Source organism: Haemaphysalis longicornis, unplaced genomic scaffold, assembly GCF_048455015.1.
Source record: "Haemaphysalis longicornis isolate Haplotype H1 unplaced genomic scaffold, Haemaphysalis longicornis Haplotype H1 scaffold_14, whole genome shotgun sequence".
In the NCBI taxonomy this organism is placed as follows: Eukaryota; Metazoa; Arthropoda; class Arachnida; order Ixodida; family Ixodidae; genus Haemaphysalis; species Haemaphysalis longicornis.
The window spans coordinates 34,942,732-35,076,402 of record NW_027526245.1 but is presented as its reverse complement, the minus strand read 5'-3'; the positions used below and the strand labels follow the sequence as shown (position 1 = coordinate 35,076,402).

Below are 133,671 nucleotides of genomic sequence, written 5' to 3'. Positions count from 1 at the left end.
AGCGGGAAAGCATTGCAGTAAATACATCCGAACAAAAGGGCACACCAACGTGGGTGCTTTCTCTTAGCTGACTAGGGCGTTCCAGCTATATTGCTTGTTTCGGTACATCTTCACCTACTACAGGGAAAACTTGTTCCCTAATGAAACAGGCTTCCCATTACATTACAATGAATCCTATAGTATTCTGCTGCCACAACCTCTCACGCCCCGTCACCAAATCATGCAGTTGTTCATATCCCACCTTGTTGTAGTACTTAGAGTTCCGGAAAGCACTCCTATGTGCACCGAAGCGAGCATAGTAGCGTATTCGTGACCAATGTGCCGGTGTGTGTGCGTGCTTGGGGCAGTTCGTATATGTCCCACAAATTGAACAGCCGAAACAGCATTAACACACGGGTTATTAATCAGCGGAAACACAGTACACTTTGCTTTTGGAGTACCTAATATCTTCTTTGAAATTATCAAAACTCAAAGGAAACAATGGCGGCCCACTAATTTATTGATAACATGAATGCATCCAGCGACGCTGACGCGCTCACGTTGCGTTACCTCTTAGTTTATTAAACTGACGTTATTAGCATGTAGGATATATAAAAACGGCTTACAATTTTTGGCTGTTTTTACGAGCGTATTAACCAAATTATTTCAAGAAACTAAACGCAATCCTTTCTGGTAGGCAATTAACCTTCTGTGGTGCGATTGGTGAAACTTGGAATTATTGCAGAACTATCCTAACTGGCAGAAATGTGGATGCTGTAACGCAATGTCCACAGTGGTTTCGGCGAACTTCGTGATGCTGCTCGAGCGGGTTCGGGAGAAGTACAGCCTGTGAAAGGCTTGTCTATAACACAGCTTTCGTACTCTCAGCCTTATCCTGCCCCGCCGGTGCGGGATTTGAATAAAACTACTGCGGAATTCTGAAGTCCGAGCCCTTCGCTTTTGGCTCCGACATGTTTGGAACGAGTATGTTTCGGCAGTTTTCGGATGTGGCTGGTTGAAGTTGAAATCGCTCTTATAGACAAGCGTTTTACCGACTGTACTTTTTTTTAGTTGGCAGCAGAATTAAAAAAAAATCTGGGAGTATCGTAGAGGGAACCGTGGAGTCCGAAGCGTCTTCACGGGCCCAATTTTGTCTGCGGACTGCCATGTGCGAAGGACGGTCCTGTGCAAGTATTTGCAAATAATAGGTGTAAATAAACTCGGCTTTTTTGAAGTATACCGTCGTTCGTTTGCCGCAAGCCGTCGCCCATAGGCTAGTACTCTTTTTATCTTCAATCATCGACTCACCGATCCTCCTTTGGATCAAATCCTTCGATTTCAGCTCCTCTCACAGAAGTGCGTAAGAACTGTGAATATTGTTTTCAAGTGCAAATAAATCTAATTGAAGCATGTTATTTGCATGCGTTTCGATAGTCTCTTGGCATTCAAAGCTCGCTTCACAGGTATGTAATATCGCAATAGAGTTTTTGAACACTATATTTATGTGTGTCTTCCTCGAACTGGAAAAAAATTGCGAAGCTGGATTGTCCCTAGCAATTTCAAAATGACACATATGCCATATACGGGAAAAAGTTTCTTAAAGCAAGGCAGTACATATCTACACAGGGAAGTACTTGTCGAAACCAGAGCATGTAAGGTTAGCATGAACAATTTTTCAAGTTCGCTTACATTCACTGGGTGCTATAATTTCGCGACTATCCTCAAAGCCGGCAAAGATGGTGTTTGTGTTATTTTCCTCGACCGCAAAGGGATTTCTTTCTGCTTCATTTTCTGCTATAATATATCCCTTTCAGTCGCGAATTATAATATTAACTGCAGAAAAATTCCATACTTGGAGGTTTAGCAGTGTAAAGTGTCTTGAGGTTAGAAAAAAAAGTTCTCTCTCATGAATACTTATTACGCAAATGGCATCGCGTCCTGATACGGAGACACCATTACTCAATCCTGCTTTTCCATATAAAAAATAATAAATATCCTGAGGCAGTTTACAAACAAGGGGGTGAAATAATAATTTCTGCACAAGAAAGAGGCGTTTTTAGCCTGTATAAATGATTTACGCCGTCGTAAAAGACAACTTAGGACGGCAACACACCAGAGCTCTCACAAAACTTGGTGGCGTCTATTTTGAAATGATGTTTACGAGTGCGGTTCCGCCTATCTACATCACATCGTGATACCTTTCACTTCCGTAGGTTTCGAACATCAGCCGCACCGCTCTGCAGCAAGAACTCTTTTCGTTTTCGCGAGGAAAACGACGAAGAAAGTCGCGTCTCTATATGGAGACACAGTGACTGAAAGGGATATGACGCGGGGGAGGTACAGAAAAGAAAAAAATGCTTCAAGCCCGAAATAATTACCTGCGCGCCAACTCTGCCAGCGGACCAGCGATGCCGCCGATTGCGCCAGCGCGCCGTTTCCACATGAGCTGCCTTGACCAGCAGACAACAAAAGGCCAGCGAGGATCGCCTGGCGTGAATTTATCAGGGCGTCAGGCAATCGCGGAGAGAGAGGGAGAGAGAACAACTTTATTTTGTGCCCGGTGGGAAAAGGGAGAGGTTGGAGATCCTCCTCGGTCCTCTTCCCCCTTTTAGGCGGCAGCCAGGAGTCCTTGGACCCCGGCGGCGTCTTCAGCCATCCGGACGAGTTCGACTTGCACTTCGGGATCGGAGCTGAGCAGCGCGGTCTCCCACTGCTCTACGGTTCTAATGTCTAAGAAAGGGCGTCCTTTCTGCTTTACCTGTTTACTCTTGATAGGACACGACCAAACCATGTGCTGGAGGTCCGCTCTGCCTTTACAAACTTTGCATTCAGCTGTGTACAGCCCCTGGTAACAGCAGCTGTAGGCTACAGGGTCAGAGAACGTGTTGGTCTGGAGGAAACGCCAAGCCACCGATTGCCACTTAGTTAAAGTTCTGTGTGGTGCAGGGTATATCGCTCTTTCAAGGCTGTAATGATCTAGTATGTCCCGATAAGATACCAGCCTGTCCCGCCCCGACCGGCGAAACGAGTGCGCGTCGACGGTGGAATCGTCGGTTCGGTTGGTTAGACCTCGAGCCGCGGCGTGCGCGTTCTCGTTCCCCGGGAGACCGCAGTGGGCCGCCGCCCGGACTATTTGGACCCCTCTGAACCGATCTCCCCAGAAATCGGCCAGCAGGATTTTAAGCACTTCCGACGACACGCGCCCTCTCGAGAAATTAAGGATGGCCGACTTGGAGTCGCTCACTATAAATTTGTATTTGCTGGACGCCGTCATTGCCAGAGCAATGGCCGCCTCCTCCCTGACATCAGGCGACGTAGTGACGATCGTGCCGGAAGCGACTGAATCCCCCTGTCGATTTACCATGGCTACGGCAATGGCGTCACGATCGTCATAGTCCGCGGCGTCCACATAAACCACGTCCTTAGGCCTCTCAAATCTTTTTTGCTGTGCCTGTGCTCTTGCGCGTCTGCGTTCTGCGTTGTGTACGGGTGCATGTTCTTGGGCAGTGGCGGGAAGTATATGTTCGTCCTGATCTCGGTTGGGATGTCCAATTTAGCCCCAGCTCGATAATCATAGTTTATTCTAAGGGAGCTTAAAATGTGTCGCCCAGTCGGGCTCTTCGAGAGCCTTTCCAGTTGTGCGATCCTCTGAGCTTCGATCAGCTCGTCTAGGGTATTGTCCAGGCCCAGTGCCTCGAACCGTTCATTCGAGGTAGTGACGGGTATGCCTAGTGCCTGTTTGAAGGCCTTCTTGATCATGGCATCTATTTTGTTCTTTTCGTCCAGCCTGAGCTTCAGGTACGGGGCGACGTAGACCACGCGGCTTACGACGAATGCCTGAACTAATCGGATGAGGTTACTTTCCTTCATCCCGTGTGGCCGGCTGGCAATTCGCGAGACGAGTCTGCTTGTCTGAGAGAGGCTAGATTCGAGCGCCCTTATGGTTTCGAGATTATGTCCGCTAGCCTGAATTCGGAGGCCAAGCACCCTGATGCTGTTTACCATTGGGATGAGCTGCCCCCCGTTGGCATAGAGTTCGATTGGTGACGTTGTGGTTGCCGATTTGCGTAGTAGCGGGCGGTAGGGGCAAGTGTTCTGTACTGCTAGGCCACGCCTCCATTGTGCGCGGTCTCGACAGCAGGCGCCGCGCAACCAGGCGGCGCAGCGACTAGTTTTCGACACCGCTCCCGTGGTCCGTATACTTTAGCTCACGACTGTACACCCGCCCAATTTTTTACCAATATCACGGGAGCGTCGACCGTTCTGTAGATCGGCGCCGCGTGATGGAGGGACACGGCAAACTCGGCGAGAGTAGCCGCATGCGCACTAAGCAAACGACCACTGCTGACGTCGTCTGCTAGGCTGTTCCAAGAGCCGACAGTCGCCCCTGATTTTTTTTTATTCGCTTATCACACTGCCTGCCATACTCAAGTTTTCTTCTTCAAGACCAGGCACGTGGCGCCAACTGAAAACAGAGTTATCAGCGTTGCCGAACGAACCTTGTGCTGACAAAACCTTGCATTCGGCAACGCTGATTACTCTGTTTTCACTTGGCGCTACGTGCCTGGTCTTGAAGAGAATATCGAGTATGGCAGGCAGTGTGATAAGCGAATAAAAAAATTGGGCCCATCTCTCCGCGAGGGGGACTCGAGTAAATGCGTCGCATAGGGGGTGGGTGTATTGCGTTAACATTTAGTGTTTGGGGAGTTGGTGGTAGTGAATGCGTTGTATCAGCAGCTTCTCGACGTAGTCAAGGATATAAGGCACGTTCGTAGCCTCCCATTCTGTGTCGGCTTTGGGGCGCAGTGGGTAGAGCACCATGTACATTGCGTTCCGCCCGCAGGGTCGAAGGATCGAAACCAGGCGCCGGAAAGTATTTTTTTTTATGTAGTGTAGGGGGAGGGGTGCGGACTACGACCACGGACGTCAACGCGGGTGACATCGTGAGTTACTGAAATGCTCTGCATTTAAAATCAGGGGCAGCTGTCTGCTCTTGGAACAGCCTAGGAGACGACGTCAGCAGTGGCATTTGCTTAGTGCGTATGCGGCCACTCTCGCCGAGTTTGCCGTATCACTCCATAACGCGGCGCTGATCGACCGAACGGTCGATGCTCCCATAATACTGGTAAAAAATTGGGCGGGTGTACATAAGAGATCCGTTGTATTCGTTTTCACTGAATCGCGCACAGGTAAGCACATGACTTCCACGGTGTTATCTTCTCTATGGTAACGGTATTTCCATTAAGAATGGCAGGGCGAGTCTTTTTGCAATTCAAGCAACATTTCTGGAAATGCAACAGCGTTGAAGCACATAAACGATGAGAACCTTTTGGCCATGTATGGGCCGTGCTTCGCTCACTCCCTAAGTTTAGTTGGCGCCTAAAGCGCGGATTTCTGCTTTGTCAGCCTAAGGAATATAGGGCGTGTTTTGTGTTACGCATCGAAGAAAATGTCGGAGGCGCTTGCTAAACAGCCTCGACCAAGGGGGACAACCATCTGTTCTGAAAACCTTTCGAACAAAAGGACATGCAAACGACACGAAAATTCTTCCAAAGAAGTAGTTACCAACTTCCTACGCATCGAGCCTCGTTTGCGTCCACCGGCGCACAAGGAGGCAGAAACTCGCGCCTCTCGCAATGAAGCACGTCTGTTGTAAAGAATCTGTTGAAGCTGGTAACGGTATTCACGGAAACAGCGTGGAACGGGGTTTTCCGAGCGATTCCACAATGTGAATGTTGTACTCTAGCAGCCTGTTCTGGACCTGTCAATGTCTGCAGACGTAACTGGGCTCAGAGAGGCTCACGAACCAGACAAAGGTTTTGAGGTGAAGGCAGTCGCTGAGCGTAGATAAACACTATTAGTGTGAACGTATTCGCTGCTATTCAACGAATCTAGAATAAGGCCATGCCGGAAGTTCGAAATGAGGACGTTCAGTGTATGGTGGCTCTTCGTAGTAGCCATCATCTCTACTTCGTTAGAACGGTGGTTTGGGATAGTTGGTGCATACTGAAATTCAAAACAGCGCAAACAAACGGAACAAGGAAACGACGACACGAGGCGCTGACTAGCAATTGGTTGGGTTATTTCGCGGCTTGCGAAATAAACTCAAGAAAGCAAGGCGAGAAGGAAACACGATAAAAAATAAGAAGTGCATCGAACATTGCACAGAAAACATAAGATCGATACACGTGCATTGATTAAATGGTAGCAACGCTGATATGAGACGAGGGCAGAGGCGCGAGGCAAGGAAATGCAATCCTGAACAGTCAAGCTTTTTATGATGTTTAACCTAGCAGACGAAGCGAAGCCCTACGTGCTGAACAACTAATGGTACGCAGACACTATCGAATAGATTACCCCGACTTTGGAACGCGCTAAGTTTGATCGAGATTGATTTAGCTGCAGTACCGCAACGAGAACTGCCTCAAATCGCTTCTTTATAACGGACCTTGGTCAATGATACTGTCGTTTATTCTTCCTTTTTTAAAGCCTTTCTGCGTTTAGGGCGCATCACGTTTTGTCACACGTGTTTGAGGTGAGAGAGAGAGAGAGAGAATAAACTTTAATTAATCCAGAAACTGCTTGAGAGAGGCGTCCTCATTCCAGGATGCCTTGAGCTCGGGCGCGTCGATAGCCCTTTCGATCAGGCGCAGCATACAGTTTGCTACCTTCATTTGTTTTATTCGAATTACAGCCCCACTGTGTCCGTTGATGTATCTGGCGGAATCACAAGCCACCGTATCTAATTTGTGAAGCAATTTTGGGGCATTTCTATTGTTTTTATGTGCTTTTTTGTTTTTTTTCTTCCACGAAAAATATTTTTGTGCTGTGCTATTCGTGGCTATCGTTTGTTTGTTTTTCAGTTGTACACAGTAATTACTGCTTTGATATCTATGCTTGTCATGCGTACGTATCACCTTTGTATTCGCCCATAAATGAGCCATGAAGACAAAACGCAAGTTTGGTTCATTCGAAAGATTGCTTCGTTAGAATCATACTGACACCACTTTTAACGTATTTTCGCTAAAATAAGCTATAGAATTAGGAAAAAAGGGGATGGCCATGCGACCCACTCGCACATTTCCAGCAACAGAACCTATGATGTCATACCAGCCTGCTCTGCGATAGGCGGAGGCCGGCAAAAGCAAACGCAAATTAGGCTGTGCTTGCAAGCTTGCAGAACGAGCAATTTTTGCTCAAATTTAGGGCAAATTGTTTTGAAAGCAATAAGAATGGTGGGAAAAACAGTGGAGGTTACGAAAGCACATGTAAACATGGAGGCACTGATGCGCACTACTGCTGGTACTGCGCGCTATGCTTGGTTTAGCTGCAGAGCACTGCGGGGCTTTGGGGTTGCCTCAGACGAGACTGGCCGATTGACGCTAGCAACGGTGACTTACGTGACCATATTTGTCGAGCGAGCACTATGTTTCTGGAAACGATTATTTTCTCCCGCAACGAAAACAAGCCAGGTTTAAATACAGTCAAAAACAAACCTAAGGCAGAAAACGGCTTGGTGATGATGATGATGCTTAGCGGCTTCCCCTTTGCAAGGGGGTGGCGTTGCACAGCGGCCTTAGTTGAAAGGCCACTGTACAATCACCTCGCCAAAAATATAAACAAAATAAATAAAAATAATGCAAAAATAAAAATAAAATATTTTTACAAAATTTTTGTGCTAGTCTGACGTCTTTGTTCGCATGTCTTCCCAGATTGTTCTCCGCTCTTTTCTCACGAACATTCCAACCTCCTTTAACTAACCTCAACTGCTGTCCAATTCACTTTTCCGCTAACCTTAAAGCCAAGGGCCTCCGGAAGCTGGATGGCTCCCTCAGTGAGGACTGGACGGATACTTTTGCACTCCGCTACAATATGTCGCATGGTTTCTGGCCCCTTTCCGAAGCCTGCGCATAGTACTTCCTGTACCGGCTCGCGGATAAGCGTTTTTGTCCGTTTGCCACGGTACGGTGCCGCCATCTAGGTTCAGTAACATGAACAAACGCGCGAACACCGCCACTCTAGCCCGGCCGTGCGCCGGGCAGCGAGTGGTCGGTTCCGGTGATGTCATTAGAGACAACGAAAACACGATTTAGCGGTAAAATCAAAATTTTAACTTAAATTAATTAATTTCTCGGTGAATAAAGCATCGTTTACATCCAGACAAGCGCTGGGGCACTATAAAACACAAAATCTTTCGAATAAAACAAACTTGCATTTTGTCTTCGTGGCTGCTTTCGCAGTTATGCCTGTAGCGTCGCTTGCCCATTCATGCTGCCGGCATGCACTGTAAAGGCCGGGGACCCATCAAGCAGTGCAGGCAGCTTTTTTCCTCTCTTCTACCCGCTCAAACTAAATGAATGCACCTTGAACACTTGAAGTTTATTGATAACTTCAGCACAGTGTTACGGACACGGAAATGTGGACAAACCACCAGTCTCTACTAGAAAATTCTGTGCGTAGGGCTTCTCAAGAAAGTTGATTGCGATGACAACCTGGCCCATCAAGCCAGGTTAGTTTAAGCGTCCAAGGCGATCATTACCCCACTTTTTCCACTGAATGGTGCAATTCTTCAACTCTCTGGGGAGTCGCAGGTTTCAATACAGCAGCGCCGTCGGTCTGATCAAAAGGTTACAGCAAGAAGGCATTGTATATGTTTTTTCAAGAGTCCTGGTTGCTAGTAGATGGTACCTACCTATTCCCGATATGAACTGCGAGACTGAGCGCCTCTTTTCAAAAACTCCCGCGAGCCCTTTCGCCCCAGGTGTCCTATATTTTAGACATTACCCGAAATTCCCCTAGCGCATCAAAAACAAAACAAGAAGGGATAGTTTCCTCCAAAATAGTTTTAAAGTATGCCTCTTGCGATATATGGATATAACAATCTTCGTTTTTTCCCACAGCTGAACGCTGTAAAGAGCAAGGCGTTGCAGTGAAGGCCAGACTGACGTTGGAGTGACCTTGTGGGACGAACTAGTGACCCAGTTAGACCTAGTTGGACTGACGTCCTAGTTGGAAGACATGGCAGTAAATCTAAAAATACTTGCACTACAGCTTCAGTTTTTGTATGTGGTGTCTGTGATTTCCAAACTTTACCAAAACAAGCGAAAACGATTTTTCTGCTAGAAATCAAAATTTCAAACCTGATGGCCTAATTAGATGTCATGCTGTAAATTGCTAATGACTTGCACTAAAAGCTCAGTTTTTCCTTTGCAAGCTCGTAGGGTTCAAAAGCCGAGGAAAACAGAGAAAAGAGTTCTTTGCTAGAAATAAAAACTTCAGGGCTGAAAGGGTAAAAACTCTTGCGCTGCAGTCTCGGTGAAACAAAATTGATTTCTATATAGCCATTACATTGATTGAAATGAACCTGCTCGAATACATTCGTTTTGAAAATAAAATATGTGAACTTGACCGTGTGTAAATCCGCAAGACGCAATTTAAATTTTACATTTGTCCCCTTTTACCCCAGTCGTAGTTTTTTGCATCTGCTTGTTTTTTATCAATCTAGAGCGGGGAGGTAACTGTTCTTTGTTCGCATTTTATTAACAGTGATGATGTTTGAGCACGATATGATTTCTTTTACTTATCGTATTGAATGTAAACACCGATTTAAATGTAAAATCGTGGTATGCGATTCTTATGGGCAATTAAATGTTCGAAGGGTATGACTGTGCATTCGTTTAGTTGAATTTTATGCGTTTCTAAATTGAAACTTGACAGAATGATAAGATCTTTCTAGTTTTAAAGAAAATTCTTTTCTGTTTGGCCCGAGCAGCGTGCCAACGCCGTACTTCGATTAATTGTGAATATCTGGCTGATGATATACGATTGCGTGCGTCAGAATAAAAATCAAGCGAAGGAATTAGTTTCCCGAAACCATAAAAAGTGTGTACATTTTATTTCTGTCAGCCATTCAGGTATGCGGGCTTCCAAAAATTCAGCGTGTCAACTTAGCATTCGTAATTAAATGTCTTAAAAATTTATCCTCATCGTTGTTGTCGTCATTTGGCCCCAAGAATTCAGTTAACCCCGGGCACCGAAAATTTCTTCATCCAGCCCTGTTCACCGAAACGGAGTGTACCCAACGAGAAGGAGCATTCAGCGAGACGAAAGAATGCAGGAACACTCTACTGTCGGAAATTCGTCTCGGTTTTTGTAACCTCGAGGTACGTCATGATAAAGCAGTCCGGCGGAAAGCACATGCTCGCCATATGTACACGGAACTTGAGCGCGGTATGCACGCTAGTTTTCTCGTCATCTGAGGTTCAGGAGCCAGAGCGGAGACGCGCGAAAAGCGGGAACCCAAAGATCACCGCCGGGCGAGAGAGTCAGTTGGGCCGACTCTGCATGAGATAGCATGAAGACCAGTCCGAGCGACGACTCCAAGAACGAAGACAAAGCTTCATCCAAGGAGCGAGAGATCAACGAGGCCCCAAGACAGGAGAACGCGGCCCTGAGAGCCACCATCAACAACCTCACCACGAAAATCGCGGAGATCTGCAACGTTCTCCGCAACGTCGAACAGCAAAGATGTAGCACGAGGGGCAACAACAAGCGCGAGGAAGGTACAGCCGCTGAAGACAACGAACCGGCCCCGAAGAAGAGGGCCATTGAATTACGCAAAACCGTGAACAACGTGAGCGACTGCAGCACCGGCAGCAGCAACAACAACGTCGAGGCAAAACTCAACAGGCTGGAGGGTGTGACCAAGTCGATGAAAGACGCCATCGAAGGACGTCACCAGACTCAACAATCTGGAAAGAAGCGTGCAACTAATGCTAAGCCATCCAACGTTCGCGACCCACAGCAGTCAGTCAACCAAGCACAACAACCCGGAGAATGTCGACTCGGAAAAGCATGGCCACCAGCTCCCCAGGCATAACGGTGTGGCAGTGGAACTGCCGCGGCGCTGTTAAGAAGACGGAAGTGGTCCAGCAGCACATTGTGCACGCCGCGCGCAAGCCCGACGTGCTTCTACTCTAAGAAACGCTAACGGACAAACCGTCCCTTCTTGGCTACAGGGTGAACGCGGGCCCGCGTCGCCGGAGACCTGTGTACCCTGGACAGGAAGGGACCCACCTTCGTTGAACACCGGCTAATCAACGTCAGCATTGAACACACGCTCACCGAACGTATACCGACCAAGCAAACAAGAAACAGTGTCTTCATTTTGAACGTCTACAGTAACCCATCACAGCGACTGCCGAAGTTCAAATCCATTCTTCACAGGGCAAGCGCGGCGGCCGGTCAGAGCAAGCTGATTGCGTACGGTGAATTTAACGCGATGTATCCGGCGTCAGGCTACGTCAACAGCAATGCGAAAGGCAGAAACCTATCCCAAGACGCGGCGGAACTCGGCTACACTCTCATAACCGACCGGGCTCACCCAACGAGAGTTGGTAACTCCGTGTCCCGAGATACCACCCCCGACCTCACGTTCGTCAAGAAGAACGAACCATCACGTGGAGGAACACGGAGGTGGACCTCGGCAGCGACTTCATGATCGTGGAAATCGTCATACCGAAGCAGTGTAGTAATAACGTTAGGAAACATACGTGGATCGATTGGACTGCTTTCAGAGACACCAGAAATCAGGAGGAGGAAGAAAACACAGAAATCGACGACATCGAAATGTGGACCAACAAGGTTCTACAAGACGTTCGAAACTCGAGCAAGAGCATAGAAATAGACCTTGCAACGAACAGAATCGACAGCCGACAGCGTTGTAGGCATTACTATAACGCTGGTAAGGGCTTCTTTATGTTAGCACATGGCGTGCACATGCCAACACCTATCTAACAACGCACCGTACGCATCACAACGATGACTTTCTCTCATCGTAGGGCGACCTACTTACCCGTGTCTATGAAGAGATACCATCAAGACGGGCAGTGAAGAGCGGAAGGGCGTCCTGCTCCACATTTCAAACGCAAAGGTGCAGGAGTGCACCGTAAGGTATTATTACAAGCCGCGTTGGACACGCCGAGCAGAGGAATCACAATCCTCCTCCTGCTACTGATGCGCCTACTTCCCCACCCCAGCAAGCAGAGATGTGTCCGCATGCGTGCAAACTCCAGAAGTGTACATTATCAAACAAATTTGAATCTCCATTAGTCTGTCCTTATTACTGTCTCCGGATACGTTGATGTGCAGCTGGGGCAAGGTTCTCTGAAATATTAAATAAAAGAACTTTAGACCTAATACTATGATAGAGCATGCTACACACATGAACCAGTGCCATTGAAACTGAACAACACAAAAATCAGCGAAGGTTAAAAATTTGCTCGCACGATACTCTTTTATTTTTCGAAAGCACAAAGCATCAAATGACAGCCCATGTCCAAATAGCAGTTAATCGTACTGCCCTACTCAAAGCGATGGAAAAGTTGGGCTAGCGAACTATAAAACCAATGGCGTAGCAAAGGACGTAAATCGGCTCAAAATATAGCAGCGCATCACGGCACTGCGCTGTTTACTTTTATTTTCTTCAGAGTTTTAGAAACATCCCTCACGCGGGCAAAATGGGTCCCGTTATTTCGTGTGGAGGTGCACTGCCAGTAGACGTCAAAAATAACGTCGTACAGCGCCCAGCCGTCCGAGTCTTGTTTCACGTACTTCTGAAGCTGCATAAAAGACAGAAAAACGCTTTGAACAGAGCCACTTCCGGCGCTTGTATCACAAGAGTCGTTCTACTCGCTTATTGGAAGATTGCAACAGAACACTACACAGCAACTTTTCCAGCCGGCCAACGCATTTTTTAACTTCCCCTACTGGCACTCTGCGCAGAGTTTTGTAGAATCCTTACGGGCCCGCCGCAGAAAAACTAGAAGCTCGACGGTTCTATGAAGCTCTTCTTTTATCCACCGCTACCGTTCTATCATTTGTACATCTGGTTCACTCAGTACACGTGCAGTGTCACATAAATACTTTCGGATCCGACCCAAGTTCACGTAGTACCTTTTATTTATTGGAATACTATAGCGCAAAGAACGGGAACGAAGAGAAGAAAGACGACGGGACGAGCGCTAACTTCCAACTGAACTTTTAATCCGGAAAAACTTGAACCTTTTATACGTACCACCACACAACCAAAACATTCACCTCAGATAAATTAGTTACAACACTCTGCCACCTCACACACATGACGCACGTGTCCCAATCTATACAGATACTTCTTCATGTCACACCGGAAGTACAACGTGTGTTGGAAAGGAACCTAATTTCTTTTTGTAACAACGTAATTGAAGTCTTGCTGACACATTTACTGCCCAACCGCCCAATTTCAAGTTCTGCAATTATCTCCCGCGTAGTTTCATTGCCACTTCTTTCTATCACTGTGCACTTGTCAAGCTGTGGTTTGCACTTACGTGTGCAATCCTTGCAATGAAGGGCCAGAAAACGCTCCTTGCCATTTCGAACATTGTTGTTGTGCTCTCTCAACCGGTCATTCAAACACCTGCCGGTTTGACCGACGTAGGATGACCCGCAAGTTAGTGGTATATGATATACGACACGCTCAGTCCACGGAACGTACGGCACACGGTGGTTTGTATGGCTCCCCAAGTTATTCACAAATTTCAGTTGGAAGTTAGCGCTCGTCCCGTCGTCTTTCTTGTCTTCATTCCCGTTCTTTGCGCTATAGTATTCTAATGATGTCCTACCAACTAGCCCAACAGTACTCCTTACCTCTATTTATTTTAAAGAAAAGGCTACTGGCTAGCTGCCGTTCCGGTTTATTTGCAGTCACTTTGGTATTTCGCCTCACTACATTCAATGGTTGGTCGATTTATTTTGGCAGTGAAGGGCCGTTCTTTTCTTAAAACGTATTTTGGGTTGTTTAGTGATCAATAAGCATCATTTTAAAGTTAAGTAGAGCAAAAAACTTTGTGCCGCCTGCACCAAGGCTGCAAGGCTGGAGAAACGGCGGAGCTGTGGCTCGACCTAGCTTGTTCTCCCTGGAATACGCTGTCAGTGTGGGAGAAAGTCCGGAACGGCCTTTTAAGATCCCACTAATCTTGGCCTCACCCCTTAACCCTCAGCCTTTCCTACCAAGAACAGGGCAAACCAAACAAAACTTCGCAAACCCTAGCAAAACTTAGCAGAACCGGAAGCAGCTAGGGCGACCTTCATCTCCGATGTTTCTCTAGTATTGTAGCACTAGTGCAAGTTCAGCCCGTCTTGTTGAGCGCACAGCCGCGTGCCGGCTGAACGCGGCCATCTATATTCGTTCGCCAGTCGACCTTTTATTCCACGCGTTCCCCGAGTATAGTTCAGCCCGCAGTTCCGCCACCTCCGCCCTGTAGTGGTAACGTTGTGTACGAGCACCGAGGTGAAGCTGCTGCTTTGGTGTTATAACGACAAACGCCGAGAGCAAAGTCTGCCTGGTTTGCTGCATAGCGAGGGATAAACTCTGGAGATACAGGAACCGCACCCTTCCGTTCGAGCCGTTCGAACAGAGCAACAGCAGTATCCGATGTTACCGATCAAATGAAATTCCCTCCAAGGAAAGGCATTTCATAACCCGAAGAGCTAACGGCCAAAGCTTTCACAGAGCTTTTTCACACGGAACCGAACAGAGTACAGACGCACACGAACACTCTCTTCCCATCCGGTCATAGTCAGCATAGGTTCAGTCTCAGAGAGCGGGAGGCGTCAGCTTACAGATGCACGTCCCGTCTCCACTAGAAGAATTTTTTTTTATTTCCGCAGCTGCTGCGGCATGACACACTGCCAGCGGACCGCGCGCGGCGGCCGCAGGTAGTATGATATCATCGGTGCAGCAGCCATGATGATACGAAACCGTCATCACTGATACAAAATTGCCATAGCGTAGGTGGAGATAACTGGTGTAATGAAAATATGTAAGAACCAACAAATACGCCGTAGAAAATGCAAATATTAAACCAGTGACCTTTACAAAACAAAATTATAAATTTTTGACATCTTCCTCAAGAAACGAAGACAAGAATAAAAACCCTTTTAAAGAACGATGGAAACAAGAATAAAGCATTGTAAAAAGGACCAACAGTGAAAACCCTGAATTTGCAACTGGCGGTGTGAACACATTTAGCCGGTTACAATAGCGTAAACGGGGATAACCGGTCTTTATAAATCAAATATCACAAACCAGATGAGCAAGTGAACTTAAAAAAATTAAAAACACGCAGCTTACGCATCTCCCTTGTAAAACGCACGCAAACATAAAAATATCTTGCAAGAACGACGGAAACACGAATAAAAAAATCGCTCAAACGGACCGACCGTCCCCGCTTCTGGATTCGTGGTAAATAAATAATAAAGAGGGTTAGAGGCCTAATGGCTATAATTGTGGAATGTACATTAATTGGGAAATGAAAAAAATGAAACTTTACACCCTGTACAATAAAAATGAGCCTACCTATTCGTCTGACCGTAGCCAAATGTGGCTGTAATGCACCGACATTACAGAAAACTGTGCGACAACAATACGCGTTAGTAGATAAGACCCCTCAATTTCTGAGATGCTATGTGCGTATCATCCATTTTCCGATCTAACATCACCAGTGCCCTAGTTTACAACTGCATGCTGTGCAACACACTTTCGTCGAACAGAATTGCCTTCCGTATTCCTTTGTTTTTGATTTTTGGTGAAATCTATCAAACAGGTCTTCCTGCACTGCTTCATTATGACATATCTTGATGAGTTACATTTCGTGATGTGTGCGCCAGTGTTTCATACCAGTAATAATTCGACTGCATTGAATACTGTGGATGTAATCATAGATTACGTTCTATTGATAGAAAGCGAGAAAAATGAGGGTGAAAAAGTTCTGCTACGGTGTTGTGCCCCCGACAGGGGGCACAACACCGTATGCCCTACAATGTTCAACGCACTGTTAACCATCCAGGTCGTGGTATCCTGGCTCTCAGCCAGCACCGCGCCGTCTCCAAGCCCTCTATGGGCACCCGGACCAGCCCCTATGCTTCAACCCTGGAGCGGCAACATTCCCGTGGAACGTCGAAACCCACCCGGAAATCCAGTTTTGGCTGGTTCGCGCTTCGCATGGCGGCAACCACCGTCTTCTACGTCATCGATCACATGGCCCGACAGATCGCTACATAAACCAGCAAGCCACGCCGCCCGCTTGGGGCACAACACCGTATGCCCCACAATGTTCAACGCACTGTTAACCTTCCAGGTTAGTTATCTTGACCGTTCAAAACATTATCGTTCTAGTGATCGTTTTCTGCTGTTGGTGTTGTGCCCCAGGCATCCTCAGCACCTTGTAAATTTGAGCTTGTGCTGTGACATGATTACCTGTGCTTTACTGTCCGATTTAATATTACTACTCTCCGGAGATGTCGAGCTAAACCCTGGACCATCTGAACCTGTTCCATCTGCCTTGGAAGCCATTAAGCAGCTTGAGGACGGTCAAACCGAATTACGCGCTGAGTTGAACAAACTTAAAGAAGTATGCGACCACTTAAACAAGCTTAAAGAAGTGTGCGACCACCACTACAATATTCTATCGTTTGAGCAGCGTATCAAAGCAGTCGAATCTAGTCAGCAGTGTTCGCCAAGTGACTCTATGCATGCTGAAACAGGCCAGTTAAAACAGGAACTTGCCACTCTAAAAGCTGCTGACATCGACGTTAGCAACCGCATGCGCAGGAATAATCTTCTTTTTATTTGTATCGACGATGATCCCAAGGAAACTTGGAAACAATCAGAAGAAAAGGTTATAACATTTTGTTCAACCCAGCTCACCTTGCCGCTGCTTTCTAGCAACATTGAGCGAGCCCACCGCATTGGTACCTTTTCGGCCGACAAAAAACGACGCATTATTGTTAAATTTAATAACTACAAAGCAAAAGATGGCATCCTGTCTTGTGGAATCAAGTTGAAAGGTACTAACTACGCCATCAGAGAAGATTTTGCTGCTGCCACTCGCCTGGCTCGCTCCAAGCTGCTAAAGTACATCCGTACTGCAAAATGTGCTTTTAAACTAAAACTTGACAAACTTCTGGTTGGAAAACGCTGTTTATCTTATGATTCGTTGTCGGATAGCATTATTGAATGCACCCAGGATTTCACAGCCCAGCAGAAAACAAGTGAAGTATTTGCAAATGCATCGTCTAGCACAGATTGACGCCGCGTGCACAGCCCTTCTTCCCCCATTTCATCACGTCCTCGACCGTTATCATACCAACCTTTAAACGTGGCCTTCACAAATTGTCGCAGCACATTATCTAAACGTGATCACCTCCACAGTTTAATCGAAGACGTAAATGTTGACGTTGTACTCCTAAAAGAAACTTGGCTGCACCCTGAGATTGTTGATAATGAAGTACTACCGACAAATCTTAACTTTTCCGTTTATCGCCGCGACCGGTTGGAGCGCAGGGGTGGTGGCGTTCTCATTGCTGTACGCAACACCCTATTTTCATCTTTCATATCGTGCGACGACTGCCTCGAACTCGCTTGGGTGTGTGTGCGGCATCGCACTCTTACCGCTGTATTTGGCATCTGCTACCGGCCTCCCGATAGCCACACTTCGTTCTGCTCGTTGCTCATGCGTGCTCTAACCACCGTCAAAGAAAAATTTCCTGATGCACCCCTATTTTTGTTCGGCGATTTCAACTATCCTTCAATCAGCTGGCCTCTACTTTCCACTCCAAATACCTCCCCAACAAGCGATCCAAACCAATTCATTCAGCTTACTCTTGACTTTAACTTGCATCAAGTCATTTCATGCCCCATCAGAGGTAACCACACGCTAGACCTACTTACCACGAACCCTGATGATGTAACTAGTGTAACTGTGTTGCCCAACGTCAGTGATCACAGCTTTTTGCACATTTGCCTATCCTTACCTTTACGAAAAAAATCGCCTGAATATAAAAAGATTACCGATTATAAAAGAAGCAACTACGATGCTATAAATAGGGATCTAGCCCTATTTTACGAAAATTTCCTGAATACCTACCAAAGTGGCACCATTAATGCAAACTGGGAAATATTTAAGAATAAACTTATAGGCCTCAAACACCAATTCATTCCAACAATGTCTGTTAAAACGGATTCACACAATCCGTTGTTTACCAAACGATTGAAATGCCTACTTAACAGAAAAAAGCGCCTGTACAGATATGCAAAATTAGGAAACACTGCTGACGCTTGGTCAAAATATCATGAGTGCGCAGATCAGTACATAAAAGAACTGGGTGAAGCCAAAGAAAAATATTTCTCTGTAGATTTGCTATCAATTTTGAAGTCGAACCCCAATAAGTTCTGGCGATTGCTTTCCCCTAAGTCAAGGACCACCCTAATCGAACTCGTCGATTCCGATGGCAGACCAATTCACAGTGAAGATTGCGCATCCGTTCTGAATGACTACTTCACATCAACATTTACCCCCGTGTTTCCAACTGCTTCCTCCTTCCGCCCTCTGATTTCCTCCTCCTCTACCCTCCCGACTTTCGATATCCGCCCTGACGGAATTTCTTCCCTGATTCAGAACCTCAAATCTTCTTCTTCCGCTGGCTGTGATGGCATTACTCCCAAACTTCTTAAAAACACTTCTGATTATTCTAGTCTTCTTCTCTCATTAATTTTTACACAATCTATTCAACCAGGTACCGTTCCGGGCGATTGGAAAAAAGCCCAGATAGAAGCTGTTTTCAAGTCAGGCGACAGGTCAATCCCTTCTAACTACCGTCCAATCTCTTTGACGTGCATTTCTTCAAAACTGCTTGAACATATTATAGGGTCTGGTATCATAAACCACCTTGAATCAATTAATTCCTTCTATCCGCAACAACATGGGTTCCGCAAACATCATTCCTGTGATACACAGCTGGCCGAATTTACACAAGACATACTTCACTTCATGGATAATAATCTTCAGGTTGATGCGGTTTTCCTTGATTTCGCCAAAGCTTTCGATTGTGTACCTCATAATCGCCTCATTCGTAAGCTAAGCTGTCTTGGTCTTCCATCTAATTTGTTAAGTTGGATTCAGCACTTTCTTTCAGGACGCATGCAGTTTACCTTCACCAACAACTATCAATCTGCCCTCACCAAAGTAACCTCTGGTGTACCGCAAGGCGCCGCCTTATCGCCCCTCCTCTTTCTTATCTACGTGAATGATTTGTCTGTTTGCATAAAATCCCATCTTCGACTTTTCGCTGACGATTGCGTCATCAACACCGTCATAAACAACCCCGACAATGTTTCAAGTCTTCAAAGCGACCTCAACCTCATTGCTTCATGGTGCAATAAATGGCTCATGCCATTAAACATAGCTAAGTGCAAATCGTTGTCCTTTACTCGTAAACGTACGGCGGTTTCCTACCCCTACTCCATTAATTCCACTCCCATCGCCTCGGTGTCATCTTATAAATATCTCGGGGTTAACTTGACTTCATGTTTATCCTGGACTACCCATATCGATACAATCTTCTCTGCAGCGTCTAGATCTCTTGGCTACCTTCGACGCAACCTCAAGTGCGCATCCTCCGAAGTAAAAAAACTAGCTTATATAACTTTCGTACGCCCGAAACTTGAATATGCGGCACCTATATGGCATCCGTCCCAAGCGTACCTAACAACAAAACTTGAGTCCATTCAAAACCGCGCCGCCCGCTTCATATATTCGCAATACTCCCCTAGAACCAGCGTCACTGCAATAAAACTCTCGCTCTCCCTCCCAACACTAGAATCCCGCCGAATTATCGCCCGCCTATGCCTTCTTCACAGCTACTACTATCATCCCCGCTATTGGCATCCCTTGCTTCAACCAGCGCACAGGACTTCAGCACGCGTTAATCATAGCAAACCCATTGCTCGTATCTCCGGCGTACATCAGCATTTAACACCTCATTTTTCCCCCACGCAATAGTCCTGTGGAACGCTCTACCGGAGCACTGCACGTCATGCACCGACCGCGAAATGTTCCGCTCCAAGCTCACCGACCACTTGTCTGAGCAGCCTGCTTGTTATCGATAATTTGACTACCTCATGTATTTCTGTCAAGAATTCTTGATTTGTACGCACCTTAAAATTGTAATTCTATTTTTCAGACAACATTGCAGTATTTGGTTGTCTTTACTGTCTACATGTATTCGATTCTAGTTTCTGTATGTTTTCTTTTACTTTTTTGTGTGTGTTATGTTTGAACATTGCTCTGTACCTCGTCACTTGAACTCCCTTATGTAATGCCCTCGGGCCTTTAAGGTTGAAATAAATGAAATGAAATGAAATGAAATGAAATACTCCTTCCCAGTGCACGCCAGACTGCGCTAATCATTTCGCCTCCTGTCATCTGAGCAAAACTTTTAGCTGCCGTACAAACTGTACATTTATACCATCTTGCTGCAAAATACACAGCGGCCATTTGTTCACGTTTATTAGCCTCAACTAAATATCCCCCTTCTGTGCAACCGACACCTCGCTAAACTTATGCAGCGCACAAAATGCTGTTTATGGAGGTCTCCAAATCGTAGATTCGGTCCTAAGGAAGTTTGTTGCGTGCGAAACAGTTCGTTCCTAGCAACCCATTTCACCCGCACGTTTCGTGCTTGCATTGCCTGCATAGCAAGTGTGCAGAATCCTGACGTCCCTCCAACCAGCCCCGCCATTATCGCGGTTCCTTGAATCGATTTTTTACCGTGCTTTTGCGCCACTGCATTGGAGGTCTCTTGAACCATAGAGTTTCATACTAATATATAGTCGAGCGAAATCTGGCGCCACTGTCTACGAGAGCCGCGCTTCAGCGAGCGTGCCGTCATGTACCCGGAAGGCACGTTCCACTTGTCCTTGGCGTGGCTCATGAACGGGCTCAAACGTTGGCTATGGCTGCAAAAAAGCAACAATATTACCGTAGATGGTTCCTAAAATTTGTTTTGTTATTATAAAATTGAACCTCCAAAATGTGAGTAGTTTTCTAGAAGCTTCATGTACGATGAAAGAAAAGAAATGTTACTTTTTTTGTTGATTTTGGCTTGGAGAGGAAAAAGAAGCCGTATGGATATCTAAGCCAAGCAGGCGAGGAACGTCGCTAGCAGCAATGGCGCCGCTCACGGCGGCCCGCGACTGCAGCGACAGATTTCCCTCTACTATATATTAGTATGAAACTCTATGTCTTGAACAATACAGCCCTTTCGGTGGTGCTAATCTGTGTCCCTTCACAGCGTGGCCGAAATGCTCTACAAGCTCTTCTAGATTGTGGCGCCCCTTTATTGGTGCATTTTAAGGATTGAAATACGGGGGTGATCTTGGCTAGTTGGCTACTAAGCATGGGAAGTCAAAATAGACTTGACCCGGGCGGCAAGAAGTTAGAGCAGCTGGCGATTTTCGTTGTCACTCCTTGTCCAGCGTGTGAGCGAGCTACGAATTGTCACTGTTTTGAGGACAGTGTACATTTGTCCAATGGGACAATTCAGTGCGAAACTTTTTTTTACTGCAAAGCAGAAAATGTCTATCCTCCCCCCCACCTCGCCCAGTGCCGGTTTTCATTCCGATGTCATCAATTTACTTGGTGCCGCTTCGGGGCTCCTCCTCACCACCGCTGACACATCTTCCACTACTATTTTCCCCCTCGCCTCCACCGATTACCCTTCGCAAAGTTGCACAGTCAGCAGCTAATGGTGGTAGTGCAGTTTCATATTATTGCGAAAAATAAGCAGAAGCACGAATGGTCGTAAAACCGCAATGACGGTTACTACACTCTATAAAAAAAATTGGCCGCGTATCTGCTCCTTTCGTTGCAAATGTCGTCAATAGACGATAGTCTGTACACATTTGCCAAGGAAATGACCCTCTCTGCTGCTGTTTGTTCCGTCGCGCTCATCCCAAGGTAAACACACTAAACGTTTTCTAAAGGCGATTTAAATTTACCACGTTCCACTGCTACAGGCGGGGTTCCTCGATGCCAGCGCTGCAGTGCGGCGGAGACGAGCGTGAATCGACGTCGCCGACTTCAATGTTTATAGAACCGCATTGCCGTGCTCCACGTGGGTTCCAAGCAGAACGTGAAACCTAGCTAGTGGAACCTTTCTTTGCTGTTGCCGCGTGATTTCTCGTACGCCGCCAGGAGGCGGCACAGCCAACAGAACAGCAGGCGGCGGTTTTCTGCAGTACATGTAGAATATCTTTGGTATCGAAAAACCAAGCATCCAGGAATTTTTAATAGAGGAACACTGCAAATATCTCTTGTGTACTAATTTTATGTGTTATATTTGCGTAATGTCATGTTCTTGTTCAACAAAGTTGACAAGTATGGACATATAAACCGGGCTTACACGTTTACATTTGGCTGTGAGTATATAAGACTATTGCGCAGTAAGCATTTTACTTTGGCCAGGTGGCTGAATCGAGTTAAAGAGAGACAGACGGACATACAGACAGAGACAGACAGACCAAAATTTCAGGGTTTAAGTAGCCCAAGAACGAGTATTGTCTTTAAGAAATTTGTGCGCAGCGCGAGCTGCCGCCTTCTAGGTCACGGCGCATTGCGTGACCAGCGAACGCACGCCGTCGTGCGATACTCTGCTGCTACCTCGCAGTGCGCGGCCTCCGCCGGCCAGCATGCTGCAAATAGTGTTTGAACCTTCCGCGCAAATGCCTCGTGGTTCGGTTTAGCCCCGCACATGGGAGCAGCGAGCACTTGTTGCATATCGTGTTTGAACCACCCGCGCAAACGTCATGGGGTTTGGATTAGCGGAGAATGGAACAGCATCTGGTTAAAGTGTTAGGGGGAGGGCGCTCCGTGTTGGCTTCACATGAGATTTTTGGGGGAAGGGCAGTGAGAGAAATGACGCCGTAGCCGCACGTGTCGTACTCTCCCTCACCCTTCGCTATACGGTCCTCTCCGTTTTCTTTTTTTCGTCGCTGTTGCGTTCACTCACCAGGTTACGTGGACATAAACAGACGCCGCTCCCGCGAAGCCCAGGTTAACGGCTGCTAAAGTGCTGCCCCTAAAACGACCGATACACGCCGCCGCCGTTTCCGCTCAAATTCTACTTCGCGAAGTAGCTGCGAATCCATCCCGGTAGAATAGAAACTTTCCCACTTGGAACTCCGGCTTCAACCCATATTTCTTTTTTGCATTCGAAGTCCTTCCGAGCGACCTTTTCGCTGGTGACTCACACCTGAGTATGCGCAATCACCGGTTGCCGGTTTATGCATGCACGGTTTGCGGGTAGAAAAAGGGTCGGCGTGTACGCAAAGCTAGGCTTCATGCCGTTGCCAATGGAATGCTGGTTGTGCTGGTTGGAGATTTAGATGTAGAAATTACCTGGCTTTATGCGATTAGTCGGCTGCCTTCCCTAATTGAGTGGTTCGGGTGCGGGTTGATGTGTTTTACAGACATCTTACACAAACTGTAATATGCATGCGATGGGGAAGGAAAAGGGACAGTCTCATGTTTGTACGCGAGAATAGAGCTGAACGGCTTCCTGGTTTTAAATCGTTATGGAATTAATGCATGCCGTTTATTAGGAAGAGCAAGAATTGAAGCGTTGGCCCGAAAACAAGCGCGAATGGGCGCAAAAATAGTGGAAAGCTGCTGGCGCCGCCGTTGCCGCCTCAAGTTCAGCTCGTCGAGTAGCGGCGAATACCTCCCGGAAGAACAGCAACTTGCCCGCTTGAAACACCAGGAGCGTCAATATCACTTCTTTAGAGCGCTTTCAGGGGATATTTTCGACTGCGTCTGTCACTGCTAAGCACGCGCAGATGACCAGTTGCCCATTTATGCATGCGCAGGTTTGTAGCGGAGAATAGTGGGAGGGAGGAGGAGCGGCGTGCACACGCAGCTACACGTTTGATGCCCGTACTGATGGATGGCATGTCCGTTGCGATGGTGCGAGGTTTAAACGCGGACGTTAAACGCCCAATGGGTCCAGTTTAGAGTCCTCAGTGGTAGAGCGGATTCGGTTTGTGTGTTCGGCTAAGTTCAGACTACCGACGCAAAAGCCGCATCGTGATATTTGGACGTAGAAAAACGGCGTGTCACGCAGTTCGGTTGCCTGAGACATGAAATGAGGTCATGCGTATTTTGAGTCGGTAGTCTGAACTTAGCCGAACACACAAACCGAATCCGCTGTACCATTGAGGACTCTAAACTGGTCCCATTGGGCGTTTAACGTCCGCGTTTAAACCTCGCACCATCGCAACGGACATGCCATTCATCAATACGGGTATGAAACCTACAGCTGCGTGTACACGCCGCTCCATCTCCCTTCCACTATTCTCCGCTACAAGCCTGCGCATGCATAAATGAGCACCTGGTCATGTGCGCGTGCTTAGCAGTGACAGACTGAGTCGAAAAGATCTCCTGAAAACCCTCTGAAGAAGTGATATTGGAACACGCCAGCGTTCGAAGCGTGCAAGGTGCTGTTCATTCGGGAGGGATTCGCCGCTACTCGACGAGCCTAACCTGAGGTGGCAACGGCGGCGCCAGCAGCGTTCCGTTGTTTTTTGAGCCCATTGGCACTTGTGATCGGGCGAACGCTTCAATTCATGCTCTTCTTCCAAACGAACGGCATGCATCCATCCGATAACAATATAAAACCTGGAAGCCCTGTAACACTATTCTCATGTACAAACATATGGCTGTCCGTTTCCTTCCCCCTCGTATGCATGTTACTGTTTGAGTAAGATGTCTGCAGAGCACATCAACTCCCACCCGAACCACTCAATTAGGGAGGACAGCCGACTAACCGCATAAAGCCAGATAATTTCTACATGTAAATTTCCCACCAGCACAACAAGTTCATCGGCAGTGGCATGCCGCCTAGCTGTGCATACACGCCCCCGTTTTCTACCCGCAAACCGTGTATGCATAACCCGGCAACCGGTGATGGCGCATACTTAGGCGTGAAAGGTACCGGGGAAAATGTCGCTCGGAAGGACTTCCAATGTGAAAAAGAAATATGGGCTGAAGCCGGCGTTCCAAGTCGGGAAGTTTCTATTTTACCGGGAGGAATTCGCAGCTACTTGGCGAAGTATAATTTGAGTGGAAACGGCGACGGTGGGTTTCGGTCGTTTTAGGGGCATCCCTATTGGCAGCCGTTCCCTGGGCTTCACGGGAGCGGCGTCTGATTATGTCCGTGCAACCGAGAGAGCGAACGCCGCAGCGAGGAACGAAGGAAAACGGAGAGGACCGTATAGCGAAGGGTGAGGTGGTGTACGACACGTGCGGCTACGGCGTCATCTCTCTCACTGCCCTTCCTCACACGTCTCATGCCAACGTTACTAGAATCATGCGTCGCCACCAAGGAGCGCCCTCCCCCTGACACTTTCCCCTGACGCTGTTCCATTCTCCGCTAATCCAAACCACGTGACGTTTGGCAGAAGGTTCAAACACGATATGCAACAAATGCTCGCTGCTCCCTTGTGCAGGGCTAAGCCGAACCACGAGCATTTGTGCAGGAGGTTCAAACACGATTTGCAACATGCTGGCCGGCGGTGGCGGCGTACTGCGAGGTTGCAGCAGACGAGCGCATGCCGCCGTGCGTTGGCTGATCACGTGAACAGTTCCTTCGACGCTACAGAAATGCTCCGTGACCGAGGACGCGCCAGCTCGCGCTGCGCACAAATTTGATATTAGAGAGTGTGGTAATCGTGACTGCATTTTTGTACGCCCATCCGTGCTTCTCTGTACTTTTTGCAATCATCTGAAACCGCACTACCACCGTTAGCTGCCGACTGCGCAACTTTGCAAAGGGTCATCGGTGGAGGCGATGGGGGAAAATAGTTGTGCCAGCGGTGGTGACGAGGAGCCCCGGAGCGGCGCCAAGTAAACCGATGACACCGGAACGAAAACTGTGCGGGGGGAGGGGGGTAGGGGGGTTTGACAGATACTGCTTTGCAGTAAAACAAGTTGAAAAAAAGTGTTGCAGGTTCTCTTTAACCAGGTTCCGGTCTTGAGACATTCTAACCTATTGAATTCTACACCGTGTTGCGGCCATGGGAAGTGATATCGCTGAAGCAATGCCTGTTTGGGAACTGGACGCCATTTTTATGGGTATTCTGCGGAATTACGCGCGCATTGGCGTCTCTCACCTTGTTTGTAAGGGTGGTAGAATCTTCGAAGACAATGAAGCGCGTGATGTTGTCGGCTCGGACGATGAATGCCGACATGCCATCGGCCGTGTAATTCCGCCACCCGCTGCTGGTGCAAACCATCACCATGTCAGCCATATAGCTTGCCGCACACTGGTCGCCGAATTTCTTCATCGGATACTTGAATTCGCTGCGGTAAACCATCACTCCGAGGCTGGAGGCGAACACTATGCGGAATGGGTCACCATGCATCCGGATCATTTGCTCTGCGTACTGCGCGGTGGACTGTGGGAGCAAGCAGACGACCGCTTTATTACGGTGGTGTCTTCAATTTTTGTTTCGATAATTCGTTTCACTTAAAATTCACTCAAAACATTGCTGGTACAAGAGCGAGAATTTCATCTCTGCCGTTAGCAACAACGGTTGTATCGGGCCGTTTAAAATACTCACGGTAAAATGAGAAGGTAACAAGCGCAATAAAAAATCCGCGAAACATACGGTTTTTCACAGGAAACAACTCAAGACTAAATCCCCGCAAGGAAGCAAAATACAATCCGCCCGTAGAGAACTGACCATAAAATGCACGATTTATAGATGAGACATTTCGGGACCCGGCATGAAAAAGTGACATGTTTGAAAGTAAAAGTTCGTTAATTGATCAAGCAATGCGAGATCGTTTTATTTTTGGCACTTCTGCAGTGCTCTGGAGAAAAGTTAACTTTGTTTAATGGTAAATGTATGTCCACAGGCTATGCTAATAAGCAGTTTTTAAGAAAAAGAATGCTGGCAATTCGACAAGAGCGACAGTGCGACGTTTTAGACTGCGAGCCACTTGCAACACGTGCTGGTGCTAGACGGCAGCTGATTTTTCGCTCTATGCGTCATAACCCAACTCGGTGGTTGTCATGTGTCAGGGCACCCCCTGAGAGGGGGACGCATCAAACCCCCGAAAAACAGGAAAGAAAAGAACAAAGGAACGGCCATTTCAAGTGCGCGCCAGGAGCGCGCGAATAAGCAAGTGCCAGCGCCGACGCACCAAGGAATCATGGGCAAAGGTGGCAGCGCACTGGTCGGTCAATCAGGGAAGGCCACGCATGGGACAAGTGGCGAGATGACCATGTAAGGACAGGGAAGAAGCAAGAAGCCAATGGGAGTGCGCCACGAGAGAGCCCAGATGGTATAAAAGCGGGGCGCACAAAGAGAAGGGGGAGGCAAGAAACCGAAGAAACCAGAAGGCGGCCGGAGCACGTCCGCTTCAACGAACGAGCCAGGGGGACGCGGCCAGGCCATCGACCACGCCATCCGAGCCTGGGCGGGAGCGGGCCGACTTCGCATCGGCACCGTCATCCTAGGTGCACCACGAATCTGTGTCTTCGTGGCCCCAGCGGCATCGGTCGGGCACCAGCGGCCAGCGTCCACGCTCCGTCGACATTCGTCTCGACGGCCCCGAAAGGTGACGTTCGGGCCAAGCCAACCTGGGACCTCCAGCGGCAGCGGCTACCAGGGGGTAGCCACCGAAGAAGCACGCCGCCGAAGGAATGGCCGCGCGCGTCGAACGCCGGCATCAACGACCTCCAGCGAGAGCGGCTACCAGGGGGTAGTCACCGAGGAAAGAATTGAGGACGCGCGGAGCCCACGCCGTCCAAGGAGTGACCGCGCGCATCGAACGCCGGCACCGAAGAAGAGAGACGAGGACGGCTACCACCGAGTCGCGGCCACGCAAGGGTGCGACACGTCAGCGACGACGACAGGGGTAGGCCAGTCCAATAGGGACGCAGTCTTAGGACACAACTAGGGAGTTGCGGTTTAGTGAGATCACTTTGAGGGTGATAGAATAGGTTGATTTGGACGAGTTGTGTAGAACTTTATATTGTAGAGACCTTTGGGTTAGAGTTAAATTGTATGTTGGGATTGTCAGTTAGAGATGTGAGTGTTTATCGTTTGTATGTAGTTTAAATATTGATTGCTTTACCTGAGGGTTTTTGTGTGTGCATTACATGTATGTTGTTAAACACGTCAACGGCTTCCCTGTGTCCATTTCTCCGAACTGGTAAAGACCACCCCACCATCCGTTCACGTGACAGTGGTTGTTTCAATTCACTCAGTGTTGCGGAGACTCGCGTAGTGCTAGTATTGTCAAGCGTTTTATCGTGTTTGTTTGTCGAGACACTCGTGATGCGGGTGCACTGAGCTCCGTATTTAGAGGGATTTCTTATACAGGCTGACAACGTCAAACAAACTCAAAGTACAGGTTATGATACTGCCCTCTCTAGGAGGACCACAGACAAGCGTTTCACTGAACCGGGAATATTCAAAGGGGACCGGAAGCCCCTTCTGATGACGCTACGAACAACATTTCGGCAGCACTGCACAACGAGGAATACCTCCTTCCAATAACAGATTTTTCGGCTATTGTTTCAAGTGAGGTTTCTCAAATCGAACGGCGCTTGGCCATTTTTCATTTCTTCAGCATGGTTTCTAACGCTGCCGAAGTAACGGTGCGGTGACTGGGGTTACAGTTTCCCTTCTTTAATACATTTTGTATTACAAGTTTCGTTTGCGTCAGGGTTTCGCAGCCATGACACCAAAAATACCGTCGTGACTGTGGAACCATCGAACTGCTGTGTGCACAACAAAGTTCAGAAATCGTTGTCGGTGGTATTCGCCAGCTGCAATTATCGGAGCATTGCCCTCGATCTGTTTCAGGCAAAAATAGCGACAACACACCCAAGACGTGCGCTATTCCGAGGACTTCCATCAATTTGATATAGTGTTGTGATCCGCCGCAGCACCTCTCTGAATGCATCGTTACCGGAGCCAAAGATTTAAGCATATCAATTGTTGTCAGGCCCGGCAGATAAAAAAACGGAGGCGGCTTCAGGGAGCCAGCAATTATTGTTTCTAGGGTATCTCCGCAATTCTCTTCTTTTCTCTCATGCAGAAACACAGATGGAAATTCAGAAAAAGCGGCCACACCAAACGATTCTCTACTCGAAATCTTCGATGCTTATGTTTTCTTAGTTTACCGTGCAGCATTGGCTAAACCAGACAGAATGCCTTACGTTATTGCGATAGCATTTACGAACTGTTAAGTATTGCTTGAACTCACACGTTGTGCGCTTGAAACGGGCACAAATAGTTCTAGCTAACATTTCGCGGTCCACACCTTACTTTTGTCTGCAAGTGGGTAGGCAAGCGCCATTATCTCGTTTAACCTTTGAAGGATCCTTATGTCGCATTTGGAAGTGAGGGTGTTGATGCTTGCGTTTTCTTGTTGGCATTTCAGGAGTTAATACGTAAATGTTGCTGCCGACGCTTGTTGGCTGCTCTTTACGGGGCCGAATTACACCCAAACAGAGACTCTTCTCTAAACACTCTCGCGTCCTATAATTTCGCTCAGGTACGAAAACAAGATTGGTCTTCGTTATTTCGCACAGGCAATTTATATGAGTATGAACTGCTTGAGGAACGCTCCAAAAGGTGGAAGATTGTCGCCGGACATGCTGGGAGGGGGGGGGGCGGGAAGCGACCGGAAACACTGGAACTAGTACACTTGAGACCTCGAATTACCTGAAACAACCATTTTCAGCCAGCTCAAACATCCTACTCTCACGGCACTTCACTCAAGGGACCGCGTGTACCCTTGCTTCTACCTAGCAACCTGTATGTTGTTTGATCACCCCCATACCCTGCTCCAAATGATATTGTCTGATTAATCATATGGTGTGACGCGCCGACGCTACACAGGCGATGAAGTGCGCTGTAGTGGGGGGGCTCCGGATTAATTTCGACCCACTGGGGATCTTTACGCGCGCCGGAGCTCGAACACACGGGCTTTATCGCTTTTAGGCTCCATCAAAAAAGCGGCCGCCACCGCAGGAAATCGAACCCGCGTTCCAGGACTCACAGCACAACGCCTTACATAGAACTGTCACGAAGCAAAGAACTATCCAGGCATCTTTCAGTAAACAGTTTGTGGACCGGACTTGTGTCCCGGAATAGACTTAAGGAATACACAGGCGCCGATGAAGCACTCAGAATTCTGAGTGAGATGCATAGGAAATCGTCAGCGAAAGGGATACCGCGGAGTTGGCCATGGTGCGAGCCTTTATCCTGCCTGGGTAATCTTTCTGGATCCGTCTCAATATTTATTATTTATTTATTTAAAAATACCTTACAGGCCCTTGTTGCAGGGCATTGTGTAAGGGGGGTAACAAAGGGTGAGTGTCGCGACAGAACTGTAAGGGAACATCAAACTTTGAATGAACTTTGAAAGAACGGAACAGCAAATAACAGGATATATGTCACTAAAGAGAAAAAGAAGAGAATGTACAAAAAAATGTACCGAGTCGCGGCCACGCAAGGGTGCGACACGTCAGCGCCGACGACAGGGGTTGGCCAGTCCAATAGGGACGCAGTCTTAGGACACAACTAGGGAGTTGTGGTTTAGTGAGATCACCTTGAGGGTGATAGAATAAGTTGATTTGGACGAGTTGTGCGGAACTTTATATTGTAGAGACCTTTAGGTTCGAGTTGAATTGTATGCTGGCATTGTTAGTTAGAGATGTGAGTGTTTATCGTTTGTGTGTAGTTTAAATATTGAGTGCTTTACCTGAGGGTTTTTGTGTGTGCATTAAATGTATGTTGTTAAACACGTCAACGGCTTCCCTGTGTCCATTTCTCCGAACTGGTAAAGACCATCCCACCATCCGTTCACGTGACAGTGGTTGTTTCAATTCACTCAGTGTTGCGGAGACTCGCGTAGTGCTAGTATTGTCAAGCGTTTTATCGTGTTTGTTTATCAAGAGACTCGTGATGCGGGTGCACTGAGCTCCGTATTCAGAGAGATTTCTTATACAGGCTGACCGAAAATCGAAACACGTGAGATCAAAGAGAATGTTCTAGTTTAGTGGCGTCAGGGCAATACACTCTCCATATCAAAGAAGATAGCCTGTGCGGCCTAGAAAAGACGTCGAAAAAAAAGAGATGGAGATGGAAAGGGAGCGCACAGTCTGTCACGCGTCTTTCCGGCTGGTTTTTCCTCCCCATTCTCTCGCCGTTGCCCGCGCGATATGGAAGGAAATAAAAAAAGGGATACTGAGGAGCACCGCGGGGAGACTCCCACCGATCTTGATTCTCAACGGGACAAAGCTATAGGAGGGATCACAGCAAGCGTCCCTCCTCAGACTCCGAATGCAGTTAATGCTTTCTGGCGTCGGTCTTTTTCTCGTCCAAATAATTTTGTGCCTTGCAGTCTTAACGCCATCGAGACCACCGAGCCATCGTCCGTTCCTTGTCTTAACCTCCAGGCATTGGAACTCGGCCTGTCAGCATCCAACCAACAGCCTGACAAAGACTGGTTTAGTCTAGCATTAAATTAATCATTATATTATATGGTGTTAATTTTTATCGTCCGACTGATTGCGCGCGGATTGCCTGCGTCGCCCACCAAGTATACAGCGGTCGGTAAAAACTGCATTGCCACCTTCGTTAGGAAGCAAAAAACAGTCCCAGAATTAGGAAACTTCTACTGAACGTGCCAATACTCACGCTGAAGATTGCACAAACGTTCTTAGGCTGATTAGCACAACTGATAGTGATGGTAGGCGCTCCGTTGCGTTGCCCCGTTTACCCATAAGTGGCAATACCAATGCGTGCTTGGCGACAGCGCCGTTTGCTCAGTTTCGGGTGGGTATCAGCGACTGTGTCAATCAAAATATCTTTACTCCAACGAGCTATCCGACACACACATTCGAAAACTGGAATGTATTCCCTTCTCTTTGTGTTCTCTCCATCATGGCTTCATTGTATGATATTTATCTGGATGTATCATAACTGAGAAAATACGCCCCCACCCACGTTCAGGCAAGCTTTTACTGCGTTCATTTCAATTTGCAGTCTGGAAGAAACAAATACGACAGTCTAGAGTGTTTTTTTTTTGCGAACTAGGAGTGATATACGGCATAGTAGTGCTTCCACAGCCGGGGTTTTGTTTTGAACACGATGTGCTTCGCATTCCTGGATAGCGATCCTATTTTATGATTCGCACTGACCGACGCGGAGGTGGCGTTTGTTCCCTGACTTCGGACAATCTCAACTGCGAACTGGAACCAGTATTCAGTGCTGTCACGCCTGAGTACAAAACATTGTTCCTAAAGTCTAGTTCAACCTAATTTTGTGTTTGTTACCATCCACCATCTGGAGATAATAGCCACTTTTTTTTTATTTCTGGACTCCATTCTTGAGTTCGTAAATAAGAACAAATATCACTTAATTCTTGGTTGCGACCTCAACACAAACTGGCTGTCTGATAGCAGCGTAAGAATAAATCTAGAAGTAATGTAAACCCTTACCTGTGTAAGAATATTATAGCATCAGCCACACGCATAACAGAAAAGTCAGAGAGTCTATTAGACCGGTTCACCATAAGTAATACATCTTTTATGAAATGAGGAGTCATTAATTATGCGCTAAAGGATCCCCTTCCGATTTTCTTCTCTGCTTAACATATCATTAACAGAAGCAAATTCCCAGAACGATCATTCCCTTGCCGCGCAATTAAATCAGAGACGCTCTCGTCTTGTCACAATCGTTTAGCCAGCTTGAGTTGAGTCGACGTACTTGAATTAGCAAGCCCCGAAGAAGCTTATGATAAGCTAATGGAAAAAAAGTACTCCTGCCTACCACAAGTGTTTTCCACTTATTCTACTAAAACGTCCTGAAAAGGCTTGTAAGCCATAGGTTAGCTCTAACATTCTAAGGCTTATTAAAAAGCGAGATCAACTCTATGCAAAGTTTCTGCAAACTAGAAAACTTGACGCTTTAAAAAGGTGTAAACAATACCGAAAATTGGTAAATAAATAATTTCGTAATGCCAAGTGGCGTTCCCACATTAAACATATTAATTCATGGGCAGGACGATTGTAGGACGTGTGGAAGGTACTCAATTCGCCTAACCAGGTAGCCACCCGAAACTCTCTTAAAAGCAACTATAAATAATGAAGCGGGATCTAACTGGCCGGTGCGTGTAACAATTACTTTCTTTCCGTGGCACAACTGCAAAACAAAACTTCCAATTATTCTTACACGGAGCTCAATAAGGGTAACACTACGTTTTTAAAAGCAGTCATCCATGATGAAGTTACTGCAGCGTTTGTGTCTCTCAGCAACGGTAACGAGGAAGATGCTTATGACAATCAAATCACAGCAATTGAATACGCCATCGACACAGTCGCGCCATTTTTGACGCATATGTTTAATGGTTGCTTGTCCTCGGCTGTGTTTCCCCGAAACATGCAACCCGAAAGAGTTACCGTAATCCATAAAAAAGGCCGCAATGATTACTTGTCAAATTATTGCCAGATTGCTATCCTTCCTGTCTTTTCGAAGGGGTTCGAAAAATTGATTCTTAAACTTCTGCTGGCTTTCTCTGACAAGCACAAAGTGATAACGCCTGCGCTGTGTAGCTTTCAAAAAAATAAAACGACTGAATTAGCCGTAGTCGCTCAAACGTAACTGATGCCTGACAATTTTGAAAAACAAAAAGTTGTGTTAGGCCTTTTCTTAGATTTCACGGAAACTTTTCACCTCATCCACCACCACATCCTCATTTAGAAGCTCGAATACTATGGCTTCCGTGGAATAGGGCTTTTTTTTATTAATTTTCTATTATCAGTCCCAACATGTCGACATTCACGAACATTGCTCAGCCGTAAAGCAAGTAACTTCAGGGGTTCTTCAGGGGAGCATTTTAGTGCTGTTCTTGTTTTTAAATAGGGTAAACATCACTATATTTTATACGCCGACGACACAAAAGTGTTTTTCTGGACGTTCAAGAATTGTTTTATCTGAACGAGCAACTGGGGCATTGGAACAAATAAACGCCTGGGAAAATGAAAATGACCTAAAAATGAACCTTAATAAGACTTCGACCTTCCGTCGCTTGTAATCAGTAACAGTGCATTTAAATTCGTTCGCCATGTTAAAACTCTTGGAATAATTTTCACAGGAAGTATGTCGTGGGACGACCACGTTGCCTACCTTAGGCAAAACCTTTCGCGCACGGCTGGGTATTTGCGTCGATATTGTTCATATTTTCCCATTTGAGTAAATACACTCCTCTACAATTCTGTCGTTTCCTCGATCATGAATTACTGCGCTCTGGCTTGGGCAACGAGAACAGCTGAAATCATGGACAAACTATCGCGTTTACAGAAACGTGTAATCCGCATAATTGCCAAGGCCCATTACTATTCTCACCCAGCAGAACCGTTTACAAAATTTAACATTACCCTGTGCACTTTTTATACACGTATAGACTGATCCGTTATTACAAGTCGGAAATAGTTAAGCACGACATTTGATTAGCTGAATTAGCCGGCATTACAGCGCACCACCCTGTGTATTATAAACGAAGTCCGGAAAAATGGAAAGCAATGTTTGCCGCACCAATTACAGAAAACAGATTTTAAAATTTTGCTCCCCGTCAATTATGAACGAACTGTACGAAACACATAGCAAAGATATGAAAAATAAATGATTTAAAGATTTACGGAAAAAAATTCCGTAAACCGAATCAAAGTGTGGGTGGCAGATATACGAGTTTCGTTTTCTATTTTGTGTCATCTAAATAGGGCCACTTTTCCTGATCAGGCACATTTTGTTTCACGCATACTTTGTTTTGGTGTAACGCGCCTCGGCCTAGGGTTTTTTTTTGTGCTTTTTTTGATGTTAGGCATAATGTGTACATACGACCATTCTTCTTTTTCCATCGTCATATTGTTTAACGTCATTATTTATATCAACATATTTGTGTGCACATTTGTGTCCGCAAGCAGCTGGGTATGCGAATTCCAATTCACTGAGTTTATTTTTAACATGCCGCGATTTTCACTGCATGCCTTGGGGAGGGGAAGGGCATGGACCCCCGTGAAGCCTCTTCTGAGTTTTTGTCCGTGCCCTTAAGCATCATAGGATGTTTGAATACACTGATTAGACTTGATGTGATTTCATTTTGTGTCATTTTCTCGAAGCCCTGCGTGTGGACCAGCTTAAATATTAAAGCTAACCTTTAGTGCCCTCACTGATGCCGTTGTACGCCAATACACCCTGCTGGAAAGCCAACTTTCTCTGGCGGTGGTTATGTGATTGCAGGTGAAGTGAAAGAGAAAAAAACGTTGTACGCGGCTGTAATAGAACCTGGGTCACTCCCGTTATGAAGCGGGCGTCTACCTGATGGCTTCATTTTGTCATGGTCGAAGTGGTTTGGCATACTCGGACGACAACCAAAGAATCCCTCACAAGAAGACTGGCGTCGCCCTGCGTGCCGTTAGTCTTTTACCCACCAGACGTTAGGCCTAACTTCCCATTTTGAGGTTGACGACGTTAGGCTAACGTCACATCTAAGGGTTTAACACCTAAAACCGGCACCCAGTGAAAAAATTCCTCACTGGACGCCAAGCAGCAGATACCGGATTTGCTCCGTACACCCCCAACCCAAACGTTGGGCCTACGGAGTGTACGCCCTAGAATTGGTGTAAGCAATATAGAAAAGCGGTGCGTACCTCCACAGTAGCACATCCACGTTCTTTGTGATTGGCCAAAGAAATAAATTATCCCGAAGAAGCTTCGCGTTCAACCATCGTCATCGTTAGACGAAGGGGTGCATGATTTTACTGTGCGGGACGCGACTCATGTGAGGCGCGTCACAGCTCCTGCGCAAGTGAACGTGATGTAAGCGCGAATTTCGTCTGACGTGTTATATTCATTGTCGACGTACATAGCCAGCATATCGGCCATTGTCGTCTTCAGGCGGTTAGTTCATTTGTGTAGAGGTGGAGCGCCGTGGTTCTACGGTAATCCCTGTTGCTGTAGCGTAGGTCTCTTTGCATGAGTTGTGCAGTGAAAGCCATTTCGCGGTGCGTGACCAGCCGTTCAGGGCTCCATGTCGCAGCACACTTGGCAGAGGAACTCTATCGGGACTTCTTTTGCAGTTCTCTCGGGAAGAGCTGCGGTCCCTACTCATCGTACTATGTATCCTGTGGCTACTACAATCCCCTTGTTATCGGCTCGTGGCATGCGGAACGAGCCTAGAAGGTCCGTTTTGATCTGTCGGAGGGGACTCGATGGTACAGAGATGGGGCGAAGTCCGCCGCGTCTCGTTGGGGGCATTTTCGTCGCTGGCATCATGGCAGCTCAAGATAAGGTAGGTGACTTCTATGTTAGCGTTTCCTAACGGCATTTTCTTTTAATGTTCCCAACTGTACGAGTGGTGACGACTAGTATTGATGTCGGGATGTCGTAGCATGCTTCCAAAGTTTTGTCATGAATGTCTGCGGGAATGACAAGAAGATACTTCGCCTTTGTTCCGGCAACAAAGTTTTTCTTGACGAGGACGCAGTTTTTGAGGCAGAAGACAGGTAAAGTTTGCTTGATAGCCTGGGCGCGGCTGTCTGTCGAGGTGGTCGATCATGGAGCGCAGCTCGGGGTCTATGATCTGTTGAGTGGCTCGGTCGCTCTTCGTAACGATAGCAAAAAAAACTCGTTGTAAAACGCGTTGTAGTATAAAAGACGCGTTCAGGCAGTCGGCGTCAGATTGTTTCCTGACTCATTTGTAGGCGATAGCAAGGTCAAAGTTCTCCAGTCGTCGGCTGTATCGCCCAGGGCGGCCAGTGGGGTAGTTCAAGCTTGCAAGCCAACAAAGGGAATATATAGATACAGGGACAAACTTAAAAGTGGCCCTCAAATATGGCGAGATACTTTTTTTCAGGGGACGTATAGTTTCCTCTCTTCACATACCGTGGCTGGCTTACGCGTATTTGTCAAAGCCTTTGTCCTTTTTGGTGATGATGGCCCCCAAGCTACATCACTGGCATCTGTGCATTTTTGCTCACAGTTATCGATCGTCGAAATGAACAACAGGCGGGATTTTCAGGTGTTGTCACAGGTCGTAGAAGCTTGCTGTTCAGCTTTTTCTCAGAAAAAAAGAGTAAAAACGAGTGCTGTCATCCGTCAAGTGGTAGAGGGGCTCTAGTATGCATAAGAAGATTACGACGAAGCCCGAAGAACATCGCTATTGCTTAAGTGTCTGCCCAGTGAAAAATGAATGCCTCCGAGTTGACAACGTTTGTTGGGAACTTCAGTTCCCAACGAAGCGGCTCTTAAAACGCTCAGCAGGAACAACGAAGTTTATATTCGCTTGGGTACCGCTTCCATCTTTGCAAGGTGCACGTAAAAATTGCGGGCGAATATGACAACGTCGTCGAGATAGAAAAGGCACGTGCGCCGCTTCAGGCCGGCTGGAACACTCTATGACTCTGGTACGTCGCTGGAACCGGGTATAGCCCAAACGGAATTACCTTGACTCCCTACACACCAGTGTGTCCGCTGTCAAAAACGGTCTTGTCTCGGTATTTTTTGTTCACCACAATTTTCCAGTAGCTGGTTTACAGATCAATCCAAAAGAAGTATTCTCATTTGTTGCACTATCGCGGCAACGGAGACGGCCACATCCTCGCACGGGGCACCTTAGTAATCTTGGTGACGGTATTCGCGACACCACGGACTACGAGTTCCCGTACTCACGCTGTAATCTACCGTGGGTAGGAGTTTTAAGGTGAAAGAGAGAAACCCCAAACAGTGGCCGTCGGAGCCCAGGTCAAGCTCCGGCGGATGGGCTCCCTGTCTGTTTACCAGGAAGGGAGCTCCGCGACTTCTTAAGCTATCAGGGTAAGGTTGGAGAAGAAATTACCCACGTCCCCTGCTTCTAATACATGCTGCATGGCATTTTGTAAACCCCCTCCAAACATGATCGGCACCCGAAAATTAGCCGCACCGAAGCATCTTTTCCACCACTCCCAACAAACATCTTTTCCAACCCCGATAACTATTCTCGTTTTTTGGTGATTGAGTCAGCTGACTCAGCAAGACGAGTAGCGTCGATGCCTCTATTCTTGATGTGTAAGTTCCTGCAGATTACTCTCGGTAATAGGTGTGAGGCTAAAAAACCTCAAGACAGGAGAAATCCTTGTTGAAGTCAACACAGAAAAATAGGCCGGCAAACTCCTTGCCCAAAACCCCGTCCTCGATCTGGACATCAGAGTCACACCCCAACCGAAACTGAACAGCTCCCAGAGTGTGATATCTGAGCCACACCTGCTGACCGAAATTTATGGCGGACTGCTTGAAGGCCTGAGAGAGCAGGGCATTAAAGCCGTCAGGTGTATCACTATCCTAAAAGATTATAAGGTAATCCCAACGAAACACATAATCTTGACCATGAACCGATGCTACTTCCTGAGCACATCAATGCATGATTTATCCGTTGTGCAATCCATGCGTATATGCCAAACCCGCGCCGCTGCTTCAAGTGCCACCGGTTCGAGCACGGTATTGATTCTTGCAGTGGAAGAACGACGTTTTTAGGTTTAGGTTTTAGGTTTAGGTTTTAGGTTTAGGTTTCGGTTTTAGTTTTCGGTTTTTAGTTTTCGGTCTTTAGGTTTCGGTTTTAGTTTCGTTTTGACACCCTGTTTGGGACAGGAAATAGAAAATGAGCGCTCGATTTAATATTGCGGCCATGGAGGAAAGATTTTGGCCCTCAAATACAGAACGTGCTCGCGGCCCAGCCTGGAATTCGTGGCTCCGTTCCAACTACAACACTAACGAAAAGTTGCAATAGATGGCGCCCGATCAGCGGGAAGCGGAAAATTTGATTTGATTAGCAGATAGGGAGGAGCTAGAAGAAAGCTTGTGAGAGGTGGGCGGAGGGAGAGAAGAATTTACGTGGCTGGGGCAGCATAATAATTATGGTTTGTTTTTACTGTCCGGCTGTGTTATCTGTGTCCCAAGCGAAGCGCATGTTCCCTTCTTTATTTTTATGCCGCACGGGTTATCTCATTCGGATAAGGAGAGCGTTTTGCCCTAACGTCACTGGCCTGGGACAATGTTGTGTAATCTACAATGTTTTGGATATAAATCGACGGTTCTAGAAACACCTGCGGCGAGAACAGACGCAGCGTCATTTCAAATCGTCAACGCTCGCCTTCGCATGTCACTTTGTTGACTGCTGCTTCGCGGCCTTGTATTCTTTGAGTTGATAGGGGAGCACAAGTTCGCTCCAATATACTTGTTTTAAATGCATAGCATTTTAGTAACTCACAATGTCACGCGGCGTTGGCGTGCCTTGTCGTAGTCCGCAGGCGCGCCTTGTCGTAGTCCGCAGCCAGGCCACTACACTATAAAAGATATTGATAACAGTCTCCGGCGCTCGGTTTCGAACCCATGACGCCGCGGGCGGAACGCAAGGTGCCCGGCGCACTACCGACTGAGCCACGAAACCGACACAGATGTCGATACACCGAACGCGCCTTATATCCTTCACTCATTTCTGGTTTGTTTCGAAAGCGCCACAAGTTGTCCCGCGCCTCCGAAAGATGGCGACACGGGTCCCGCGATCGAGAGATACAACCTGCCGGCGCACCCCCTCGGAAATGCTGTGCATTTGATCGTGCCCCTCACCAGGGGCATGTCTTTTTTATTTTTCCTTGAAGACAACTGCGTCATCTTTGGCTTCGTGAAATCTGGTCGAGGTGCAGGGTGCACGCACCCTAAGCTCTCGTCAAGCCGTCAAGCAAGCCCAACTCGTGTCAGCTGCCGACAGCAAGGCCTTCAGCCAGAGTTTGGACTGGTTCCGGATAAAGTAAAGAAGACGTCGTGAAAATCACCATGATCAACGCAGGCACCATGACTAGCGCTACCAATCCTGCCCTCGTCGTTCAGCAACCCAGGGAACCAGGGAAGATAAAATCCTGTTCAGCAACCCAGGCAAGATAAATTCCTGCAGAGCCAACGCCGCCTGTATTGGCCACGGGGCCCACCACTGGAGAGTCTGGCGCTGCGATCGTTTTGACGTCACTTGTACGATCACCGTTCCTACCTTGCTGCGTAGTTGGCTTGCAGCGCGTGACACTTCGCTTAGGAAGCGCGTTCTAAAAGTATTTTCGTGTTAATTTCCTTCGCTTGAAGTTAATTCTCAGTGCGTCGAGCGAAGTTCGACCTCATGGGGACTTTATAACCGTATCAACTGTGGTAGATTATCCTCAAACACCATGAACGTGGTGGTGTATTCCGTATGCGACCAAAGCGTAAGCAGCGGCTTGTTTCCCCGATCAACAATGTGGACTACAACGATCGCCGAGTGAAGTTTCTGGATTTCCCTTGTTTGCAAGAAATGTATAAAGCAGGAAATCGTGAAGCGTTAACTGCTCACAGAAGCACACGCACCCGCCGTGCCTGCCCGCAAGGCCGACTGTGCGGCTCGAACCGACGCAGGTCGCGGCAGCAACAACTTGTCGCCGCTTTTTATAATCACACAAGTCGTGGAAAAGAAGTTCCAGATTGGTGAAAATGGATGTTAGTGTGATGAAAAAGTCTGATAGGTAGTGTCATCAGCTGTGGTTTTCAAAGCGATGCTCAAATATCTGCCGCGATTTACGCCGACCGGCCGCGGAGTCGGTCCCGGCAGCGCCGGCCCGTTCAGGCACGGTGCGGCGAGCGGCCGAAGAATGGCTATGCTTGCGCGCAAGAATCGGCCGAGGCCGTGCAGGTATCTTGATCGTCGATCGCTTTAATGGAAATCACCCCGCTTACAAAGTTCCCAGCGCGGTAAAACGTTCTGTTAGGTACTGTCCCTCGCAACTCTAACGGGGATGAAATATCTGTTGTGACGCCAAGCCTAAAGTTCCCAACATCCGATTACGTGCATCCGAAGCCGGCTGCGACCTGTTGGAGAAGGCCCTCCCGTCGCGCACGCGCGTGTTGCGTTTGGGTTCCTCTAAGTTCTTGGGGGCCCCCAATGCTCGGTTCACGTATTCAAAATCTCCCCATTACCCGAAATCATTAACGACGTGTTTCGCCTCGTACGCAGCCACGCCTTCTGTGAGCAGTCGTGAGTTTCGAAATTTATTCTCTGCCCCCTTCTCTTACAGAGTTAGAGAGGAAGCGTCAGAGCTTTCTGTCTCCTTTTTAGACACCATACAAAGTTCTCAAACAGATTTTATAGCCCCATGGCATCTCCGCCCTGTCTTATGCGACACATCTTTCACACGTGTAGATAAAAACCGAGCTCCCACATGTGCAATTCTGCAGCACTTCTTGTATTTGCAGCAGAAGTATCAATTTTCTGAATTTTATACGGACGCCTCTAAAACTGCACCTCTGTGTCCTGCGCGGCGCATGGGCCCGGCCTTAATGTCACTAGAACTCTTAATAGTAATACCAGTATCTTTACGGCAGAGGCTTATGGTGTACTTCTTGTTGTTAATCATATCCTTCAAAGTCACATCCCACAATCCATTATATATACAGACTCCCTCAGTGTCGTGCGGGCATTGTCGTCGACAAAGTCTTCAAAAAATCACGTTGTAAATCTAATAGTCAAGGGTACTATGTCTGTGTATGTCCACAAATTTGAACTAGTCCTTTGCTGGGTCCCTGGCCACTGTGGTATAGCCGGGAACGAAGCAGCGGATCGAATGGCCGCTGCTGCTACACTCTTGAATACAGTAGACATAACCACATTACCCTACACCGACGTGAAACCGCACATCAGACAACAACTTCGCAAAACATGGCAAACACACTGGAGCAAACAAACAGACAACAAGTTACACGTAATAAAACCACACTTGGGACCATACACCACCGACACACGCAATAGATACGCTTAAGTCGCCTTGGCTAGATTACGGATAGGGCACACTCATGCAACGCACTCGCACCTTCTCACTGCATCTCCAAGACCTCTGTGCAGCAGGTGCGGAGAGGCCCTATCTGTGATCCACATCCTCATACAATGTAAGGAACTCGACATTACACGACGCAAACACTTCCCTCAACTACACGCACGACATATTCCACCACACCCATCATACTTCTTAGGAGATGCCATGTTTTCTGTTCAGCGCACCTTTAAGTTCCTATCAGAAGTTCACTTTTTACAACTCATCTCATACCACCCATAGCTTTACCCCTGGTCCTATACCCCAGCCACCTTATTTATCTTTTAACCACTCTTGTTCTTCACCCTGGCCCTTTACACCAGCCGTGCTCATAGTTTTTTAACTGATTTTATTTCGTGTTCTCTCCTCATCAAATCACTTTGTGTTTTGCGCTCTTTGCCCATGTCGGCCTTGCGCCAACAAAATCAAACCATCATCATCATCGAGTTTCGAAATTGATGCTTGAGAAAAGCCGGCTCACTGTAAACATACAAAAAACGCTGCAGTTATAAATTACCACGCCGAGCCCCTAATGAAAACTAAATATAACCTTGTCCAAACCCGCTCGAAGGCGTTAAAAACTCCCGTCCATACCGTTAATACATTGCGGACAAGTCGCGAAAAGTAAACATCAGCCGTGCAGAGTACAGCCTACGGCAGTAATCGTTAATCAAATCCAGGCATGACTATAAAAACATGGTAGGGAAAATAGGCACTGACTAAGCCAAACTGCAGATCATAACAATACTTTTAAGCATGTGCGGCGAAGCAATCTGATGACCATTCTCGCGTAGTCATTCATTTACCACGCAATCCGAGCAGTTCGCGCGGTGAGATCATAAGTGAGCAACGCGTTTCCGTCACTGTTACAAGGTGTTTTCTTGCACACCGTCACAAGTATTTCATAATGAATTTACGGCGTACTTTTCGCGGCATCATTTGCATCGTCCTTGGCGTAATCTGGCTGCGTATGTAAGAGCTGTGGGTCGCGATGGTATATTAACTACCTAAACGCGGCGGTGTCGCCGGGAACAAGCGAGTCGCTGATTGCTTGCCCGAATTATTTGGTTTACAGACAACTTTTTTGGTAATTTGCATCAAATCCACAAGGACGGTGGCCACAACAAAAAAACACGCTTCCGCATACGCACGGGAAATGTGTTGTAGCAGACGACAATGCGATTCAGCGTCCTACAAGTGACGTCACTCGTAGGTGGCGCCACGGTATTTCATCGAGGCCAATAATCACTGCATAACGCGTGAGCGAAAAATAGCGGAACAGCCACTCTCCTGTTGCTCTCTCCTACCCTTCCCCGCTCCGTAGCCTTCCTGCGTGCTTTCATGTCCGCCGGCCAGCGCCGCTTCTCGGAAACTATGCAAAATAGTTTAAAGTTTGTTTAGGGTTCCCCAGGCGGCGCTCCTGTGCCTTCTTGTTTTTCACCATGCCTGTCTGTCTTGGTCTGTCCCTGATAAAACCGCCTTTGCCTCGGAGCAAAATCACTTGTGCTGCAGCAGGCTGATGCTGGCTTTGCGTGCTTATCTACTTGAATCACAGGCCCCGCAATTTTCTGAGTGGGGCATACCCCCCTCTGTCCCCTCCGCATTTCGGTCTGGTTTTGTCACCACTGTTCGCACTCTGCTTCGGTACGCACTTTTAAAATTGAAGACTGTACTGTAAAAGCGCCCGGACACCGTGGCGGAAACCCCAGCTGCTTATCCATTTTTTTGTGTAATCTTCTAAACTTTACAAGCACGTGATATTTTTTCGAAAGGACTGGTTTCGAAAAGCTCGATTTTTCGAACGCGAGCGCCCGAATGAAAAATTGCCAGGCATTTTTTTCCTTCCTAAATTCTCAAGAGAGAAAAAAACACCAGTAAAATAATGGCTACACAATTCTAAATTATCGTTTATCTGCTCGCAATTTATATACCGGTCAATAATTATGTTCTTACACTATTTCAGTTCCTCCTACGTCAGTTATCTCCGCAGAAATGCAGCAAATATAAAGCGAGTGACACGTTAAACGAGATCCCCAGCGCGCCCCAGAACTATCGCCCAGTCGCGGCTAAAATGCGAGCGAAACGGCTCTTGAAACCCAACAGGCAAGCCGACAGACACACGCCGTAGAAGTTGGTGCAGCGTTCGCGACTCCAGAGCAGTGACATAAGGCGAAATGTCCGCCGGCGCACGCCACATAGCGGATGAGTGCCTGAGCTAAGCGTCCCTACCCTTCCCATTGAAAAGCGCGCGACGCGTCAGGCAATGTTTATACAGGCGGAGTTGGCAGAGGAGACGCAGCACCATTTCGAATCGCCAACGCTCACCTTCGTACGTCACTTTGTTGACTGCTGCTTCGCGTCCTTGTATTCTTTGAGTTGATAGGGGAGCACAAGTTCGCTCCAATAAACTTGTTTTCCTTGAAGACAACTGCGTCATCTTTGGCTTCCTGACATCTGGTCGAGGTGCAGGGTGCATGCACCCTAAGCCCTCGTCAAGCCGTCAAGCAAGCCCAACTCGTGTCAGCCGCCGACAGCAAGGTCTTCAGCTAGAGTTTGGGCTGGTTCCGGGTAAAGTAAAGAAGACGTCGTGAAAACCACCGTGATCAACGCAGGCACCATGACCAGCGCTACCAATCCTCCCATCGTCGTTCAGCAACCCAGGGAACCACCATCATTCCATGGGTCACCTTCTGAGGATCCCGAAGACTGGTTGGAGCAAGTCGAACAGGTCAGGCTGTCTAACCTATGGGACAACGCGGAGACACTGAGGCAAGTGTTCTTCTACCTTGAAGATTCAGCACGGATCTGGTATGAAAACCATGAAAGCTCCCTGGAATCTTAGAACGATTTCAGAACGCAATTTTTAACGACGTTCTCCACGGTTGTGCGAAATGAGCGGGCCGAGGTCTTGCTGCAAAGGCGGACACAACACCCTAACAAAAGCGTTGTTGTGTTTCCCGAAGATATGACGAGACGTTTCAGGCGTTCTGACCCTTGCAAGGCGGAAGAAAAGAAGTTGTGCTTCTTAATGCGCGGTGGGAGAGAAGAACTGTTTGATGTACTCGTCCGCAATCCGCCCGAAACCATCACCGAATTTGTAACCGAAGCCCGCACAATTGAGTAGGCCATCGAAATGCGTGCTAAGCAGTATGACCGCAACTTTGTCACCCCGCCCAATGCAAACTACGTGGACAGCATGCGGATCCCGGCAGACAGGCCCCCCCCCCCCCCCCCCCCGCAGACAGCGTGACTATCCCCGCAGTAGTGAAAGAGGAGCTGCGGAAAGTTCTCCCAAAGCCGCTGCAGCCCCAAGTCGCTTGCCTTACCGACGTCATTAGGGAAGAAGTGCAGCAAGCACTGGGAACTTCAACGACGCCAGGAGCACCCCGCGAGCCGCAAGCCATGGCCTACGCGGCTGCTGTCCGTCGACCTCGCCCACCTGCCCCCTATCGTCCCGAGGCTCCATATTGTCATCCACTGTCACCGGCCCGACCGCCTGCGGTGCAACCCCCCGCCCCGAGGAAGACCGAGGTGTGGCGAACGCTAGATAATCGTCCGCTGTGTTACCGCAGTATAGAGGCCGGCCACATCTACCATCGCTGCCCCTACAACAGGCTCGGTTTGCGAGGGTTCTCCGTCGACGCTCCAGGCCCCCGACACGACCAGCGCCCCACTGAAATCGAAGATTACCTGTCCAACACCAACCGAGGTCCAGTTCGCCGTCAGCCTACCCATACCGATCGCCATGCCGTCGAAGCTATGCAAACTTCACGCGTGGGAATTCCCCAAGCCCACGTAGGGGAAACTAAAAGCAGCAATTTCTGGAAGCAAAGTTGCACGACGGCGGAAAAATTAAACCCTCCAACGACGCTACGACTCGCCGAAGACCATCATTCACGACGTGCCCGTCAGTCCGACGACCCGATTCAACCCGGACGTGACTCCCGAACACGACGACGGCACGAACCGACTCATACCCGAAATGACACAGCCTGCCGCTGAGAAGACGACTAAATGATGACGCATAGTGCCCGACCGTCAACACGCACAAGCCGAGATACGACGCCCCCACGGACCAGAAACTGGAGGAAAGCGGCGTCCGACGTCCAGTTGTCCATCGACGGCTTTGACGTAATCGCCCTCATCAACACGGGAGCCGACTATTCAGTCATGAGCGGGTCATTCGCGTCCAAGCTAAAGAAAGTTACGACAAGCTGGGATGGTACGCACATACGCACAGGAGGAGGCCATCTCGGAACACCAAGTGGAACGCGCACATCGCGCGTCACTCTAGACGGCACCACGTACTCTGCTGCGTTCGTCATTTTGCCTAACTGCTCCCGCGATGTAATTCATGGAATGGATTTTAAAGACGATAGTCTTTCTTGGGCTACTTAAACCCAGAAATTTTGGTCTGTCTGTATGTATGTCTGTCTGTCTGTCTGTCCGTCTGTCTGTCTCTGACTCGATTGAGCTACCCGGCCAAAGCAAAACAATACCTGCGCAATAGTCTTATTTGTCACAGCTAAATCTACCCGTCTATGTCCGGTGTAATTTTCATACTTGTCAACATTGTTGAAGAAGAACAGGACATTACGCAAATATGAGACAACAAATCAATACAGAAGTGATATTTTCAGTGTTCCTTTATAAACATCCCCCTCGCGAGGGGCACGGTCAAATGCAGAGCATTTTTTTTATCTTGGCATTTACGATCATGCCACAACTGTTGTTGCTCCCGCGCCAAACTACGACGCATGCGCGCCCAACCTGTTGCTGAACGCGATCCGAGCACGCAGAGAACACGCGAGGAGCAGCGGAGAGCAGGCGAGGAGTAGTGGGGGAGAGGGCGCACCTGGAACGGCTGTTGGGGACGCCGAGGCACGCCAACGCCGACAACGCCGGGTGACATCGTGAGTTAAAGAAATGCTCTGCATTTAAAAATCAAACATGCTTGACTTTTGCGAAATTAAATACTTTATCAACTGCAGAAAAAGAATTCACTCCGCCGTCGCCTGCTGTCGCCCGCGCCACTATAGCTTCTGGCGCCATTTTAAGACGTCAACCGGCGACAGTTACGCAAGGTTCCACTAGATAGGTTCCACGTTCTGCTTGCAACGCACGTGGAGTAGGGAAACGCGGTTCTATAAACGTTAAAGTAGGGCGTCTCGATTAACGCTCGTCTTCGCCGTACGGCAGCGTTCGCATCGAGACACCCGGTTTGGAGCAGTGGAACGCGGGAAATTTAAAATATTTTAAGAAAACCTTTGGCGTCTTTACCTTGGCAGGAGCGCGACATAAGAGAAACAACATGAGAGGTGAGCGGGAAAGCGAAGGGAGGCACTTACTTCGTAAAAGCCGATAAAGACTATCGTCTTTTGACGGCATTTGCAACGAAAGGAGCAGATACGCGGCCAATTTTATTTGATGGACAGCGATGCAATAATTGATCTGGAAAGAAGGTCGATAATCTTTTCCTCCGATCACTCCACGAACCCGGTACCGAACTCCGAACACCGTGTTGCTGTAAAGATCGCCGACGATCACGTCATCCTGCCACTCCACACAGGCTATATAATCACCGTCTACTGTGAGGGTGCTGCTCCTGACATCGACGCTATCGTAGAGAGTGACCGAGGTTTGCTTTTCGACCGCGATGTCTCCGCCGTAAGGCGCATTGCGCGCTTTAAGCAATACAAATCCCACATTTTCGTCACTAACTTACGGAGGAGTACCAGCATCTAAACAAGCGAGCTGCAATTGCGTTCCTCGAAGAAACGCAAGAAACAAGTCAAGTGATCGTGGTCGCCGACTTTGAACGCGTACGGGCAGATATTTTCAAGCTGCCGCATCCTTTAGACGTAAAACGAGCGCTTCCGCAAGAACACCGGGGCAAATTATTTTATTTGCTACGTCGCTACAACGAGTATCTTTCGCCAAAATCAATTTCGTCAGACACCCCTAGCGAAGCAGCGAATTATAACCGAAGATGGAGCACGACCTACCCGAAAGTCACCGTATCGCATGTCTTCAAACGAGCGGGAAGCCATACGGACACAAGTCGAAGACATGCTCAGCGACGACATTATACAACCATAGAAAAGCCCCTGTTCTGCTCCGGTCGTACTCGTGAACAAAAAAGAGGGCACATTGAGGTTCTGCGTTGAATACCGGCGACTGAACAATATCACCAAATAGGATGTGTGCCCCCTGCCACGAATCGACGACGCCCTCGATCACCTCTGTGTCACAAACTGCAGGCCAGGCACTCCATTTTCTATCTTCGCACGGCCGACATGACGGCCTCGCGGACGGAGTCGGCCATTTTTCGCCTGGCTGAGGAATTCGGGGTCCACCCCTTCGGCTTTGTGCTCACGTTCTTTGTTTCGCCCTGCCAGCTCCGAGGACAATGTGAGCTGCCACATTCCAGCGTGCAGGTGCGGAGGGTGACGTCACGATCGCTAGCTCGGACACGCACGTACGATCGTGGCGAGTTGCCGAGGGCCCCGAGAGGGGGGAACAGAGGAACAATGGGGAAGACTTCGGAGTGGGTCTACGGGACGGCCGGCGGAGGTTATTTAAGCGGACGCAAGCGGTCGCTTGGGGCAGTCGGCTGGAGATTCGTGAACGTGCTACGCGGGGAAGCGTCCGGGGGTGACGCTCTTTAAGCGGGATTCACACGACGGAGAAACCCTCTCACGGAGGCGGACGAATATGTGACGTCAACAGCACGTGACCGGATTATCCGGCCTGGCGGCGCATCCACACGTGCGGAGCTATCGGGAGTGACTAGCAGACGACAGCGCTGAGGTACAGGTTCCATTCCCCGCCAAGGACCACCGCCGTCAAGCGAAAACATGCGGAGGCATTTTCTTTCGCGGAGCCACCGTGGGCTATCCCCACCGAGGGGCGGAGCCTAAAACCGGTCACGTGAGCGGGTCCCGGGGGCCAAAAAGAGAGGGTTTCTCCGTCGTGTGAATCCCGCTTTAGCGGAAGCCCATCGGTAGGCTCGCGACAGAAAGGTCTCAGCCTCGGCTCAGCGCTCGAGTTCGCCCGTCGCCACGAGTCCCATGGCCGACCAGTTTCTGCACCCGGGAGCTCCGAAACACGTAAGCGGCTGCCCGGCGATGTCGGCTCCATCTCGTCATGACTTTCCGTCGGTGAACCGGCGTGTTCTCCTTGCCTCGAAGATACTTTCTTTTACAACGCCCCTCCCGCCGTACTTTGTTTGTTGCCTCGGATTAAGATATCCGCATCCTTCCGGTTTTTTTTTTCTAGCGTCACTTGTAGCTAACAAGCTGAGAGTTGGTTTTTTGGTGTCTTGTTTGTAGTAGCGTTGTTGGTGAGGGTAATGATTTTGAGGACATTTCCAGTGTCGTGTACAGCTTGCATAGCTGTTAGATGTTTCTTATAGTGAGTGCTGTTGTCGGGGGTATACAATGTTTGTCCATAGAGTGTTATGCGGGTTGCGAACTTGTTAGTATTTTTTTTTGTAGTTGCGTTACTGAGGTGTAACAAGTGGTGCCCCTAGAGTGTTTCGCGTGTCGCGTACAGCTGTCTGAGTTATGTTTTCGAGGTCGAAGGTTAAGGCGTAGGCCACGGTGGATCGAGTGCCTCCGCAGTGGCCACCTTGTGTATTTGATTGTCCTTTGTTGTGTTACTATCTAGTTAGCGCGCGCGTGCGCTTAGTGTACGGTCGATTAGTGCCTGCGCGCACAAGGCCGATGGCAGTGTGAAGGCTTCTTTTTCTTGTGTCGGGCGTTGCCCTGTAATCTTTTGTTCGTGTAGTAAACCTATATAGTAAAAACGCAGTCGAGCATCTCCGTTGTGATTTCATTCAACCCAGCAATCTCGGCTCACGTGAAAACTCACGGGCCGGCCACCCTGCTAAAGCATAAATAACTGTTGTCTCGCGCCCTTCTGTGGTATTTGCAAGCGGACCCAATTATACGGGGGAGGGGTCTGTGACACTGCCACGCAAAGCAATTCTCTTCTATGGATTTGAAGACGGGCTACCAGAAAATTGAAGTGGACGAGAGAGACCGAGAGAAGACTGCGTTTATAACCACGGAAGGCCTATACGAGTTCAAGGTGATGCCTTTTGGGCTGTGCACGGCGCCAGCAACGTTTCAAAGAGTCATGGACACTGTGCTAGCTGGCCTGAAGTGGCACACTTGCCTGGCATACCTCGACGACGCTGTGGTATTCTCCTGGACTTTCGACGAACACCTTGCACGGCTGGAGTCTGTACTTGAGGCCATTCGTACGTCGGGGTTAACGCTGAAGCCTTAAAAGTGCCGCTTCGCGTACGAGGAGTTCAGGTTTTTCGGCCACGTCGCCTACTCCGTGGGCGTCCTGCCTGACTCGGCGAAAACTTAAGCCATAGCGAACTTCCTAATACCGAAAGACAAGAAGGGCGTACGAAGATTTCTCGGACTGTGTGCATACTACCGGTGCTTCGTCGCAAACTTCGCACGGATTGCAGAGCCACTCACACGCTTGACGAAAGACAGCACGCCTTTCAGCTGGGAAAGCGCCCAAGAGGAAGCGTTCTGCGAGCTTCAACAACTCTTGCAAAACCCGCCCGTGCTAGCTTATTTCGACGAAAACGCCGAAACGGAATTGCCCACGGAAGCCAGCGATATAGGCTTGGGTGCCGTCCTCGTCCAAAATCAGAGAAGTTGTAAAAAAGTAATCGCCTTTGCCAGCCGTGGTCTGTCGAAGGAAGAGAAAAACTCCTCAGCCTCCGAGAAACAGTGCCTCGCTATTCCATAGGCCATTTCAAAATTCAGCCCCTACGTGTATGGTACACCGTTCAAGGTTGTAACAGACCACCATGCGCTGTGTTGGCTCGCCAATTTGAAGGACCCCTCTGGCCGTCTTGGGCGGTGGAGCTTGCGCCTGCAAGAGTTCGACGTTACAATCGTCTATAAATCCTTCAGGAAACACTCCGACGCCGATTGCCTGTCCCGCGCCGCCGTTGACCCGCCACCACAAGACTCGGATGAAGACAGCGCGTTCTTCGGAGTCGTGACGGAGAGCGACTTTGCCGCCCAGCAGCGTGCCGACCCCGACTTACGCGTCATGATCGACTACCTCAAAGGACGCAAGGTCGCCGTGCCTAAAGCGTTCAAACGCAACTTACCAGCATTCAGCCTAAAAAACCTCCGTCCTCGTGAAGAATTTCAGCCAAGGAACGAGAAAGAATTACCTTGTTGTCATCCCCGCAGACCTTCGTAACGAAATTTTGGAAGCATGCCACGACGACCCGTTTTCCGAACATCTCGGCAAAGCTCCCACTGTTGGAAAAACCAAGGCGAGGTACTACTGGCACCGCCTTACCTCTCACGTCACCCACTACGGCCGTAGCTGCCGTGACTGCCAACGGTGACAGACGCCGCCGACAAGACCCGCTGGGCTTCTGGAGCCAATCGCCGTCCCATCGAGGCCCTTCCAACACATTGGAATGGACCTTCTGGGCTGGTTCCCTACGTCACGATCCGAGAAAAAAGTGGATTGTCGTAGAGACAGACTACATGACGCGCTACGTAGAGGCGGCCGCTCTTCCCAGGGGGACTGCACGATAAGACGCGATGTTCTTCATAAACCAAGTTGTGCTGTGACGTGCAGCCCATGAAGTCCTAATCATAGACTACGGAATGGCCTTCACTGCGGAGCTCATGCAAGGAATCTTATGCAACAGCAACACGGATGACCGAAGAACGACGGCTTACCACTACCAAACCAACGGAGTTACGGAACGTCTGAACAAGACGATCGCGGATATGCTGTCTATGCACGTCGACGTTGAACATTAGACTCGGGACGAAGTCCCCCCGTATGTCACGTTTGCGTACAACACAGCGACCCAGGAAACTACGCAGATGACACCGCTCGAGCTTCTCTACAGAATACGGCCGACCATGATGCTCGACGCCATGCTTCCGCATGTAGAAGACGACGACCTCAACGCCGACGTCCAAGGGTAACTTAAACGTGCGGAGGAGGCCCGCCAGCTCACTCGAATGGGTATAACAGACAAGTAGCTGGTGGATGCCGGACGCTACAATCTCCGACGGCGAGACGCCCAGTACTACCTTGGGGATCGTGTGTGGGTTTGGACTACCAGCCGACGACGTGGACTCAGCGAGATGCTTCTGCAACGGTATTTTGGACCCTATCGGATTCTACGACGTGTTGGCCAACTTACCTACGAGGTGATCCCTGATGGTGATTCCGGTACACCACGACGACGCACGCTACCCGAAGTCGTCCACGTGGTTCGCCTCAAACCTTACTACTCAAGGACTTTTTTTGTTGGTTTTTTCAGGCTGTCATTTTATTTTAGCATCGGTTCAACGCACTCTTAGAGGGAGGTAATGCCGCGAACCATACATTGGGTTTGTTTATTTATGGTTTGTTTTTACTGCCCGGCTGCTCCCGGCTGTGTTATCTATGTCCCAAGTGGAGGGCATGTTCCCTTTCTTTATTTTTATGCCGCACAGGTTCTCATTCGGATAAGGAGAGCATTTCGCCCTAACGTCACTGGCCTGGAATAATCTTGTGTGATCTACAATGTTCTGGATGTGAATCGACGGTTCTAGAAAGACCTGCGGCGAAAGATAAAAGCATGCAGAGCAGACGCAACGGCATTTCGAATCGTCGACGCTTGCCTTCGCAAGTCACTTTGTTGAATGCTTCTTCGCGGCCTGTATTTTTTGAGTTGTTAGGGGAGCACAAGTTCGCTCAAATAAATTTGTTTTCCTTGAAGACAACTGTGTCGTCTTTGGCTTCGTGACAATATTGGTGAAGCAGTCATCACGAGGATGACTTGGTTTGGTAGTGGGTGGGGCATCGCGAAGGTGTTACCAGCGCACGAAGACGATGCCACACGAGCAAGAGAGGGCAGGACAAGAGTCTTTTGACGACGTTGCAGCGAAGTGATCACATACGCGGGCAATGTTTTTTGGTTTCCAGAAGCGTCTTGCCTTGTTGGTAACAGTGGCATATAAATACAAAGCACACTCACTAGAGTTGCCTGCGTGTTTTCCAGGAAGGTGGTACCCGCTACCGCACTTATTGGATACACGTTGCAGTTGTAAACTTCGGCAGGGGTGATGAATGTTTCCATGATGATGGTGTCGAGGTTCCTATAAGGACGAGAGAAAGGTTTCGCTTCAGAAAAGGCTGCTGCGGGGAAATAGTAACAGGAAGCTACCCACCGCACAAGAACTTCCGGAAGATGATTTCTGAGCCTTAGTTTATTATGTTCAGATATTAGTCGCTCAAGTGAATGGTCGATGTCAGTCAACCCAATATTCACTATATAGCAGAACCCTCTTTGACGTGAAGCAGAATTTGCATCACGAAACCGCTATTTAATTAATGCCATTGTAGGCAATGTCAAAATATTGCCGAATGCCACGAAGGGTGTTGAATTACACCACGCATTTTCACTCGGAACCACGACCGGTCGTGCTCGGAACAAACCCACTGTGAGTAGGCGCTTGTCACAAGGACATCAGTCGGCGGATAGAAGCATAAAGACGAAGTACGCATGCCGTGGTCGGGGAGATCGCGTGAAAAAGAAAAGGAAGAAGACGAAGAAGCCAAGATAGATGTGTGCTTTATCGAACGTTTATTTTCCACTTGGGGTAATTGATTCAGAACCCTAGCTCTTGCTTCCGTTGTGCCTCCCGTTGTTGTTGCGGGAGACTTTAATTCCCACCATATTTCTTGGGGCTACCGTACGCATTCCTGCGGTCTTCGCTTGTTAGATTGGATCATGAACAACATTTTATCATGTATCAATTCGATTTCTCCTACCTATATCCAGGAACCAACTTGATCTGTTTTAGATTTAATCATTTGTTCTTGGGGTGTTGAAGTTTCTTCATGGTGTACTGTTGACAGCGGGACTAGCAGTGACCACTTTCCAATATTATTCGTTATTCAGTGCCCCCCTGTTCACTCTCTCGTGCGGCGAAGTTGCACTTTTGTACATTATAAGAAATTCCAAATCTCTCTGAAGCAGGCCATATCTTCTCTGCCCGTGGAAAACACAACTGAACGGGCGACGGGTCTTTGTGCTGCCCTAACCGCTTCGGCGCAGTCCTCGTTATTTGAGCAGGGTGGCGAGTTGGGCGAGTTGGTGTACTTGCATCTTGGGGAACAGCGCGAACTAACAGGGACACAAAAAGAAAGAAGTGGACAAGACTAGCGCTGACTTTCAACTCGATTTATTGGAAAAGACGTAACTACTTATACATACACAGAATCCTCCTCCCCCACAGCGCTACGTGCCCACACCAGCCAATGACATACTATCAAGACCAAAATCCTCCACTGTTGACAACGCACATTTCTTAACACAGGAACACCTTATCGCGAAGACCGCTTCAAATAACCAAATTCTTTTTCGTGCAGGACAACTGATGTTTCACTGATACAATCTCTCCCCCACTTTCTGATGTAGTATGATTCCATCAACTCTCTAGTACGCCTGTCTTTATGCTTAAACAGGATATCAGTCTCGCAGAAAAGCGGATAGCATCGGCGCTCACACGTGCGGCAATGTTCGGCAAGACGTGCGTAATCATCTTTTTTAAGCTTGTTGCGATGCTCCAACGTCTTTTCCAATAAATCTAGTTCAAAGTCAGCGCTAGTCCTGTCCACTTCTTTCTTTTTGTGTCCCTGTTAGTTCGCGCTGTTCCCCAAAATGCTCGTTATTTGAAGTACGATCTAGGGGAGCTGTGTCACCTAGCCCCTGGTGGAACGAAGAATGTATGCGCAGTTTAGACGCAGGAAGGCAGCCTGGAAGAAGCTTTGCATTAACCATTGCCTGCTGAAATGGAGCAATTACAGCTATCATTCTGCAATGTTCAAACGAGCAGTTCCTAATGCCAAACATGCCTATGACTGTCACCGCTGCTCTTTTCTTTCTGAACCCACTAATAAGCGGGCTCTTTTTCGATTTCTTCGTTCTAGGAAAGCGGTCCCCCAATTTGATAATTCAGACTCTATAGTGTTATATTCCAGTGAAATGCCCGAGTCTCTAGAGTTGATTGCTAGGGGCCTGCAAATTCGTTTTTTGTCTGCTCTAGCTACCTCGTCTCCTCCATCTATAGTGGTAGAGGACTTCGTCGAAATTGCGCATGCGGAGCTTTCTGATGCTATGACGAAAATGCCAGCTGCGGCCCCTGGTCCAGATGACATTACTACTGAAATGTTAAAAGTACTATACAACCAGGCACCGAATGAATTGCTGAGTGTGATCAGTTATTCTCTCAGGAATGCATGGTAACCCGATGTGAGGCGGATAGCTAAAATAGTTCCTATACCGAAGAATGTTGGTCAGGGCCTCGCCGTTGATAATATCAGGCCTATGTGTCTGACTTCGAACGTAGTAAAACTAATTGAGCGGATTTTGCTTCACTGAATCATAGAATTTTTGTCTAGGTATAATATCCTCACCGCAAATCAAATTGGATTTCGCTCAGGTTGTTCTATTTGGAGTGCCCACATCGACCCTGAAAGTCGTATAAAACTTGCCCGTCGATATAAACAGGTTGCGGCTCTAGTGACCTTAGATATTACAAATGCATACAACAGCGTCGAGTACCTTGTGTTAACGTCTAGGTTACAGAAATTAAATTTCCCTAGATACATTATAGCATGGCTCTATGAATTCCTAAAGGACAGGCAGTTCTGTTGTGTGAGGGGCATCATTTGTTCTTCATCTCGGCACTCGCAGAAAAGAGGTGTACCACAGGGAGCTGTCCTTTCGCCGGGTGTCCATACTTACGCCTATGCCGACGATATCGCGTTTTTCGAGTCAGATTCTCACATACACGAACTGTATTTATTAATGCAGTCGTATCTGAATACTTTAGATTCCTGGTTAGACAATATCTCTTTCCGAATTAATGCCAGCAAATGCTCAGTTCTAGCTTTTCAGTCCACTTTTTCCTTTAATATCCCTCTCTGTTACCGTCAGCACATCATACCACAGGTTGATTCTTTAAAATACCTTGGGGTAGTATACACCAGCCAACTTGACTGACGTCCAGATATAAAGCGTATAGCCACTAAAGGAGCACGTGCTGTTGGCATTTTGAGGCGCCTCAGCCATAGAAAGAGGGGAATGTGCTGTGATTCTCTTCTGATGGCATACCGTAAGTACGTGCGCCTTATTTTAGAGTTCGGGTGTGTTCTATTCTCGGGGTCTGCAACATATAAGCTCCATCGCCTAGTTGTGGAACACCAGGCTCTTCGCTGCTGTTTAGGGCTACCTAAAAATGCAGCTAATGCGTTACTTTATTTGAAAGCCCGGGTTTCCCCTCCGTTACACCGATTTCGAATACTCACTGTGGATACTTTTCTGTGAGCCTATGACGCGGGGGTTAACAGGGCATAGTTTATCTTTGTGACTGAGCCAGATGGGTTTCTGGCAGTCCAGTGGTACAGGTCCTATCGGCCGCAAGTTACTCTCGCACAAAGCTTGCTGTCTCCATTAGGGGTTGCGGTCAATAACGTACTTACATCTCTCGATATGGGTAATACGTTAACGGTCAACTTCCGTACCATCTTTCCTCAAAATGCTAAAATGCTACCTGCCCGATTGCTCAATGGTATCCCACATGATCATTTGGCCTCAATTCAGCAAGTTACTATCATACATACAGATGCTTCTCAACGAGATGAAAAATCTGGAATAAGTATTGTTTTCCCTTCCCTAAATTGGTCCTTTTTGGTTCGTCTGTTGGATTTTATCCCTATATTCTATGCGGAATTCTTCGCAATTGTCTTGGCACTACGAAAGCTTGACAGATCGATATCGTCTCCAGTCATAATTACAGGTTCCCTATCCGTAGGCTGAGCCCTTCCTTCTCCTAAAGACTCACCTCTTCTACGGACGTTCCGATCACTTCTGCAACCTCATATTACTGAAGTTTACCTTCTTTGGGTTCCTGGGCATGTGGGAATCACATTTAATGAAACCGCAAATTCACTGGCAAGGGTAGCACTACCAGGGCCAGTAGTCGATTTCATTGAGACAACGCCTTTATTAACCGCCGCAAGGTTCCGTAAATTGTTGACGCTGCAAGGGCAGCACGAATCAGTCTTATTGTCATTGAGAGATTTTTGTCAATTCAAATTCTCCTGGAAACCGAATTGGTGCCCTTCACTCGACCTGGATGTTATTCTAATGAGCCTTGGATGGCGTGAGCTCCAGTTGAATAGATACCTCCAGAGGTCTCGTCTGGCGCAGTCGGCTATGTGCAGTTACTGTGATGAAGAATCTGTCGACCATTTCCTTTTGTTCTGTCGACGATTTTCAAGCCTCAGACTTCAGCTCCTTGAGGTACCGCTTCACAGCCTGGCATTCGCATTATCAGTGCCGTTCAGAAGCGGGATATTGCCGCCGGCATGTTTGTCCTGCTCTTCTGCGCTTCGTAGAAAATTCCAAAAGATTCCCAACGTAATTCGTGCTTTCTTCTGGCACCTCACCAAAGCCCTCCAAAAGTCTTCATTTCTGAATATTTTTCTTATTTTCTTCTCCCTTCTTCTCCTCCTCCTCCTCCTCCTCCTCCTCTTCCTTCTTCTTCTTCTTCTTCTTCTTTATTTATTTATTTATTTATTTCCCTTTTTGTTTTATTTTATATTGACTGATTCTCAAACTCGATTCCTCAAACCCAAGAAGAAAAAAGCTTCCAAATTCTTCTAATTTTCCTCGAGTACCTAGGCAGTAGTCTCTTTCGGTTTAACGACTGATATTTGGCCGATCCCCTGATTGGGTATGCGCCATTATTTATAAGGAACAGCAACAACAAAAACAAGAAAATTAAAAAGAGCGCAAAGGACGAGGACAAAGAAACACAGTAGACGGGAGCGCGCGTCCCGTCTACTGTGTTTCTTTGTCCTCGTCCTTTGCGCTCTTTTTAATTTTCTTGAAGCCATGAACCAACTCGCCCAACAATCCATTTTATTAAAACAAAAACAAGATGTGGCTAATGCTGGAGGCAGGCGAGAGCAGTGCGTTCGGGAAGCGCACCTGCCGCGGTGGCTCAGTGGAAGAGGTTGCGCTGCTGAACACGAGGGCGCGGGTTCGATTCCCGGCCGCGGTGGCCGCTTTTCTGATCGAGGCGAAAAGCAAAAACGCCCGTGTGTACTAGATTTCGGCGCACGATAAAGATCCCCAGGTGGTCAAAAGTAATCCGGAGCCCTCCACTACGGCGCGCCTCATCGCCTGCGTTGCGTCGGCGCGTTAAACCCTACAATCAATCTCGTTCGTAAAGCTCTCGGCTGGGCGTAAACGCTCAGGAGATCTTCGCTCCGAGCCACTTGAATTCTCTCGCCTGCAGGAAAGTGGTGTACTTGTTCATTTAGCAACTGTAGCGCTTAAATTTGTTTTGCGTTTTTAGTTCTGCATTTGGAATGTAATTTGTCTCGTTACATATATTGTCTATGTCTGACGTCACCCGCCTCTATTCTTCTATGCTTAGACAGCCCAATCTCCTAAGTGCAAAAAAATAACCTTGTTCGTATCCGCCAATGTTTTCCCTAAAACATTAATACATACCTAAAAATCGTGACCATCCACTGATAAGGTTACTAGACCTTAAACTTACGCCCCTGACGGACCCAAAAGGTCTAACAGGTGGTGCAAAGACCCGGACAAACTCCTCGTTGTAGAGACTTCAAATTTCTGGAGCATATTGCTATTATGATGTAGGAAATCATAACGATGTTAGACCATTGGAACAGTAAAAAGCGCTAAAAGTGTGGAAATTTGTTTTTGTAATTCTACGGCCTAGAATATCGGGAACGTTAATGATGTTACACCATTGGAACAGTAAAAAGCGCTAAAAGTGTGGAAAAATTTTTTTTTTGTAATTCTACGGCCTAGAATATCGGGAACGTTTTTGTTGATATAAGTAACCCGTGAAAATGTCTAAAAACGGTTTTACAAAAGGTTTCTCTAAGAGCCACCAAATCGGGAGAAATGAAAATTTTGAAACACTTTGTGTTTTTAAGCATTTCTCATTTACGAGTCAACCCGTAGATATATACAATTCATTTCCGCTTACAAATACGGCCCACACAAATCCCTAAAAACACATTTCACAATTTTATCCAGCCAAACTAAGATAGGTCAGCGGAATTTGTAGATCGCACCCCTCACGAAGTGTAATTAGGATCAATTTTCGCGCGCTTGAATAGCGCTCGCCATCTCTTGAGGTTTTCCGTAACCACATGCCACAATTATTAAGTCGTGTTTCTTTTTATAAAACTGAGCGTGATGGCTATCTAAGTGCTACCTACTGAGGTAACACTTCCCACGTGTAGACAGAGCGAAATAGCTTTGATTTGCAGAAAAAATTGGAGCGCGGGGGGCAAGACCCTAAGCCGCTCTAGTAACGAGTTTATAGTTGAGCGGTTGGTACACGCGACCAAACGCACCATACATTGGCCCGAGGAATTAATGGGAGGAAATGGGTCTTTTGCACAATCCCGCATTTGGTGTTGCTCATTGGCCGTTGGCACCGTAGCGGCATCGGCAAGCAGTTGTTCGAGCACACTATCGTTGTACAGTTTGTTGCAGGATAGTTTCAAGAAAGCGCAAGTTCCAGTCGTTTTCCACAACCACACGCCTCTGGTAGGCGGCCATGTATTCACAGCAGGGGTAAGTTCCCTATTGTGTACCACTCCACGGTGAACTAATTATGAAAAGTGATGGGTAGCTCAACACGTGTTATACCTATTAGTATCCCTAGCATAGTGGCCCACACGGGCCGCCCTGTACTACCGCTAGTCATCTATACAGTTTGCATTATTTATTCCTGTCCCCCAGAAGTTCATACGCCCTACTATCCTGACTTTCTTAAAACCGTTTTTGTTACATGCATAATTTTAAGCAAGCATTGCACTGGAATTAGCAAAATTGCTCACCGGACACGGAGGATCTCCTCGATGAACGAGTTGGCCACTTGGTGTGATGTAATTGAAACTCCAAGGAACACCATACCATCAGGATTTACCTTCACAACTTGCGAAAGTGCCTGAAACAAAAGTGAGGTGGGATTTTTGAAGTCACTGGTCCACGTGCTAATAGGCTCTTTTTCGTAGCTCCCGAGTGGCCACCCAACGCTGACGTCAGCGCTGTCATGCGAAGAATTCGCACGGACAAAAAAAAAACGCTGTTTAAAGAAGAGGACGATAAGAAACTACGAAGAATGCAATATGCGAGAGGTGCCAAGTTTGATTGACAACAGCTACGGCGCCGAGCACTCACGACCACGGCACGAGCTCGCGCCGGCGACCAGCCAATCGAAAGCTGCCAGCGACAGCGGCTGGCGGCAGAAGCGAGCCATTGAAGAACACTGAGAAAGAAGAGAGACTGAGAAGTGTGGAGAGTGACCGGGATGCTCGGCGGTCGGGCGACCGGACCCATGCCGTGCTCCAAAAGGTCCTCCACAGGTGCAACCTACAAGGCATCTCATCCGCAAAGAATTCGTCCCGCCGGACATCGGTGAACGACAGCGGCGCTTCGAGAAATCTGTGTTCCCCACGACGGTGACGGGAGCTCGGAGAGCGCCGTTCTACCGCGTCAACGACACACTACTTGGACATTTCAAGGCTACTTCGACCTGTGCCGGTAGCCGCATTTTCTGCGTCCTATTCCTTTATTCCCGGAGTGTGACTCCCCCCAACCCCGGTTTGAACGAATAACTGTTTTACCGTATTGTGACAGCTGCCCATTCTTCTTCTCTTGTTTATCTCTCTCTGTTGTGTGTATTTGTTTGGGATTGGGGTTACATAAACAGAAAGTCTCGTTTCCACAGTTTACTAATTTTTTTTATTATTGTGCGAACCTGACAGCGCCCCGGTCCCCCTGGCATGTCTCATCCTCTTACCCTGCAATGTAGTGCCTCTAACAAGCAGCCTACAGTAAAAAACGGCGGCGTACGGTGTACCTCGATGGTTGGTATCGCGCAATTCAGGGCGAAAAGGGAGCCGAAATGTTGTGCGCCTGATAGTGAACACGTCGCATTAGAATAGAATAAGGCTGCTATTCTTACTACTCTTACTCTCGCCCAGACAACGACGGGTTAGAGAGAGCCACGCCACTATGCAAGGACGGCTCTTGTAGCGAGCGCGTACGCCAACCGCTACAAGGGGAGGGATAACTTTCGTAGCACATAGTTTATTGTGCGGAACACAACAAAACAAAAAAAATTGGGCCCATCTCCCCACGAGGGGTGACTCGAGTAAATGCGTCGCGTAGGGGGTGGGTGTATTGCGTTAACGTTAGTGTTTAGGGGGTAGTGGTGGGCTGGCAGTGAATGTGTTAACTATTATTGCTTATTACTATAATTATAAGTATTTCTTTCATATATTCATTATTACTTTCGTGATTTTGCGACTCGAGTTCCCCCTCGTGGAGAGATGGGTTTTTCTTTTTTTTTGTGACGCAAGTGAAGGCAAGGAGTAGGTTGTTGTAAGTCGTTATTTATTTATTTGTTGCTGTTTTCGTTGTATTGGACGCTGAGAACAACGGCTTTGTGGTCGCTAAATTGTACTGTTAAGGGGTCTTTAAGCAGTGGTCGTGCGTTGCAGCAATTGGTGAAGACGAGATCGATGCAACTGCTGCCATGTATCAGCAGCTTCTTGACGTAGTTTGAATGAGTCAAGGATATAAGGCGCGTTCGTAGCCTTTGATTCTGGGTCGGTTTTGTGGCGCAGTGGGAAGAGCACCATGTACCTCGCGTTCCGCCCACAGGGTCGTGGGATCGAAACCAGGCGCCGATAACTATTACTTTTTTTATATAATGTAGGGGGAGGGGTGCGGACGGACAACAACGCTGCACCTGTTGTTGAGAATGAGGAAGGTAGGGGGAGAGACGCGCACCTGAGCCTCGCCGCGACGCGCATGCGCAGTGAGCGTGTGGACGCCGCCGCCGACGGTCGAGGGACATCGTGCGACTAAGATCTGCTCCTTTCGTAGCAAATGTCGTCAAAAGACGATAGTCTTTGTAGACATTTGCCAAGGAAATGCCCCCCCCCCTTCTTGCTTTCCCGCTCACCTCTCATGCTGTTGCTGCACAGTCGCGCTCATCCCAATGTAAACACACCAAGGGTTTGCTCAAGGCGATTTGAATTTACCGCGTTCCACTGCTACAGGCCGGGTGGCTCGATGCCAGCGCTGGAGTTCAGCGGAGACACGCGTGAATGGAGGCGGCCGACTACAAGGTTTATGAAACCGCGTGGCCGTGCTCCACGTGCGTTCCAAGCAGAACGTGGAACCTAGCTAGTGGAACTTCTCATTGCTATTGCGGCGTGATTTTTTATATGCCGCGGGGAGGCGGCAGTTTTCTTCAGTAGATGTAGAATGTCATTAGCTATCGAAAAACCAAGCATCCATGAGTTTTTTAAATGCAGAGCATTTCTTTAACTCGCATGTAGCGTCCGCCGTCCGTCCGCAACAGCTCAGCGCGCAGGCGCACCCTCTCCCCCACTCCTCTTCTCCCGCATCACGCTACCCTCCTCGCTCTCAACAGGTCCGCACCCCTCCCACTACACTATATAAAAAAATAATACTTATCGGCGCCTGGTTTCGATCCCACGACCCTGCGGGCGGAACGCAAGGTACATGGTGCTCTACCCACTGCGCCACAAAGCCGACACAGAATGAAAGGCTACGAACGCGCCTTATATCCTTGACTCATTGAAACTACGTCAAGAAGCTGCTGATACAACGCATTCACTACCACCAACTCCCCAAACACTAAACGTTAACGCAATACACCCACCCCCTATGCGACGCATTTACTCGAGTCCCCCTCGCGGGGAGATGGGCCCAATTTTTTGTTAAAGGAACACTGTAAATATTTCTTGTGTACTACTTTCCTGTCTTATATTTGCGTAATATCTTGTACTTGTTCAACAACGTTGACACGTATGAACATATAAACCGGACTTAGATGTTTACGTTAGGCTGTGAGTGTATAAGACTATTGCGCAATTTTAATTTTAATTTGGCCGGGTGGCTGAATCGAGTCACCTACAGACAGACAGAGAGACAGACAAACAGACATACAGACAGACCAAAATTCCCAGGTTTAAGTAGCCCAAGAAAGACTATCGTCTTTAATAATCTGCTAGCGCTACTCCTGTTAGCATTTTATTTTGTACTCTTAACTATGCCATGAATTCTGTATTGTTCTGCATTTTGAAGGCTTTATTATTATTCTTCCGAACATTGTTACTGTCTTGTTGAGTAGCGTGCAGGAAAAGATTTTCATAGAACGTCACCTTTGCCTTAATCAGCGCGGAATTTAGTTTACTTGGACACTTAAAAAATTCAGCCAGCTTATGAGGCTTCCGAGTACGCAAGAACGCCTTATAAGTTTTGTTTTTTTACTAATCATTTTTATTTGAACAGGGCCTATCCAAGGCTTCCTAATCTTTTTTAACCTTCATTATCTTTAAAGAAAAAGATGATCCGTAAGGACGACAAAGTATTTGCGATAATTCAGTGTATGCGTCGTTTACGCTGTTCTTACCGTCGATAGTTGACCAGTCCTGTTCCAGTACACGCAACTCGAACGCGTCCATGTTAGTGTTTTAAAATGATCCATACGTGAACTCAGGGGAACGACAAGTCTGTGCTAATCTGATTGTGTGTAAGCGTTAAATATGGGGCCGTGATTGCTAATATCACAGGTTATTGTACCAGCTGTTTGGACCATGGCATCACAGCTAATAACAAAAGTATCAAAAGGGACTGGCTGGTCGGTGTAACTCCAGGGGGCGTGGTTATTACGTTGTACCATCCGGATGCGTAGTTTCATGCTAAATTCCCGAGTAAGACTGTTATTATCCACTAAACTTATATTTAAATCCCCTCCGATGTGTACGTTGTACTTATTCAGTGTGGCGTGGTCAAGTAACTGTTCCATAATCAGCATGTACGCCCTCGGACTACCAAACGGGGGGCGATAAGTAACGGCAAAAAGGCCGCTTCTGTGATGTAAGCACGCTAACTCATACTCCGTAAATTGTGCGTGAATTGTGCGTTAACCTTGCAAGGCATATGCCAGCTAACATGCAACGCTACCCCTCCACCACGCGTTTTAGTACGATTGATTCTACTAGTGGTTGTAACCTTGAGTACAAGCATAACGCTATCATCGAGATACTACGTTTCTGAAAACATGATGACGTCAAAGGATAATTTAAACTCACCAAGGAACACAGAAACTTGGTCTTGCTTAGGGGATAGAGAGCTTACGCTAATATGAATGGCTGAGGTTGCGCCTTTTGCATTGGCAGGCAATCCGATTTCTTCTGGAAACCCAAAATCCTTATAATATGCCTGTTGAAGTGACGCTCGCTTGCCAGCTAGACGTCAGCAGGGCTTAAACTGTTTTGCTAAGGTCAGGGTCAGTCTCAATGCGAATCCTATCGCCGTTTTCCAGTTTGCGTGCAAAGATCTTGCCATTTCTAGTAAAATCGAATCGCCATCCGCATTCGCGTTTCTTGACGCTAGCGCAAGTAGTTGCTTCAATGTCGGCCTACGATGTTCATTCAGGGAAATCTGTGATTCCTCCGAGATTCCCATCTCGTTGTTTTTCACTATGAATTTGCTGAATTGCTCCAGAACAGAGTCCCGCTTCTCGCGGCTTCTAAGCTGAACGACAATGTTGGACTTCCAACCTCCCTAGTTGGCACGCTATGGCACGCCTTCGTGTCACCAGCGGCTATAGGTTCACCTATCACATCCCTACATCTTGCCGACGAGATCCGCAACGTCTTCGTTTTCTTTTTGAGTGACTACTCGAATTTCTACGTTTGACCGCCGCGAGTATTGCTCACACTGAACAACCTTTTTTTCGAGTTGTGCGATGTTACGAGCATGTTCCCGGAACGGGAACATGCTCGTAATTTTTCTTTTTCAACGCTTTCGCCCGTTCAACTTCAAACTTATTTTTCATATCTTCAAACACCTTATTAATGAAGCCCATGCTCGCCTTCATTCCTCTAATTTCAGTACGGAGCTCGTGGAGATCATTTCGGTTGTCCCTGTCATTAGACGTACACCGTGAAACCGGTCACCTAACCAATGGGCCACCCCAGAGGCCGGAGGGTTACGGGTTAGCAGCGGTGAAGAATAACAACATATGTAGCCCATCGGAAAGAAAAAATAAGATGCAGCTGTCATACACTTTCTTCCTCAGGGACAATGGTAGGCTGCCATTCATTATCTGGGAATGTCTGACGTATGCACTCCACCCCATTGTTATCCTTCTAATTATCTCTGCCTCATGGTTGGGATCCCGGGTCATAACTTGGCCTAAGTAGATATATTCGCTTACCACTTCCACTGCCTCAGTACCTATCTGGAACCGCTGTGCTGTCCCGAGGTTATTGATCATTAATTTGGTTTTCTGCTAATTAATTTGCAGGCCCACGGTTCTACTCTGTTTGTCCAGTGCGGAAAGCATGCTTTGCAAATTGGCCCCGGAGTTCCTTAGCAAGGCAGCGTCATTACCAAATTTGAGGTTTCTGAGGTATTGTGCATTAACCCTTACTCGCACCTGTTCCCAATCCAGTGTTCTGAATACTATTGTAAACATGCTGCGAATAATATTGAAAAGAGTGTGTCTCCTTGCCTGACGCCCTTCCTGATAGGTATTTTACTGGTCCCCTTATGGAAGATGATCGTAGCTGTGGACCCATTGTAGATATCCTCTAGTATTCACACAGAATGCTCATCTACAGCCTGGCTCCGTAATGCCTGAATGACTGCTGAGGATTCGACAGAGTCAAATGCTTGCTCATAACGGCAGCGGTTTTAGCGGTGGCGTAGAGGCAGAGCATCCGCCTCGCCTGAAGAAGGACCGTGGTTCGAATCGTGGTGCCGGAGAATTCCCACAGGATTAAAAATAAATACTCGTATTGATAGAATTGCAGAATGGGCCTTGGGGCGAAGCCTGACCCCGGCGACCATTGCCGGTAAGGCACTTCTTCACCAGACGAGGATTGGCCACCCTGGTGTAGTAACGGCCACAACCTACTAACGGCCACAACCTCCCATGAATACGCTGATTAACCCATGGCCCCGAGTCTCCAATGCAATCCAATCCAATCCAATGGTCCTCGCGCTTTCGCAGCACGGCCGTTCAAGGTCCACGCGAAACTGCTCAACCTCGGCCAGTGCAGCTTACGCTACAAAAGGCAATTTTGGAGCATAGGAATGGACTCGAGCGGCGCGTAATAGCAGCGGTTGGAATCAATGAGAGAGGCATTCGCCCTGTAGTGGACCTAGTGGACCGTTGATTTTGATGATGATGATGCAACAGCCGGGTCTGTGACGAAGAAACAGGGGCCGCCGGCTGTGCTGTTCCTCCTGATGCAGTTCTTTTTAAGCTCGTATCCACTGCAAAGCCTCTCTGCTTGAGTATTAATAAGAAGCGACGAGACGCAATTTCAACTGCACAGAAGTTCTAGGCCTGACCTTGACGACAGCCTCCACTGGCATCGTGTAAAGCTCTCTCCGGAGCAGGTTTCCCCGCCCCGCGATAATCGGTTCCCAGTATAGGAAAATTCATACAGAAAACTAAATGAAGATCCTGGACCTTACATTTTGATATACGACGGCTTGTGTTTCCCCTGGAAATGGTTCTTCCCAGCAATGCGTTTTTTGTAAGTGATGGAGCCGACTTGAAAGATAACACCATACGCTGGGCCTTGCACGCTGGATTTCCCGCACAGCCTGTTGTGCAGTGCACATTAAATCATTGTGGATGGGGTATGATTATAGAAAAGCGAAAGTATCCGGAAAAATTACGACTATTAGCCGCTTAAATGACTACCATAGGCAGAGTTTTATTTAGTTGCCGCAATTAGTTCAGAGTAAAGTTAGATGATTACTTTTTGTGGTCAACACAAGGCAATCTGCTGAAAGAGCATGGATTCAGAAAACTCCTGTGACTGGCGTTTTTTTATGGGAACTGAAATTGTTTTGCAAGTAGCCGTTAAGACAACTCTAAAACTACGCACAAGGAAGAAGCTGAAGCTAAACGCAATCTTCTTAAACTAAAAGAACATTCCACACAAGGTGGTTCAGGGTTCAGTTTTTAATATTCCACCGCGTTTGGCTGCGCCCTTCTGTGAGCAGGCACTGTGCATTGCTATTTCAACCGCGAAATTTTGTAATCTGGTTAAAAGCAGACTGATAAGGGGGACATATAGGACTATTATTGCAAAAAAAAACGCTAGGTATTGATATACGCGAATAAAAAGCGCGCTTATGTCCCCCCAGAAGGCGCGAAATAAACGCGTATAATATTTTGATGGCTACGAAAGTGCGTCTTGTTACTTAGCACCAAACAATGTGCTGGTAAGCAAAGAAACCTCAGTGCAACGAACCAGATTAAGAGTACTGTGAACTTGCCACCGCTTCCCTTTTTTAGTCGCCTGCTGCCATTTATTTTAGATGTTCAGGGAGTGGTGACGCTGAATGGCCGCGTGCCTTCCCGCCCCGTTTCCGCCATAATGAGGCTCTCACTCGTGATGCCAGTTTCCGCCGTAGCGCACTTTCTGCCGCACTGCCGCCTTCAGCCATAGGGAACTGACATCCACCGGGTGGCAGTTTCAGTTGGCATGCAGCTACGCATCGTCCCACTGCGACGGACCGTCGGGTTACGGCGAAGAGTGCATCACGGCGTCGCAACGCGGCGGAGAGTCTCACTACGGCGGAAAACTTGTGCATTACGGCTGAGCGTCGCAACACGGCGGAGAGTCTCACTACGGCGAAAAATTCGTTACGGCTGAACGTCGCAACACGGCAGCAGAAGGGGGGACAGTTTCAGCAGTTCAAATGTTCTGCAGCTAGTTTCATGCACCATTGTCACAACTGTGCGTTCCGTGGAAGAGCCTGCATATATATGTTGACGTGCCGTTCCCGCCTTTTTATTGTTTTCGGGCACTTTTATTTTTTTGGGTGTTAATTGATAGCTCTCAAGCATAAATATATTCCACGTTTTTGTACTACAATAATAGCCACTATGTCCTCAACCATAACCGCGCGCGCGCAATATCTCTTAGTTGTGTTCAGATTATTTAGATTGCTATTGTGAAATATACACCTTGCAGCAACCAGAACAGTGTGCAGCGAGTCCGGCGCTATTGTGCGGTACATTTAGAATCATCCCAGTTGCCTCCTCCGGCAAAAAAAAACGCCTTGAAATGCTAGAGTAAGTGGAATAAAAATCAATCTGGAGGGAATAAGGTCAAAAGAACATGAGGGGGCAATACCTATCTTTAACCTTGTCTTAAGCCTTGTATTTAAAACAGGCCCTGAAAGCCCTGTTCTGACTTACGGTACGCTGGCGACAGCACCGTGAATACAGATATCACTGAAAAAGAAAAAAAAAATAACTCGTGGCCTGAGCCAAAAATGGAAAGCTTGTGGGCTGAAAACTCGTGGCATGTTCAGATGGAAAGAGGGGGAGAGAGAGATGAAGACGAACCAACCGGCAGTACTGGGACTAACTTTGCAACTTACTTCTTTCTCTTTAGTTCCAGTTAAGTAAGCCGTTGAGAGTAGTAAGGCAAGAATTAGTAACCTACCATAAATAAACACCGTGCCGTTAAAGAAGTACAAATGCAGAAATTGGAGGGGACTTTTACTGACCTTTCAGTTGGAGTTTTGACATTTTATATCCCTGTTACACGGGCACTTTCAGTCCGGATGGAAGCGAAGCGCGATTTACTTTTCCAGCGCGCTCGACACACCGCCGCAGCTACACGGTACGTGTCGATCCCGATCGGGAAGTTGCACCGGTTGCGCTCCCGTACGCCAGATGGCGCTAAAAATATACTTCGCGTAAGGCCCCTAAAATAAGATCAAAGTGTAGTAATTTTAGGGGCCTTAACTTCGCGGCATAGAGTTAATACTGACGCCTTCGCGTCCCGCGTCTGGTAACTGCGCGGTCGTAGTTATACAGAACTATGTAAATGTTACTCACGCTTATTTAGGTAAAGTTATTTGATACGATTTGTGGCATTACTTGAAGTTGTCACCGTCTTTGCCATTACTCAGCGGGACGAGAGTATCACCGCTTTCGTCCGATCGCGTTTGGAAACTTCAGTCAAGCTCGAGAAACCAAGATTGGATCGGGCTCGATCGCGATTGAAACTGCCGTGTAGCAGCACCCGATCCGAATTGAGCTCAATCCGACTCAACTCATTCGCGATTGAAAGTGCCCGTGTGACGGGGCTATTACGCAGAGGCTTTGACTTGATTTATTTTGGGGTGTAACGCGTCGAAGCTACACATGGGCTATGAGGGACGGCGTAACTACAGCTCCGGATTAATTTTGAGCACCTGGTTATCATTGCCGTGCACCAAAATCCCAACCACACGGGCGTTTCGCATTTTGCCTTCATCTGAAAAGCGGCCACCGCGGCGGGCAATCGAGGTAAGGGAAAGGCTGTTTCCCTGCCCGGCTCCGACCCCGCTGGTGCTCCTCGGTTTGGCTGGGGCTTCGGGTTTCTCTTAGAGGTTTTCTTTGCTGTTCCTGGTTCTACTTCTCCGGTGGGCTCTTGGTGATTTGTTACAGCAACTTTCAGCCGTAACGCACATTTAGCCGCACCACCACCTTCAGCCGTAAAAAATAAACACGTGAAACACGCGAAAAAATAAAACAAGTGCCCTAAAACAATGAATATGCGAGAAAGACGGGGCAACATATATATGCAGGCTCTTGCACGTAACGCACAGCTGCGACAATGGTGCATGAAACCAGCTGCAGATCATTTGAACCGCTCCACGGCTGAAACTGTCCCCCTTGCACCGTGTTGCGGCGTTCAGCCGTAATGCACTTTTCGCCGTAGTGAGACTCTCCGCCGTGTTGCGACGCTCAGCCGTAACGCACTTTCCGTCGTAGTGAGACTCTCCGCCGTGTTGCGACGCTCAGCCGTAACGCACTCTTCGCCGTAACGCGACTTTCCGCCGTAGTGGGACGATGCCGGAACGAAACCATCAGCTCTAACACGCTCCTAGCTGTAATACGACTGTTCGTTTGGTGCTGCAGACGTTCTCCTAGAACGGCTCTTCACGAAGCTTTTCATGGAATGCTATGAATTTCGCCACTTAAACGTGTGAAGTACGCTGCTTCCATTTCAGACATGCGAATGTTAACAGGGGCTTGAATGACGCACTTAGGGGAAGCAGAGCTCGGGATAAGTTCATCCTGCGGCAACAAAGAAAGTTTAATTACCTCAAAAGCAGGATTCATGGCAGACGGCTTGAGTCGAAGGGGCTCCAAACCGAGCACGCCCATGGCCTGTATTCCTTTCTGGTTGAGCTGCACCAACTTTGTGTTCATGGTTGGCAGCAGGGCGAGGGTGCTGTCCGCTTCCAGGCCTTCCACGAGCGAAAAGCTGACGCCGGCTTTGGCCACGGACATGTTCCTGACAAGCTGCGCGAAAGGGCTCGTGGTGTTGATCTAGTCTACTGTTGTGACGATGCTTGCGACCCCCTGAAGTCATTGAATAGACGGATGTCGGGAAAGCATAATGAATATTCATTTGCCCACGCCGTGAAATCAACCTGGCATGCTCTAAATGGATCACTGGCAGTGACCAACGGTTCACGAGGTATGCAGTTCGTCGCTTCAGCCAATTGTCCTCTCCCGGGACGCGTCACATGGCGGCCGTGGCGTCACGACCAGCGCACGTGCTCGCTGCGGCCGGGCGGGTGGTTGGCTACACATTCTGACTGACGCGCAGCGCGTATGCAGTGCGGCTGCTTTGGGCGCACACAGTAGTAGTTTTAAATTCAGAGCATTTCAGTAACTCACAATGTCACCCGCGTTGTCCCGTCGTAGTCCGCACTGTCGTTGTCCGCACCCCTCCCCCTACACTATATAAAAGAAAATACCATCCGGCGCCCGGCTTCGATCCCTCGACCCTGCGGGCGGAACGCAATGTACATGGTGCTCTACCCACTGCGCCACAAAGCCGACACAGAATGGGACGCTACAAACGCGCCTTATATTGTTGACTCATTCAAATTACTGCTGACGAGCGCTCTCTCGTCAGCAGTTGCCACAAGTGCAACAACATTAACGTAACGCAAACTACTTAACGTCGTGCGCCCCCGGAAATGCTCCTCATTTGATCGTGCCCCTCGCGAGGGGGATTTTCTTCGTGCATCGGGTTTCCGAAGGTGGTGTGCTCTGCCGCCCTCGGCTACTCATGGTGGTAGGAAAGCACCCGCATCCGACTCTTACGGTTCCCCAGCCGAGGCCGCCTTAGGGAAAAGTAATACGTTTGAAATACGTATAAGTATGCTTGAAGTGCACTTCAAGTAGGCTTTGTATTTGTACATGTATTTCAAGAGAATTAAAATGCATTGTCTCCAGTTTTAGTAAATATTAAAAATACAGATTTTTAATGGGGGGGGGGGGGGAATACAGTGCTTTTAAGTGCCCTCATAATAGATTAAGAATACACTGAACCTCACGAATGTGCGCATGAAGTATTCAGAATATAGTAAAAATGCATTTCTTCCCGCCAAACAATTACGGTGTAAATGCACTGTAAATAGAATAAAAATACACTTATCTAACTGCATTTAGAGAAGCTATATGAGTATACCTCAAAAGTATGCTGAAGCATAGAAATATACTCCGAATATGTTGTCTAGGGTTCGACGGAAGTCCGTCTGGTCAGGTGGTAAGTTTATAACAAAGTTGCGATCAGCAATGCTTGAATTCTGTGGAACCCAGTATCGAGTTCACTGTTGAGAAAGAAGAAAACGAAGGCCTGCCCTTTGTTGACGTTCTCGTGAGGCGCACAGAGAATGGACTCGCCTTTTCTGTGCACAGGACGGCGACCCACACCGGCCAGTACGGGGTGCGGACAGTTTATCGAACGCCGTTTGATCGAACGCCGTTCTATCAACGGACGTTTTATCGAAGCCGTTTTATCGAAAATGTTTTTCTCACCCTTTTCATTTGCGAATTCAGCAGTAAATATTTTTTGTTTCCTCTACGCTAGGTAATTCAAAAAGATTGTCTCCACAGCGGTTCCTTATTATTTATCAAAATTTGTAGCATTTATAGTAGACGCCTTTTATTTCCTGCATGCTTTTAATGTTTTTGAGATGCGCAAGGTTTCTCCCCGTCAATTTCTTATTTGAATGATTGTGCAGGCGGAACTTCTATAACGACTCTCCGTCTCTGTACAGCCTCCCATCTCATCCGCAGCATACACGCCATATAGCACTAATCTCTCAGAAGTTCTTGGCACGAGATTTGTCCAGATGCAAACAATTGGACCACATGGTTCGTGTAGGAGTTGCGTGCAAACCACGTGACTAGAATAATTGGGGGAGGGCAAGAGTTTTCATCACGTAATGATGAACCAAGGCGCAAGGGATATATTTGGCAACACCAACCTAAATACACATACAAAGAATACTGCTCACGGGGTTAGGTTTGCTATTATACTACAGCGTAAAATTCGGTAATATAAACAAGGGGGACATGCTTGAGTGCAATCAATGAAGACGCAACAAAATGTAAAAAACCTAATAAAACAAAGGTGATCGAAAGCACGGGAGAGACGCGTCAACATATATATTTGCAGGTTTTTGTATGCAATCCACGGCAGAGACAATGCAGGTTGTAGCTAAGTGCAGGTTAGGTTAATGCGATGGCCAGTTAAACAAAATAAATTCCGAAAATTACAATGAAAGCTGCCAAACCACACTTTCGATCAAACGGACGCAGGTGGTTCGATAAAACGACATTCGATAAAACGTCGTTCGATAAAACGGCGTTCGATAAAACGGGCATTTTGTCGATAAAACAGCGTTCGATAAACTGTCTGGGAACAGCCAGTACCTGAACTTCGCCTCGTGCTACCCCGTTGCCGACAAGACATGAGTTGTTTCCTCCTTTGTAACCCGCGCCAAGCGCATCTGCAACGGTGAGGAAGAACTAGAAAGAGAACTAAAAAAGATACAACAAGAATTATCTCAGAATGGGTATCCGCAGAAATTCACCACGAAAATAGAACAGCGAACTTTGCCTCCTGCCGAAGATGCACCGAGGTGAACATTCCACTCCAGGGCAACAACCCTTTACGTCGCCGGCGTCAGCGAAGCCCTTTCCAGGGTATTTTCCAATTATGATTTACGTGTTGCCCACGTGCACTGCGCGAAACTTCGCGTCAAGCTAGTGAACGGGAAGGAAAAGCTCGCAAAAGAAGTACCCTGGTGTCATGTACAAGATCCTGTGTGGCGACTGCGATTGCGTATACGTTAGTGAAACTGGAAAGTTCCCGAGGCTACTCAAGTAACACCAGCGTGCCGTACACAAAAAGAACGTCACCATGAATGCACTCGCTGAACACGTGGACGCTCATAATCACAAAATTGACTGGGACAGTGCCACAATCATCGCAAAAGAAACAAACGCAACAACCAGGCTCATCGTGCAATCGCTTGTTATTTAAACGACATGAGATACCATCAACCGGGCAGAGGGCAATATGCCCGGTATCTACGCACGATGATTACGACGCATTTTGAAAGCATGAAAACCGCGACGACGTACTGCCTCGCCTCATTGTGATTAAAGATTCCGTAGGGGACCCGAAACGTCAATTTTATTAATTTGACTTGGCAAGTGACGCAACTTTGTTATGGAGTATACTCCGAATATATTCCAAATATATTTCAAATGCCTTTTATGTTCGTGTAACCAACAAGGTAGAGATACACTCTGAATGCATGAAAAATATTTATTGAAAATACATTTTAAATGTATTGAAAAAGCTTTGCCGAAATACATATCGAGTACACTGCAGGCGCTGCTTCAGTTGCTCAATCGTAAGATTCCCGTAGTACAAATACACTCTACGTATTAGAGAGAAACTCGGTGTACAAATATGTAAGCGGCGGTGTTTCAGCCCAAGCGGCAAAGCAAAAACATCCAATTCAACGACTATATATCTGTATGAAAACACTTGCACTTTGCAAGAGTTCTTACGACGGTATCGCTGTGGAGGCTTTGAAAATTTTCTTTTTCTGAAAAATATTGGCCTTAGATGGACAACGCTGGCTTAGATGGACTTGCGAGGGCGAGGAACCGGGTGCCTCTCACTGAAGCTCACTACGTCCTCCTCCGTAGCCGGTACCTGCGGCGCACCCCTCCTTCAAGTTTTGTCTGCCCTCGCTGCGTTTCTTTGGCCTGTCTTGTGGTGTTATTTTCGACCTCCTCAACATGCGGTCGTCGTGCGGACGACGGCGCGGCAGCGGCGTTTGTCTCAGGATTGCCGTGTAGCCAAGGTAAGCACGATTTACCAGCTATTTGCGTGTACGGTGTCGCACAACAATTAATCGACGTATGTTTGCCTTCGATCGAAGAGTGCTAACGCCCTTTTGAAATCCACACGTGGTTGTGGTTGTTAGGCATAGCCCACCTGCGAGCAAGATTTCCTACCGTAACTACTCCGTGCAAGGGAATGTACTCACAAATCATCGAGAGCAAGAACACGCAAAAAAAAGACGTATTTTAGTGATTTCCTTTTTGCGCTTATTTTTTAGCTCGGTCCTGCTGAGTGGCCGGGGGGCTGTTGCTACGAGTTTTCTTGTAGCTCGAGTTAAGCCTGTTCTACATGGTGCGTTTTTCGCCTGCGAATTCGGTGCAACGAACATTCGCACTTGCGAAGTTCGCAATGCCTGGAAATGTCGTCTACGTGGCCTGCGAACGTCGCGATTTTCGCACTTCAGAAACACATTGTTTGCACACCGAATTAGGTCTGCCACGAGCAAAGCTTGTTGTGATGTTAAAAAATAAGTTTTATCGTACTTTCTAGGGAAGTTGTTTCAGATTGTTTTGCAGTAAATATGAGTTTATTAGCGGTTTCATTAAACAATCGCCAATTATTTTTCAATAAACGCATACATAGCAGAGATGACAAACACAGCAAACAACCCTTGGTTCGATTGCTGTGCGTCCCTAGCACAGTTTGGTGTACCTCGGACGGGACTGCTTCGGTTCTAATGTACTTCTTCCGAACTTCTGTGATGTCCGCGACATGCGCAGATAGCAATTAAGCCTTCGTTGAAAACGGCGCGCGACATCGTGTTGTGAACACGTGTACGCTTGTGTTGGTGTGCCCGCGCTTACGCCGCGCGTATGCAAGCAACGCCGTCTGGTTTCTAAACGTGCAAATGGTGATGCCGTGACGTGCCCGTGACGTTCACCTAGCTGTGTTCCTATTGGCCGCAAGTTCCGGCCCCTCTACCACCTCCAAGCCGCACGAGCGGCCTTCGCCGGGGTGCTCGATTATTCCAAGCATTTGGCACTTTGCCGCAGCAACGAAAAAAGGTCGTTTTGCCGCACGAGCGGCGCCGCACCCGCGAATTCGCCGGTAAAATCGCACCATGTAGAACGGGCTTAACTCCGTTCTGAGCTTATTGAGAACGAACACTTGAGTAAACACAGAACAGCCACAAACGTTTTTAGTGCAGCCTGTTCAAAGGAAGTCGGCCGTCCATGTTTACGCGATTGAGAAATTTGCGAAGTCTTTTCACGGACGCAGCATTTTGTTTTGTTATGTTTTGGGTTCGCAGCAGCCGCTCATAGCCGCGCATGTTCGCAGCAGCCCCGTTCTACATGGAGCGAATTTCGCCTGCGAATCCGCTGGAACGAACATTCGCACTTGCGAAGTTCGCAATGCCTGGAATTGTCGTCTACATGGGGCCTGCGAACGCCGCGATTTTCGCATTTCAGATGCGCCTTGTTTACAGACCGAATTAAGTTTGCCACCAGCAAAGGTTGCGTGATTTTATCAAGGGTGGTTTTATTTTACTTTCTTGGCAAGTTGTTTCTGCCTGGTTTGCGGTAAATATAAGTTTATTTGCGGTTTTATATAAGAATCTCCAATTATTTATCAATATACGCACAGCCAGCAGAGAAGACAAACGTTTTGGTGGGCCCGCGCTTTTGTCGCGCTCATACAAGCAACGCCATCTGGTTTCCAAGCGTGCAAGTGGTGCCGAGCTGTGCTCCTATTGGCCGCAGGTCCGGCTCCTCTACGCCGCACACGCCGCACGAGCGGCGTTTGCTCGACCGCTTCAAATGTTTGGCACTTTGCCGCAGCAACGAAAAAAGGTGGTTTTGCCGCACGAGCGGCGCCGCATCAGCGAATTCGCAGGCGAAATCGCTCCATGTAGTACGGGCTTTACGGGGAAGGAACTCAGTTTGTGGCATACGTGCATCCCACTAATGCGCATGGCCGGGACAGACGGCGAGATGCCGACTAGCTTTCGCGATTTTTGTCGGGCGCATGTCGCCCTTCTGTCAACTAAAGCCATAAAAGAGTTTCTGCCGGCTGTTTGGAAGTAACTAGCGTCACTAAATAAGCGCCTTTATTTAGTGACGCTGAAGTAACGAAAAGTGTTGATTGATTGTAGGGTTTAACGCACCGACGCAACGCAGGCGATGAGGCGCGCCGTAGTGGAGGGCTACAGATTAATTTCGACCACCTGGAGAACTTTAACGCGCGCCGAAATGGTACGCACGGGCGTTTTTGCTTTTCGCCTCCATCAGAAAAGCGGCCGCCGCGGCCGGGAATTGAACCCGCGACCTCAACCAAAACTGTTAAAAGCGACCCACGTAATGTTCGGCGCAAGTGGCTGTAGCGGCAAGTGGTTCATGACCAGGGACTTATAATGGTTTGTCCATCTAAGGCAAACTGTACCAGAGTCGCCGGTAAGTAACTGCAGCATTCGTTCTTATCGGTTTCCCTTCCTACCGCCACCCAGAACCATAACCAGCAAAGGAAGAACGGAGAAGGAAGGGGGGCGCGGAGGGGGACTGCGAGGGAGGCAACCAGTTCCCCCACGAGACCCCTTCGGTACCCGGTACCGGTCCCCGTACGGCCATGTTCGTCTCTTTGTTCATTTGACCGCTCCCCCAGAACTTCCTGAAACTTCAGGACGTTCCACCCTTCCTCTTTTGTGTTTCCTAGCAACTTATTCGTTCCTTGCTCTGTTCTTTTCGTAGTGCATTCGGAACATGCGTGCGCGTTCCGAGAGGCCCTTTGGACGCTCGTGGTCGAGTGAGAATTTCAAAAATGTGTTCAAAGGCACCGCAGAACAGCAAGTCTAGAGCGGGTGCGCGTGGCCTGCTTGGCGGTTGTGTGTGTCTAGCGGCCCCAATTGCTCATTTGCGTCTAAAACGTGTACTTAAACAAGTTTCTGTCCAAGTTATTTGAAAAACTAGAATGGCCACCATTTCAAGTTAATTCAATCACCTAAAAAAGAGAAGCATAGCGCTAAGAACCCTGTTGCATGTTCGGTAACGTTGTTAACTTAGCTGTGTCTTCTTTTCCTAATTTTCGCTAATTTTTATCCCTAGATTATGTGTATACTTAAACCTCTCCTCCACCCCCACCCACCATTTTTCTTTATAATGGTCTTGAAGATACATTATAAACAAGGGGCATTGTTTTCACGACAGGTTTTTTCTGTTTTTCTTTGAAGGGAAAACTAAGAAATTCTTGCTAACAAAGAACGTTGACACAGCTAGAGAAAAGGCCTCACTGATTTATGATGTAATTGCCTCTAAAAAAGAACTGTTTCAGTAATATTAGAGAGTTTTAGCATAGCGGCTCCCGTACGCTACGCTAAGGTTAGCGGGTAGCGGGACCGGACTGCGCATGCGCGCGCGGGGAGTTCGAGGAGGTTGCCCCTCAGCGGAGGGAAAGAGCGGGCATGGCGAAGGCAGGCCGCGCGGAACTAATCCACCCCACCGTGACGAATTTGCTCTCCCCAGTCGCGCCCCGCTACCCGCCGCCGTAGCGTTAGCGGACGGAGCACGCTATGCTAAAACTCTCTATTTTCCCCTGTTTTCTTTTCTTTTCACTGCAGGTGCTGGCGAAATTTCGCGCATGGGAGAATCCGAAGTACGAGGACTCTGATGCACGACGCTGCATCTGCGCTGGCTACAGAGATGGTTGAAAGGCATTCATTCCTGCTGCTTAGTAATGGCGAAATTGGCCACTCGGCTGAGGTGTCCAATGAACACATTTCAAAATGCCGATCTGTGTGCATACCCATACAAAAATGCCTTATGGGCGTCTATAGAAAAATGTATGGTGAGCTATGGCCGCCTATGGGTCCCTATGGTCACCCATAAAAGTGCATAAATTAGGCTATAGCCAGCTATTGAAGTTTTTATGCATCCTGCACTAGAGAATGTAAACCATACAATTCTCTTTAGACGACTATAGAACATCCTAGTGTGTTTAGTCTATAGAGTCACAGCTATTCAGGCTACTGTAGCCAGCTAAAGAAAAATCTATGGCTTTAATTCTATAGGCCAGCCGCGACAAAGCTCTTTTGGCTGGCTATAGACCATTGTTTAGCTTTAAGTCTACAGACTTAAAACCATTCAGCTGTCTTTTACCAGCTATTGAAAAGAGTTCATGCTAAAGCTAAAGAGAGAAAGCCATAAAAGCTCATTTGGCTGGCTATAGGCCGTTTTTTAGCTCTAACTCTACAGACTCAAAACCATTGAGCTGTCTTTTGCCAGTTATTGAAAAAGATTCGTCCTACAGCTAAAGAGAGAAAGCCATAAAAGCTCATTTGGCTGGCTATAGGCCGTTTTTTAGCTCTCACTCTACAGACTCAAAACCATTGAGCTGTCTTTTGCCAGCTATTGAAAAGAATTCGTCCTAAAGCTAAAGAGAGAAAGCCATAAAAGCTCATTTGGCTGGATATAGGCCGTTGTCTAGCTCTAAGTCTACATAATTGGAACCGTTCATTCAGCTGTCTTCTGCCAGCTATTAGAGAGAATCTGCCCTAAAGCTAAAGAGAGGCACCCATAAAAGTTCCTGCGGCTGGCTACAGCGCAATATATAACTGTAAACCTTTAGACGTGGGACAATTAAGCAACATTTAGCCGGAATTAGGAAAGCGTTTGGCGCAGAATTTAGAGGCTTGCATCCATAAAAGCTTCCTTAGCTAACTACATAGTGACATAAGCCTCAACGTCTACCGCCGCTAATAAAAAAGTGTTAGCCTATAAAGGTATAATTCGAGCGCACCATTAAATTCTATTCCGCTGGTTCCAATATGACTTATGCCGCGTAATTTATACACTCATGATTTACCTAGCTACATCTACAACACAGACTGAATAACGATGAGGAGGTTCATCAGCCAGTTATATGAAAGGTTAACGCTCAAATTCAGGTTGCAACTTTGGATACTGTGCGTCGGAAAAGCTTGCGAATGAATGGAGACCGAAAGACGTATAAGTTCGGAGAATTCTTCCTCTGCAGCCCTTCGCTGCCGCGGTCAAGTGAAAAAGCGGGCTTCTCTGAAAACGGCCTTCTCAGCGTCGAAGAAAATTGGAAAGAACTTTCGCGGCCCCCGTTCCTGCGGGCGCAGTCAGAAATATGGTGGCATCTGCGAACAACCGCATTCCTTCTCCCGCGGAGCTCACTTTGAAATTAGTCATTGAGAAAGGGGGAGAGCGACCCAAGCTGGACCGAAGGAGGCAGGGAAAGGAAGTTCTGGGAAGCATTGAAAAGGCAGACGGAACCACGACCGGCCGGGGAGGTGCGGCGTGAGTTCCCCGCGCGTCGACGCTGTAGCCCGGTCGTGGGAAGGGAAGTTTTCGGGGAAAAGAGGGTCAGGCGTTCCATGCTGTGTTAGTATTCCTGCGCGCAGCAATAATAGTGGCAGAAAATTTGATAACAGATATAGTTTTTTTGGATGAAGAAAACAAAACGTTAAGCGATGTTGTATTTGCCAAATAAAATCATTACCAGAAAACAAGTTAGAAAAAGGTCGAAAGATTGGCACATATCTCCGCACTATTTGCTAGCGCGATGGACCTGCTTATACCAGGATGTACTCAGTCAGCCACATCTCGTCTCCTTGCTCATGTGCGCGGGCATGGCACGTGTTGCCAAATGTTGGAAATTTACGACTCGACTGCAATGTGTTCGTGTTGATGGTGTGACGGCAAGCAAATGTGCCGCTTTCCGCTGTCGGAAATTTCGGTGTTTACGGTGACAGTGTTGCGATTAATTCAACATCAACCCGAAGTCATGCGAAAATGGATACCTGCGATACCACGACATGAATTTCATCGTACGCAAAACACCAGGGTGAGTGATCTTACGAACTGAAGAGGCTGTGTTGTGCGAGAAATGCAGGACTTTTTTTGGTGTTCAAGAATACGTTTCCAAGCTACCCTGCACCACATGGGCATTGCAATGTACACAGAAGTGAAGATTTCGCCGCGGTGATGAGACAAATATAATTATTTTTTCGCGAACTGAGAAAACGTACAAGGAACTAATTAAACGGGCTTGGAAATCATTTTTTATTATTGCATTATGTGCGACCGTCTTAATTGTTTAATTAAGAGTGCATTTCCATTTTAGCCACCATACTTGCAACTTCGTGCATTGAGTACTGAGTGAAATGAACAATTTCGGAGTGTTCTATTTTCTGTGGACTGCCCAGCACCTGCAGGTATTGTGTCTCGGTGGGCGTTCGTAGAAAATGTGCCGCGTAGTGTGGCTGTCGAGCGAATGACGTAAGCGTGAGCCAGAGTGTTGGAATGGGTGTGCTGTGTGTTTGGATCGGCGTATGTGAACAACAGTTTGCTGGCGGCGAAGTAGCGTAGATAGTAGCCCTTTATGTAATGAATGGGATGAATAAACCCCTTGGTTTTGATTTTCTTGTTTGCCTTTGTTTAAGCCTTTTGTGAATGAAAACTGGCGACGTGTTTGCAGTCGCAACCTTGCACTCCCCCTATATCGCTGAAGTGTTCATGGAGCATATATCACAGAATGCAGATAGCCACACAACCTAAGTGCCACAGGAGAAGTTCTAGAGATCCGCAAGGCTATATGCTGGCATGGCAGTGTGTTAATTTCCCAGAGGCTGCTGCTGTCGCTGTGTTTCAAGTAGTGGCGATTCTCTTCTGGCTGCAGCCCATGCAAAAATATCGTATGGTCGGCTATTGAAAATCCTTCTTATGGTTGTCTTTAGCTATTTGGCCCAATTATCTTTAGACATTTCTATGGCTGTCTTTAGCCATTTCTATGGATATTTCTATGGATGTGTTTAGCTTCTTCTATAGCCATAGCGATATCGAAAGAAGACCTAAAGAAAGCCATAGAACCGGCTATAGACGAAGCTAAAGACACCCATAGGAATGTCGATACAAATATCTAAAGACAACCACAGAGCCGGCTAAAGAAGAACCTCAAGACACCCATAGGAATGGCGATACGAATCGCTAAAGACAACCATAGAACCGGCTGTAGAAGAACCTAAAGACACCCATAGGAATGTCGATACGAATATCTAAAGACAACCACAGAACTGGCTATAGAAGAACCTAAAGACACCCATAGGAATGGCAATACGATTCGCTAAAGACACCCATAGAAACGTCTAAAGAATATTGGGCCAAATAGCTAAAGCCGACCATAAAAAGAATTTTCTATAGCCGACCATACAATATTTTTGTATGGGTACATGCTGTTCTTTTCAGTCATTTCGTGGGCCGCGTTCACAGCAGGGCCGGTTTAGATTTTCACAACGAAGCATATCTTTAGGCTAGACCCTATTAAAGTTTTCGAAACCACGAAATGAAATTAACTAGCTTGAACGTTAACAATGCCCCTAAGACACATTGCTATGGCATCTCTCAATGTATTTAGGGTGTACTTAGTATACACTAGTAACACATTTTGACTATATTTGAAGCAGTATTTTCTGTGAATTTAAAATGCATTACTAATGCATTTTGCAAATATTTAAACTGGCATTTTCTGCGCATTTAAATGCATTTAAAACGCATTAAATATATAGTTTTCGATGCACGTCTTATGTATTTTGGGAGGTGCATTTGCAATACATTTTAAATGTATTTAAAATGCATACTGAATGTGGGCAAAATAATTCAGAATAAATACAAAGATATACGATATGTATTGAATGCACTCAAACTACCTTAAAGGGACACTGAAGTGATATGTAAAGATTGCGGGATTACTAGCGCGAATTGTAGTCCGGAGTCCAGAGGCCATGTTTCGACCACTCTTGGCGCGTTTACGCGATTTTATTTAGTAGAAAAATTAATTAGAAAATGCTGTCCTCCTCTCTTTACGCTCGCCCATTTTCTGTGGCGTTTTCGTGTGACGTCGGGAGGAGCCGAGCTCGCAATTGGCTGCGCTACTGCACGGTTCCCCGGCCTTCAGACACAGTCAGTCGGCCCAGCGTTTCGTCCACCGACCGCCGACGGGTTGTCCCAATTCGTTCGCTCAGTTGAAACGAAGCCAGGACACGTTTGTGAATGGAAGAATGTGCCTTTCTTTACTTGGTTAGTTTGTACACTGTATCTAGCTCCAAGTTGTGGGGTTCTACATTTCACACACTAGTGATTTCCCACCCCGCAGCCATCCGCGCTCAGCAAACATGCCTTGCGAGCGCCGGCTGCGGACGGGTACGTTGTTTGCGGAGACAGACAAAGGCAGGAGGCGGCGAGGGCAAAACACCAATGGCAGCATTTATTGCAAAGTGCAAACCAAATACACTGCATACAGACTGATCGTAGGCCATAACGGTAACATTGGGAGCGAGGCATTAAACAACGCTAGAGATCGAGATGGTTCGACTCATCGATTGCATACCGGAGCAGCGGACCGCTGCTCGTGCGAGCGCGGGTGCAGTCTCGCAGCTCGTCCGGACGCGTCCTTTGTGGCGCGTTCCCTCGGTCAGGACCAGCGCGCCGAAACGTCCGCGCGCTACCGGACCCCCAAGACAAGAGACCGTCCCCTCGTCATGCTACGTCCCCCCAGACTTAGCCTTACGGTGGCGCTAGTATCGAGGAAGAACTGGTTCTCGGGTAAGGCAGAGGGGAAAACGGTCAACGCTTCCACCAGGGCAACAACAAAACCGTCCGGTCGCTGGCGCCCTCCCGTATGGTTCCCGTCGCGTAAGCGAGGCGCGCAACTGTGCAACACCGGCCGCGAGGGGAAGCTAGCCAGAAAAGGGGTTCGCGTGAAAGTCGCGATCCCCACAAAGTGAAGGTCGCTTCACACAAGCGCTGCACAAGCGCACATGCGACGCTTCGCTGACTGGTACGCCAGTAGGAAAATATAAGGACTATTGAAGGCGGGAGAAGAGTCAGCGAAGTCAATATTGGTACTAAGGGAATAAAATCAACTGATGTTTTTACCGTACAGCGTAGAAATAGGGTGCGGGAAGCACTTTTTTGCGCTGGGCGAACAAGCACAGCGGCCAGCAGCACAACTACGCATCTGCGAACGCTTTTCCGTCTAAGAAATGCAATTGCTAGACATGAGATATTGTGGAAACTTGGGAGATGCTTCCTGCACGAGCGCAAAACAACAAATAGTCACCTAAGCTGCTTGGAATGCTAAAACTAAATAAAAGTGTAAACTGCTTATACCTTATATACCTTATATTTCCACGGTCGGCAGCGCTCGCCCATGGCCGAGTGGTTTGGAGCGCTAGGTATGTCAGCGCAAGTGTTTTGCAAGTCGCAAGTTCTAATCCCCGCGGGTACGCGTTTTTTTAAGTTAACTTTTTCGTTTTCCGCCGATGTTTTCTATACTGAGTCCACCTTTTTTGGGACGCAACGTTCATTGTTCCATGAACTAGTTCACAGAACGCGCGCAGGCTGGCACTGGCGCGCTAGCGAGTTCTCGTTGGCGTGCTGTTGCCATAAGCACCGACTGCTTGCGGGCAGTGGGCACAGGGCAGAATCAACAAACCCTTGGCCTGGTGCGAACACGCTTTTTACGATACAGGCATGAATGAGGCAAGCTCCAAATATAGGGGAAAAGCGCATGGTATTTGAGCGTCTGCGGGGACGCGGAGGGCGTTCATGCACTGCGTAGGCCTCGGCTAGTGATTGCTACGATTTCAAGCCATCCTGGGAGGCATATCTTAGGCATTTGAAAGCCGACAACATGGCAAGAGCGCGGTAGGACGGTTATTTAGATATAGAGAATGCCCATCCAACAACGCCATTGGTAGTGTTTTACAGAACTGAAACCGAAACCGAAACTTGTTTGATTGCTAACCATGGGCATCGTCCAATCACGGTGCCCCCTCCTCCCAACGTCACAGCCTTAGTTGGTGCGGCCGCCGCCAACCGCGCATGGTAGTTGTTTTTCTTTCGCGCTTTGTAAAATAATTACCGATTTGTCAACCGGATAAACGATGAATTTGAGGCAGTCTACGATAAATTTGAGCCAGTCTACGCAGTGCAAGCAAAAACGGGAGCTTGACAAATTCACTTCAGTGTAATGTGTCAAGGGCACCCCCCCCTCCCCCCGAGAGGGGATGCACGAAAACCCCGGAAAACGAGGAAAAAGAACAAAGGAACAACCATCTAGTGCACGCCAGGAGCGCGCCAATCAGCAAGCGCCAGCGCCGACGCACCGAGGAATCATGGGCAAAGGTGGCAGCGCACTGGTCGGCCAATCAGGGAAGGCCGCGCATGGGACAAGTTGCGTATTGACCATATAAGGACAGGGAAGAAGCAAGAAGCCAATGGGAGTGCGCCACGAGAGAGCCCAGAGGGTATAAAAGCGGGGAGCACAAAGAGAAGGGGAGAGGCAAGACAACGGGAGTCAGACAACCAGGAGGCGGCCGGAGCACGTGAGCTTCACGGAACGAGCCAGGGGGACGCGGCCAGGCCATCGACCACGCCATCCGAGCCTGGGCGGGAGCGGGCCTACTTCGCATCGGCACCGTCATCCTAGGTGCACCACGAACCTGTATCTTCGTGGCCCCAGTGGCATCGGTCGGTCACCCGCGGCCAACGTCCACGCTCCGTCGACGTTCGTCTCGACGGCCCCGAAAGGCTACGTTCGGGCCGAGCCTACCTGGAACCTCCAGCGGCAACGGCTACCAGAGGGTAGCCACCGAGGAAGCACGCCGCCGAAGGGATGACCGCGCGCGTCAAACGCCGGCATCAAGGACCTCCAGCGAGAGCGCCTACCAGGGGGTAGCCACAGAGGAAAGAAGTGAGGACGCGCGGAGCCCACGCCGTCCAAGGATTGACCGCGCGCATCGAACTCCGGCACCGAAGCGAAACAAGGACGGCTACCACCGAGTCGCGGCCACGCTACGAGTGCGACACGTCAGCGCCGACGACAGCGGAGTAGGCCAGTCCAGTAGGGACGCAGTTGTAAGCGACACAACTAGGGAGTTGTGATACGAGAGAAACGAACTAGAACTTGATTAAGGAGTGTATTTGAACTGATAGTGTAGGACTTTATGGTAGAGACTTTTGGGTTTTGAGTTGAATTGGATATTGAGCTGTTAAGTTAGGGGTTTGCATTTGAGTTGTGTTTTGGGATTGTTAGAGGGTTGAGTGTGTATCATTTGCGTGTAGTTTAATTATTGAGTGCTTTGCGTTAGGGTTTTTGAGTGTGCCTTAAATGTATGTTGTTAAACCCGTCAACGGCTTCCCTGTGTCCATTGTTCTGAGCTGGTAAAGACAACCTCACCATCGGTTCACGTGACAAGAAAAACAAATGGCAAGCCTGCCAGGATTGATTTATCCTCACCAAGGATATTTCTATTGGGCCCAGTCACGTGTATTACCAGATGCGAGAATGGATATTGGAAAGTTGTTGATGTTGGTTCAGACGCGAGGTTTGAACAAATAGCAGTTTTTTGAATTGCACGATGAAGAGAACCGCAAAGTGCACGAGAGATTGGTTGCAGAGATAGAAGAACTGAGTAAGAAGATAGAACGGGAAAAATCGAGGCGGCGCCTCGTGGAAATTAGTTTGTACGAACTAGGAGGGAGCGGTGAACCTGCCGCACGTAGCAGTAAAGGCACGTGCCTAACACCCAGCGATGATGCGCAAAGCAAAAGAATATAAAAAGAAAAGGCTCTCTAGACAGAGCGCCAAGCAGAACACACGCGAAGAGAGCGGTGAACGCGCCGCACGTGAGACAATTGTTTGTTTGGACAGCTCGCCGAGGAGAAAGGCGCGTTGGAAGGGCGAGGCAGTGAACTGGCGGCTCAACCGCGGGCCAGGCACTTGAAGATGAGCGCACTGAGAACGCGCCAGGTGAGGGCAGCTTGCTGCTGTCTAGTAGCTCTGACCCCGTTTATTTCAAGGATCCTGAAGCATTAATGATTGAGTCTGAGGTACCTGATGCTCCGTGTACGGGTAGGAATTGCACCCGGCCAGAAGGGTGGAATCCTGGTCCGTGGAAAATGTGTACGGCTAGTGGGAGTACCTTAATTCTCGAAAAGGCCAGTGCGACGCTGTTAGACAGTGAAGTGGGCAGCTCAGCGTCTGAGATTGGCTACGCGGTCATTAGGGCGCAGCCGAGTACCGGGGTGTCATGCCAACGACAACAACACCCTCAGTCCGAGCTCTGTGCTGTTGATGAAGAGCTACAACTAGAGCAATGGGACACTAAGCCAATGCAGGGGCGAGTGATCTCCGGCAAAAAGTCGTCGAAAGCTTTGAATAAGGTAGCGGAGGCACACTGCTGTAAGAAGAAGCCTCCACATAATCAAAACAGAAACCGGCGCACGAAAGCAGAGTCGTCCAGCGGTTGCCCGGGTGCAAAATACAAAATACCCGATCAAAAGGCGGTCTGTCTCAAAAAATTTCTCTGATAAGGCTCGGAGAGGGGCGAATGAGTAGACGGAGCGCAAAGATGAGACAGCGTGAGAAAAACGCCCACAGTGAGCACGGAACGCCAGGTAGCTCGGGGCAGAGAAGAGGTCAGGCGCTAAGAAGCTTGCGATCTAGGAGTCAAAGAAATGCACTGTGTTGCATAGTAGGAGGTGATCTTGCAAGGCTTGGGGGCCTAAAGCAAAGAGTCAGCCAGGCTACGTCCCGAGGCGCGAGAGTAATATTAGCAAAGTGGGCTCTCAAAGCCTAGCCGACAGAGTAGTTAAGGGTGCTGAATGGAAGAGGAGGAAGAAGGTGAAGATGAAGCAATAGGTCAGTGAACCTGATGTAAACCACGGTATCGACTTGGAAAGAAATAGAACCCATATAGGTGACGAAATAGGTGTTGTATTGCGGTGCAGCAGTGAAACGAAGGAGTTATTGACGAAGTTAGGATTGAAACAGAGGGGTGTCCAATGTGAGATTTATTAAGTGTTTTATTGTGGTGCTGGTAGAGCAGACTGTATGAGTAGGTTAGTGTAAGTGTATGAACTGTCGGTGTAAAAGTAGCAGTGGCAAAGAATGAATTGAGGAGAGGGAGAAGGAAAAACATTTGGTGCAGACTGAGAGAGAGAGTGTTGGCGGATTAGAGAATTTTGAAGTGCTTGATTGCAGTGATGTGTTAGAGGGGATTGTTTAAGTAGAGTGGGGTTTAAGAAAGTGATGTATTGATGATAGAGCGGGAACATTGTGTGAACCAAGTGTGTGTGTTCGGTACACGAGTGAACTACTGACAACGGTGAAAAAAGTGAAGTGTGAAGTGAAAGGTGCGTGGAAAGAAGTGAGCAGTGGTGGTGAACAGTGGACTCATGAGAAGTGACCAAGGGTTGTGGAAGAACGGGACATCGGCGGCCAAGATGAAGCAGTTCTTTGAGAAAAATCTCTTAAAGCGGGGTGTAATTGTCATGTGTCAAGGGCACCCCCCCCCCCGGTAGGGGATGCATGAAAACCCCGGAAAACGAGGAAAAAGAACAAAGAAACGGCCATTTGAAGTGCGCGCCAGGAGCGCGCTAATCAGCAAGCGCCAGCGCCGACACACCGAGGAATCATGGGCAAAGGTGGCAGCGCACTGGTCGGCCAATTAGGGAAGGCCGCGCATGGGACAAGTTGCGTTTTGATCATATAAGGACAGGGAAGAAGCAAGAAGCCAAAGTAGAACGAACTAGAACTTGATTAAGGAGTGTATTTGAACTGATAGTGTAGGACTTTATGGTAGAGACTTTTGGGTTTTGAGTTGAATTGGATATTGAGCTGTTAAGTTAGGGGTTTGTACTTGAGTTGTGTTTTGGGATTGTTAGAGGGTTGAGTGTGTATCATTTGCGTGTAGTTTAATTATTGAGTGCTTTGCGTTAGGGTTTTTGAGTGTGCATTAAATGTATGTTGTTAAACCCGTCAACGGCTTCCCTGTGTCCATTGCTCTGAGCTGGTAAAGACAACCTCACCATCGGTTTACGTGACATTCAGTGTCCTTTTAAAAATACGGCATATTTTCGCTAAGGGGGCGGCCGGAAAGTGCCCTCTTTTTTCAACGACAACGAGTTTATAAAACATTGGCCCAGTCGTAACAGAAAAAACATTATCTGCACACGGCATTCACTGCGTGCATTGTCTACTGGAGAGCTGTTTGTTGTGTGGAAGCAATTACATTGGGGAAAGGACGAAGCTGTGGTAATCGGCTCTCAAGGGCGGTACAAATTTCATAACGCGCGGATGAAGAGTTACCTACAGGAGCATTGCGAAGCTAGATATTCCTACGGTCAAAGTAAGGGGGTTTATTTCCTGGACAGGACGGAGAAGCTTCACAGGAACGAACGGAGCTCCGAAAGCACACGCCTGGTGATCCTTCTTTTCCTCCTCTAGCCCAGGGATTGCCCATCCATCATGTGCATGTCCAAGTATGTGAAGCGTTACAATATGTAGGCCGCAGTATTTTAGAACCCAACTGCAGAGGTGAATGATGTTTGAAAGCGAGATAATTCGAGGCTATTTTATTGGTAAAACAGTGGGTGCACAGATTGGCGCACGATCGGTGCGTCTTAGCAGAAAAAATTCCCCGCATTTCCCCGAGGGGAAGAATGTGAAAGTGCGAATGCACGAGTTGAATTTGCGCGGTTCGGTAATGTTCGCGAAAGAGAGATCACACACACACACAACTACAAAGAAAGAAAGATGCATTTAATAACAGACACCTATTTGTGTTGTCGTTGTACTTGATTGCTAGAGCGGATCTCAGCTTTGATATTTCGTGTCAGTACTCCTTTAAGCGGATGCATTAGCCCGTCTCACGCCCGATTCCTGGCCAATCCCCCACGTGGGTATGTGCCATGTCAGCGGCCAGGCAGCGCGCGCCCATCTCCCCCCGTTGCCAAGGAAGACGAGGAGATTCCTGGCCAATCCCCCACGTGGGTATGCTATGCGGACATCGCCGGTGGACGCAGGTTCAGGGTCGCTTAAGAAGTGCATTCGCACTTAACTGGCCAATCCCCCACGTGGGTATGTTATGCGGACATCGCCGGTGGACGCTGGTTCAGGGTCGCTTAAGAAGTGCATTGCACTTAAAAGCACGGCAGTTTACGCGGACGGAAACATGTTAGGCCCGCATGCCCGGATGGGTTGCTGAATCGTGATGCTTTTCGTCTTGTTTTAATTCCACAATATCAAGTTTAAGTCACCGGTTCTTAAATGTCTAATTGCAGCGTTTTTCTCGCTGCAATCCTCCCGCACAAGCGTTAAAAAAAGCAATCTTGCACATTCATCTATTCCAGACAAATAAATTTTAGATCGTTCATTGCTTCATGTAACGCTCCTGTTTGTTTTTTTCGTTGTATTACCATTTCTACTCGCTCATCATCTTCCTAAAATGTGACCTTTGAATTAAACTGGAAAAATGCAAATGTATCGTCAGCTTGCATCGGATAGGTGGACAGCACGTATTGGAAGTAGTTCTTAAACATCCCAGCTGTTGTCTGGACAACGCTTTGATATGTCCTCCGGTCATGTTCATAATCTGTTTATCGCCAGTGATAATCGCTATTTTCACTTGCCCTCCAACTGTACGAATGCCTTGCGAGATTTGTATTGCTTTGTTTTATAGCTTGCGGCGTATTATTGTTATAACATACGTATAAAAATACCAGTGTCATTCAAGCAAAATATGTTGACTTAATGCAGATATAGCACCAGGCAGTTATTGATTTCACCTCGGAGCCTGCTACGCAGGTGTATTGAAGTGTCCTTAATAGGAAATACCCGTATTCATCACTCTCAAGCTCAGTTATTTCGAGTGCATTCAAGAAAGCGCAAAATCACGTACGGCGCCGGAAGCGTTAGGTCGATCTCTGTACAACATAATTGGCCGGGTGGGGTGTTGTGGGACCGGGTGGGGCTGTTTTCAAGTCTGTCCAGCTGGACATTTGCTATTGTTCCTCTTCTCACGTATATATAGTGCAATAAACGCTAAAAGCAAGGAAAACACCCTGCATAAATTTCCTATTTATTGGGGAATCTTCTCTTACCTCGCAAAGTTTTATTAGCGGTTGTTTTTCGCAACCGTTTCTTTGCAGCTAAGTCCTAATGTGGTGCGAAATGTGCCCACCATGTGCCCACCATGTGCCCACCATGTGCCCACCATTAGCAAAACCAATGTGGTTCGGTAAATACCAAAATGTGGCACCATGTGGCTTACGGCGAAGTTTTCCCAAACGCAAGTAAATATGATTGAAGTGAACGCGCAGTATTTACGAAAGGAAAATGGGGAGCACGAGCGGGGAATATAAAACACTATTAAAATAAAAAGCTAAATAAAGGCGATTGTTAAAAGTAAAAAAAAAGACTTTCCGGTGATCGATAACGTCATACTCCGGCTCACTTTCTGAATTTTATGTGGTGAGAGCCTGAATCGCAGTCAATCATAAATCTGGAGTTGCTGCAGAAACAAAAGGCACCATTCAATCTTTTATGATAGGCAGTTTTAGTGGCTTCGTTTGTTCCTCACCTCACCACCCTCTGACCGAGGACTGAAAATTTCGGGGCGGGCCGGGCCCCCTCGCCGTGAACAGGGAGTAGGTCAGTGTGCAAGTTGGCTACCTTACAAAACGATTTCATCGTCTATCAACAACTATTTTCGTATAATGCGCCTGTTACCGTACACTTGGTGCTTTTACAACGCAATAGTGATTGGCAGTCTAATGTTAACAACGTTATTATCCACGTTTGCAAACACGAATTTGGTTCACCTAAACTTGCTTAGATACCAGCATATGTATAAGGCGCTCTTGTGACGGCGCCGGTGTTTTCCGAATTGTTGCGATCATTTTGGTTTGGGATAAAAGCAGAACATACGTCTCCCATCTCCTCTGGGCTGCCTGCGTAGATTCATGCTGCGCTTCGAACGTTCACGTGAACAAAAATGCCTCGCATTAAAGCTCTTCTGAACTTTGTTATTAGGACTTTGTTAATACGAGTGAAAGCAAACACGGTCGGGAAAGCTCGCCTTTGCTTGAGATTCAGCAGCGTGTGCCGGAATCGCTATATCTGCTTTGGGATTCGGTTAATCATTTAGCTTTCGCTAAAGGGCGCTCACAGGCAGCGCAGCCGGAGCGCAATCGATGCGACACTGAGAGCCTAAGCACCCGGTGATACAGCCGCCAAACCTTCGTCTAATCCCGTTTTTCGCCTGCAGTGAAGGGCGCTGAGTGACCAAGCGCAGGCGAAGCAGCCGTCTTACCCTCAACTATTCCAATGCCCACGGCGCGAGAGACGATAAGAAAGGCCGTAATTGCGTGCCGGCCGCTTAGGCCTCCTTATGACGTGTAAATGAACATGAAAGATGCATGCTTACATTCTAACACTTCCGTGCAGAATACCTGCTTCAAGTTCGTTGATCAGGAAGACAGGAGCCACTTCTCCGGAGCCTTTTTCTTACAGAAAGATCTGCCTTCAATGACATTGGTTTTTGCGAAGTCTGATGTGTTTTGAGGACGTTCCTTAAAACTGACGCTAACCTTGACATTTGGTTTGCTGTTCCCTGATCCTCTTCAAAATATAGGCGGGCGTTTCGCGTGGTTACAGGATAATAATCGTTAGTCCGACAAAATAATCAATTAGCAGTGCTCACGTTAGAAAATCTTGTCCAGCTTTTGTCCCCTGCGAGCGACTCAAACTGCAGGCCGGGGCTTTTCACAGCCACCAGAGTTCTGTGGATGACGTAGTTGCATGGAAGGTGCGTGTACTGGTTGTTGTCCCAGCGGGGGTCCAGGTTGGTGTCGATGGTGCAGAAGAGCATGCCAGGCCGGAGTGTGGTCGTGGGACGGGGAGGCAGCATCTCTGTTGTACTGGTCTCCACGACCTGGCGGCCACCGGAGCCGTACTGAACTGCGCAGGTGGAGAGAGGAAAAATTTTTCCGGTGGCCCACTGCAAAGCGCTATGTTTCACTGCCACGATTGGAGGGCAACCGTATGGCCAGTAGATTCGGTTCGTGGTATAAAAATGACGCGAACCATGCATTGGGTTTGTTTATTTGTGTTTTGCTTTTACCGCCCGGCTGCGCCGGTCTGTGTTATCTCTGCGCCAAGGGAAGCGCGTGTTCCATTCTTTCTTTCTGTGCCGCATGTGTTATCTGTTGTGATAGGGAGAGTATTTCGATCTAACGTGAACAGCCCAGAATAATCTTCTTGGATCTACTATGTTCTGGATGTGAATCGACGTTTCGAGAACCACGCGCGCCGAAAGATAAAAAGCCTGCAGTGCGGGCGCCGGAGCATTCGATTCGATGACACTCGCCTGTGCACGTCTGTCACAAACTCGAGCGTACGACGTCTAAAAGTACTTTATAAATTTTCCATTTCATTGTACAGCGCCTAATTCTTCTTGCAGTCGTTCGATTCATTCAGTTCGGTTCCATTCGCCCCTAGACAATATGGAGCTTTCTCGAACGAAGAGACGGTAACACGATCACTCGCCGGCTCGCCGGCGAGAAAAACAACAAAAATGAAACCTCCGCCGCTCCGGTTTCGTCGAAGCTTCCAGTACTTTCGAGGAGGTGCGCGTGGCCTTGCCAGTGTTGAAGAGCGTCGATGATTCTAGAAGGGAGAAGAGGGAAGTTATTCGCTTACGGCGGCGGGCGCGTTGCGTGTTGTGCTCTCCTTCTCCGCGCCGGCACGGTTATAAAAAGAGAAGCCGCGCCTAAGCAAACCAGCTACGTTTGGACGTCGTGATTGACAACGGCACCTGCCAGTTTGTACATCACACCATCGGCGACCCGCGCCCTGGAGGACTCCAACGTACTCCCGGGCCTCGAATCACCGTGATCGTCTCGAAAGGCCTGGCCTACAGCGAAGCCACGCTTCCCAGGTAGCCGAATCGCCTCCGACAGCGGTGCATCGTCCGGCCCGGTCGGTGAATATGCTGGGACTCTGTCTCTCATATGCATCGAACTGTTCGTTTCTTTTTAGTTAACTGCTCCGATTCGTAATATTCATTTGTTAACGCTCCTGTTTGTATCATTTTGTCGAATTGGACTGTTTCTTGTATTTGAATTCCATCTAAGTTGTCTGTCATTACAGATCCGCTATCTCGTGCATGTGTTTGTAACTTGCCTGTTTAAATATAAGTCTGTGCTGGTTTTTCGCTCAAGGCTCTTGCTCATTCTTGCCGCTCTGGTCGGCGAAATCCGCACATCAGACGGCCACCCCCTTTGTCACCTGTGCCCTGTGGATTCGGTGGGGTTTGTTGGCTCTCATGAGTCGACTCCCCATATCTTCTGGCAGTGCACCCTAATTTAAGGAAGCGGGTGACAATTTCTGGCGTCCGCGACAGGACGTCTGATGTGAGTGGTAGGGAGAAGAAAGAGCCTGGAACTTTTTGGCATAGGTTGCTACTGCCTTTATAAGCGGGTGCTCTTGTTCATTTGCTCTGTGTAGATATACCTAGCTAGAGGCTAGAGTATTGTGGCTAGATTGCGATACCTTTGCAATCATGGATTTAGAGAAAATTGTAGCGTTGGGCTGCCAACTGGGGCTCTCAGGGGCCGAACTGCGGAAGTGGGTAGCGCAGAAAGAAAAAGAGTAAAACGAGAAAGCTGAGAGAGCAAGGCAGGCAGCACGAGAAGAGGCTGAGAGAGCAAGACAGGCCGCACAAGAAGAGGCTGAGAGAGCTGAAATAGAAAGAGAGAAAGAATTTCAGAGGCAACGTCAGTTGGAGCGAGAGAAAGCGCAGCGAGAAGAGAAAGGTTGCCAGGCAGAGGCCGAAAGGGAGCGAGTTAAAGCGGAGCGCGAAGAGAAAGCACGCAAAGCTGAACTCGAGATTCTAAAAAGGCGACTCGAGATACAACGGTTGAAGGCGGAATCCTCATCAGATGAGGAAAATGCGAGAGAAGGGTACAGTGACCTAAGTGATAACCCTGAAACATTAAAGGAACGCCAGGATATCTCTAGAAGCGAAGAGGCGGAAGTATCCGCAATCAGCAAGTAGGAAATACCTCCAGAATTGTGCGAAAGCGCACCGCTTCAGACCTGGAAGGACGATGATCCTACAGATGATGAGGAGCTTGAGGATGGAGATAACATCCCCGTTGTGGATGCCATCACGACGTCGGGGCCGAACCCTCTAGACGAAGGGGTACCCGATATCGCGGGGAGAGTGCCCGAAGAAACCGTTGTCTTTCCGCAAGACGCGGGTAGTTGCACGCTCGTTGTGCAGGAAGACCCAGCTCGAGACTGCGAATTTGCCGGGCAGACTAGCGTCGCTTTCGAAACTGACAGCTCAAAGAGCAAAGAGACTGACTGTAAGGTCAAGTTTGAAATCCCCGTGCAAAGCGAAGCCGCACTCCTCGGAGGGAACTCGCCGTACATAAGCGTCGGCGAGGATCCTGTGACTTCAGCGGTGGGAGAGAACCCACCCGCTGTTTCGAAAGAAGAACCCCGATTCGATGCCTCGGAGAGAGGCTAAGCCGTGCTCGTCGTAACGCGAGCACCGGAAAAAGCGAAGCTGGCACATTTCCGGCGCCCAAGGTCTGCGGCCCCTGCGATGGAGCCGCACAGAAGGAAAAGAAGTGCCAAAGGTCGTGGAAAGAACAAACGTTTGAAAACCGGCGCTCAGAAACTCGGAAAACAGCCGGGCTGCCGAAACGAAGAGTGCAGGTTTGGGCGCAAGCTTAGGAGCAAACGTGTGCGCCGGCATTACAGACATCGGACAGGTGTAAAGAAACACCGGTCAGTTACCGCACGAGGAAAGGCCAGGGAAGGCCAAGTCGCTAGACGCGCCAACGTTCACAAGACGAAAGTCCAGACACTGAAGCATTGTCGCGCGCCCGGTATCCCGGCGGTCACGAAAGAGTTTGTCGTTCCGTGCGACATTTGGAAAGTAACTTCTCCGAAGAGAAAAATTCCGCAGGCGCAGTTACGCAAGCCCCCGATAGACACGGGCTAAACATGAAGAATGCAAATTTAGGTATTCACGTGGGATATGAGTGGAATTGTGTAAGACAGAGTTGTATTTTCACGTCGAGTACTGTATACTCGAACGTTGTATTCAACGTTTCTCTGTCGTACTGTACGCGAACGTTGTACTTATTTTGTCACTCTGGGCGTGAACGCTCGTATTACCTATTGTACAGTACATTTGCCATGTATTGTTGACGTTACTAGTGGTGTCATTCGTGAACGTTCCGGTTGCATATTATTGTTTGTGAACAACATATTAGTTATGGTTCTGATGCGTTTCATTGTATCAGTGCACTGTATGTATTTCTGAGTACTGACATACATTCATTGTATTTGAGCCTACGAGACCTTCGCACTGGAACGCACGCTGTATTTTCATGAGTTTCGCACTTGTGATGGCTACTGGCCAGACATTTATTATGGACACTGGTTTAATTCGAATGCTAGAACTTTATTGTTCTTAAACTTATGAGTTGTCCCTAGGATGTATATTTGTTGAGAAATCTGCGCCAAACCGCTGTTCTCTTCGCGAATTCTGTACCTGTCATTATTCTTATGAAGAACACTGGGCTGTACTTGAGTTTTTGTTAGTAGGCACAGCCTCTTTTTCACTAAGTGTGAACGACGCGTACGCACGACTTTGTGAGGTTTGTGAATATTATTGCATAATATTCTGAAACTGAAGGGCTGTGTCACAAACTCGAGCGTACGACGTCTAAAAGTACTTTATAAATTTTCCATTTCATTGTACAGCGCCTAATTCTTCTTGTAGTCGTTCGATTCATTCAGTTCGGTTCCATTCGCCCCTAGACAATATGGAGCTTTCTCGAACGAAGAGACGGTAACACGATCACTCGCCGGCTCGCCGGCGAGAAAAACAACAAAAATGAAACCTCCGCCGCTCCGGTTTCGTCGAAGCTTCCAGTACTTTCGAGGAGGTGCGCGTGGCCTTGCCAGTGTTGAAGAGCGTCGATGATTCTAGAAGGGAGAAGAGGGGAGTTATTCGCTGACGGCGGCGGGCGCGTTGCCTGTTGTGGTCTCCTTCTCCGCGCCGGCACGGTTATAAAAAGAGAAGCCGCGCCTAAGCAAACCAGCTACGTTTGGACGTCGTGATTCACAACGGCACCTGCTAGTTTGTACATCACACCATCGGCGACCCGCGCCCTGGAGGACTCCAACGTACTCCCGGGCCTCGAATCACCGTGATCGTCTCGGACGGCCTGGCCTACAGCGAAGCCACGGTTCCCAGGTAGCCGAATAGCCTCCGACAGCGGTGCATCGTCCGGCCCGGTCGGTGAATATGCTGGGACTCTGCCTCTCATATGCATCGAACTGTTCGTTTCTTTTTAGTTAACTGCCCCGATTCGTAATATTCATTTGTTAACGCTCCGATTTGTATCATTTTGTCGAATTGGACTGTTTCTTGTATTTGAATTCCATCTAAGTTGTCTGTCATTATCGATCCGCTATCTCGTGCATGTGTTTGTAACTTGCCTGTTTAAATATAAGTCTTTGTGCTGGTTTTTCGTTCAAGGCTCTTGCTCATTCTTGCCGCTCTGGTCGGCGAAAGCCGCACATCAGACGGCCACCCCCTTTGTCACATGTGCCCTGTGGATTCGGTGGGGTTTGTTGGCTCTCATGAGTCGACTCCCCATATCTTCTGGCAGTGCACCCTAATTTAAGGAAGCGGGTGACAAAGTCACTTTGTTGACCGCTGCTTCGCCGCCTCTGTATTCTTTTGAGTTGTCAGGGGAGCACAAGTTCGCTCCAATAAACGTGTTCCTCATTCAAGACAACTGCATCGTCCTTGTCTTCGTGACATCTGGTGAGGTGCTGGGTACGCACCCTTCATGCCTACTACAACCTCTGGAAGCCGCCAAGCCAGTCCAACAATAGCCAGCCTCCGCCTAAAAGATCTACCACCCGAGTTCGGTCTACTACCGGAGAAGACGAAGAAGAAAGACGTCGCAACCAGCACCATGCTCAACCAAGCCAATCCTCCTGTCGTTCTGCAGCAGCCGCGGGAACCGCCATCATTCCGAGGAGCCCCCGCAGAAGACCCAGAAGAATGGTTGGAGAAACTGGAGCGCGTCCGGAAATTCAACAGGTGGGACGACGGAGAAACGTTCCGGCACGTTTTCTTTTACTTGGAAGATTCGGCTCGCACTTGGTTCGAGAACCACGAGACCTCCTTGACAAAACGGGCTCAGTTCAAAAGCGAGTTCACTAAGACCTTCACTACCGTGGTCAGAAAAGAACGCGCAGCGCTTTTACTTGAAACTCGAACGCAGCATCCCAACGAAGGGGTAGTGATCTTTGTTGAGGAGATGAAGAGTTTGTTTCGACGTGCGGATCCGGAGATGACAGAAGAAAAGAAACTAAGGTTTCTCATGGGAGGGGTAAAGCAGGAGCTTTTTGTTTGCCTTGTCCGCAATCCTCGCAAGACGGTGGCCGAATTCGCGTCTGAGGCGGCCGCGATGGAGAAGACGCTGGAAGTTCGAACGAGGCAGTACGATCGCCCGGTCAACGTGCTGGTTTCCGAGACGATCGGTGCCGGGGCTACAAGCTCCGACACACTGCGTGAGACCCTCCGAGCAGTGGTCAGGGAGGAGCTTCGGAAGCTTTTTCCGACGACGCCGCAACCTCAAGTGGCTCCCCTGACTGACGTCATCCGCGAAGAGGTTCAACACGCTTTGGGCACTTCTATGCCATCCGAGGCACCCCGCGAGCCACAGGCAATGACCTACTCCGTGGCTGTTCGTCGACCCCGCCCTGCTCCAACCCGTCAACAAGAAGCTCCACCGTACCGCCGTCCACTGTCGCCGCCGTCCCCACTCTCGCCGCCGTCGACCGCACCGCCGTACACAGCCCAAACCCAGACGCCGAGGAAGACTGACGTTTGGCGAACGCCAGATCATCGTCCGCTGTGCTACCATTGCGGAGAGGGCGATCACATCTATCGTCGCTGCCCGTACAGGAGACTCGGACTGCGTGGTTTCTCCGTCGACGCCCCACGCCCCCGACCCGGCCAGCGCCCTACTGAGATCGACGAACCCCTGTCCAACACCAACCGAGGACCAGCCCGCTCACACCGATCGCCGTCGCCCTACCCATACCAGTCGCCTAACCGCCGTAGCAATGCTGATTTCGCACGTGGAAGGTCCCCCAGCCCACGCGGGGGAAACTAAAAGCAGCAACTTCTGGAGGTGAAGTTGCTCTACAGCGAAAAACTGGAAACCCTCCAACGACGCAAGGACGCGCCGAAGACAGTGATTCACGACATGCCCTCATCCCGACGACCCCACCTAGCCCTGACGAGACTCCTGAACACGACGACAGCTACACGGCGCGACGCGTACCCGCCTGACCGAGACGTCCGTTGAGAAGACGACGATAACGACGATGCACAGTGCCCGACCGTCAACACGTACAAGCAGAGATACGACGGCCCGACGAACCCGGAACTCGGGGAAGACTGCATCTGACGTCAAGGTATCCATCGACGGCTTTGACGTAGTCGCCCTCGTAGACACGGGAGCTGACTATACGGTAATGAGCGGACCGTTTGCGTCTAAACTGAAGAAAGTTATGACCAGATGGGACGGTCCGCACATACGCACAGCCGGAGGCCTCCTCGTGACGCCAAGTGGAACGTGCACATCGCGCGTCACCATAGACGGCACAACGTACCCTGCGGCGTTCATCATTCTGCCTAACTGCTCCCGCGACGTAATTCTTGGAATGGACTTTTTGATGGAAAACGGTGCAATCATCGATCTGCAGACCAAGTCAATAACTTTTTCCCCCAATCACTCCATGACGCCGGAACCGAACCCCGAACGACGTGATGATGTAAGGATTGCCGATGATGTCACCCTGCCACCCCGCGCAAGCTTGATGATCGCAGTCTACTGTGAAGATGATGCTCCTGACTTCGACGTTATTTTAGACACTGGTCAAAGGGTGCTTCTCGACCGTGGTGTGTCGGTCGCAAGAGGCATTGCGCGCTTCAAGGAACACCAATCCCACATTTTGGTTACTAATTTCACCGAGGAGTACCAGCATTTAAACAAGAGCGCGGCAATTGCATTCCTCGAAGAAACGCAAGAAGCAAGTGACGTGATCGCGGTCGCCGACTTTGAACGCACACCCGTAGAAACCTTCAAGCTCCAGCAGCCCTTCGACGTGAATCCGGCGCTACCGCAAGAACAACGAAAGAAATTATTGGCTTTGCTGCGTCGCTATAGCGAATGTTTTTCGTCGAGCGCAAAACTACGTCAGACCCCTCTAGCGAAGCACCGAATAATAACCGAAGATGGAGCCCGACCTACCCGACAGTCACCGTACCGCGTGTATTCACACGAACGGGAAGCCATCCGGACTCAAGTCGACGACATGCTCAGCGACGACATTATACAGTGATCGAAAAGCCCCTGGGCTGTGCCCGTCGTACTCGTAAAGAAAATAGACGGCACATTAGGTTTTGTGTTGACTACCGGCGACTGAACAAAATCACAAAAAAGGACGTGTACCCCCTCCCCCGAATCGACGACGCCCTCGACCACCTCTGCCACGCGAAGTACTTCTCATCGATGGACCTGAAGACCGGCTACTGGCAAATTGAAGTGGACGAGAGAGACCCAGAGAAGACTGCATTTATAACCCCAGACGGCCTATACGAGTTCAAGGTGATGCCGTTTGGGCTGTGCACAGCACCAGCGACGTTTCAAAGAGTCATGGACACTGTGCTAGCTGGCCTTAAGTGGCACACCTGCCTCGTATACCTCGACGACGTAGTGGTATTCGCCCGGACGTTCCACGAACAGCTTGCAAGGTTGGAGTCTGTACTCGAGGCCATTCGTACATCGGGGTTGAAGCTGAAGCCTGAAAAGTGCCGTATCGCATACGGGGAACTCAAGTTCTTGGGCCACGTCGTCAACGCCGCGGGAGTCCTACCTGACCCGGCAAAAACTTCAGCCATTGCGAACTTCCCAAGGCCGAAAGACAAGAAGGGCGTGCGAAGATTTCTCGGGCTGTGCGCATACTACCGGCGCTTCGTCGCAAACTTCGCACGCATTGCAGAGCCACTCACGCGCTTGACGAAAGATAGCACCCCTTTCAGCTGGGAAAACGACCAAGAAAAAGCATTCTGCGAGCTGCAAAAACGCCTGCAAAGCCCGCCCGTGCTCGCTCATTTCGACGAAAATGCCGAAACGGAAATGCCGTCCTTGTCCAAAAGCAAAGCGGCTGCGAAAGAGTAATCGCCTATGCCAGCCATGGTCTGTCGAACGAGGAGAAAAACTATTCTGCCTGTGAGAAAGAATGCCTGGCTGTTATATGGGCGATTTCAAAATTTCGCCCATACGTGTATGGAAGGCCATTCAGGTTGTAACTGACCACGATGCGCTGTGTTGGCTCGCCAATTTGAAGGACCCCTCTGGCCGTCTTGGGCGGTGAAGCTTGCGCCTGCAGGAGTTCGGCATTACATTCGTTTATAAATCCGGCAGGAAACACTCCGACGCCGACTGCCTGTCCCGCGCCCCCGTGGACCCACCACCACATGAATCTGATGAAGACAGCGCGTTCTTCGGGATCGTGACGGAGAGCGACGTAGCCGCCCAGCAGCGTGCCGACCCCGACTTACGCGTCATAATCGAGTACCTCGAGCGATGCAACGTTGCCGTTCCTAGGACCTTCAAACGCAGCTTATCAGCATTCAGCCCGAGAAACTCCGACCTCGTGAAGAAGAATTTGAGCCCCGGAACAAGAGCGAATTACCTTCTCGTCATCCCCGCGGACCTTCGTGACGAAATTTTGGAAGCGTGCCACGACCACCCGCCTTCCGGACATCTCGGCACAGCCCGCACTATTGGAAAAATCAAGGCGAGGTACTACTGCCCGGCCTTACCTCCGACGTCACCCACTACGTCCGGAGCTGCCGTGACTGCCAGCGACGAAAAACGCCGCCGACAAGACCCGTCGGACTTCTGCAACCGATCGCCGTCCCATCGAGACCATTTCAACAGATTGGAATGGACCTTTTAGGCCCGTTCTTTACGTCACGATCACAGAACAAGTGTATTGTCGTAGCGACGAACTACATGACGCGCTGCGCAGAGACCGCCGCTCTTCCGAGGGGGACTGCACAAGAAGTGGCAAAGTTCTTTATAAGCCAAGTTGCGCTGCGACATGGAGCCCCGGAAGCAGTAGCGGTCCCAGAGATTGGTTTTGGGGGGGGCGATTTTTTTTTCGGGGGGGGGGGCGAGGCGATTAAAGAATTGCTCCGCTCCTTGCGCCAATTCTTCGGAGGTGGTGATAATCATGGAGGCGTGTGCGCGTATGCGGTGCAACCCGCTGGGATTTAACTGCGCGCAAGTGAAATGCTTCAAAAAACTAAAAATAAGAAACTGAGGACCTCTTTGGGGGGGGGGCGACCGCCCCCTTCGCCCCCCCCTTGGGACCGCCACTGCCCGGAAGTCCTAATCACAGACCGCGGAACGGCATTTACTGCGGAGCTGATGCAAGGAGTATTACGCGACAGCAACACGGATCACCGAAGAACGACGGCGTACTACCCCCAAACGAACGGACTAACTGAACGTCTGAACAAGACAATCGCAGATATGCTGTCAATGTACGTTGACGTTGACCATAAGACTTGGGACGAAGTGCTCCCGTATGTCACGTTTGCGTACAACACGGCTATCCAGGAGACGACGCAGGTGACGCCGTTCAAGCTTGTCTACGGTAGAAGGCCGACTACGATGCTCGACGCCATGCTTCCGCACGTAGAAGACGACGACCTCAACGCCGACGTCCACGGATATCTTCAACGTGCGGAGGAGGCCCGCCAGCTCGCTCGAGTTCGTATAACCAATCAGCAGCTGGTGGATGCCGGCCGCTACAACCTCCGACGCCGAGACGCCGAGTACCAACCAGGGGATCGTGTGTGGGTTTCGAGTCCCATCCGACGACGCGGACTCAGTGAGAAGCTCCTGCGACGGTATTTCGGACCCTACCAGATTCTACGACATGTTGGCCAACTTACCTACGAAGTGATCCCCGATGGTGACTCCGGCACATCCCGACAACTCACGCGGCCTGAAGCCGTCCACGTGGTTCGCTTAAAACCTTTCTACGGACAATAACGTATTTTATTTTTTATTTTCGGACTGTCGCTTATGTTAGCATCGGGTCGATGCACTCTTAGAGGGGGGGTAATGCCGCGAACCATGCATTGGGTTTGTTTATTTGTGTTTTGCTTTTACCACCCGGCTGCGCCGGTCTGTGTTATCTCTGCGCCAAGGGAAGCGCGTGTTTCATTCTTTCTTTCTGTGCCGCATGTGTTATCTGTTGTGATAGGGGAGCACAAGTTCGCTCCAATAAACGTGTTTCTCATTCAAGACAACTGCATCATCCTTGTCTTCGTGACAATATGCTTAGGTGTCTTTCTTAGCTTGCCTTCACTGTATTGCAGGCCAGTTCACATACTAAACTGGCTTTTGAAAATACAGGAACCCCAATGATTGTCTGTATGTCTTTCATGAGGTTTTCCAGCGGCAATCCGCGAGTGCGGTAATACCGGATTGGGAGGAAATTGCGTGTTTTTACTTATTTCTCATAAGTACTCATCTTTCTTGGACATCCTAGATGCACAATTCTCCGAAAAGCAATTTTCCAATTTTCCACCCATTCCACCCAACATTGCTGCGCGGGATGACTGATTGTCCGAAATGAAGGGGGTGACATTGTGGGCCTATGACTTCATCAAGGTGACCCCGTCACGGAAAGAGAGCAGAAGGGCACTAAAAAAAATTTCATGCATTGAACGGTGGTTGTAAAGCTTGCTAAAACGAGATAAAAGGCTGTCTTTAAGTTCTCTTTCCTGGATTTATTGCGTACAATCGTGACGGAGATTGTACAACCTCCACCTCAAGCGACAACGCAGCGGAGACGGAGAGGGAACTCCTCGTTTTGTCGACGGTGACGTGGTCGGACTCGGACGGGAACCGACGCAAGCCCACATACTCCCGCTGAGGAACGGCATTGGTCAATGGAGCTCCTACGTTCGCGAACAGGAACTCTCCATCGTCGTTTTTTTGGGGCTTTGTTTTGGCCTCCTAGTTTCGCGCCTCTCCTCCAGAGCAGAGCGGCAACGAAGCTCGCGCTCACTTTTTTTCTGCGCTTTTCCACTGGCTCCACCGGTTGAACGGTAGGAGAAGTGGCAGCTTTGTCTGCGTGTCTTTTTTCCTCGCTCCCTCCCTTCCTCCGGGGCGCGAATTCGCTTAGCGCTGTGGTTTTCTTTTCTTTCCCTCTACTCACGTGAATGCCCCGCCGCACCTGGCCAAGACTACCATGTTCGGTGCCCAGAATCGGCAGCAGTGGTGGTCATCCCAAAAATTGTTCGTCTTATACGAAACGTAGCTCGAAGCCTGTTTGTCTTCAGCGTTTTTTTACTGGGTCTATGGAAAACGAAATAAGCGTTCCCACGTTTTTCGGCATTAGAAAAAATTCGTCCTTAACGAGTTCGTCTGAACGGCTGTTTGCTGTATATATTACGAGGTCGTCTGCAAGTAGTCTAAGTTTGGAATATATAGGGTTAGGTAGACCCGCTGCGGTGGCTCAGTGGCTATAGCGCTGCGCTGCTGATCACAAGCACGCAGGTTCGAGTCCCGGCGGCGGTGGCTGCTTTTATGATGAAGGCAAAAAGCAAAATCGCCCCTGTTTGAGGTTTCTGCGCACGCTAAAGTTCCTCAAGTGGTAAAAATTATACCGGAGCCCCCTGTTAAATCTCCCGCTGGGTATGCGTCATTAGTGACCATGATCATCATCGTTTAGACCCCTGTTAGTAAGTTATCGTCCCCGCTAAGGGCAGCCATGGCCCAGGTCTGCCTTGTGTCGTTCTTCCGTTAACATTTTGGTGCCGTTAAACCCGGGAAGACGACTGTACGAGACGGATGAGACCACCGACGTCCCCTCCAGCTTGAGGTACGCAGAACCCCGCTCCTTTTACTGTTTTTTACGCTGCTCAGCCCCGCCCTCAGCCGGAGGTCAGCATGGCTGGCCCTGACCTCGTACCGACGACCGACCGAATGCGTGCGATGGATAGGCTGCGCCGGCAGCAACGCATCTTTCGCGTGGCTACTGCAAGACTGCTCATTGCAGCGAATGAGCTTCTGGAAGCCCCGTCTCCATCCTCAAACTACCTGCAAGAGGCGAGTGACCAGCTGGAGAGCAAGTACACCGCACTTCATGAGGTAGATCAGAAAATTATCGATCTTCTTGAGAGTCATGAAGTTGAAATTGACTATTTCGAAGCCTTGACGTACCAAGGAAAGATATGTCATGCCATAAACCGCCTGCGCTCTGCCTTGAAGTGTCCGAAGGCTGTCGGCCTGAGACGTAAAACCGACATCACTTTCGCCCATCCAGGTGGTCCTCCTCAATGCGGCTCACGCACATCGACCTCGGCCGTTCTCTTGCCGAAGCTACAAGTTTCTGCTTTCAATAGTGCGCAACGTGTGCCCAACTCTGATTGAGGACCATGTGGAGGAGACGGCCCGCAGCCCCCGAACATTCCCGATATCGGTAACGTGAGCACTGCAAAGCGTGTGGAGCTCAGCTTGCCGGTGTGGCAGACAGACGTCTTGACGTTCACGTCCCTGACGAGGGTCGAACAAGACAAACGCGGATGCGACCGCTTTGCGGCCACAGTAACGTCCGGTACCTCGACTCAGACTGTCGTGAGGCCAGGTGATCCTCTCCAGAACTACTGCTCTACGACGATGGTGCAAGAACCCGTTCCATACAGCGCAACGTGCGACGCAGAGAAGGGCTGCCAACCTCAATCAGAAAAAGATAGGACGACAAAGAGCGATTTGTCCATAAACGGTTCCGGTTTTTTTGTGAAAAAACAAGCCGTCGTTGCAGCTAGGCTTCAATATCCAAAGCTGAAGATTGGGCTAAACCCAAGGGCATGCAGGTAGGACCCAGAACCGAGATAGCACCCAGCGTCCCAATGAGCGGTATTTCTGAAGAACGCGAGGCTACGCCAGCCACAGATCAGGACGTCTAGGCTGCTTCCGTGCACACGGAAGACAAAAAACGTGAGGTTATGTACGGGAACGAAAGGATAGAGCCTCCGCCATTCGTGTTTGAGTTCATCTTCGTTTCGAACTTCATGAAGGGCAGATCTTTACCCGGACTTCTAGAAACTCGGCTATCACCGAACATTGCAGCAGCGCGCGAGGTCGCACCCATCCAGGAGTCTGAGCCGTTTCATCCAACTGAAGGCCTGGAAGCGGAATCACGCTGGCTGATCGCTTCGGCTGCGTGTGAAGAAGCCGTAAAGCCGTATTGTAACCGGACCCCAATCACGAAGATAAGTACGGCGGAGCCACACGAAAAGCGAACCCGAGCCAGGCACAAGAGCCATCTGGGAACACCGCTAGACTCACTGCTCAGGGGCGACCACAACACCAAAAAATGGACAATTTCCCGACACCGCTCCCGCTGCACTTTCTACAGATGACCTGCTGGATTCGAAACGTTTCAGTGAGCTGGACGCCTAGTTTTGGCGCCGTACGCTTCGGCTTGGCGGCGCCAGGCTCTGCTGAAAGTTGTACGACGGCAGAAGCACCGTTGGAAACGCAAGAGGGGACAGCACTTCATGACAGCTTTACACGGATTCAAGTTGCGAAACGAAACCAAAACATAAGGATTGTGGCCTTCTTGTTCATCCTCGCAGCAATTGTCTCGCGTGCGGAGGGAGAGGTATGATGAGCCGTTTTGAGCCGACGAAGGATTTGACGGCATTTGGGTACTATCATGATCGTATCAGCCTGCGCACCTAAAACAAGCATGCGTTCCCTGCAGGTTTGAGACACCGGGAATGGTACAATTCCCCTTCCGTCGTACGCCGACCATCGCGACATTCTATGGAGTCTGTTGGAAGATAAGAAGCGAAGAGACATATGAAAGGGGAACTCAACGAACACTGGCAAGTCTAGATAGGTGACTCAGCGTGGATAAGTCGGAAACTTGTCAGGGAGTGGAGCAACATGTCTCTGCAAGGAGCCCGAGGATCCACTCGGGCTTTTAAATGAGCAGCGGGACTCAGTTCATGCATTGCAGTTCACTCATCGTTCGAAAAGAAACGTCAGAGGGAACCACGACGGAATTTGGTTGAGACGCAGTAACGGTGCCACCTGGAGAAGCCAGCGACTGGCCAGGAGGTTCCATGTGCGGTGCAGCGTTTGTACAGCGGCGGACACGAACGTTGCGCGCGCGGGAGGATGTTAAATCTCCGGCTGGGTATGCGTCATTAGTGACCATGATCATCATCGTTTAGACCCCTGTTAGTAAAGTTATCGTCCCCGCTAAGGGCAGCCATGGCCCAGGTCTACCTTGCGTCGTTCTTTCGTTAACATACCGCTACGGTGTGCCTCATCGCCTGTATAGCGTCGGCGCGTGAAGACTACAATCAGTCAATGAATCAATCATTCAATCAATCAGAGGTGAGCAGATCATTAGGATAGACGATGAAGAGTAGGGTGGCAGGGACGCTTCCCTAGGGGACGCCAGCGGTGGACAAATTGACGTTCATAGCGAAGGTGAATTGGGACCTAAAGGAAAGAAATCTTTTACCTAAGAACGTTCGGGTAAAGATGAAATTGTGCTGGTTTTAGTTATATTCTGTAGTGAGGAAGGCGGGAAAAGTTTATAGCGAAATAAAAAAAAACATAATCGACCTGGTAGCGGGCATCCATGAATTTGTGAAGATGGTGAAAAAAACCGGGAAGTTGGGTGTTGCAGGAATAACCCCTTATGAAAACCGTGCTGACCATTATAAATCATGCTATGCTTTTCCAAATAGTTTACGGCTTGACTGTGTACGACATGCTCCATGAGTTTACAAATGGTACTAGTCAGGGAAATGGGCCTGTAATTCAGCGGGGAAGAGCGGTCACCGGATTTGAAGAGGGGGACAACCTTAGCTGTTAGCCTGTCTTGAGGTATAGTTCCGCTGACGACTGTGAAAACTGAGCGCTTAAAGGGACACTGAAGTGATTTGTAAATATTGCGGGATTACTAGCGCAAATTGCAGACCGGAGTCCATAGGCCATGTGTCGACCACACTCTTACGGCGTTTATGCGAATTTATATAGTTGAAAAATCAATTCGAAAAGGCTGTCCTCCTCTCTGCATTTTCGCCGATTTTCTGTGTCGTTTTAATGTGACGTAAGGAGGAGATGACTTGGCTTGACTGCCGTACTGCACGGCTCGCCCACCTTCTGACAGTCAGTCAGCGCAGACTTTAGTCCGCCGGCCGCCGAATGGTCGTCGCAATTCTTTCGCTCAGTTGAAATTAAGCCACGGCATGTTTGTGAATGGAAAAATAGGCCTTTCTTTAATTTGTTAGTTTGTACACTGTATAAAGCTCCAAGTCCAGGTCGCTCCACACAAGCGCTGCACAAGTGCTGCACAAGCGCACATTCGACGCTTCGCTGACTGGTACGCTAGTAGAAAAATCTAAGGCCACATGAAGGCGGGAGAAGAGTCATCGAAGTCAATATCCTTACTAAGGAAATAAAATCACCGGAACTTTTACCGTACAGCGTAAAACTAATCTAAGGCCACATGAAGGCGGGAGAAGAGTCATCGAAGTCAATATCCTTACTAAGGAAATAAAATCACCGGAACTTTTACCGTACAGCGTAAAACTAGGGAGCAGGAAGCAGTTTTTTGCGCTGGCTGAACAAGCACAGGGCTCACCAGCACGACCACACATCTGCGAACACTTTTCGGTCTAAGAAATGCAACTGCTAGACGTGAGATATTGTGGAATTTCGTGGGACGCTTACTGCACAAGCGCTATACAACAAATAGTCACCTAACCTGCTTGGAATGCTAAAACTAAATAAAAGTGTAAACCTGTCATACATTATATACCTTATATTTCCACTAACAGAAGCACTGGCCCGTGGCCGTGTGGTCTGGGGCGCTAGGTATGTTATTTTGAAAGTCGCAATTTCGAATCCCCAAGGGTATGTATTTTTTTGTAAGTTGATTTTTTTTTGTTTTGGGCTTATGTTTTCTATGCTGAGGTCGCCATTTTGGGCTATAACGTTCACTGCTCGACGAAAGAATTCGCAGAACACGCGCAGGCTGACACTGACGCGCTCGCGAGTTCTCGTTGGCGTGCTGTTGCCATAAGCACCGACTGCTTGCGGGCAGTGGGCACAGGCCAGAATCAGCAGACCCTTTGCCTGGTGCGAACATGCTTTTTGCGGTACAGGCATAAGAGAGGCAAGCTCCAAATATGGGGGAAAAGCAAATGTCATCTGAGCGTCTGCGGTGTCGCGGAGGGCATTCATACACTGCGTAGGCCTCGGCTAGTGATCGCTACGATTTCAAGCCATCCTGGGAGGCTTCTCTTCGGCATTTTACAGCCGGCAACATGGCAGGAGCGCGGTATGACGGTTATTTAGATATCGAGAATGCCCATCCCACGATAACATCGAATTTCAAGAATGTTGTTTTACAGAACCGACACCGAAAGTTGTTTGAATGCTAATCTTGGACGTCGTCCAATCACGGTGCACGTCATCCCGACGTCACAGCCTTTAGTTGGTGCGGCCGCCGCAGACCGCGCGTGGTAGCTTTTCTTCTTTCTGGCTTTATAAAACAATTACAGACTTATCAACTGGATAAACGATGAAAACTGTCGTAATTTGAGCCAGTCTACGCAGTGCAGGCAAAAACGGGGGCTTAGAGAATTCACTTCAGTGTCCCTCCACGAAGGGACTGATGCTCAATAATATAGATTTAAGGATTTAATTATTAAAGCCAACATTGTCAGTGGTCGTAGAAATTTTAAGTTTCTGAAAAGGGCACAAAATGCGCGCTGCGCTGATAGTAATCGCCAGCGTAGCTGTAGCATACGAAATGTTCAAAATGCCAGCGCATGAAACATCATCTCTTGTAAAAGCACAGGACAAAGCCTGATTTAGAAGCTCTGCGCATTCAGATTCGGGGACTAAGAAACCGTTATCGTTTAGTACTACGTCTGTATTACTTTGAGGGTTTACAACGCGCCAGAACCTGCGTGGGTTATTTGGAAGGATCGATGACCAGTCAATGATAAACACAGAGGGCAGGTAGATTTAAATAGTGATTGACATTCTTTGTCAATGCTTTGTATTTAGTTCAAGAGAGTAAATTATAATGTTTCAGGGCCTGCTTAGTTACATTTTTCTTATTGTACAAACGTCGGAGTTGCTGTGTGAACCACGGAACCGTGATTCGGGTTCTCGCTGCTAGGACTGGAAGCGACAATTTGTTGTGGCTTCCTTCAGCACGTGTTTTGAAATGTGTAGAAAATATTCGCGGCTAAAACACCCTTCGCCGGCCTGTCCGGATCATCTGGCTACCTGCACAGCCTGGCCTACTCGGGAACTGGAGGGCTGATGAAACTGCTCGATATGGTTCACCCAGAGCCTCATAGGACCCCTTGAAATAGCCTGCAACCTTTTTGTTACAAGAACCGTCGCCATACTTTCGGCGATATTATCGAATATGTCCACCAGTATCCTGCATCTTTTCCACCAACGCATCCATCGCTCAGTGGCAGGCATGCAGTCCTTCTCAGAAGCTTCAAACTCTATCATTCCTACTCCACACCTAATGTCCGTCATATAGTATTACGCGGAGTATGGAGACGCTTGCTCGTGCTCTTCACTGGAACGAGCCTCGCTTCGAAACATCCTTCAGCCATGCTCAGACATACTGGCATCACGTAGAACTCACGCCATCCTTCAAAGCCTATAATGCTCCTCCGATTACGAGGCTGCCATTTCTAGCCAAGCTCCCCTCCTTCAAGAGGCGCTCTCGAAGTTGGCTGAATAGCTCCTCACAGCTTCCAAAACTTTGGGGGCTCCACTGTATAGATGATTGAGTAAATAACGTTCACAATTTTTTGCCAAAATAAAGTTTTATTATACTACCACTACCACTAAGGAATTATCAAGGAGGGGCTAGTTCTTTATTGCACAAATTATTAGGTCATGCAAACCAGAGGTGCATCTTGTCTCGCCCACTGTCTGTACCCCTTCGTGGCCAATACGCCCAAGGCGGTCCCGGAACCCCACACTGATCGCAGGAAAAACGTGTCAACCGTTTCCTCAGACACGACCGCGACAACCCTCAACATTGAGGCATACACATGGAGTCTGGAACAGTGTTAAAACAGCACCATATGTCACCACATTTCTCTTGAAGTGGAGTCGTAAAAGTATTTGCAAAATTTACCTGTCGTCGTCGTACTAAAGAAAAGGTGGTACTGCTAGATTTTTACAGGTGCAATTTAACAAAAAATATACTAGGTTTGTCCAGAAGGAGCCGTTTATTAAGATGACGAGTTTTCTTGGTTTCGGTGCTAGCGTCCATCAGCAGTAGCTTTTTGAGACCTCTGATTCTGCCGCATTTAACATTGGCTACGGGGAGCCTGAGGATAGGAAGTTTTCGAATCGCGAAAAGGTCGCACCACTGAGAAAAATGAACGAATATATCTAGTTGCCTTGCGCTGAGTAACTAACAAAGCTGGAAGTGCAATTTCAAACCCATGCCCATTTGAGTGTCTGCCACGGGCTGCGGTGACTTTTTTGCTGTTTGGCGAAGGCTTTGTGTTATAAGACCCAAGACGCGGTGAGTGATGGCTGCGCCGGCCAATATTTTATTGAACAATCAGAAAAGGACAAAGGCAATGTGGCCTGATTTCGGCGCTCATTACCCATACAAAAATATTGTATGGTGAGCTATAGAAAATCCTCTTTATGGTCGTCTTTACCTATTTGGCCCAATAATCTTTAGACGTTTCTATGGCTGTCGTTAGCGATTCGTATCGCCATTCCTATGGGTGTCTTTAGCTTCTTATATAACCGGTTCTACGGCTGTCTTTAGCTATTCGTATCGACATTCTTATGGGTGTCTTTAGCTTCTTTTATAGCCGGTTATATGGTTGTCTTTAGCTATCTAATGGCATTCCTAAGGGTGTCTTTAGCTTCTTCTATAGCCGGTTCTATGGCTGTCTTTAGCTATTGGCATCTACATTCCTATGAGTGTCCTTAGCTTCTTCTATAGCGGGTTCTATGGTTTTCTTTAGCTTTTGTATCGACATTCCCATGGGTGTCTTTAGCTTCTTCTATAGCCGTTTCTATGGCTGTCTTTAGCTCTTCTTTCGATATCGCTATGGCTATAGAAGAAGCTAAAGACACCCATAGGAATGTCGATAGGAATGACTGAAGACAACCATAGAAACGGCTAAGGATAATTGGGCCAAATAGTGAAAGACAAAGGGTTTTAAATAGCCGACCACACAATATTTTTGCATGGGCTGCAGCCAGAAGAGAATCACCACTATTTGAAGCACAGCGACAGCAGCAGCCGCTGAGAAATTATAAGCACGCTGCCATACTGGCATATAGCCTTGCGGATCTCTAGAACTTCTCCTGTGGCACTTAGGTTTTGTGCCTAGCTGCATTGTGTAATATATGCTCGGTGAACACTTCAGCAATATAGGGGGAGTGCAAGGTAGCGATTGCAAACACTTCGCCAGTTTTCACTCACAAAAGGCTTAAACGCAAGCATTCAAGGAAAGCAAAACCAAGGGGTTTATTCATCCAATTCAATACAAAAAGGGCTACTTCACCGGCAGTAAATGCATCTACGCTACTTCGCCGCCAGTTGTCCACATACGGAGATCGAAACACACAGCGCACGCATTCCAACACTCTGGTTCACGCTTACGTTACTCGCTCGACAGCCACACTACGCGGCACATTCCTCGCGAACGCCCACCCAGACAGAAATACCTATAGGTGCTGGGTAGTCAACAGAAAAGAGAGCACTCAGAAATCGCTCATTACACTCAGTACTCAACGCACAAAGCTAGAAGTACGGTGCCCAAAATGGAAATGCACTCTTAATAAAACAATGAAGACGGTCGCACATAATGCAATAATAAAAAACGTTTTCCAAGTCAGCTTAATTAGTTCCTTGTAAGTTTTCTGACTTAGCGAAAAAATAATTATCTTTGTCACATCATCGTGGCAAAATCTTGCCTTCTGTGTACGTTTCAATGCCCATGTGGTGCAGGGTTGTTTGGAAAAGTATTCTTGAACACCAAAAAAAGTCCTGCATTTCTCGCACTATGCAGCCTCATCAGTTCGTGCGATCACTCACCCTGGACTTTTGTGTTCGATGAAATTCCTGTCGCAGTATCACAGGTATCCATTGTCGCATGAATTCTAGTAGATGTTGAATTATTCGTAACACTGTCACCGTAAACACCGAAAAGGGACACATTTGCTTGGCGTCACACCATCTACACGAACACATTGCGGCCGAATCGTTAATTCCCAACACCAGGCAACACGTGCCATGCCCGCGCACATGAGCAAGGAGACGAGATGTGGCTGACTGGGTACATCCTGGTGTAAGTAGGTCCATCGCGCTAGCAAATACTGCGGAGATACCTGCCCATCTTTCTACCTTTTTCTAACTTGTTCGCTGGTAATTATTTTATTTGGAAAATACAACATCGCTTAACGTTTTGTTTTCTTCATCCGAAAAAACGTTATCTGTTCTCAGTACTCAGGGAAAATTGTCTTTCCCTATCATTGCTGCGCGCACGATTACTAACACATGGCGGAACACCTGACCCTCCTTTTCAACGAACACTTTCCTTTGCACGGCCGGGCTACAGCGTCGACGCGCGCTTCGCGCACGCCGCCCATCCAGCCTGGCCGTGTCTTTTGCTACTCATCGCCAAAACCAGTGTGCCAAAGAAACATACCAAAATAAAACAGGAAGCAGGGGTGTCCTGTGCCCTCTACCCTCTACCTTTTGCATCGCTATCCACAATTTCCTTTCCGTGCCTCCTTTGGTCCGGCTTGGGTCGCTCTCCCCCTTTCTCAATGAGTAACTTCACAGTGGGCTCCGCGGGAGGAGGAATGTGGTTGTTCGCAGCTGCCACCATATTTCTGACCGTGTACGCACGTACGGTACAACCGCGAAAGTTTTTTCCAATTTGCTTTGACGCTGAGAGGGCCGTTTTCAGAGAAGCAAGTTTTTTACTTGACCGTGGCAGCGAAGGGCTGCAGAGGACGAATTCTCCGAATTTATACGTCTTTCGCTCAACGTTCATTTACAAGCTTTGCCGACGCGCAGTATCCAAGTTGCAACCTGACTTTGAGCGTTAATCAGTTGCCGCTTTTAATTGTACTTTTCCCGTATTGTTGGTGTAATAAGTACCTAACGTTATCGAACAAATACTTTCATATTACCGGCCGATCAACCTCGTCATCGTTATCCAATCTGTGTTGTAAATGTAGCTAGGTAAATGATAAGTGTATGAATTTCGCGTCAAAAGTCACATTGAAACCAGCGGAATAGAATTTAATGGTTGCTCAAATTATACATTTATAGGCTAACACTTTTTTTATTGGCAGCTGGAGACTTGGAGCCTTATGTAACTATGTAGTTGGCTACGGAAGCTTTTATGAATGCAGGCCTGTAAATTCTGCGCCAAGGGCATTCCCAATGCTGGCTAAATGTTGCCCAATTGTCACACGTCTAAAGGTTTACACTTATATATTGCGCTGTATTCAGCCGCAGAAGCTTTTATGGCTGCCTCTGTTCAGCTTTAGGGAAAATTCTCTCCAATAGCTGGCATAAGACAGCTGAATGGATCCAAGTATGTAGACTTAGAGCTAGACAACGGCCTATATCCAGCCAAATGAGCTCTTATGGCTGCCTCTCTTTAGCTTTAGGACGAATTCTTTTCAATAGCTGGCAAAAGACAGCTCAATGGTTTTGAGTCTGTAGAGTTAGAGCTAAGCGACGGCCCACAGCCAGCCAAAATAGCTTTAACGGCTGTCTCTCTTTAGCTTTAGCATAAATTCGTCCTTATACCTGGCAAAAGACACCTGAATGATTTTAAGTCTGTAGAGTTAGAATGAAACAACGGCCTATAGCTAGCCAAATGAGCTTTTATGGCTTTCTCTCTTTAGCTTTAAGACGAACTCTTTTCAATAGCTGGCAAAAGACAGCTGAATGGTGTTGAGTTTGTAGAGTTAGAGCTAAACAACAGCCCATAGCCAGCCAAAAGAGCTTCTGTGTCTGTGTCTCTTTAGCTTTAGGACAACGTTTTTTCAATAGCTGGCAAAATACAGCTGAATAGTTTCAAGACTGTAGACTAAAAGCTAAACAATGGTATATAGCCAGCCAAAAGAGCTTTGTCGCGGCTGTTCTATAGAACTAAAGCCATACATATTTCGTTAGCTGGCTACAGTAACCTGAATACCGGTGACTCTATAGACTAAACACACTAGGATGTTCTATAATCAAAGAGCATTGTATGGTTTACATTCTTTAGGGCAGGATGCATAAAAACTTCAATAGCTGGCTATTGCCTAATTTATGCCCTTTTATGGGTGAACATAGAGACCCATAGGCGACCATAGCTCACGATACATTTTTCCATTGGCATCCATAAGGCATTTTTTATGGGTAAAGATGTTCAGATTATGTAACTTTCTGTGTAGCCTACCACTATGGCTCTGCTCATTGCCCGGCTATAGCTGAGGAGCGTTAAACCCTCGAATCTCGAAGGATTCGTAGCTTTCACCTTTTCTATTGTCCTGCCCAATAAAAAAATGCCCAGCGACCGTCGTGGCGACGGTGTGCAGCGGTTGAAATCATTGGTAAAATCTGTTTGCCCCTACAAGTCTGGCACTCGCGTTTCTTCAGCTGTGCAGCCGCACCCATCATTGTATTGACTGTATTAACCGCCCCTTGCCGCTATACACACTGCGCTGCGTCACTTCCTTCACCCTTGTCACATCTTCGTCAGCCAAGCCCCCACCATATTATTGACACAAGGGTGCCAATCGGACGCGGCGATGAGTGAAAAATAAATGCTAGCCTTCACAGAATTGCTACATGCATTGCGACCGGTGTTTTTGTGCCAGAGCATGGCGCACGTTCCGCAGAAGAAGATCGCGGGCGTTGCAAGCGAAATACTCACGGAGAACGTTGATCCAGAAGGTGGCGAGGGCCACCACTAAGAGGACGGCGATGATGGCCATGACAATAAGGTAGTTGGCAGACTTCGTGAGTATGGCACGCAAGAACGATCGTTTGGCTCTGAACGATTTGAAATCGAAGATGTTTGATTAGCGTTGTTTACAAATACCGCTTCTCTTTTCGGCAATCAAATTTCGCCGTTAAGGGTAACAAAGATTACCTCCGTTTAGCTCGCGCAGCGAAGCTATTTATGGCAAAAAATGTACTAAGCTCCCGAGGCAAAACAAGTCTCTGAAACCCCGTACATTCCTGTATGCGCGTTGATACGTTTCAGGAGAACTTGTTGGACGTCTTGTTGGTTACGCCAGACGTAGAAATCACAAGGCAGGGGAAATGTTAGGAGCACATCGCATACGATTGAAGCGAAGCCATTGTTTTAGTGAAACATCTGTGATGTTGAACGCTGAGGCGCGGTTTCTGGTTAAATCCCTTTGCTGACGCACGCTGGCCGGTCTCTGCTGCTGTTTTCTTTGCGCTTGTCTCGACATTGGTAGAAATGTACGATGCTAGTCGTTGCTAATAAACAGTTGTAAGTGTTCGTGTTCTCTTTCTCGTGTGTCGTTTTTTTAGCGCTACTGCTCATGTTTTTATGCGTTTGTTTGCGTGCTTGCTTTGTTTTACCGGGTGCCGCACTTGCTTTATACTAAAGTTTGCAAAGCACTTGGCACTCTGTGACTGGCGGCGGCCATGTCTACGTTCTTTTATCCCTTTTATATGCAGAGCACTTCAGGCGCTGGCCTTGTCGTCCTAGCTTAGCTCAATCGCTCTACCCAAGTATATAGAGCAACAAAGCGGCGTCCCGGGGTAACTCTGTTGTTCCCGGCATACCCCAGAGGCTTCGAAAGCTAAGTGGTTTATATAGTCATAAAGCGTTCGAAACTCGTGAAACGCTGGTGCTTGTCATACATCTTCCCGTTGTTTAGCGCAAAGAAAACTATGGGTACATTTGAGGGAAAATATACTTAGTTAACTGGCAGCGCCCGCGTTCCTTTAGTTAAGGACGCCCGTTGGGCTGGTTTGTACGATAGTAAACGCAAAATGTGGCGGTGAAACGCCGGCACATGCGGGGAGAAAAGCACAGAACTAACAGACTCCCGCTGGCAGAGTTTCAGGCAGGGGCCGCGCGAGCACTGCGAAGGTGGGACATTTGAAATGCATGGGGTGGTAGCAGTGAGCGGACAACGGCGGTACAGCCCATTATGGCGAATAACTGCTCCGCACTTCCGTCAGCTTTCAGATTGAGTGGAAGGGCTTTAATTTTTATTTTCTCCACCTCACTTCCTTTGGCGTCGTTAAAGGGCTTGCGCCCCAAGTTTCCGTGCCTTCCGCTTTACTATGGCGGCAAGTACCGTGTGCCTTTCTCCTTTCTGCAAGGGCGCAGTTGGGGAGGGGACGAACATCAAAATGTCATGCGTGTCAAGTTTCGTCCGGTTTCTCGGGCCAACGGTTGTAGTCCACGCGACTGTAGGTACATAAAACCAGAAAGGTGAGCAAAAGTGTGTGCGTAAATTTCATCACGACGACCTTTGGTAAAGGTTTAGTGGACCCTCAGCTTCCTGGTTTCCAGCCTTTCGGAATGGAATGGCTCATGATTTTCCCACCAATACACACATGTCACAAAACATTTAGTTCGCAGTTTCTGGATTGCAAGCAGTACTCAAAAACAAAAAATTCGGTGTGCTCGGCAATAGAAGCGAGAGCTGAAGGTTGCGTCTTTCAAATTCTGGCCGAAATCACGTTTTTTTTAGTCGCTCCCGATCCCGTGTATTCCACGGCAGGTCACTGCGGCGGGGTTGCTACAGCTTTTTAAAGGTAACTTCCCACGTAAGCTGCCACGTAAGCCGCTATCTGAGCGTTAGTAGTGGTGCAAAAGATGATAGGACAACACTCACATGTGAAAAAGGGTGGTGTTAGGAAATCGCGCTGTAGGGTATTACTGCAGGGAAGTGAATGAAGCATGCAGGTTATCGACAGTCTTTTCTCCTATTGCGCAATTCCGTTGTGATGGTCATTGGTATTTTTGCCCCACGTGACGGTTGTTTAGCGATGGAGGCTGCTATTTGGTTACTGGGCGCCTGCCTTTAAGGCACATAGGCCGAGCGACTGGTTAAGCGAGAACTGCACCCCGAGAAATTTCGTGGCGCGATTAGGTGACGCTATCATATTATTTGTAGAGTGTAATGAGCTTGGTAAGGTCATTGGGGCGAAAATAACTGACCACTTGCATATATGCCATTCGTACTTTGTATAACGACGGTTCCCTGAGTTCGCTGCTGGGGTGGGGTGCAAGCTCCATTTGCGTACACGACTTGTATGCTTGTGAAAAATGTGAGGTCTGTTAAGGTAGGTCGACACCTTCAGGAAAACAGTTGCCGAAGTTTCCTTTCGGAACAGGGAAGCAAAATCAACAAGAGGTGCTATCGTAAAGCGCTAAAATAGGAGCGAGGTGCCCTTGACGGACACCGGTAACCTCGGCACTTCGGACACTAACACACATTCACGATTACTTTTCTTGTGTAAGTAACGCAGTCGTTGGTTATAAGCTATTTGCGGAGACTCGAGCGAAGCTTACTGCGGAAGCGTCATTGAAAAAATCGCGAGCTCGGGCGCCAGCAATGCGACATTTGATCATTTTGATGGTGCCCTAAACAAATAATGCCACATTCATGCCGGTGAAATCTGGTGAAACAGAGTAATTCACTTCACCACTCCGGTGGCCAGTTCCCGCAAAGGGGAAGGGGGTCACTCACAGCGCCACTCGCTGCGGTTTGTACCCTCTTTGTAAATACTTTGTAGGCCAAGCCGAAAGTTAGCAGACCGCACTAAATTCAATGTGCAAGATTACTTCGTGATTGAGGCTGAAGCGTTTTATGCCGAAAAGCTACGGAAAAGGCCTTTCTTACTGGCATAAAATATTGTTGTCTCTTTTAAAGGTCAAGGATATTATCTGAATTATTTGTGGTCGAAAAGGCTTAGGACTGTCCTAGAAAATTTCGACAAAGGGTTTACGTACTGGGAGCTCACCCACGGTGCCCTGGTAGTTTACCGGTGCACACACACGGGCACGGACGAATCATGCAACAGACCAGCCGAGTTCGCGCACTAAAGGGCCGTCGAGGCGTTGGCGCCACCTGTTGGCCCGGTGGTTTATCTTCACCTGGCGTGACGGACATCAACAGACATTCCGAGCCTCTAAAGAGCTAAGATGTTGAAAGGGTTAGACTGGAGCTTGCCATACGCAGCAAGCGCCAGTCTGCCGACCGCGCTTCCCAGACCGAGCGGTTTGGGACGTTGCAAACACAGAGTGCCGGAAATGGAACCCCCACCCTTTTTTCTCTTTTTTAAATTTTTTGTCGTCTTGGGCATTGCATTGGGTATCGGGTATTGGGGTAAGAAATGGACGTGGGCAGGCCATGTAATGCGAAGGCAAGATAACCGCTGGTCATTAAGGGTAACAGAGTGGATCCCTAGAGAAGGCAAGCGCTGCAGGGGGCGAGAAGAAAGTTAGATGGGCAGATGAGATCAAGAAGTTTGCGGGGATAAATTGGTCACAGTTGGCACAGGACCGGGGTAATTGGAAAATAATGGGAGAGGCCTTTGCCCTGCAGTGGGCGTAGATAGGCTGATGATGATGATGATTATGATGTATTGCATTAACCTAAGGTTTCGTTTTATTAGTGGATGCTGTGCACCAGAATTACTGCTAGAAAAGGATTCTGAGCAAAGAATTCCTAGCTCGCCAACAGAGTAGGACAGATGCGTGTTTTTATTTGTGAACCACAAAACATAGCAGCAGTGCCACTTTTATATGCAATAGCAGAACCTGTCGCCCAAGTGGGGAGAATAATTCCACTATTTACAAGTTATTTCAGCCCAATGACAGGATTACTTTTTGGTCCAGTTGAGATATAGAGCTGTAGGATCGGTTCTGTGCTGGAGGTTATATGCGAAGTAGTCAGGAAGATACTGACAGCGCCAATGATTGGCGAAGGCTTACAGCCGTGTACCGTTACTTGTTTGTTTGTTTGTTTTTTCGGGCGCCAACTCACATACAATGCATTGGAGGTAATTGTAGGGGCTATTTACGGCTGCTTTGAGTCCTGTTAGTATGTCTTCCAAACAGCTGTAGTCCTATGCGTCTGACTAAATAAAAACGTCGTCTGCATGTTTTTTCTAAACTGCGGGCGATTTGAGCCATGCCATGTTATTAAAAAGAAGTGGGCCCAAGATTGAGCCATGTGGAACACCGCTGGCAGAACAGTAGGTAGCAGACTGGCAATCAGGAAAGGAGCCATGAGTTTGCATCTGGCGTCCTTGCAAATAGTGGCGGATCTCGTTATGAGTGCGTCTAATTGGGTAAGCCAGTGCCAATACGTCAGTTATGACAGCCTGGCTGAGTCGATCAAATGCTATTCAGAAGCCCACGGTAGCATGAAGTCCATTCTGCCTTGTCTATAAGCATATTGGTTGATTATACGGTAGACTAACCAATGACTATCATGGGTGCTATCTTTGAGACCAAATCCTGTTTGATCCGGGTGAAACCATAAACAGGACGCAAATTTTTCAACATGGTTACTAGCGATTGAGATTGATTTTTCAAACGTGGCGGCGTTCGAATGCAGCCTGCCGTTCGCACACAACACAGCACCCGAAAATGCCCGTATGCTTTTTGCGAAACATTGTTGATGTGTCATACACCAAGGTCGGCGATGTAAAGTAGCCCGTGCAGTTTTATTTCTAACAAAATTATGGTCATAGGCTATCCTGACTACACAGACATGATTCACAGCACGAAAAACTAGCGCCAATAAAAATAACCACGCATTTGAAAGATTTTACGAGTAAACAATGCCCCACAGTTAGCGAGCGCCGCCTATGTCCTTCCATGGCAACCGTCAAAAAGTGTGGAGGTTGGGTACCTCGAGCAGGCAACACTGCTCAGAAACGAAATGGCTGGAACAACTCACCCATGTGCATCAAGTGCGGGTAGTCTTAAGCGTACGTTATTTAGCGGTTCTTGTTGGCTCCCATGACACCTTATATAGTATCGCAGAGCGGCTGCACAAGTAGCGGTGTCAGGGCCACTGCTGTGTGCTGAGTCCTCCGTTATTTGCGGCATGCAGTTACACACGGCAACGGAGGGCCTTCAAGCTGGAATGTCCGGAGGAACAAACAACCACGTCGATCGTTTCAGGTACAGTTGAACGAAACGGCGACAACTGGAAACGCAAAACTATAAGAAAACGCATTAACCTCTAGCTAAGGCCACATTTACGGCGAGAACTTGAGCATATTGGCGTGAACAGAGAAAATAGGCCAGGCTCACAGCCACAGGCGAGGAGACATGGAGTGCCAATTGTCATGAAACCCGGCATTTGCACCGTCAGTTTCATCACAACGCGACTGTGAGAAAGCACAGTTCGGGAAAGGTCTCGTGGGTTTTCGCAATGACGAATTATTGCGGTTAGTGTTTTCATCCGGTTTAAAATCGCTAGAGTAGCACTGCTACGTTTTGCAAAGCAAGGCAGCGAACTAAATGCTGTCTCCGCCGTCAAACCGAAATTCAGCCCGCGTTTCTATTGCTAGCAGAACATCACAAAAGTGGTGTCTTTGCCTGATCGATTATCCTCGGCCATACCCGTCAACGTTCGCCACAGCGAAATGTTTTGAGAGCAGTCCTTGTTTTTCAGGCCTGTGGTCTGATTTGTTTTCCATGATATAGCTTCAGCGGCACGAAAGCACATAAAAACGTCTGCGCTGGCGGCCTTGTTTTAACGGAAACTTGTAAGCACGGCGGGAACCCTAAACAGATGTTGACCGCTCTAACTGTTATTCAAACCAGAAAACGGCGATTGCTTTATTATAGCCACCCGGCCTGTCACAAAGCAAAAGAGATAAAAGTAATATTCTCACGATTAGCAGATTTCCCTTGAAAGGGGTGAAGCACCGACCGAAAACAAGTCTTTACAATCTCTTTCAAAAGAACGTTGAGAGAAGCCCGAGAGCTTCCTGTGTTAAATATCATCAACAAAGCACTTGAAGACGAAGAGCAAGAAGACTGCTCCTTCGCTCGAGCGCATGCTACTTCTACTTCTTCATTAAACGTTCGTTGTTCCATGCCGTCACTGGTCTTGCTCGTCTGAACAAATGGTGCCGTGACCAGGATTCTACCTCCACGCCCACAACGGACGTCTATCTGCGACTGAGCAGCAGTGAAGGAAACGGCGGCGGAGCAGCGGACCGACCTGGATCGCGCGACGAGACCGGAGTGGCCAGCAGAGGCATCGGAACGGCTAACAAGTAAGGCGTCATCATAAACCGCAGAGAAATGAGCGAAGAAGTGCTAACGAAGAAAAGGAAGGCGCTTCGGTGCCAGTTCACGCAGCTTATCAACGCAGCCGAGCAGCAAGTTAATGAAGCAGTAAGCAGAGAACAGCTACTCGCGACTCAGGCGCAGATCAAAGGGATAAGCGAAAGCCTCAAGAGTGCCACCGAGCAAATGGAGAAATATCTGACCGAAGAAACAGCCGATGCCGAATTTGAAAGAGTAATAGAGTATGACATGAAAATAACCGCAATTTTGTCTACTATAGAGTTCAGAACTGGAGAGCCTGTACAAATGGATTTGAACAGCAGCGCAAGGCAGGCGGTAGCACCAAGTACAGCGCGAGACGCAACGGAGCTAGTGAAACTACCGAAGCTGGAAATGATAAAGTTTGGCGGAAAAGCTTTGGAGTGGCACCGCTTCTGGGCCCAGTATGAGTCAGCGGTTCACCTCAGACCTAATATGACCAAAGGAGAAAAATTCAATTATTTGTTAGCATTTGTCACCGGAAAAGCAGCGGCTGCCATAGAAGGGCTCCAGTATTCCGCAGAGAACAATTACGATGAAGCGATAAAAATACTACAAGAAACTTTCGGAAATCAAGAACAATCGGTGGAGCTGCACATGAGTGAGCTGTTGAACTTAGCGAAAGTAAGTTCGCCACAAGAAACGGACGATCTCCGCAGGCTGGTGCAGAGAGTACAGATGAACACATTGGCACTGAAATCACTGAAGCTGGAACCAGAGAGTTACGCACCGATGCTGTCGCCAGTGTTGAAAAGAGCGATTCCATCGGAGGTATCAGTTCAGTTCAAGTCCAAAGAAGCCATAAGGAGCAGCTCAGCCACGGAAGTTAGCGCGCAAAACCACTCAACGGGAAAAGAGTAAGCTGAAAAGTTGGACAGGCTGAAGACATTTCTACGGGAGCAGTTATGCTTTCGGGAACAAACACAGCGTGAACAGGAGAAGACAGCTACGAAAGCCAAAGATAGCATCAGGCAGCTGCGCACAATTTCCAGCTTCCACAGTTCAGCGAATAGAATCTGTCTTTTCTGCAAGCAGAAAAACTATTCGACTGAGGACTGTCGTAGGAGCATTCCAATGACCGAAAAGAAGGCCATTCTCACAGAGAATAGAGCATGCTTCAGGTGCACCCGACCGAATCACACTGCACGGATCTGTAGAGCACGCGTGAACTGCAAGCAATGCAAGGGACGACATGCTACGTCTGTGTGTAGAACACTGCGACAAGAGAAGATGGTGCAGGTTGAAGCACAGCAAGCGAAGGCGACGACGTCTACTCCGCACGCTACTGAACATATACAACATGGCTCTGTGCTTTTGCAGACGGCTGTGGCATAGATAGGGGGACACACGTCTGGCCGGCATTGCCGTTTGCTGCTGGACAGCGGAAGTCAGCGGTCATTCATTGAAACTGGATTGGCAAAAGAAATTGGCGCGAAAGTAATAAGACAGGAAAGGCTAACAATCGGGTCATTCGGAGGAGACGAGAAAATCAAGTGCATGGACGAAGTTCAAGTGACTATAGCACCCCGAGACAAGCAAACAGAAACAGTAATCGAAGCTCTGCAGGTGGACGTGATTTCTCACAGTAAGCTTCCTTCTCCCAATCAGAAAATCAAAGAAAAAATGGAACTGCAGCTACGAGTAGCGGACGACAGGACCAAGACGACAGCCACAGATGCGATAGAAATACCAGTTGGCTCCGATTATTATTGGGAGTTTCTTACTGGTAGAACACATCGACTTGAAAGTAAGCTGATGGCAGTCGAAACGACCTTAGGTTGGGTAGTGCAAGGTCCTTCGGAGAAAAATAAAATGAGAGTAATGGAAACCCAATCAGTCATGGTTCTGAAAGTTGAAGCTGTGGAAACAGAACTTCAACAAGACCTACAGAAATTCTGGAGCCCGGAATCAATTGGCACAACAAAACGCAGCTGCAACAATACAGAAAGCGAAATAGTAGAAGAATTACAGCGGAAGATAGAGCACCGAAATGGTCGCTATCAAGTCAGCTTGCCGTAGAAGGAGAGCGTTAACCTGGAAACCAACAAGGAAAACGCCAAGAAAAGACTATTACAACTGACAAAAAGGTTAAAGACGGACAGCAACATAGGCGGACGGCAACAGCTACACGACGGACAAGCGAAAACACACAGAGTAGATGTTGAAAAGGAATGGAGAAGTCGATGCCGACTCGTAAGACCTTGGTGGAAAAGTCGGCATAAAGAGTACATAAAAGAAATAGGAGCGACTGTGAACAGGCCTGATGTCGTCGGTCCACACTCTAGTTTCCCGCTTTTGGGACTTGCGCAAGCCGCAGGGGCACGAAAGTTCGGTAACGGTAAAACCGCCTTACTTAGTGCCGGCGACCCAGTACCAAATCTTAAAAATCAAACTGCGCGCAAATTAACGAGGACGTGAACACACTGAAGACACCACAAGCGAAGACACCACTGCGCTTGTGGTGTCTTCAGTGTGTTCACGTCCTCGTTAATTTGCGCGCAGTTTGATTTTTAAGATGCGTCAATACCAACTCGCCCAACTTTCGACTCTTTTCCAGTACCAAATACCTTTACTGCGTACTGTGCATTGGATGATGCAAATAAGAAGAAACGAAAAAAGTCGAAAGGGAAAAAAGTCTCCGAAAGGAGGCAAAAAATCTAAGAAGAAAAGCAAGAAATCAAAGAATAAAAGTAAGAAGTCAAAGAAAAAAAGATAGAAGTCAAACAAAAGCAAGAAATCTCAGAAAAAGAAGTGTGGAAAGAAATCTGAAAAAGGAAAATCGAAGAAACACAAGTCCAAAAAGGGAAAATCTAAAAAATGCAAGAAGAAAAGTTTGAAAAGGAAATTCGAGGAAAAATCTGAGGATGAGGAGGGTAGCCTGTCTTTCGCGTCTATCCGTTGGAGGGCTGCTTCAAATGACCCGCCAAAACGCAGCGCGATTTAAGTTGGCCGGGCGGGAGCTTGTTAAATATCATCATCAAAACACTTGAAGACGAAGAGGAAGAAGACTGCTCCTTCGCGCGAGCGCATGCTACTTCTACTTCTTCATTAAACGTTCGTTGTTCCATGCCGTCACTGGTCTCGCTCGTCTGAACATCCTCAGATAAAAACTGCGTCAAAAATGCGTCAAGAGCTTCAACAACAGTTGCTCCAGCCGTCGCTGAACCAATCGACTGTCAAACCGCTAAAGACCAATTCACAAATGAGCAAATGAGCCTTGTGGTGACTTTTCCCGCACTAATAAGCAAATCAACGAGTGGTCTACATGTATACCGACACGTGGTATGTAAGATACAAGTATACCACCGTACTCTACCTTCTCGGTCGATGCGTGCGTCGTCTCATGTAGAAGAGCTTTTTTTCGCGATTTTCTGGCAGCCGTTCCAGAAAGCCCGGTTTCACGCATGCGCCGTGTGTCCAGTTGCCTCATCAGAGATTTCCAGTGGATAACCGGTCTATAGGGAAATTCATTGGTTTTTTGAAGGAACGCGATTGGTCCCACCAAGAAAGCTCTTGCTTTAAAATTGAAGATTTAATGCAATGATATTGATGGTCGCCTGACGGTGCGATGAGGACACTCATAGCCACGTCCTCAGACATGGTAAGGATAAAATTGATGGGACCTAGCTGTTGCTTGTTTGTGTGGTTTTTTGCTTGAGGCCGGCTTTTTTAAAAGCCTGAATGTTCTATTCATTCTAAGAAACTGTTTTCAAGGAAAACGATGATTCTCAAATGTTTACAAACTACGGCCTTATTCGTTGTGCTGATTTTTACGTAAGGAATAAAATTGTCAGTAAACCGAACAAAGTGAACGTAATACCTCAAAGAACGCGACAGTATCTCAGGCAGTGTGGCAGCTGTTTCATGTCGCTGTATACGCTCGCCGAATTCGTTATGAATGGTAAAGGCAGCTTAACTATGAGGTTTCTTTCGGATGCACTGTGAGAGTTTTTTTAACACCTTCGAAATGATTGCAAAATCTTGAGCACGAATGATCCACTTGTAGATAAGAATGCTCGTGTGGCTACTTGCAAATGAACGCCGACGCCTGAGGAATTTTTGAACTGGAGATCCAAACATTCCTGTTATCTATTGGAGATGCCGGAAGCTTTTAAAGCGTTACAAATTGTTTTGAGAAAATACCGCCACAAAAGATAAATATGTCACAGAATTAAGATTTCGGCTGGTCAGTTGTATGAGTCGTCCATGCCCGTATGTGTGCACTGGTAAACTACCAGGGCACCGTGGGTGAGCCTTCAGTACGTACATCCTTTGTCAATAACAACCTTCACCTTTAAAAGCGACAAAAATATTTTATGCCATTAAGAATTTGTCTCTCCGAACGATTTTTTCTCGCCTCTGGAGTTCCACATCACTGCTACAATTATGGCACATGCTGATGAGATATCAGTAGGAGAAAAGAAATCTTTTCTTTCGAAGTTTCCCTGTGAGTGGCAACGCAAAATGAACTGTAAAGTAAACAAAATTAGCAGTCGTTTCGCTGTGTGGAGGTGGATGACTAGCAGAGCTGAGGTGACACAAAATGTTGAACAGAAGTACAAATTTCTTTTTGTTTTTATCGCTGGTCGTCGTGGTAAAATGTTCTTACACAGATTTGCCGACTGTTCTTTCTGGTTTTATGTACATTCACGTGGAGGACCAGCGCCTCCCAGACGAAAGTAGACACGTGTGGCGTTTCGACCTGTGCGCGCGGAGAATCAGACAGCCAAGGTAACAGAAAAGAAGCAAGGCAGATAGATTATTAATGGAGCGAAAAAATGGAAGCTATAACGTCGCTATAGATGTGCAGAGCAGCGAAATTGGGCATCAGAAAGCAAAATTTTTGTTATAATTTCAAGGGCAGTGCCTTGCTTTTTGAGGCTAGGGTAGGTTGTTTGAGAACTAAAAGCTGTGTGGGGAAGCATACACACAATGATCGGGTATGCGTGGTCTGAGGAAAAGAAACAGAAACTATGCGGCACATACTGTTAGAATGCGAGGGTATCCATCCAAATCTACATGAGGGAAATGTTCATCTTCCAGAAGGCCTAGGAGTTAAAGGTAGCACAGAGGGAGTTAAGTTAAACGCTGTCGAGACGACTAAAAGAATAATAGAATGCTGGTGGACGAAAAGTAAAAGGGGATATACTCCTTAGTACAGCGACCACCCGTAATAAAAAGTATTTTAAGCCTGCCGTAAGAGCAGCGCTAGTATTCAACGAAGAGTATAAAACACAGATAATATTAGTTTCTTTGGTAAAACGACACGTCCTTAACACCGACCGTTGCATCATCTGCAAGACTGCCCCCGCTACGACAGCGCACATTCTCAACGATTGCACACACCTACAAACACACTCTGAAGCACAAGAATTGCCACCAAAAGTGCGTGAAGCCATCACCTCCTCAGACTACAACACAAAACTCCAGGCCGTGCGGCAGGTGGAGGAAGCACTGACCCGACAGCGGGAAGGACCTGCGGTGGCGCAAGCCAATACGGGCTCGACCCGCCCGGGATCGGGGCCGACCCCCACGGCCTAATTCACTCTGCCGGACACGCAATAAAGTTGCTCTCTCTCTCCCTCCCTCCCTCCTCTCTCTCTCTCTCTCTCTCTCTCTCTCTCTCTCTCTCTCTCTCTCTCTCTCTCTCTCTCTCTCTCTCTCTCTCTCTCTCTCTCTCTCTCTCCCGTTACCAAGGCGATGCCATGAGCCATTAATCACCCCACGCAGAATCGACACGCGCGACTAATCCGCCTTCACCGGTCTGCGGAAGAAAAGGAAGCGAGACACGCGAGTGCTTCGGACGACAACAAACAGAGGGCGGTGCGAGCCATGACATGGCCAACGCATGCCGCATAGCGGTACATGGATAAAGGACCATGAAGAGAAAACACAAGATTGGTTCATTCAAAAGACGGCCTCGTTAGAATTATACTGACACCAGTTTTAACATAAACTTCGCTCAAATAAGCTATATAATTAGGAAAAAAGGGAATGGCCATGCGACCCACTCGCTCATTTCCCGCAAAAGAACCTATGATGTCATACCAGAATGCTCTGCGATTGGCGGAGGCCGGCGAAAGCAAACGCAAATTAGGCTGAGCTTAGAAGCTGTCAGGTCGAGGTATTTGTGCTTAAGTTTAGGGCACATTGTTTTTAAAGCAATAAGAATGGTGGGACAAACAGTGAGAGTTACGAAAGCACATGTAAACATACAAGTACTGATGCGCACTGGTGTTGGTACTGCACGCACTATGCTTGTTTTGCTCCACAGCACTGCGGGGCTTTGGCGTTGTCTCAGACGACACTGGCCGACTGACGCAAGCAACGGTGTCTTAAAGGACCCATGAAGAGAAAAACGCAAGTTTGGTTCATTCGAAAGGTTGTCTCGTTAGAACCATACTGACACCACTTTTAACGCAAACTTCGCTCAAATAAGCTACATAATTAGGAAAAAAAAGAAATGACCATGCGACCCACCAGCTCATTTCCCGCAACAGAACCTATGATGTCACACTAGAATGCTCTGCGATTGGCGCAGGCCGGCAAAAGCAAACGCAAGTTAGGCATGGCTTACCAGTTTGCATAGTGAGCTATATGCCCGTTAAACATACTGCACATTCCTTTTATGACACTAAGAATGGGGGAGTAAACGGTTGAAGTTCCGAACAAACACAAAAACGTGTACGCCAATGCGTACGAAACTACCGCCGGCCGAGGTCGACATCTCGCCGTCGCGCAGACGAATTTTCTGGTTCGAGGCTCTTCGGGGCCAACGAACCGCTCCAGCACGCACCGCCGCGACCTTGCTTGGTATCTTAATCCCTTGCCAGGAGGTTGGCCGTCATATCGCCAACCAGCAAAGGTAAAAATAGAAACGAGGGGAGTAAAGAACAGCAAGCATCGACGAGATAGTTCCAGTCGTCGCAGAAGTTTCGGAATGGTGTTGGCTTGCTGCTGTCGTTACGAGCTCGTTTTTAGTTTACAATCACTGGAAACTTCACTTAAAACCACTGAAAACTTCAGTGTTCGAGTACTTTACAATGAAATTTCGTTGCTGCGTCCTGAAATGCCCATGTAGTACGGGCAAATCGTCGAGAGAGTGCGACATACCCGCCGGTGAAGAGATCTCCTTTCATGTGCTGCCCAACCACGAACCTCGGCGAAGCAAGTGGCTACGTTTTGTGAACTTTGCAAACGGAGGAGAAAGGGAGCTAAAGGAAGTACGAGTGTGTTTGCTTCATTTCCGACGAAGTGATTACGGCAGGGACCCTTACGTTAGCTCACTCCTGGGACATGCCGCCGCTCGTCGCCGGCTTCGTCAAGTCGCCGTCAAATCGCTGTGATCTTGGAAAAAAAAATAACGTACATACCGCGCATTGACGCTCGTATATTTCTGGTCGGAGCAGAGAGCTCGCGCGAACGGCTTTCCATACAAGACACCGGCTAGCTGGCGTAAGTGATACTGCTACTGATATTGAACCATTATTAACCGTAATAAAAATACGGCACATACGTATTTGTCCGTATTCGCCCGTCGCGACGGGGCTGACGAGGCAGCGGTGCCGACGGCTGGGCGTTCGTTTGTTGTGGGTATCGCGGAATGGTCGCTTTCCGGTCCATCCGTGTGCCCCACAACTCCTGCCGCTCGTGCACTTAGAAGGACTGAGCGTTCAAGTGGTGTGAGGTTGTATAAGAAAGCCCGTGCTCCTCGGCAAGAGTTTTGTTGTACGGATGAGGCGATTTCATGCCTAGGGCTGCGGGTGCACTGGATGTTACTAGTATTTTTAAAATGGCCACCGTCTCGGTTTCGGCACGAGTTCCGGTTCCTGTTTGATTCCCGCGTGTGGGTGCTATATGGAGTGGACATACTAAGTATCTGTTTCGTGGACCGGATCGTATGACGTCATTGTTCACGTCACGAAATGTGCCATTTAGCAGGAGATTTAAAATTTTGCCTTAAATTGCCTCATTTCTCAGTGAATGAAGCATCATTTGCTTCCGGGAAAGCGCTTGGGGTACTCTGAAACACCTAATCTTTCGAATAAAACAAACTTTTGTTTTCTCTTCATGGCTCCTTTAAGTGACCCTATTTGTCGAGCGCGGACTATGTTTCACGAAACGATTATTTTCTCCCAGAACAAAAACAAGCCAGGTTTAAATACGGTCAAAAACAAACGACTTGCCATGGTATGGTGGCGCCGTCTAGGTTCAGTAACGTAAACAAACGCGCCAGTACCTTGATGCCAGCGCCGCCGTACTGGGTGGACACACCCTTTGAACGGTTCGTGCCGCTGCAATTGGGTCAACGTGCTCAACACGTTCTTTTTGTTTCTCACGAGACTCAGCAACGACAAACGGATGCGATGATTCAAACTTCGCCAGTAAACCGCGTTGCGGCGATAATTTATGGTGGTTTGATACAATGACTTGCTTCGGCGGCGAGCGAGTGACCCAAAATGGCGGCGACAGCGTATACGTGTCTCCACCCTGTACAGCGGACGCGTGAATCAAGGGACACTAGGCTGGAGAGCGGTCGGTTCCTATGACGCCATCGCAGACCACGAGAACATACGTAGCGGAAAAATCAAAATTTTAACTGAAATTATTTCTCACTGAATAAAGCATCTTTTGTATCCGGAGAAGCGCTGAGGGCACTATAAAACACGAAATCTTTCGAATAAAGCAAACTTGTATTTAGACTCCATGGCTCCTTTAAGAAACCTTCCCAGTCAAAGCAAGTGCCAACCCAAGTTAAAGCAGGCATGCAAACAAAAAAAAGAGCTAACGCACATACGCGAACTCCGAGAGCTAAGGTAAGTCTCGAGCCTCAAAACCATGGAGATAAAGGGCTTTTCTTACGTTTTGTGTCTAAAACCTTAGGTTTTAGACACTGATTTCCGCAGAGCCAAAGACGCACCTATGGTTTTCTCTCCTCGCGACTAATCGCCCCTTTCCGTTATAACTTCCCATTCCAAAACAGCAATCGGTTAGATAGGCCTACAGTCCCCCATTTCAACGTGTTGTCATCATCACATGCACGCTAGTTTCGATGCCCCAGTGTAACGACGTTTGAAAGAGGGTACCTTGAGCCTCTGCTGTTGGCCCTATCCAAGAGGTTACTGCGGAAATTGAAGAAACCGCCTGTGCCACTTCAGGTGGCAACCGAACGAAACTACACCGGACATACTACGGTATTAGTGTAAAGTTAACGGGGATTCTTAGTATTTCGCAACGAAATATAATAGGGAGATTTTGTTTTACAAAACGGTGATTTCATCCTCGGGATCCATACCTTTTCCGCAACTTTGATCTAATTTTCGTAGGTGTTCTAACGAAGTTCCTCACCTGACAAACTACCTACGCGCACCTGTTTGGACTTCAGGGTATTTCAAAAATGCCCTTAGTATTCCCGCAGTGCGCACGCGTAGGATATTACCCAACCCATGCCCTCTGTTCCCCCATTACACTCACGTTAGATACTGAAATGATGAAAATTCAAAGTTTTCTTCATGTCTTCACTACGAACGCCTCCAAGGCTGTTTGCTTGAGGCTGGCAAATGTATCCTTGCAGTGCGTATTGTAGTTTTCGAAGCGCTAATAGTTAACCACCCAATCTCATCACCATAGAGGATCCGTCGCCGCAGACGCGATAATGTGTACGGCTGGCAAAGAATGAAGGTGTCTGGCCGGGTATTTATTACATGCCACAGACGTGTTTACATCGCTAGCTCCATTCAGAAGTGCATTGTGTCAGTTTCAACTGAAGCCTTCTACAGGAGCAACCACTATTCGACGCGCACGTTCATTCCAAGCAGCAGAAGAGATGGGCGTAAGACAGATATTACACCGACCGACCACCAACAAAAACGCGTAAACCCTTCTACAATCAGCCAACGACGCTCAGATGGCCGTCCACAGATTTCTCGTATGAGGCAGGCTCCTCTAGGAAGCTAGAGTTACGCGACCCTTTTCCACGCGCCCTCCCTGATGACTTCGCACCCGCAATTGGATACCGTGCAAAATGTCCCATTACGGCCGTACCTGAAAGGCGCGTTTTGGAGCATCGCCGTAAAAGAGCGCCGTAAAGGAGGAATGCACTTCGGCGGCCGGTCCACTGAAGTGGTAGCCTATCCCCAGCGCGAGAAGCAGCAGCAGGAGAGTGAGTGGCACTATGGAAATTATGATCGTGTTCTTGAATTTCGCGTGCGTGTTCGCAGTTTCGCATGAAACTATTTGCGTGCCCGGCTGCACTAACCGGACTTCTACGGAACCCGAAGCGCGGTCGTCGTAAGGCACTGCCGACGGAAGCGCCCTCGACCGAGCATCGGCCGCCGTCTCAAGCGCCGGGGCGGGGCTCTTGCAAGCCCGACGGGCGGCTTTCCCGCCCCAGTTCAGGTTACGAGATGGTGGCTGGCTGCGCAACTCCAGGTCCCTGATGTACGTTGACAGAAGAGCTCTACCCGATGATGATAATGCTGACGATTATTTATGGTACCTCTTTTGTAACGGGGTTATGACGTGTTATCTTACCAAGGAATCTAATATATCTAACGGTACCCTCGCTTTAGCGCTGCTCTTTAGGCAGGCTCAAAATGAATTTATTTACGGAGCTGTCCGAGCCAATATTCCACCCTGGTTTTCTTCCACCAGCATTTTATTCTTCTTTTCTTCGCCTCGTTGAAGTTAACTCCCTCTGTGCTACCCATTATTCCTTGGGCTTCCAGAAGCCGAACGTTTCCCTCATATAGCCTTCGATGGATACACTCACATTCAAACAATATGTGCCACGTACTTTGGTTCTTTCCCGCAGACCACACGTACCCCAGTCATTTTGTGCATACTTCCCCACAAAGCTCTTAGCTCTCGAGCAACCTGGTCTAGCCCCCAAAAAAAGCAGTGCCCTGGAAATTATCACAGGAGTTTTTCTTTATAATGGCCAGTTTCGCTCCCCTGTACATCTCAAAGGACGTTTTAGCTGCTATTTTTCCCATTTATTTGTTTCTGTCTGCCTTACATCGTTTTTGGTTACCTTGGCTGTCTTTCATGCGTCAAAGAGAAGTAGCGTCACCACGTGGTCAAGCCTCAATTGGAAGCCCCGATAAATACTATAAAGTGAATATCTCGCGTGTCCTTGACGTGCACGTCACTTTTGTTCATAAGCGCGACTCATCCTTACTAAGGCTATATTTCTAAACAATAAGTAGCACAACTCGTAAGAATGACATCAATGTCACCTCCTTGTAAAATAATGCGATGTTCTTTGCGCAAGCACACAGAAAAATTAGAAGGATGAGCAATACTATTTAAACTGAGTAACAGGTGCAAGCAATAAAATCTACCTTTCATCGTGGTTCCTGATAGCAACAACACGCATTGCCATTCGGCTGTTGTTATGTGGTGCCCCTAAGGCATACACCAGACCAAAAATTATTTCATTTACTCGCTTTCACTCGTCCACGCCGACGTAAACCGTACTTCGTGAAGCTTCAATTTTCCCGATATTCCGTAAATTGGCATACGAATGACATACGTAGATAAGTTTTAGAAAGTGCTTACTTTTCCTCTTGGACCACTGAAAATGGAGATTGCCAGGAGCCATGAGAAAGTTGACATTTCAGGATGTGCGTGCAGATATCACGGTAAAACCTCACAGTGGGATAGTACTAAGGTGTTTGGTCCTTACATTTAATTCTCCTTACTGATTCCGGGCCGCCAAGGGTGCGATACCAGTACAGCAACACACAAAAACGTTCGCGTATGGGCAATTTTATCGTACCTTATTATAATGAAAGGGAGACATCGACTGGTGTCTCTGACGACCGAGTTGTAGCTTTAGAACGCTCAACGCTAATGAGAAATTTAGGTTGGTCTGTTTCGTTTTCACCGATGAGTCCCTTGGCACACTCTCATCGAGCAGCGGGTGTGATTTCCTGGGCATAAAGGATGTATGGTATATTAAGCTGTTCGTACAGACGCTCTCAACTAGCACATACAGATGCTCCTTATTATAAAGAACTTTCGGTCCCCGAAGCCACACATGACATCGACAGAGCAACAATGGTCATGGAACAATCGATGGAACAATGGACAAAAGGGCAGGTGGACGGGCCGACAGACAGACAGACAGACAGACAGAC

The 133,671-nt window shown here is 48.2% G+C and overlaps 1 protein-coding gene across 1 annotated transcript; it reads right to left on the bottom strand.

Moving 5' to 3' along the window:
• Positions 1-12,397: 12,397 nt before the first annotated feature.
• Positions 12,398-70,217, bottom strand: LOC144165041 (uncharacterized). Its single transcript, XM_077695199.1, has 5 exons — positions 70,086-70,217; positions 59,749-59,858; positions 52,826-52,946; positions 26,021-26,305; positions 12,398-12,599 (listed from the first exon to the last, which is right to left on the bottom strand). Exons 1-5 carry the CDS (start codon positions 70,191-70,193, stop codon positions 12,432-12,434), a joined length of 792 nt encoding a protein of 263 aa, XP_077551325.1. The 5' UTR covers positions 70,194-70,217; the 3' UTR covers positions 12,398-12,431.
• Between the last annotated feature and the right edge of the window lie 63,454 nt (positions 70,218-133,671).

What these genes read in the sequence shown, in the direction of transcription:
- LOC144165041 (XM_077695199.1), bottom strand. Translation starts at nt 70,193, where the DNA reads ATGAACACAAAGTTGGTGCAGCTCAACCAGAAAGGAATACAGGCCATG. An exon ending in CCATGAATCCTGCTTTTGAG is followed by an intron (nt 59,859 to 70,085) that starts GTAATTAAACTT and finishes CTTTTGTTTCAG; the next exon opens with GCACTTTCGCAAGTTGTGAA. An exon ending in GAGGAGATCCTCCGTGTCCG is followed by an intron (nt 52,947 to 59,748) that starts GTGAGCAATTTT and finishes TCGTCCTTATAG; the next exon opens with GAACCTCGACACCATCATCA.